This window comes from Equus quagga, chromosome 12 (assembly GCF_021613505.1).
Source record: "Equus quagga isolate Etosha38 chromosome 12, UCLA_HA_Equagga_1.0, whole genome shotgun sequence".
Taxonomy (NCBI): Eukaryota; Metazoa; Chordata; class Mammalia; order Perissodactyla; family Equidae; genus Equus; species Equus quagga.
This window is the reverse complement of record NC_060278.1, coordinates 17446599-17590777: the sequence shown is the minus strand read 5'-3', so window position 1 is coordinate 17590777 and position 144179 is coordinate 17446599. Positions and strand designations below refer to the sequence as shown.

Here is a 144179-nt window from a genome sequence, read left to right as displayed (position 1 = left end):
TCCAGACAATTAAAATAATAATCAGTGAATCTACAGTTATCTAAAAAAATAATAATTTTAAAAAGATAATATTGAGTCCTCTTTTTTGTCTGTGCTTGGTATATTGCTTTTTTGGTCATTTGAATCTGCTAATGAACACTTTATTTCACTTTTTGAATTCTTACCTGCTCATTTGACATTTATTGCTGTTTCTGTAAAAGATGTTTGAGCGATAGTACATGCTTGGTCTGCTCTATGGTTATTTATATTTCTAAGGATTTACTAGACCTTAAGAGCAGAGAATAGCCATAGAAAATGATAAGTCAAAATTATATGGTTGGTTATAAACTGATTATTAATTCTTATTAAGTGAATTTTAATGTGTCCATGAATTAGTTAAAGACTATAAGTGAAAGGTTTAAGATTAAGAAGAGCATATTTTTAAAGGCCATGTCTTTTTATTATTGCAGCACCACTCATTTTTGTTGGGTTTTATTTAGAGTAAAATTCCTTCCATATTGGTCATTTAGGACACCTCAGCTACATGAAACAAAGCACAACTCAGAACGCCATAAATAATAAGGATATTTATTACAATGATTAAAGTCCACAGGTAGGCCTTTTGCAAAGTCGGTTAACTCTGCAGCTTGACGATAAGGAAAAAGATCCAGTCTTGTCTTTTCTAGGATGATCAGCTTGTCCCAATGTGCCAAATACATTCCTGGTTTTAGTTTTTCAAGCTCCAAGTCCTGGAAACACCCTTGCTCCCAGACCAACTAGGATGGTTGGCCACCCTATCAACACTTCCATCCTTAGAGTGTTAGCTTTAGTCCTCAGGCTGTGCCCTTGTCACTAAAAATGATTACATCAACTCCAGTTCTGTCCAACAGACTTCACCAATGTCCCATGGTCAAAACTGTATGACATCTTTCCTCAACCAGTTGTTGGCAAAGGAGATGGAATTGGCATGACAGGCTTAACTTAATGAAGATTCAGCCTCCTGGGTCTGGGAAGTCATCTTCCATGAGCATAGTAATGAGGAGAACAAGGAAGAAAGGTACAGAGTGCTGATGGATTTGGGTAGTGTCTATGTAGCGGATGTTGTTGGATGGCTGTGGGCTTTATTTTTTGATTTATGCTTGCCTCCCTACCCCTATGGGTCGCTTGGGATAAAGAGATCTCTTCCCCATCCACATTTTAGGATGTCTGGGGGAGGGACAGAGTGGGACCTTCCCAGGTGATTCTGAGACTCCTTCTCTCCTCTCTGCATTGTGATTAGAAGCCATCGCAATACAAGATAGACTTCCACGACTTTAGATGAATGATGTTAGTATTTCTACAGTTTCCACTCTCCAGGAAAATAAGACTCTAGCTTTTCAGACCTGAGATTCTTTTTTTTTTTTTTATTGAGGAAACGTTGGTTTAAAACATTATGTAGATTTCAGGTGGACATCATTATATTTTGGCTTCTGTATAGACGGAATCGTGTTCACAACCAAAAGTCTAATTTCCATCCATCACCGTACATATGTGCCCCTTTACCCCTTTCACCCTCCCCCCATCCCCTTCCTCTCTGGTAATAACAAATCTGTTCTCCTTATCTACGTATTTGTTTGTTTATCTTTTAAGTATGAGTGAAATCATATGGTATTTGTCTTTCTCTGTCTGACTTATTTCACTTAGCTTAATACCCTTAAGGTCCATCCATGGATAAATTCCCAGAAGTGGAATACCTGGATCATATAGTAGGTCTATTTTTAATTTTTTTAGAAATCTCCATACCATTTTCCATTGTAGCTGCACCAGTTTGCATTCCCACCAGCAGTCTACGAGGGTTTCCTTTTTTCCACATCCTCTCCAGCACCTGTTATTTCTTGTCTTTTTTTAGTAATAGCAATTTGGATGGGTGTAAGGTGATATCTCATTGTAGTTTTGATTTACATTTCTCTAATAATTACTGATGTTGAACATCTTTTCATGTGCCTATTGACTATCTGTATATCTCTTCAGAAAAATGTCTGTTCATATCCTTTGCCCGCTTTTTGATCACGTTGTTCATTTTTGTTGTTGTTGAGTTGTATGAGTTTTTTACATATTTTGGAAACCAATCCCTTATTGGATATATGATTTGCAAATATTTCCTCCCAGTTGGTAGGTTTTCTTTTCATTTTGTTGATGTTTTCTTTTGCCCTGCAGAAGCTTTTTATCATACACAAAAAAATTAACTAAAAATGGATTAAAGACTTGAATGTAAGACCTGAAACCATAAAACTCCTAGAAGAAAACATAAGCAGTATGCTCTTTGATATCAGTCAGCAGTATTTTTTTTTTTGATGTGCCACTTAAATTTTTTTTTGTTTTAAAAATTGGCACCTGAGCTAACATCTGTTGCCAATCGTTTTCTTTTCTTCTTCTTTTCCCCAAAGCCCCTCAGTACATAGTTGTACATTCTAGTTGTGAGTGCCTCTGGTTGTGCCATGTGGGACTCCACCTCAGCATGGTCTGATGAGCAGTGCCATGTCCATGCCCAGGATGCAAACCAGCGAAACCCTGGGCTGCAGAAGCGTAGCACGCGAACTTAACCGCTCAGCCATGGGGCTAGCCCCAGCAGTATCTTTTTGAATCTCATGTCTCCTCAGGCAAAGGAAACAAAAGAAAAACATAAAAAAATAGGACTGCATCAGACTAAAAAGCTGCCGCAAAGGAAACCGAGATTCTTTATAAAGATCTGTTTGTTTCCTTACATTGCACCCCTCATAATTTCATAGTCAGTAGCATCATCATCCCTGTCTACCATCAAGGGGTTGAAATGTCACCAGCTAACATGGTATCAGAGGCAGAGAAATAATGTGGAGTGGGAATGGAACAGGGGTCTTTCACATGGCCTAGTGTTTAGTTGGTAAGCTACCTTAATGTTTGTATCATAGAAAGCTAGTCAATAAAAAGCTTACTGGTAGAACCACCAATTTTTGTATGAAATATCCCTCAACTGGAAAGAATGTTCCGCCTTGTCTTTCACAGCCAAGACTCATTTAGAATTCATTTTCAATTTTTTCCCAGATTCTCAATAGCCAAAACATTGGATTTAAGCCTCAGTTCTCTTTAGCTGTAGCATTTCAAAGATAGACTGAAGCAGATCTAAGTTACAGGTTAAAAAAAAATTTTAAACCAAAGGTGTCAAACATTAAAGTAAGCCATTTTTCTGCCTAAACTGGTAGACACCTTTGTGAGACTTAAAATGACTGAAGTAATACCTTCAATATTTTCAATGAACTGCAATACAATGACCCTGTTAGTCGCTTTTTTCAGGATGTCTGTCCTGAGGATTTTTATCTGCACTTACTCTCCCTCCACAGAGGACCTTACATGCCACATCTGCCATGTCACATCAACAGTAGTGAATGTCCTTTGCAAATGCAAATATTTGTAAAATATTCGCAGAGTAAGTGGGGACAGAGTTTGCTGATAGTTTAGAATAATTAAAGGGGCTCCATGTGCAAATGTCAAAATAGAAAAAAATTGGCAGGAAATGGGGCACAGTGACAATACAAATGGGCAGATCTCCCTATTATCACTTGCTGTACATCGTGCAAGACAGCTGATTCCCCACTCTGTATGGGTTCCAGCATCCAGTGATTTATTGGGTAATTCAGCATTTGCCAGTATGTCTTGTGCTAATTAAATGCATCGCACTCTATTCAGAAATGTCACAATTGATTTGTCTTCTGCAAGCACTGACTTTATTTCAATCTTCTGAAAAAGATTTTATGAGCCCCAGATAACTTACCCTGGCACATTCATCTCCCAGGGTAGCTTCTGTGTGTGAGGGTAGTCAGAGAGGAAACCCTCGGTGAACATTTGATACAAATACCTTTGCAGACATCTCATTTATTCGCTATATGCCATATAGCCTAGAAATGGCATAGGTATAGCAAAATTACCAACTGCCCCATTCGCTTATAAAAGCATTTAAACATGACAGAAGTTAAGATAAAATGATATTGGCAGATCTTATTGGATGATGTTAGATCAATGCAAAACACACGTACTTTGAAAGTATGTTATTTATTATGGGGTGTTTACTTATTCACAAATTGATTTTGACTGAATTTAGTTATTAACTAACTCGCGTACAAGAGGAAATTGCATAATGTCATTTGAGGGGCAGGGAGCGGAGAGGAGAAAATGCAGCGTAGCGGAGTTTTTAGGAGACGTAATACATTTCACACTCGTGTAGAATAACAAAGGTCACAGACTGACTACTAGCTGTTATTTAATTCTGAGCAGCTTTTCCCAGTGCATTCCACCCTCTGAACCCAGTTACAGCCTCCATGTTCGTGTCTTCATTAAGGATGAGCCACAGGAAAAATATCCAACTTAGGCCAGGGAAAATCAAAATTCAGCCCCAAACAGCCACTGCTTATGAATTGATAATCTGAGCCACAAAAAGAGAAAGAAGACCATATATGTCCTATTGGAGAAGAAAGATCACTGTCTGTACATGACAAGACAAAGATTACTCAAGGAAGAGACATATGCAATCTTCCGCAGAGAAATTTTAGAGAGCATTTTTCTGGAAATGAGTAACTCACTAGCTTGTATTATATATTCCATTTTTCTCCTTGTTTATATTAACATTTGGGTTTAGGCGCAAAAATGCATGTCTGAAGAATAATATCAACTTGCAGAGGCCATTTCATCTTCTAGTAAAGACCTACTTTTGCTTTGAAACCAAATGTAATGCTAATCATGAGGGCAGAATTTTATGGGGTTCAAGTAGGTGTTCCATTGAAATGGCCATTGCTTTTTAGCTTCTATCTATTTTAGGGAAAATGGAGTCCATATGAGGCGAATTAACTTCTTCAGAGGTCCTTAGAAACAGGCGTTTTACCCTGCTTCTAAAATGGTGCAATCAAATATTTTTCAAGTCACTCCATAGGATTTGGTTTGTGAATAGCTGAAGTAAATCTACAAATGACTACAGAAAGTTCTTCTGCTAAAACACAAAAGGAACGTATAAAGTAACAGTTTAACGACTAATTTCTTATGCCTTTAAACTTTAAGATATACTATTCTTTTCTTTGAATAGAATAGGAAACTGAGATGCAGATTCATTAAGTGATCCAACTTACCAGTATACAGAGAGAGGTCAAACGGCAGAACTGAAACTCAGAACCAGACTTCTATCTCCAAACTCCTTCTCTTTCCATCATAGCACAGTTGAAACTGTGTTGTGGGGCATTACATAAACAAAATCAAAACATTATCAAGAAAGATGGATTAACCCAATTCTAAATCATTTGGCTTAAGATCATATCTTCTTAACGACAGAGGTATAGTGGATGCTGTGGTGTGTTGTCCAGATCCCCACTTCAGGACTGAGGCCCTCATCCTCCAGCTGCTGGAGATGTTAGTGACCAAGTTCTTAGCTCAGTCCCTCTCCAGGAACTGCCCTTAGTCCAAGGTCACATGCCCTTCCAGAGAGCAGCCCATATCCAATGATTGACCCAGGGAGAAGTATAAAATCTTGACCCCTTGCCTCAAGGTGAGACGACTCTGAAGAGCATCTCAGCTTTACAAGTCCCCATGGGAATCACTGAGGTCTCTGTCATAACTGCATTGCAGTTTGACTTCTTCATGAATCCAATTTGGCTTCACTCACTCCTTTATAGGTATGGTTCCTAATAAACCTCCTGCAATCTAAGCGCCATCTCAGAGCCTGTTTACTAGGAATGCGACCTCTGACAATAAGCATCAGATTGATCCCAAAAGTCATAAAGAATATCACATTTTGAGTGCATACGAACTAACTGTGCAGATATATGTTTTCTAAAGATTGCTTTTACCAATTAGTATCTTCCTATTTTTGGTCACATATTTTTCACATTTATTTTGTTAACTTTATTTGTTCTAACATTTGGAGCAACCATTATCTGAGTTGTAGGCTTATAGGAAATAAAACGACTCATACAGACTGTAATAGATTGAAAATATAAGAGGGTTTGAGAGTTTAAACATATGCATTGAGGTATTACCCACAAAAAAAAAAGCATGAAAAGTAAAAGTGGTTTTAATCAACTTTTAAAAGTTATAAAATGTGAACTGAATAAGCATACTTTTTTTTTGCTCAGGACAATAAAATAAGAGTTGGCTAGAGTTTGGAGGGAAATATGCAAGTAAATACAAGAAAGCATCAAATTAGATTATTCAGGTGATGGTAGAGACAGAAAATAAAAGTAGGTTCTTAAAAAATTAATGAGCCTTCAGATAAATCTATAAAAAGTGATTGAGAGACAATCATCTAAATAAGTTCCAAAAAAGCACTTGTGAAAATTCAGTACTCATTCATGACAACAACAACAAAAAACGCTTAAAAAAGACTAGAAGGGACTTTTCTAATCTGATAAAGAAGGTCTCCAAAAAATCCATATTTAATTGTGAAATATTCAAAGCTTTCCCCAAACTGAGAGAAAGACAAGGATTCCTAATAATAATTCTATTGAAAATCATATAGTTCTAGCCAGTGTGATAAGGCAAGAAAAAAAAGCCTGAGAATTAGAAAGCAAGAAATAAAAGTATTCGTTATTTGCAATTAACATGATTTTTGCACATAGAAAATAAAAAAGAAAATAAAACTATTAGAATTACTAAGTAAATTTAGCAGTTGTTCATTCCAAGGACAGTATATAAAAGTCAATTGTGTTTCTAATGACTAACAACAAATAAAAACTTGTACCATTTACAATAGCGTCAACAAACATAAAATAAGTTGGAGATAAATCTAAGGAAGGGTGTGCAAGACTTTGAAGGCTACGAGATATTATGGGGAGATATTAAACAAAATTTAAATAGATTGATAAATATATCATATTTATGGATTATAAGATCAATATTAGAAAGATGTCAGTTAATAAAGCTAACTATATACCTGCTGTATGATCCAGCCATTCCATTCTCAGATATTTACTCAAGAGAAATAAAAATATATATCTATAAAAAGGCATCCAATAACGTTCATACCTGCTTTATTCATGATAGCCAAAAACTGGAAATAACTCAAATGTCCATTAATAGCAGAATGAATAAACAAATTGTGGTATGCTTATATATTGGAATATAGCTTAGTAATAAAAAAAGAACAGGCCACTGACAGGCACAACATGGATGCATCTCACAAACATTATGATGAGTGGGAAAACAGACACAAAGAGTACATACTATATATTGCTAGTTATATAACATTCTAGAACAGGCAAAACTAATCTGGAGTGACAGAAAGCAGATCAACTTTCGCCTGGGTCTGGGGTAGAGAAGAGAAACTGGAAAGGGACACAGACAACTTGTTGGTGTGACTGAAATGTTCTTTAACTTGATTGTTGGGGTGATTACACAGGTAAACACATTTTTCAAAACTCAAACTGTACAATTTAAGTGGGTACAATAAATTTTATTTCAAAAGTCAACACATTTTTTAAATCACTAGTTACAAGCATATACAGAGTGAGAACTCATTCTAAATAAACTCGATGTATTCATAAGACATATAGCCATGTGCTGTCTCCAGGAACAAGGAGATCCTGCAAGTTTTAGATGGGTACTTTAAACTCCATATCAATATTCCAACAAAAAAGAAATGACACACTCACATTAGGTAATTTGAGGAGAATTTAATCAAGGATTTTATTTTTTATTAAATAAAAGAATTTATTTAAAAGACATGGGCAGAGTATAGGAAAACCAAAAGAGAAAGTGCAGTAAACCAGAGGGTTATCACTTAAGACCAAAGAGACAGGAAAGGAGTGGGTATCAGGACACAGAACAGAGTCCGCACGGAGAGGTTTGCCTTAATAGAACCTTCAGGAGGGAGGTCCCCAGCTAGAAACAACCTGCAGGGACAGGGTGGGGGGAATAAATGTCAGGCTCAGCTTCCTCCTTCCCTCCCGTCTCCTGCTAGGGCTTCCCTTTGCTGAACACACCTGGAAGCCAGGAAGAAGGGTGCTCACTAATGTCGTTTGTACAGATCAGCCTCTTGGGTACAAAGCAGAGTGGAGAAGACTGAAGCGTGGATGCGGAGAGGCAAGTGGAACATATGTAGCACAATTTCCAACTCCCCCAATGCTTCTCACTGCCTCCAAATTTTTATTTGGTAGGTCAACAGTGGGACCAGGAATCTCAGTTTTTAAAAGCTATTCAGGTGATCCTGATGACCAGCAAGCACTTGGATCACTGTACAAAACTACCTCTTCGCGTTAATCGTCGACACATAAAATTTCTAATATGGACGAACAGACACAAATTTCATGGGATTCTACCCATAATTACACATTTTTTAACATTTATTTGTAGGTTCCATTTACCTAAGAATGTAAAAGAGGCATTGAATATTTATTATGCATGCTTTCTGAGAGTCTGAGGGAGTCAACACCACCAGCAAAAGGCACTTCAGTGACGATTAGAAAATGAAAATATTGCAATCGGGACACCTGGAGAGGTAGAATTAGGCTCCTTCCTCTCTGAGAACTAAGGAGCTACTACTCAGGTCTTTACCCTTGAAGCTTCCTGGAGAGCAGCCCCAAAGATCATAAGAAATGTGAGAAATCAACAATATCAAGCTACTCAACTGTTCAAGAGATAAGATGATAGAGTCATCAGATAGTCACGAGCAGGGACATCTTCCTATAAAGGCAGCAGATGTTGGGTCTAAGGTATCAGTGTTGCTCAGAGTCATCCTTTATCTTCTTCTGCAGCAGGGAGAAGGGGTCTAGGAATAACTAAGGGGGTCATTTCACTTTCCAGAGTTGTTCCACTGCTCCCTTCTTCATTCTGAGCCTTTTCATAGAATGAGAAAATAAAGGAGGAGGTGAGAAGGGCACTGGTTCTCAGGTGCTAGGCAGAAAAGTTCAAGACGTGTCCCTAATGGCAAGTCACATGGTCCCCACTTAGGACTTTCCAAATTAATTTCACTGACAAAACAGAATAAGGTGAGAAAAATTCAGCAAACTTCAACATCAGCACAGATGCAGTCACATTTTCACAGATGTATTTTTTTGGTAGTACAAAAAGCTCTGTGTTTTTACTTTTAAAGTACTTAAAAGGAAAAAATGGAACTGAAATTAGAATATAAATTCTGTAAAGAATGTACTTTGAATGTATTTTTACCTTGAATTCACGTAATAAGAGTATGATGCATACCTCATATGAGAGGACACAGTTACTAATGCACCTACCATGCTTCCTTTTTCATTTAAATTCCACAGTAAGTAGATGCAAAACATTTTTGTATAGGAATAGTACATAAATTTGTTCATCCTCAAAATGACACAAAACGTAAGCACGATTTTAGGTAATGACATTTTTTAAGTGTTCCTAATTTCTCCCCACAAAAAGACATCAATTCTACTCTTTTTTTAGGAGAGTGGGTATTTTTAATTCTACCATCTAATTTCTATTTGTTCCCTAGATCAGTATTTGACACAATTCTACTAGCAAAGGATCTGTTTCTATAGAGAAGGACTGCAAGATAAAGAGGGAAGCTACAGAAATTTCTGAGATCAAGGAACCTGAATATGGGACCACAATTAACTGACAGAGAGATGCACGAGTCAGCTTCTGTGAGGTCAGTGTAGAGGAAGCAATTTCTGTCATATGGCCATAAAAGACGTTTCTATAAAGTTATCTCTAGAACTCGGGGGGGATGCAAGCAATGATTTCTCTGTGGATGCTCACTCTGTTTCACTCTAGACCCGTCCCTAACATTTGCGGGATGGGAGTTAAAATGACAAACGCAACACTTATTATGTTTGTCTAAATATTTACACATTAAAATTCAGACTAAAAAACTATGAAGTAAATTATGTCTACCACCTTAATAAATACATCTTCATAATAACAAAATAAAAAAATGTATATAAAGCTATGGCTTTTATAACACTGAAAATCAGCAAAACAGCAAATGACTAAATTTAATTTTTTGTATATATCAGGATATTATGTTGATGCATCAGTGAGTGATAAGATAGAGACATATAACATAAGTTATATATTTTTCTTTCCACAAAATCAATAATCATGTTTTTATAATAAAGATATTTAAATAATTTTTGTTCAAATAGCAGTAATCACCTAAAGAATTGTTTACTGTAGTGATTTTAAGTAATAAAACTTGAATATATTTTCATCCAAAATGTAAATTAACGTAAAAAAATCTAAAACCATTTTTTCACATACCTTTTAAAATATTTTTTTTCTATAATAGATTAATTACAATTAAAGGAAAACACAAATTACCTTTAATGTATACCAAAATTTTAATTTGATCAATTTAACTAAAATTTTTAAGCAAAATCATTTAAACATTCATTTATATTTATTGAGATTTAATTTCATTTTCAAAAACTATTTATAAACTATTTTTAATTCTAGGGTTTAATGTTCATTTAATTGCCATTGTAAAGAATTGATATCTATGCTTCACACACCTAGACTACATGTATACAAATTTAGGAACAGAATGAATCATTTAATGTCACAAAGTGTTCCTCTACTGAGACCTACAACCATTGTGAATATCACGCTACTTTGTGAGTGCCTTTAGGAACATGGATTGGAAAAGGAAGGAAAGCTAAAAATTGCACTGTAGGTTCCACTGGGAAATTACACTTTTTATGTTGGATTTATATTGGATTCATGCCATCTTAGAGAAAAGATGTGGTAACCTAATTAACTTCTCTTCCCCTTAATTAAGTGATTCCACTATTCAAAGTCCACCCCAGTCCTCAGCCCTTTCTCCAGTCCAGCACAAGTCATCAAACCCACACAAGTTGAGGGCATTGAAGGGCAATCACCTTTTGTTTCAAGATGAGAGAGCAGAAAATGTGGATCAAGTTTCCTTGGGGCCTGAAGGGTGTTAGTCATCTCTGCAGATGCTTAGGATCCAAGGAGTAGCTGTGCCAATGCTGAGCACCAGCATTTATTTGTGGTAGGGATTTGCAATTATATGGGGCTCCGCAAAAGTTCAGGGCTGGGCTTTAGACTAGAGCACCTCAGCCCACTAGACCCCACCACCACCACCACCACCACGAAAGTTTAAACTGATTTGTTTCACTAATTCACAAGTTACTTTTGGATGAATAGATCAGAGATGGGAGAAATATGGGAACTAGGTAAAGGGTACACAGTAGGAATGGTGGAGCTTGTGGCAAACTGGAAAGGTCATGGCTACCGGAAGGCATTTCAATTCAAGAGCAATTTGTCAACACTTCAGAGTAGATTTTTAAGTGTTCTCACTACATGGAAATGGTAACCATGTGAGGAATGGATGTGTAATTAACTTGACTGTGACAGGCATTTCAGTGTATACATTTGTTAAACCATCATATCGTACACCTTAAAAAAATCACATTGTACAACCTACATATATACAATTTTTATTTGTCAATCATACCTCAATAAAGCTGGAAAAAAAAAAATTCCTGGCCAGGGGCCGGCCCAATGGTGTAGCAGTTGGGTTTGCGCGTTCCGCTTCAGCGGCTGGGGGTTCGCCGGTTTGGATCCCAGGTGTGGACGTGGCCATGCTGTGGCAGGCGTCCCACATATGGGGTGGAGGAAGATGGGCACCCATGTTGGCTCTGGGCCAGTCTTCCTTAGCAAAAAGAGGAGGACTGGCAGCAGATGTTAGCTCAGGGCTAATCTTCCTCAAAAAAAAAAAAAAATTTCCTGGCCAAACCTGGCTGTTGGCAGCAGAATTGAAACCACTATGACCCATCCTACTAGACTGTTACAGAATTATACAACATAATTTGTTGTGCAATAACAAATATGCATGTTACAGATGTGATGCTTGTAGGCGCTACTCAGGAAATAGCTCCCAAGTCCTCAGTCCTAATTTAAAAACAAAATTCAACCAAACCCAGAAGCTTGAATTTTGAGAGCAGTGTTTACTTCTTTAATTCAGCAGGTCTCTTGTAAAATGTATATATTTCCAGAAGAAGCAGTGAACATTTTTAATCACTCGGTATATTTGAGTTTTCAAGGATATTCCCCAGAAACTATTATTTCTCATAGTCACTGTCCCTGAAATTCAGGAAAGCTACTATCAGATGGGCAATAGTGCCAAGCTTATGACGCCATGTTCCGAACAGCTCAACAAAGCGAATATAAGATCTTTTTGAATTTCAACTACCCTACAGTTAAGCCTGCATAGATGGCACTATTTAACATGATTTATTATTTAGGTTAAGGTTTCAATTTAAAAGAATATCCTTTTGGACTATTATCAATATCTCTTTATATTGACCCTCCTTATATTTCCAGACTTGGGGAAAAATTCCTTTTCTGATTTACTCTAAAACTTATTTATTCAAGGCTAATCAAAATTTAGCTTAGGTTAAATTTCACTTGGAGTTAATGAAAACGGTGCTTCCTATATAGCTCAGAAATGAGTTGTATCTGGTACTTTTTTCCTAAACGTGGGAAGATCTTAAGTCGTAGCCTCACCTCCTAATGAGCATTCTAAACCATCAAGAGGTTTTTATCTAGTTTTAAAACATGAACAAAAGCAGAGTGAACAATAACCCCTCCCCAAACGAAATATTTAGCACGTTATGTACTATATGCTCTACTCATTTATTCCTCAGAACAACCATATGAAGTCTATGAAGTATGACTACAATCATCTCCATTCCACAAGTGAGAAGGACAGGACAGAGTAGTTAACTTACTTGTTCAAGGTCACACAGCCAGTAAATGGCTTAACCAAGACTCCAGACCATGCCTGCTAGATGTCAGAGCTCATTCTCATCTTTCTCTGTTTTTGCTTGCTGGACCTATCCGTGCCTCTGATTTTGCACTCAGCTTCCCTACATGAACTCCATGTCTATCTCAACTTTTTACGCATTCAAGTTCTTCTTTTTGTAATTTTTATTTTGAACACAATATTTAAGCCAATTTTTTAAAACTACTATGGTCTCATCTTGGATATAGACTTTTAAAAGAATGAACTCTTTTCTTCATCATGACATTTGAAGCACATTTCAATAGAAATTAGCAAGGAATTTAAACAGAGATATAAACATATTTCTCTACAGAGAACTTGGAACCATAGTTTATATCTCCTAAGGAGATCAAGGAATGACTTGGGAGATTAATGGAATTAACTTTAAAAGGTGATGAAATTTTTGTAAGGTGGAGACTCTCATAAAGTATAAAACAAATAAATATAATTTAATGAATTTTTAGAGGTGAAATTTTAGGGCTATCTGAAACTATCCTTAGTTCAAAGAATCCTCTGACAGATAAATAGGGAGGTATGTTAAAAGAAAAAAACTTACTGAGGAGTACAAAGGTCCAGGACCACTGTTAACTAATTTTTATTACATTGCTGATCCATTTTTTGACCTATACATGACTTTCTGCAACTTGACTCAACCGGTGGTTTAACCCAGACCAAATGGTCGACATTTACTTGAAAAGTAAATAATCATCTACAGAAGGTTTTGATTCAGAGATGACTCATTGGTGACCACTGTCCATGGAGCAATGTCCCACATGGATTGACATTTGCTTCATGAGTAACCTCTGCTATGGGCTCAGTTGACTTGGAAACTGAACAAATGATTAATGAGTGAAGAATTTGTTTTTTGCTCTGCTGCTTATAGTGTCTGTACCAAGAGAGAATGCTATGGCAACCTGAATATAAAGAAGTGATGGAAGGATGTTGCTGAGTGATGACAAAAGCATTTTGCAGGAAGTAGTGAAGCTATGGGAAAATGAATATGAAACAGAAATTAAGTCTCAGGAAGGAAAAACTAAACAGAAAATGAAAGGTGAGGAAAAACTCAGTAAAGCTGGACCCTTAGGAGAAACAACAAAACTTCACAGACATTAAGAGAAATTTCTAGATAACACAAAATAAATAATAACAGAATCCACAATTCAAAGAGTTTTGAGGCCATCAACTAAAATTAGGTAAATTTTCAATCACATTTGAGCATGTGTGACTTGCTAACCAAATGTCATAAACCATAACCATCATGTTCCAGAAGCATCTAGTACTTGTCAATTGTGCATGACAGCTGAGGTCCTGTTTGGTTTTTTTGCAAGAAAATTTCATATTCTCAGTTTTTTACCTACCACATCTCTTTGATACACATTAAGTGCATAAAAGTTTGCCAGTTTTTTGTTGGGCTGACCAAAGATCATCAGGTATAGGAATAGAGAATAGGAAAAAATAATCATGAATGATCTAAAATATGTCACTCAGTAGTTATTCAAATGAATGCACCTTGGCAACATAAAGGAAGATGTACATAATCAAGATGGCACCAAGGAAAGCAACCACTGAGTTTAACACGCTCATCATGAGGGGAAACAGTGAGCTGTATTCTCATCTCTGGGAGGTTTGCAGAGACAAGGAGGGAATTCAGGAGCATTTCTAGTGATCAGTAAAAGAGAAACAGCTCAATGTCCTGGGAGAGACGGGTCTCTAGGCAGGGCCTCGGCCAGCTTAAGCAGGCATGTGAATGAATGACCCTCTGTTTATATGCCTGAGATAAGTGTAAGCTGTGAGCTGAGGTATAGGAAGACATCAGAGAAGGCAGAGGTAAGACTAAGATGACTGAAAAAATCCATATTTTGGGGTGCAGGGGTGGCCCTGTAGATTAGAATATTCCAGAATGTGATGCTCTTCTTCTTTGCTGACAATCTTGTTTTCTTTTGGCATAGAAGTCCCAGTGGGGAAAAAAAGTATTTGAACATAGAAGTCAGCATAGCTGGAAGCACGTAAGACTAGCCCAGTCCACACCGAAGTTGGAAAATCTGAACGGAAAGGAATGCAACCGAGGTAAATGCAATCTTGTGACCATCAAGAGTACTTGATTTAAGGCAAAAGACTTTAATAGTAGTCTTCCCCCTTCCTCTAATTGGCTGTATCACCACTTAAGGCAAGTCCCTGCCAACTTTTACTCAGGGCCTATAGATACAGCATAGAAAAGCATGCACATATGGTAGAGAAATTAATCAATCAATCAAGCCTAAGAACCCACCTAAACTCTCATTAACAACTTAAACATCCATGCTGAAATCTGTCTGAAGACTGCAGTAGGAGCTCACAGAGGGCTGTGGCGCTCAAACCCACAATGGACTTTCTGGCATCAGAACAAGGTTGATTAAGTAATGCCTGCAAGGACAGGGCGAGGTTCCTAAATCCAGAATGATGCTCATGAATGGTTCGTTGTCTATGGCAGAATCTCAGCCAGAACGGAGGAGGGAGGGAATGTGGTCTCCAGCTGGGCTGATGTATAGTAATTGGTCTCTAAGAAGCAACAATTACTTTTCAGGTGTCTTGTGAATGAAGCCCTAAATACATGCTGTACTCTAAAAATTTCCCAACTATTCGTTATCTGCAAATCCATTACTTGCAAATAGCCTACAGCTTTTGGCCCTAAAACACTGAGATTCACCTCCTTGCTGCTAAATATCTAAAAAGGGAAGAAAAGGACAATGGAGCAAAATATGACTAACCCATCAGCCAGGTCACTTCTGTGACTATTTCTGCAGACCCTTTGTCCTCTGTCAGTCAGTATTAACCATACAGTCCAATTAAATCTAGAGCTGCTCGTCCACAGGGATTCCTTTCACACAAAAATGCAATTCTCTCCAAGATTCTCAGCATTACCTAATAGCCTGCATAGAATCAGTTTGATGGTCTCTCTGGCTGGTTCCCAGGGGACAAATTGATCACCATGGCAATAATCAGAGGCTCTCACCCCACAGAGGGGCAAGGCAAAATCCACAGTGTGGTGGAGACAGCATATCTGATGATCTCAGAAGGGCTGCCTCCTTGGAGCAGGCTGCTGTTGCCGATTAGGCTGATCTTACACACGCACGTAGGGACTGTGCCAGAATGTGCAACGAGCCATATGGTTGGAAACTGTGTGGGGAAAACATGCCAACTTCTGATGCAGCCCAGCTGCCTCGGCTCGGGTGGTCCGGGTCAGCGCTCTGCGAATAAGACCTGCTCCACCCCAGGAAAGGGTACAGACACATACTTGCAGAAATACAACTGGTCTGAAATTAGTAAACCGCTCCTCTCGCAATATAGGAGGAGGAAGATCCAGGAAACACGATCCTATGAAAATGTTAGAGACAGTAATGTGAGCCTAAACCGAAACCCTACTATAATTATAAACTGTTACATTTTACAATGCTTTTGTAGAGACTATAACTGCTAAAAGAGGCACTGTATCTAATTTAAATATTTTTTCTGCTATATGGCGCCGAAATAGATTTGTGACTTTTGCTGGAGACATCCTCTGAAAAGAATTAGTAATTAAAATATAGATGAGGGGAGAAATGTAAAAGGAAATTCACACCTGTACTGTAGAACCTCTATAGTATAACAAAGGCCCAGGGGCCCAAACAAGATCAAAAATCGAGTTTCCTACTCTTGTGTGAAGTTGGCGTGTTCACACTGCACAACGCTGGGATAAAATCATTCCACACGGAAGTTAATGTAAGCGCTCTCATTATTACCTATTGTAAGGTACGTACACACTGTTCTTTATTACTGCTCATTCAAAGGTCTTCAAACTATGCATTCACAACCACTACTTTCCTCTAGTGTTGAGAACAATCTAGAGACAGTTTTCTATAGATAATCAAGGGAAAGAAATATTTTCTAAGCCCTCATGGAAAGTTCCCACCCTCGTAATGTCAGGGGCTGACATATAGCCCCCTATGACAGGCAACACGTGAGCTAGCAGTCAGACTGCTTCTCAAGGGGGCTGCGTGCAGTCAGTTCTGGATGGAGAGATGGTCCCTTACAGGATTTTAACGAGCTTGCTGAAAATCGCACTCAACCTAAACACAGAATGGTTTCACAATTAGAAGTTGGAATTGTCTATTCTCTTACTTTTCTGTCACATTTTTGTACTGGGTATTAATAGGTCCTTCAAACTCTTTTTAACTAACCCCTTAAATAGACTGCAATTAAAGAATTGCAACGATGCTATACCATATAGGATAAACCATATTTTATATAGGTGAAAATAAAACTTTTTTTTCAGAAAACCACTATCTTGTGTTAAATTAATTTGTGTTAAAATAAATGCAGATTTGACATGGTGTTTCATAGAAATTTTCTTTATTTTAAACTGCTGCCATTTAAAATAAATAACGTTCCCTTCTTTGCTGTGGTAGTAACATAGATTGAACCGATTTACTTAATCCCTGAGTCTCAGTTTCCTCAATCATTGGAGAAATTGAGATTTGTGGGTCTGTCCCATGGGTTGATGGTGGGAATTACATGCTTGGCAAGTAACAGTTTCTCAAAAAATGTTACCTATCTCTTCCATTCACTAACAATCTTTTGGTCAAGACATTATGTTAAACATCCTTAAATAATAAAATTCTATTTTAGTTCTATTGGCTATTTTATGAGAAAAAATGCAAAAGAAAGTAGTCTTTAAACCCTTGGATCCATAATTTAGTGAATCTTTGTGAAAGTGATTACAGGGACTAAGGCAGAGCATACCCATCTAGAAACCTCAACGTAGATCTTTCTATCTTCCAGATCAACTCAATGGCCTTTCTCCCTTCGAATTTCTTCATTCTTCCTTGTCCTCAATTCAAGGTGTGCAAGGACATCCTACAACAAGATGCCACCAAAACCAAGGGCAGCTGGGAGCCATGGGCACATGTCATTTAAAGAGGTCCATTGTTACTTGCGGGTGTAACCTTTGGAGTGAGGCAGATCTGGGTTCAAATCCCATTCTACCATATTCAGCTATGTGATCTCCAGCAAGGTATTTCAACTTGTTAAGTCTCGATTTCCTCAATTGTGCATTGCTTATAGACATTTATCTCTAAGCATTGTCAAAGACCCAGGTGGATTTGCAGCAGAGCTAATGAAGGTTCATCTCCAGGACTGCTCACTTGCATGGGTCTCTTTAAGGCCCTGTGCTTGTACTTGTTATTCCTTTTCTTAAACAGAGCTTCCCAACCTGTATAAACTTCAGGCCCCACAAATCCCGGATCTACCCTTGACAATTAAACAGGATGATAAATATAAGGTAGCCGTTCCATAGCAATTATCCAGTAAATGGTATTATTGTCACCAGACTCACAGGCCATGTGCTTGGATCTGGCATTAAGTAAATGCAGAGAAGGCTGCCACAAAATGGTATTGCTTGTAGGTTACACGAAGCTTAACCCATCCTAAAATATGCCACACCAAAGCCTGGTGAGATGCCTGAACCAACCTCTAGCAACACATTTTACACATATTTAATGTGTAACCATATTTGGGTATATTAGGAAGTTAGGTTCCAAGCAAATGCATCACAGGATGAGTCAACTTAAATGTCAAGGAAGAGATGTAAAAGTCAAGAGCAAATTATGCCATTTGCAAGGGTACCAAGGGGAGGCCTCATCATGGAGGGAGTGGGGGATGGGGGGGCTAGTGAACAAGAGCCAAGACCAATGCTCTCCATGGATTCAGTATGACACTGTCCACATGTTATCCATCTGCATCAAAACCACCTAAGGAACAGTGATGGAAACACAACCTCCTCGACCCTTCCCTAGCCCACTAAATCAGGACCTCTGGAGGTGGGGTCTGGGTTCCGCACTTTTAACAAGCTACCCCACCCAAGTGATTCTGAATTCCAGTTAGTTTAAGAACCCCTGCTTATGGATTAAACCTAAAATAAACAACTGATTAGATATTTTCCAGGATTCCATATAAGTTCCTGCCTGGTTCAGAAGAAAACCGATTTTCTACAATGCTTCCCTTCCACAGTTAGAGGCGAGTGTCTGGTTTGTACATTTTCTTTCTTGATAGGTCTCCTACAATTGTAGATAAAGAGCATCCCATTCAGACATATATCACAATTTCAGCAAGATCAGGTACCGTTATATACATGTGGATAAGATGATTTAATGTTAGCTGAAATGTGGATCTATGACACAGAGACGTACAATCCTCCTGAAGAAGGTGGATTACCAGCCACAAAAGCCTGAAACAAGGTTTCTTGTGGAAAGACAAAATGCTTGCTCTCTGGCTCTTTCCTGTTCAATCATGTTATCAATAACTTGGATGGAGACCCAGGAAGCATGCTTACAAGTATGCAGATGATGCAAAATATGGAAGGAATAAATGTCCAGAAAAGGAAAAAGATCAAGCTAGAAAATAATCCCAACAGGTTGCAATGAGAACCAAAAACAAATAAAATCATGAACTTGATGAAAAGAAAAAAAAAATCAGGACTGTTTCAGGAGAGTATCATTGATACAAGTTTTGTTTGAGGCAACAGTAAAATACTGTTAGTTTAATGCTGTTACTGATATTCTTATATGTGCATTTTTTTTTCAGTATTTGGAAGAGAATATTTCTATTCTAGTCTGTGCCATTCAAACTATATTTTTTTGGAACAGATTCATTTCCGGCCATGACGTTTTAAGAGGAGACATGCTCAAATTACCAAGCAGACTAAAGGGGATTGCTAGGATGGTGAAGAGTCTAGAAACTAATGTATACCCCATATGATAGTTTGGGGGAAAAAAAACCTTTTTCTTCAAATAATGGATTTTCTGTAGACTTACTCTGTTGGTGCTAGGCAAAACCATAAATACGTGATAGTTGTAAGAAGGCATATTAAACTAAGTGTAAGAAAAGACAATGAAATAATCAGTTAAATATCTCCAAAAATGCAATGGAGAATCCAGAATGGAAGTGAGCTCCCTGTTGTAAAGGTAATCAAGCACAGACTAAATAATGACCCAGTCAGAATTGCTATAAAATGGTTTCTCTCTACTGATACTGTTTGGAGAGGAGAGTGGATAAATCAGAGATGCTTTCAACTCCATAGAAAAGTTTCTATTATTTGTTCTATCTTAGCTCAGGGTTTTGGCAGCAAGTTAAAACAGGAAAGTGAGAAGAAAGCAACTAGGAGCAGAAAGAAAAAGCAAAAGGGGAATATAGATCTTCCTCAACTTACAATGGGGTTACATCCAGATAAACTCATTGTAAGTTGAAAATATCTTAAGTTGAAAATGCATTTAACACATCTAATCTACTGAACATCATAGCTTAGTCTAGACTACCTTAAACATGCTCAGAACTCATACATGAGCCTACAGTTGGGCAAAATTATCTAGCACAAAGCCTATTTTATCATACAGTGTTGAATATCTCATGTAATTTGTTGACTACTGTACTGAAAGTGAAGAGAATGGCTGTCTGGGTACAGAATGGTTGTAAGTGTATCGGTCATTCACCCTCATGATCGCGGGGCCTACCGGGAGCTGCAGACTGCTGCCGCTGCTCAGCATCACCAGAGAGGATCCTACTGCATATCGCTAGTCCATGAAAAGATCAAAATTCAAAATTCAAAATACAGTTTCTACTGAATGCCTATCACTTTCTCACCATTGTAAAGTCAAAAATTTGTAAGTCCAACCATGGTAAGTTGGGAACTATCTATATAGACAGTCAATAAATACAGTCGTGCATCACTTAACAACGGGGATACGTTCTAAGAAATGCATCATCAGGTGATTTCGTCGTTGTGTGAACATCACAGAGTATACTTACACAAACCTAGATGGTATAGCCAACTACACACCTAGGCTCTATGGTACTAACTTTATGAGACCACCGCCGTATCTGTGATCCATTGTTGATCAAAACATTGTTATGTGGCACATGACTGTATGTATGGAGCAGGTACTAAATGACAGAACCTATTCTAGGCACTGGGGATACAGTAGGAAAAAACTTCCACCCCCAATCCCTGCCCTCATAGAGCTTATATTCTACTAAGAGACAATTACGAGAGGTGGTTTGGTAATTTCCTCCTGCTGTGAGAATGAAGAATGAAGTAAAAGGGAATGTGGGAAGTGAAAGGGAAGCATAATTGTGCCAAGAAGCACTTATTTGAATGAATACTTTTAAGTTTAAATCAATCCTAAGATTGCTTATCAATTAAATCTATCCCTTATTAAGATTTCCCTGGCTTCTCCGAAGCGCTGTAGTCTAATCATTTAGAGAGGGCACGTTTTTTGACCCCATCCCCTTTTCAAACATCCCCAAATGGCCATCTGACTCTATCAATATTGACTTCTTTACAGGAGGTCACCGCCTACCAGATGTTCCATCCATCACTGCAAACAAGTTCCCCTTGACATATTGATTATTCATTTTTCTTGTCTTTCGGCCAGAACCTCCTTTCTAATTAATGTATTCTTGGTTCTATCAGTGTGTACATCTCTGATGTTCCGAAGACTGAAGACATCAATCACATATTCAGCTGCCTAACTCTTTTATAGCTGCTGTTTCCTATCTCTGGCTTAATGATCTTGAACCCTGACTCTGCTTTGCATTAGGAGAACTAGGAACACCTTGCCAAATCCCAATTCCAGTATTGCTTCAGTTTACATTCGTATCTTCTAGGGTAGACTATCTCTTCATTGCCCACAGGCATCTTTAGCTGTGAATGGCTCTGGGTCTGAGTCTTACATAATCAGATAAACCCCCTACTTTCTCTCTGCTTTTATTTCTGGTTTCTGTTCAGTTCTGTTCACTTCCAGGAATAGAGTTGTTGGGCTCTCGAGGTCAACTGTGAGGGCGTTTGAGTTAATAACCTCAGCAAGCCACTATACATTGATCTCTAGTCTCCTAGTGCACTCATATTTCTCTCCCTGGAATTAGAAACTCAGTTATCTGCCAGGGGACCTCTTCCCAGACAGTCTCTGATTTGAACTATCTGAGGACTCCTCATCAAGCTGCTATGGGAGACTAACAACCCACATAGCTCATGCTGTGTACTCCACTCTTGGTAAAGGGTGCGCATTCTTGCCAACCAATCAAACCAATATCTCAGTCATAGAAGATGAATGTCTCTTTGCTTATATCCTTGACGGGGAAAAATAGTTAATGTGATTCTCTCCTTCATAAAGGCTTCTATGCAGTAAGTGGCTGGGATTAAATTATACAATCATGTCATCTATCTGTTTGAAAGCCTGTCACTCTTATGCTGCATTTGCCAACTTGTCCCTCTAGCAGAGGGACTCAATACTGTGAGAAGTGGGAAAGGGAGCGTTATGATGCTGGGTAATATAATTCTAAATACCATCAAGGCCATAAAATGGGAAGTAAGTGATAAATAATTTATATTTATCAGAATGACTGAATCTTATTACAAGTTCAGCAATATGATATCCTCCCATACAGCACAGGCACGGATGGGGAAAGAGGTCAGAATTTCAATAGTTTGCTAGGGTTGGATTGAATTCCTGTTTAAAGCTCTATGAACCTGGTATAACCTCATGGTATTTTTTTCACCAGTCCCTGGAAAAGAGAGTGCTATTCTCATAACAAGAGAGGAAGCAAGTGGAGGGAAGAAATCTAATTCAACAAGATATTTGGAAAAGATAAGAAAATACAGCAATAAGCAAAAAAGCTAAAATGCTATTGTTGTTTCCATTCTTTTTTCCATTCCAACTCTACCCTTATTCTTAATTCATTTCCTCATTCATTCATTCACTTTCTTAAACACCTAGGGAGGGTAAGCTACTGTATTAAGAATTGTGGAAGATGAGACAATTAAGGATAGTTAGGATTCTCAGCTTCAGTAGCTTACACTCAAACACAGCACTCTGGAATAAACTTGGGAAGTACAACTCCAGCTTTCTAAAGGAAAATGAAGCATACGTCCGAGCTAAACAATAATAAATTATCTTCTTCTTCATCCTTCTATTTTGATGGTATCTGCCTAAATCAGACCTGTTCCCACCTGAAAAATTTTTCCCTGGGACCTAGTTTAAAATGCAAAAGCTCAAATCCACTTTCATTTCTCAAATTGTATAATCAGAGCAAAGTCATTTCTCAAATGATCAATTACACTTTGTCTAACACATTTTTTATGACGGAACCAACTATCCGAGAGGCATATGCTAGGACAACAAACTAATCTCTACATGCATGACCAAACTCCAGACTGACTTTTTTTGGCGGGATATAGCTCATATATGAGCACAGTGTAAGGTACATAGTTATTTTTAGTAAATACCTGATAATGTGCTCGATTAAAAATACCAACCTCTTTTTGCCTTTTCTGCTTAAGGGCCAGCGATCTGCTGTAAGCAAAGTGTTAGTGGTAGTTCAGCTGACTGAGCACTCTCCTGGCACCTGCCTATCTTTTCTTTTAGGGAAGGCTCCCAGAGTTTATTTTCTGGCCCCAAAGAGTTTATTCAATAAATTAACACTAAGATCATCATACCATTTTTGCAACATTTCTCCCCATCCCTGCCATAGCAAGCTGCACTTAAGAAATGACCCAGATGAGAAAACAGCGGCACCAGAGGGACACAGCAGCAGCCTCTAGCTACCAAGTTTCAGAGACAGCAAGCAGAGGTGCTGGGTTGGTCCCTTTTCTTCTAGCCATAACACTGAGGGCTTTGGGGAATATGAGAGAAGGAAGTGCCACTTCACCATTACAATGGCTGACAAATGTATCCCCTTCTCCTCCACACACATTCTACCTCATTCTCTCCCGTAGCCCGGCTGGAACAGAACCTCAGTGAGGCATTAGCAAGTGAACGAACAAATTTCAAATTTGCCCAAACGCACTAAGCTCTTTTGTGTCTCTGAGTCTGTTGTTGCACTGCTCCCTCTGCTCAGAATGACCTTTTCTTCCCCAACCCTCTCCTAACCCCAGAATACTACCTTACCTGTCAAACTCCAGTTCAGGAACCACCTCCCATGATCCTTTCTACATCTACTCCACCTTAGAGAAAATACTTTCTTCTGGTTAGTCTCCCATTGTTGCTTTAACAAGTTATCACACGCTTAATGACTTAAGACAACAAAAATTTATTACCTTAGAGTCTTGAGGGTCAGAACCTAAAATCAAGGTGTCAGCAGGACTGTGTTCCTTCTGGAGGCCGAAGGTGAGAATTCGTTGCCTTGCTTTCCCATCTTCTAGAGGCTGCCTGCATTTCCTGGCTCATGGCCCCTTCCTCAAATCACTCTAATATCTGCTTCCCTCACATTTCCCACCCTAAGACTGACTCTCCTTACTCCCCCTTTCCCTTATTAGGACCTTTTTGATTATATTGGGCCCACCTGGGTATTCCAGGATACTCTCCCCTTCTCCAGATCCTTAACTTAATCTCATCTGCAACATCCCTTTTGCATGTAAGGTAACCTACTCACAGGTTCTGTCGACTAAGACGTAGACATCTTTGGGGGTCCATTACTCTATCACTCCTCCAATTGAAGCCCCACTCTCCTGTTTCAAATGTCCATGTCAGCTACATAACACTCAGGTGCACTTTGTTTATAAAAGTCACCCCATCAAGCTATTGTCTCCCAGGAGGTAACTTGGGTCTCTTTTTTCTCCAGTGTCAAGAATTTTGCTGGTTTCTTAGCAGTTATTCATAAATCAAACTGAATGTTTGTGGAAAAGAAACTCAGAGAAGACAAAGAGTAAGGACAATTTAATTGTAAGGCTATTATTTGACAAGAAAATATAATAAACAAATTTTTGCATCTACATGGATGCCGAAACAAATGCTTGGAAGAACACAATCAAATTCAGTATTTTGGCATAATGTTTCATAGACAATCACAGAACAACAAAATCTAACAGGTCTAGATCAAGAGTCGGCAAACTACAAAAACTGCCTGTTTTTGTAAATAAAGTTTTATTGGAACACAGCTGTGTCCATTTGTTTACATTTTGGCCATGGCTGCTTTTGTGCACCAATGGCAGACTTGAGTAATCGCAACAGAGAATATATGCCCTGCAAGCCTAAAATATTTGGTATTTGGCCCTTTATATAAAACATTTGCTGACTCCTGGTCTAGATAATGAAGAAGATTAAATTACAATTTTGTTCCAGGCAGGTTAGATTCAGCTGAAACTCATATTCACATATTCAACTATCATGGTGGTTGAACACCCAAATATTTAGCTGGGCTCCCTGTTACCTATTAGATTAATAAACTGATACTCTACTTCAGTCAGGAAATTATAAAGCTGGCCAGCTGATGTATTCTGACTATCTTAATGATAGTTGAGATAAGATAGTGGTGTGACCAATTTCCTATGCAATGATCAAACTTCAAATTTCCTAACTCCTTCCTTATGAATGTGGACCAAATCATCCTGTCAATGCTTAACACTGGCACCCTTAGAAAATTGTTCAGGATGGCATTCAGGATGCATCAGTTCTTCTTCCTGCTTGCCTTTTCTGAATGTGTTCACAGACACTAGGGAGAAATAACCACTCAATTTTCTTTGATAAAAATTAACCTATTTGTAAGAGGAAATACAATGAGGATGAGAAGAGAAGTCAGGAAGAAAAACATTTTTTCTAAAATATTATCTCTTAACAAAGATAGCTTTGTAGTTAAATAAAACAAAAGCGACTATTTGCAGTATTTGCATGAAGTTAGAACTTTTATCATATTTGGTCTGAGAGAAAATATTGGCCAAGTCATTTTTTCCATATCATTTTAAACAATGCTCTTTTTTAATTTTGAAAAATGTAACATTGAACATCAGAAACCACTATTATAAAATTACTAACATTTAACCGAATTTCTAATTTTCAAGAATTGAAATTGTCTTGGGTCATAATTCCAGTTTTGCCACTTAACTTGCTGTGTGAACTATAAGTCACATAAATTTCCATGGCCACAATTTCCCCATATGTAAAATTATTATAATAATATGTTCCTCTCCTAATTCATAGCACTGCTGTTATGATAAAATGAGGTAACATTTGCAAATTTGTGCAAACACTATACAAGTGAAAGATATTACTATTATCTGATTACTGCCTTAATGTCTACCCAAATTGTCTACGATATTAAAAATATTATGGTCATAAACATATATAATAGTGCTCCATAGTTGACTATGAAATTCTCCTTGTGAATTTCATAGTTTAGATTTTATTTTGATGTAATAAACGAGTATAATTAACTTTTATTGTGCACATTATTTGTGGGAATGTTTTAACACGTTAAGTATAGCCATCTATCTCAGCAATACACAAGGATTACCAAACTGAGAAGTGCCATCTTTAAAAATGGGATGATTTCATTTGGAGATTTGAGTGGTTTTATTGCTCAGATTAATAAAATGTTGCTATTTAAAATGAAACTGTTTTCTTTTCAGCACTTCATATTTTTGCTTGGTTAAAGAAACAGCAGTAACGTGATTAGATGTCAGTAATTAAATATCTTTGTAGAACAGTATCTTAATAGCATATATTTAGAACACAGCCATAGCAAAAACATTCAATTACATAGATACAGCTTTAATATTTAACAGCTTGTTCCTTAACTACCAACCTTCTGGTGAGCTGATGTTGACTATGTATAAAGGAAAGCAAGCAGCTTAGTGTCAAATTAAGGGAAGTGGAATATATTATAATGGTACTTTTTATGTTTTGCTATTCTCGGATTCAGCCAAGTACAATGTTTTTATTTAATACATTTAACTATCGATTCATCTCTCTTATTTTTAGCAACAGGAGCCTTCAATTTTCTCTAAACACAATGAAGCTTTATCTAGGGACCAAAGGAGAAAAAAAATTCACTTAACTTATGCGTTATGGGGAAACAAACATGTGTAAGAGGCAATGCGCATTAACCCGGGGCCCAATAAAATTCCCGGAAAATAAAACACTGAAACCACTGGGAAGGAATCTCAGGAAGTGGAGAAAAAATGGCCTTATACTTCTCACTTAGAGATGGGAATAAAGGAAGCCAGGCTCCAGTCAGAAGCCTCTGCTTCTTCTTTTACCTGATGTTAAGTATGAGTTTGTGAATAAATGGAGTCATTCCTAATTTATTTATGATGCATTTTGTTTTTGAAAAGAACTTAGCATTTTCCCCAAATTTTGATTTTGATTCCAGTTTCACACTTACTGTAAGTCAGGACTCAGTTCTTTTTAGTAAAAACTAAAGAACTACCCATTCACTATAAGAAGTAGGGTGATCCTCAATAATCCATGAGAGTAGAGACGTGATTCATACTCTTTCTACGTCCCCAGAGCAATAATGACCAGGATGGTTCGGAGAGGAAGATGCCCATCAAATACTGATTCATTTCTCTGATTGGGTAGCATAAGCCCATCTGTCAGATAGAGAAAGCATAACTGAGTTTGAAGCTAAACCATTAGGTTCAAACTGCCATCACTTACTGCCTTGTGACCCTGGGTAAGTTGCTAACTATCCAAATCGCAGTCTCTTACCTGGGAAATGAGAGCTAATAATTACCTATTTTTTGGAAATGTCAGCATGTCTAAGCCTAGTATGCAATTAGTGTTCAATAAATATTAGAAGAACAATTAGAAGTGAAACGTTGCTAGAGAAAATTCCAGCAAAAGGGAAAAGTTCTGTGGAGAGAGACTCCCTGTTTGGACTAGAGCAAATCTTTTGTGGGCAAGGCACGTAGGAAGGAGCTATAGAGAGAGGTGACTTTTACAGTCGTTGCACAGAAGAGCGAATAAGACAATACTGCACCCCCAGGTTCTGGATCCCTCGTATCAGTTACCGTTCTTGGAACAGTTACCTGGAAGTGAGAAGGGTTTGACTTAAGTGCAGTGTCCTTCCTCTTGACCTTTGATTTTTAAAATACGGTTCATGGCTTCTGGCCTTTTGAACTTAATTATGATGACAATAACAATGCATGTAGATCTGGAGCAGACTACATCCTTTGCACGCTAACAAGTGGGCACAATCCTCATTACTCTGTTTATTAGGGAGCGCTGGATAAATATTTGTGGATAGCTGATCTTTCTGATAATCTTGCAACTATTCTGCACCATTATCTGCCAAGCATCAAGTACCTTGTACAGACAGGGGGGAGGCCAGAGGGGCAGCTCGCATTACTTCTGGCAAATGAGGACACAGAGGCCCCCAGTGAGATGCTGCTGAGTGACTCCGCTTTGTGAAGGCAGCAGGTTGTCAGAGGAAAGATGAGCAATGCAGCTAAGAACCGCTCCCCTCCGTCCTTCTGCTCTATTCTCTATCCAAGATCATAATCAATATCCTTTAGCACTGAATGGCCTATCAATGGCTGAAATGGAAAAAAAAAATACTTTATTTCTGATTCATCTTTCAAGACCTCCAGAGGAGGGGATTTTGATAAGATGGTAAACATTCTCCAGGCTGTGGAACCAAGAGAGGACAAACACTGTCTTGTTCAATCTGTTAGGAGGGAACGAAAGCTCTGCTGTGGAAGCAATATTTCTATAAAATCTTCCCTGATCTTTTCCACCAGGGTCTGCCCAGCTTAAAAGCCACGCTATTTAAAAAGAAAGAAGAGCGGGTATTGCTACGAATAATGTGAACATGTAAAGGAAAATCACGGGAGAATAAGTCTGAGAGATAGTGTGAAAATGCCTTTTCATATTCGACATAGAAGAAAGCTTATCTTCAAAAAAAAAAGTCTGATGAATATATGAGCTGCTAATACTCTGCTATATCTAAGATTCCATCTTGGAGGGAAAAGGAATGATTTCATTGTGGTATTTTGAAAAGAAACCTGCAGAGAACGAAGAGGCAGTGTCTCCACTTAAAGATTGGATGGTGTGATACCACATTCTGAGAAGTTGTCTCCTGTCACCAGCCATAATAGCATCCCAAATTTTATAGGATTTGACACAAACAGAGGCGAGGTTGCAGAGAAGGCACTTTTTTTTTTAACCTGTGGTTTAAAAACAATGGGAAGAGTGAAGATGTTCCCCTGAGCACAGACAAATCAGAGTGCTATTTTTAAGTTCATAGTTACTTCAGAGTTACTAGGGCCCAAGAACATGGAGAGAAGAGAGATTACTAAAGACTTTGCATCTACAGCATAACAGCAAATTAGCTATCAACCCATCAGAAACGAACAAGCGGAACACTGCTGCATTCATTTTGAAATAATTTAAATCCAACTCATTGAACATAATTAAGTGAACACTGTTAGCCCCACAAAGAAAAATCAGTGCAGTGAAAAGGACCATGTTGGAGCAATATTCTCCCACTCTGACACCTCCAAATCACCCTAGCCAGGAGTTTTTCATTATTAACATTTTAGGCCAGATAATTCTTTGTTGTGGGGCTATCCTGTGTGTTGTAGGATGTTTACCAGCATCCTACAACACATCCTAGGATGTTTATTGGGATAAAACATAGACCAAAGGAACAGAATAAAGAGCCCAGAAATAAACTAGATTATACAATCAACTGATCTTTGACAAATGTGTCATAAATACACAATGGGGAAAGGATAGCATCTTCAACAGTGGCCTCTAACCACTAGATGCCAGTAGCGCCCCCACCCACAATGTCTCTAGACACTGCCACATGTTCGGGGCGGGGTAGGGGGGTGGGGTGGGAAGGGACATGCAAAATCACCCCAGTTGAAAACCAATGCCCTAAACGCTGTCTTGCTTTTCACTGATCGGTAGTCTACAGTCCACTCAGATATCCCCTAAGACTTATCTGACATCACCATCAATTCTCAAATATCTCAGGCCTCATTTCAAAATGTGCTAACCCAGCCTATCCTTAGCTAATCACCCTTTATTTCCTCTGAGATGGTCCTCGCACAGACCACTTTTCTTTCTTAGGCCCTGGGCTGCCAGCTCCACCAAACTGTTTTAAGGCCTCTAATGAGCACTCGTTGCACAGTTGGCGAGCCCTCAGTTCAAATCCTGCCTTTGGCACTTAGAAGCTGTGAGACCCTTAGGCAAGTCATTTTCTTTTCTGAGTTTTGGCTACTTATATGAAAAAAAAAAAGAATAATTATCTACCCTATAGCAATGTTCTTGATTAAATGATCTTATGTAAAGCTCCTATCAGCATCTGGAGGTACTTATTTCATGACAGCTTATAAAATTGGAAACTTACGGCTTAGACACAAAGAAATAATCTGAGGGTAGTAACAGGATGCCAGTTGGAGCAGAAATAGTATTTGATCAACTAGGACAAGATTCAAAATCAGCAGTGCTGAGAATGAAGGAACAGTCAGGGAAGAAAGGCAGGAATGAAAGTGGATACAGAGCATGTGGCCATTTGCAAGCAGCGTAATGATTATGATGGTCAGGGCCAGGAAATATCAAATTATTGTGTACAAAGATGGAAATATAAATAGCTGGCATTGAGAGAAAACACTATGTGTGCCTAAAATAGACAAAATGAATCAAGGAGTAGATTGATGATCAATCATTTTTTTGTTTCATTGTATTTCACTAGCCAACTATTTTCATCTCACTGATTTTCTTGCTAATTTGGACAGGGTCACCTGTTTGTAAAAGAACTCCCTATTTCCTTTAGATTAATTTTTACCTGCTTAGTGTTTCTCTGATGGGTTCATGACTCCAAAATCAAAACATAGTATTAATGAAATATAACATTTCTATAACACCTATTTTTGTAATACATGCAGAAAAAAGGGGAGGGGACCTGAAAATATGTCGGTTACATATAAAGTCATTCTAGGCTATATTCTTAAAGGAAAGGTAAGCATTAAAAACCCAACAAGTTTATAGAATTCGATTTCAGACAAATAATACAAAAGGCATTACACTGTTAAATCCATTTCTAAAATGGATTTCTTTATGGTTAGGATTGTACACTAACGATAATTAGGTAGGGTTTGAAGATAAATGCATTTACAATCTTCCCTTTAAATTCAATATTAGTATAAAATTTCTTTGTTGCTTAATTAGGGGCTGAGATGGTAGGCCAATATATCCTTTAATGTAACAACAGTCATGAGAGAAATTATTGAACAGCATCAAAATAATAAACCAGTAGCTGACAGTTGCATTTTTCCATCAGATGCATTCCTAATAGCTTTACACAATCACTATTAGACCAAGCCACGCTGAGGAGTGTCAGGAAAATTAAAACAGACAGGCATCTCTTTAAGGCACTTGGTACAATTTAGTTTGACTTAATAGGGTCTTTCTCTGGGAGTCTGAAGAGACGTACAAGCAGTTCCACCAAAATTTTCAGATCTTATTTGTGTTACAAACGTCAGCTGCTTTTGATCATGTTGATCATGGGGTCGTTTAATTTGACTTATACATAAGGTTGGGCTCCTACAAGATACTGTCTTGGTTTTCTATGCATTAAATGTTTCTCTGCTTTCATTTCAGTTTAAACAAATGTGCATCTGGTAATAACCCACTGAATTATGAGGTCCTTCAAGTCAGTATTCCGTGCACATCTTTGCAGCCACGTCTCTTCCATTGCTTTGTCTCTCTCTGTATCCATTTTTAAGTGTCATGCATGTTATCTCCGTTATATCCAGTTTTATCACTCTATTTTCAAGCAACTACAGAAAAAAAAGCAACTATAAAAATTACAAATGGAGACAACTTATTTTCCATCTTAATAGAAGAGAAGTCCTTTAAATTTTATTTTCAAATGCTACCTCTGCTTTAAATGTTTAGAACAATGATGAATTTCACTCTTATGGCATTGTCTATTCCATTTTTGAAAACAGTTTAGGGTGCGTATCTAGACTGTGAAACTTTCCATAGCAACAAGATATAAGAAAGGACATGGCTTTCTTTTACATTTTCTGGGATAAACGGCTGTGAGCTACTTCAATTTTTGCCTGTTAAATGCATTTCTGCAACATTCACAGATAGGACAAACCTTAAACTTTATTGTGTGTACCTCAGAACCAACTGAGTAAATTATTTCTATTTTCTAACTATATTTTTAATTATCACCAGTGTTAGATAGTGAATTTCAAGGAAGTAAATTTCTTGTACTATGTACTCACATGAGAAATGACATCATTTTCTTTTTATATAATCTGGCAGATAGAGAAGTTAGATGTGTGTTTAAGGAAGCTGATCTCTCTCACACACACACATATACACACACATGCACACACACGGTTATACGACCTCTAGGATCTGAAAAGTCACTCATCTACTAGCAGGAAACTCCTGCTTTCAATAGCGTGGCCAAGAAATCCAGACTCAACATTCACACAACCTGGTGTTCTCTGGAAGAATAGTTCTTGCCAAGCAAGGCCTGGATAATGATATTTAAAAATGAATAATGGCATTCATGATCACGGAGATGGGGAAGAGTAAGCCTTAATTTTTAATATTTGCAAATAAAAGGAATTTGCGTTATTCAAATGTAAGGAGCTAGTAATATCTCTAGAGGGTGATGCTTTGGAAATCTGGCACCAAATTTTTCTGTTTGCAGAAATGCATAGCTCTCACAATCCGTGTTTATACCATTCTAGTTTACTTTAGCAAAGGTACCTGTTACATATTTGTTGATGTTCTCTTACCTTGTGTTGTTGATGCTGTTTTGGTTTTATGTGAAGAACTACCAGGCACGGGGTTCTGTTTCATGTTTCTCATGAAACATCTATTTACTTAAACACGAATGTCTGTAAAGAAATAGAGAAAGGGTATGGAAACACGCACACAAGAGGAGAAAAATTTACTGGACGTTAAGATATGCACATTCTCAATTGATTTTTAATTGTTTTTATTAAAAACTACATAGATATAAAAGAATAATTATGACGTGTCTATAAAATATGATGAATTACTATAACATTGACAACCATGTGCCCACCGTCTAGGACAAGAAATATAGTATTTTGGGCACCTTTGAGGAATCCTATGTGTCACTCCAAGATGTCATATTGCCCCTCTCTGGAGAAAAGCACTACCCTGAATTTTGGCTTTATCATTCCTTTGCTTCTCCTTGTAGTTTTGCACATATGTCGATAGCTTCAAACAATGTGTAGTTTAGAGTTGAATGTTTTGAGTTGATATAAATGGACTCACCGTCTGGATTCTTCTGCAACCTGATTTTTTCACTCGATATTATTTTCTGAAATGCATCCAACTTCGTGTGTGTAGCTATATTTTATTCTTTTTCACTACTGTATAGTATTGTTACATTATTTAATTTTAAAAAACGTAAAAGGAAAATTGGCTGTAAAACAACATACATCTTCAGAATCTGTTGTTTAAGAGAACTTCTGTCTTCATTTCCGTTTTAGCCTTTAACTCAACTTTATGCTTCCCTGGAGTAAAAGAGAGAGACACTATTCATTAGTGCTCAGGGGGAATTTAGAGATGACTTTGCTCAATTATCTCACCTCGTGTATGAGGTACCTGAAACCTAGGTAAATGAAGGGATTCATCCAAGATTACACAATTGTTGGGTCTTCGGGCATCCAGTCCTTGTTGTCATTTCAAACCTCCTCAGAAGAAAGAAGGGCTTACCCTCTGTCATTCTCTTGTATCTTCTCTTTTCTTCAGGAATAATTCATCAAGGTACTAAGAGAGGGTCTGTGTCTAGACTCACTTCAAAATGACCACAGGTCCTGATTTTTAGGAAAAAATACAAGGACTTGATTGTAGAATGCATGTTCATACTTTCTTAACTTCTTGTTTCATTCTCTGTCATCTAGAAAATAGGTTCTTTGTGGATTGCAAAGTTTTCTTTTCCCATTTAGAACAAAAGAAACTAGTGAGAAAAGTAAGTTAAAAATACTAAGTAGTTCTCAAACTTCAGTATGCCCAAGAATATTCTGGAAATTCTGATTTTGAGGCGACACTCTCAGAAACACTGATGTAGAAAGACTATGACAGAATCCAGGAAACTTCACATTTAACAAGCACTCATATGATTGACACCATCACCCAGGAGCCCCCTTGAGAAAATATAAAAAGGAATTATATTCTTTATATTCATTATATTGTTATTTATTTTATAACTGGAAATTTGAAATTTGTACCTTTTGACCCCTTCACCCGTTTTGCCTCCCCACACACACACCCTCCCCATCCTCACCTCTGGCAATCACCAATCTGTTCTCTGTATATATGAGCCCTTTTTTCTTTTTTAATTCCACATATAAGTGAGATCATACAGTATTTGTCTTTGTCTGACTTATTTCACTTAGCATAATGCCCTGAAGGTCCATCCATGTTGTCACAGATGGCAAGATTTCCTTCTTTTTTATGGCTGAATTAAATTTCATTATATATGTATATATAATGTATATATATATACACACACACCACATTTTCTTTATCCATTCATCCATCAGTGGACACTTCAGTTGTTTCCATGTCTCAGCTATTGTAAATAATGCTGCAATAAACATGAGGGTGCATATATCTTTCCAAGTTAGTGTTTTTATTTTCTTTGGCTAAATGCCCAGAAGTGGAATTGTTGGATCATATGGTAGTTCTATTTTTAATTTCTTGATGAACTCCATACTGTTTTCCACAATGACTGTGCCAATTTACATTCCCATCAACAGTGCACGACGGTTCTTTTTTCTCCACATCCTCATCAACACTTACCATTTCTTGTCTTTTTAATAATAGCCATTTAATAATAGCCAGGTGTGAGGTCATATCTCCTTGTGGTTTTGATTTGCATTTCCCTGATGATTAGTGATGTTGAGCACCTTTTCAGGTACCCATTGGCTATCTGTGTGTCTTCTTTGGAAAGATGTCTATTCAGGTGCTGTGCCCATTTTTTAATTGGATTTCATTTTTTAAATTTTTTGCTTTTGTTTTTGCTACTGAATTGTGTGAGTTCTTTCTATATCTTGGATATTAGCCCCTTATCAGATGTATGATTTGCAAATATCTTCTCCCATTCTGTATGTTGCCTTTTCATTTTGCTGATGGTTTTCTTTGCTATACACACGGTTTTTAGTTTGATGTAGTCCCACATGCTTATTTTTATTTTTGTTGCCTTTGCTTTTAATGTCAGATCCAAAAGATCATCACCAAGATCCATATCAAGAAGTTTACTGCCTATATTTTCTTTTAGCAGTTTTATTGTTTCAGGTCTTACATTCAAGTCTTTAATCTATTTTAAGTTAATTTTGGTGTATGGTGTAAGGTAGTGGTCTAGTTTCATTCTTTTACACGTGGCTGTCCAGTTTCCCCAACACCATTTATTGAAGAGACTGTCCTTTTCCCACTGCATATTCTTAGCTCCTTTGTTGTAAATTAATTGACCATTTACACATAGGTTTATTTCTGTGGTCTCTCTTCTGTCCCATTCATCTATGTATCTGTTTCTCTGCCATTACCATACTGTTTTGATTACTATAGCTTTGAAATATAGTTTGAAATCAGGAAGCATTCATTGATTTGTGGATATTCAACCATCCTGACATCCACAGAATAAATTCCACTTGATCATGGTTATGAACCTTTTAATTTATTGTTGATTTCTATTTGCTAATCTTTTGTTGAGGATTTTTGCATCTATGTTCATCAGGGATATTGGCCTGTAATTTCTTTCCTGTGGTGTCCTTGTCTGGTTTTGGTATCAGGATAACGCTGACCTCGTAAAATGAGTTTGGAAGTGTTCCCTCCTCTTCTATCTTTTGAAAGAGTCTGAGAAGGCTTGGTATTAATCCTTCTTTAAATGTTTGTTAGAGTTCACCAGTGAAGCCGTGTGGTCCTGGACTTCTGTTTATTGGGAGGTTTTAGATTATTGATTCAATCTCCTTACAAGTAATTGGTCTGTTCAGATTTTCTATTTCTTCATGATTCAGTCTTGGTAAGTTCTTTGTTTCCAGGAATTTATCCATTTCTACTAGGTTGTCAAATTTGTTGACATATAATTGTTCATAGTTGTCTCTTACGATCCTTCGCATTTCTGTGGTAACAGTGGTAACATCTCTCATTTCTGATTTTATGTGAGTCCTCTTTTTTTTTTCTTGGTGAGTCTAGATAAGGGTTTGTCAATTTTATTTATCTTTCCAAAGAACCAACTCTTAGTTTCATTAATCTTTTCTATTGTCTTTTTAGTCTCCATTTCATTTATTTCCTCTGATCTTTATTATTTCTTTCCTTCTACTAACTTTGGACTTCATTTGCCCTTCTTTTTCTAGTTCCTTGAGGTATAAGTTAGGTTGTTTATTTGAGGTTTTTTTGGTTCTTGATGTAGGCATTTATCAATATGAACTGTCCTCTTAGAACTGCTTTTGCTGTATCCCATATGTTTTGGTATGTTGTATTTCCACTTGTCTTAAGGTATTTTTTTATTTCTCTTTGATTTCTTCTTTGGCCCATTGGTTGTTCAGTAGCATGTTGTTTAATCTCCACATATTTGTGAATTTTCCAGTTTTCTTCTTGTAATTGATTTCTAATGTCTTGCCACTGTGGTCAGAAAGGATGCTTGATGTGATTTCAGACTTCTTAAATTTATTAAGACTTGTTTTGTGGCCTAACATATCATCTATCCTGGAGAATTCCATGTGTACTTGAGAAGGATGTGTATTCTGTTGCTTTTGGATGGACTGTTCTGTATCTACCTGTTAAGTCTATCTGATCTAATGTGTCATTTAAGGCTAATGTTTCCTTATTGGTTTTCTGTCTGGATGATCTATCCATTGATGTAACTGGGTAATAAAGTCCTTTACTATCACTGTATTGCTATCTCTTTCTCCCTGTACGTCTGTTTATATTTGCTTTATATATTTAAGTGCTCCTACGTTGGGTGCATAAATATTTACAAATGTGATATCCTCTTGTTGGATTGACCCTTTTATCATCGTGTAATGACCTTGTCTTCTACTACAGTCTTTGTTTTAAAGTCTATTTTTTTCTGATATAAGTACAACTACCCCAGCTTTTTTTGGCTTGCTTGGAATATCTTTTTCCACAGCTTTTATTTCAGTCTGTGTGTGGCCTTACATCTGAAGTGAGTCTTGTAGTCAGCATATAGATGGGTCTTGTTTTTTATTCATTCAACCACTCAATCTCTTTTGATTGGAGAATTTAGTATATTAACATTTAAAGTAATTATTGACAGGTATGTGCTTATTGCCATTTTGTTAATTGTTTTCTGGCTGTTTTGTGGTTCCTCTCTGTTCCTTTCTTCTCTTGCCCTCTTACTTTGTGGTTTAATGACTTTCTTTAGTGCTATGCTTAGATTCTTTTCTCTTTCTCTTTTGTATTTATACTACAGGTTTTTAATTTGTTGTTATCATGAGGCTTACATATAACAATTCATATTTGTAACAGCCTATTTTAAAGTGATAACAACTTAAGTATGATCCTAACCTAAAGCTCTACATTTTTACTCTACCCCCTATGTTTTATGTTTTTGATGTCACATTTTACATCTTTTTATCTTGTGTACCCCTTAACTAATTATTGTAGTTATAGTTATATTTACTAATTTTGCTTTTAATCTTCACACTAGTTATATAAGTAATTAATCCACTACCTTTACTATATATTAATCTTTACCACTGAGATTTATATTTTCATATGTTTACTTGTTACTAATTAGTGGCCTCTCTTTTCAGCTTAAGGAAGTCCCTTTAACATTTCCTGTAAGGCTGTTTTAGTGGTGATGAACTCCTTTAAGCTTTTGCTTGTCTGGAAAACTCTTTATTGCGTCTTCAATTCTGAATGATATCTTTGTCTTGTAGAGTGTTCTTGGTTGGAAGTTTTTCTATCAGCACTTTGGACATATTATTCCACTTCATTCTGGTCTGCCAAGTTTCTGCTGAAAAATCTGCTGATAGCCTTATGGGGATTTTCTTGTACACAACATTGCTTTTCTCTAGCCACTTTTAAGATTGTCTCCTTGTCCTTACCTTTTGACATTTTAATTACAATGTGTCTTGGTGTGGGTTTCTTTGGGTTCATCTTTTTGGATCTGGATGTCTATTTCCTTCCCTAGGTTAGGGAGCTTTCAGCCATTATTTCTGCAAATAATTTTTCTGCCCTTTTTTCTCTGTCTTCTCCTTCTGGGACCCCTCTAATGTGAATGTTAGGATGCTTGATGGTGTCCCATAAGTCCCTTAAGCTATCTTCACGTTTTTTCATTCTTTTTTGTTTTTCCACTCTGATTGGGTGAGTTCCACTGCTCTGTCTCAATCCTTTCTTCTGCTGCATCTAGTCTGCCATTGAAGCCCTCTAGTGTATTTTTCAGTTCAATTATTGTATTCTTCAGCTCCATGACTTCTATTTTATACTTTCTTATAATTTCTATCTGTTTGTTGAAGTTCTCATTATGTTCATCCATTCTTCTCCTGAGTTCAGTGAGCATCTTTATGACCATTACCTTGAATTATTTATCAGTAAATTACTTATCTCTGTTTCAGTAAGGTTTTTCTCTGAGTTTCTATCTTGTGTTTTTGTTTGGAACACATTACTTTGTTTCTTCATTTTCCTTCACTCTCTGAGTTGGTTTCTATGCATTAGATAAAACAGCCACTTCTCCCCATCTTGAGGGAGTGGCCCTGTGTAGGGGATGATCATTATTCAACTCTGACCTAGTTTGCTGTCTCTCAAACATTTGTGATTGTCCAAGCAACCTATTTTATTGTTAATGACTCCCAGTAGTTGAGGGTGTACCAAGACCTGTCAGTGTCCCAAAGGGTAGTATCTCAATCAGCCCCTAGATTCAGTCCATTTGGAAGCCAGACCCTCAAGCAGCAGCTTTTAAAGTATGCAAGCATATACAGTCTTATGGGACTGCAAGCCTCTCTGATCACCAGTGCCAGGCAATCTAGACGTGTCTCCTGGGTGGCAGTCACAAAAATTAAGGCTCCAGATGAGTATATAAGCTGCTGTCTGTGAGATACCAGTGAGCCATAGTGTGGCAGAGGGAGAGTGCAAAAGATGACGTACACTGGCCTATATTTCCTGAAAGCACATCCATAGGCTCCTAGATGTGTGCCAAACTGGAAGCCTGCCCCTAATGCTGACACTCTAGGACAAGCAAATAGGCCTCTTTCAGAGAAACACTGGGGTGTGTTCCTGACTGCTGTCTGTGCAGTGCCCTGGGGGGTGATAGCCTACTGAGAACTATCTCTCTGATTGTTACTGTCCCATGGGACCTAGGAATGCAAGCCTCCCTGGCCAACAGAGCCAGGCAATCAAGGGGCATGCCCTAGGTGGCAGGTGCAAAGACCAGGGCACCAGAAGGAAAAACTGGGGCGGGAGATGTGTATGAAAGCTCCCCTCTGAGAGATACTGGTGCTCTGGAGCACAGCAGAGGAAGAGCACAAAGATGGCACCCACCAATCTCCATCCCCCGGGAGCACCCCAGCAGGACCCCAAAGGTGTGTCAAACCAGATGCCTGCCCTTCAGGTTCATGCTTTAAGAAAAACAAATGAGCCTTTCCCACACAAGGTCAGGGTGTGCCTCAAAAAGCTGCTTCTACTCTGGGCCCTGAGGCAGATAAGTCTGAGCACAGGAGCCCTATAGCCTGTGGGTCTCATGGATGTGAGTCCCATTGATTTTCAAAGCTAGATGTTTTCAGTGCTCATTTCTCAGGTGCAGGTCTTAAAAGTTGGGGGTTTCTGATGTGGGGTTCAAACTCTTCACTCCTTAGGGAGAATTTCCAGGTTTTGAGTTCCCTCCCAGCTGGGGGCCACCATCCTGGGGGTGGGGTCTATGGGGTGATTGTGTCCTGGGCTCTCTTACCTGCTTCAATGTATGTCTTCTCTCATTCACTCAATGCATAGGAGCCACTAAGCCAGTTTTTAAGTTTTTGTCAGAGGAAATTTTTTCATGTGTAACTATAGATTCAGCGTGTTCATGGGAATAGGCGAATTCAGGATCCTCTTATGTCACCATCTTGAACCAGAACCCCTCTTAAAAGCTATTATTTCAATGGTGGCAAAGCAAGTCTTCTGATAAGATTTTTAAAAGAAAATCATTCAACATCAGAGCATACCACTCTTGCAGCACAGTTATACTTCTCACACAGCACAATATGAATTACCTGTGTAGTTGCTGCTAATTGTTTTTGCCTTCTGTTTCATGTTGGTTTTGGCTACCACTATCTGGACCTTTTCCTAACTTGGATAATACTCATCATGTGGGCATTGTTAGGAAGTAAAGCCTACCTCCTACTATGGAAGCACAAAACACCAAATATTCACTTTCACCACCTCCCTTGTAACTAGGCATTTGTTCATAAGTATTCCCGATCTGTCAATACACAAACTCTTGAGTTTGAATTAGGAGCTAATGACTCAAATCCTTTGTTGGCAGAGGTAGCAACATCCAATTTTCAGAGGTAATAATAGCATATTTTTGTTGGTAGTGTTATTGAGTCAATTCCAACTCCTAGCAACCCTGTGGACAGCAGAGCGGAACCCTGCCTTGTCTTTTTGCACCATCCTCTCACTTTCCAGCGCTCTATCAGACAATGCTCCACTGCTATTCACAGGGTTTTCATGGCCAATTTTTTTGGAAGTGGGCAGCCAGGTCCTTCTTCCTACTCTGTCTAGTCTAGAAGCTCTGCTGAAACCTGTCCACCACGGGTGACCCTGCTGATATTTGAAATACCAGTGGCATAGCATTCAGCACCACAGCAAGAGACACCCACCACAATGTGACAACTGACAGATGGGTGATGTGGTTCCCTGACCAGGAAACAAACCTGGGCTGTGGTGGTGAGAGTGCTAAATCTTAACCACTAGACCACCAGGGCAGACAGATTAGACCTGCATATATACAAATTTAAGTGTAACGTGAATCAATAATGCAAAATTTTCCTCCCATACCATGTGCAACTATAGCAAATACCACATTAATTCATGGGTATCTTCAGGGCCACAAATTAGAATGTGAAAAGAGACAGGAAAATAGATGTTCAGCATTGCTAAGAAATGTTATTTCCCAATGCAAGACTATGTTGCACCGATAGTATCTGAGATGGACTATACAAGTAATTTCTCTCTTCTCATACCTAAGTTATTTTGCTGCCCAAATTCTCCTTGTTCTCTGAAGCAGTGTCCCTCTCTCATGTTGGCAGGGGGCACCACCTGCAAACATTCACACCATTGGGAATAGTCGTCTTGTTTCAAGGACGTAGAGCAAGAGATGTGGAGAAGTGTTTTCCCAAGGCCTGAACAGTGTTGGTTTCAAGAACGGATGTTTATGATTACGAGTCATGCAGTGCCAGAACTGAGTGCCAGATCCCAAATGTCAGGGATGCCTATACGTTCTTTAGTGTGTATGTATATGTGTGTGTAGTACGGGGCCCTCTAATACATAGGACCCAGGCAGGGACCGCTCTGCCCTAGATTTAAGGGCAGCACTCCCCACAGCAGCATTGAGAGGAGGGCAGTGGTGACATAAGTGGCTGCTTGCCTGAGGAGCAGCAGTGACTGCAATGACTTTCCCAGACTGGTTCTGTGGTCCTGCATGTTGCTTAGGCTCCTTTTGCCCCTTATATATGGTCTTATTCCCCTACCTTCCTGACATTCCTTGTTATTGGATATCTATTCATAAAATGGACACTTTACTACTTAAATTCATCAGGGTCCATAACCCATCCCAATATTCCATAGACACCACAGGCACAATTGAATTTGCTGGATCATAAGGTCCAAGTGACAGAATGACTTGTACTGAGGATCAGCTAGAAAGTTTCTCTTTCTTTCTCCTCCTGGTAAAGAGGTGTGGAGAAATAAAACTTCCCTGGAATTTTTCAGAGTTTCTGTAAAAATCCCTAGCCTCCTAAGAATCCTCAGATACCAAGAGAATTTGATCTGTAGCCATTTGTCTAGCTAATTGCTCTGATCCAAAGGGCACTAACTTTTCCTTTCTCTTGAAGTGGACATAATAGTTACAGTCCAAGTATGTCCCTAGGCTAAGCCCAAGGTGTCTAGAAGACGGAGTGCTATCTCCCTAGAGATTTGCATTACAAAGAGTGATGACTCCAGGAACTTAGGGAGTTCTCAAGGTCACAAAAGCAGAGGTTCTCAGGGCTACCAGGCTCCTGGAAAGATTATTCACGTACAAAAGGAGTAAGGAGGAGACCCTTTCTGGTAGGGAGAGAACAGCTGTCTTCCAACCCCTGATAAACAGGGAAAAGTCAGTTTCCTCATTTCTAGCCTACTCCTGTAGGACAACTGATCTGGCTCTCAACACATCCCTTCAGGATAAGACTGATCCATGGGGTAAGGGGACAGATACACTTATTATTTACCATGAGATATTTAATATGAAATCTGTCTCTGATCCACAACACTGCATGCGCATATTCAGGATAAATTTGATAAAGATGAATATTAACAAGCCAACGATAAGATACAGGCAGGGTCTGTCAGAGTGCATTTGCAAACCCCCTGCATGAAAATCACAAGATGGACTGGTGGTGGAGGGTAAGAGGAGTGGGGTGGTGATTTTTAATTAGGAAGATTCTTGATCCTTATCCCAAATGAACTGAATCAGAATCTCTTGGTATGGGACTCGGGAACCTGCATTTTAACCAATACCCACATGGGGGATCAGAATTGGCCACCTCAAGATGTGTCTCTTTTGCAGGAGGATTATTTGTGACTGGTTACTTTTAAGAAACTGCAGACAGGGGAGAAACTCTGAAAACCAAGTAGAAGTTACCCTTTGTGAGAGACATTTACATTTGTCAGGGAAATCTCCATTTGTAAAGATATCTCCCTCTCTGTACCAGGAAGAGGGGGATGACCTTATCTCTAGAAACTTTTATCAGTGTGGAAGGCAAGGACTTAAATCTGCATAATAACCTTACTCTTGTTTACTGTCCTTTTCTGGTAATCCCATAACTGACTCCCCCTACCTCTAACATCTTTTGTCTTTATCTGAAGATGGTATTTAAGGTGGCAGCTTTGGCCGTTCTGGCAAGTTACCCAGTTTTCTTGGGTTTCTCCCATGTATACATGTTATAAAGCTTTGTCTGATTTTCTCCTGTTACTCTATCTCAAGTCAATTTAATTCACAGCCCAGCCAGAAGGACCTAGGGGGTAGAGGATTTGTCTTCCTCTCCTACACCTCGCATTGGTAATTCCTATGCCCACCAAAATGCAAAGAAGTCTAGTCTTTAACATTTTATATTAAAACAGCAGTTGTCTAGGTCACTTGGGGTGCCTGGGTCCCTTTCTGGGAGTCGATGAGATCAAAACTCTTCTGATTCTAATACTTTGATGTTACTTGCCTTTTTCACTCTTATTCTCTTACAAGCCTACAGTGGAGCTTTTCAGAGACCACATGCCATGTGATGACTTTGTTGCTCTGACAGCTCAAGGAAAGTGTGTTAGGCATTCTTGTGTCCTAAAAAAACTCCCACTTTTAATTTCTAATATGATAAATACTGAGAGATGTAACCAACACAAATAAAAGCACTTTGGAATCCTCAATAATGTTTAAGAATGTAAAGACATCCAAGACAAACAAAGGCTTAACCACCACTGTTCTCAATAGCGCCTAGTGATTGAGTCTATCCAGAGGGCATGTGCACAAAATGAACCTCTAATTCATTAATATACTGGGGAAACTTCTTCAATTAGAGCTGCTTACTGTCAGTGGGGTACTCCTGTCACCCTTTCATGTTCCATTGTCAAAAGAAAAGGATTAAAAACTCAGTACCCTTTTTCTAAAAGGTCACTATTCACCTGGATTAGAGTAAATATTCACTAAAAGGCATTCTGGTCAGTTTGAATGTGTTTGGTAATATTTAATGACAATAAACCACTAACAACTTCTGTTTAACTCCAGGTTATGAAGAAAACCTTTTCATTTCAATCCTTATTATTGAACATCTTTCCAGAATGCATCACTTCTTTTCTTAGAAGGTAAACAAAATATTCTTTAGTTTGTTTTTATTAATCCAAGGTCGGCCAGTGTTTTAGGATAAGCATTCAGAACTCCAATTCTTGTTCTGGAGCACAGGTGTTGAAGGCATGGATAGGTTGATGGTGTAGTGGCATAGGGCTGTGGTTTTGTTTTATTGTGTTTTTCTAAATAGAATAGCTTGCTTTCTTATAATTTCTCTGAAAAGCAATTTGAATTATAATAATAGTAACTTGATCTCCTTAGTATTTTTCTGTTATAAAATACATTCACATTAACATAACTCATAAAACTTACTATATGCCCAGTATATATCCCCTTTTACTGAGAGGTACATTGACACTCAGTGGAGTTCACCAAAGCTTTCAGTTAGTTGAGTACTGTACATTTTAAAATTAAAGTTAAAATTTAATTTAAATTTTAAAAACTGTACATTTTTAAAATTAAGCTTTTTCTCTAACTTCCTTTTATTAGTAATATTTAAAATTTATGAGGAATAGTTTTATAAATCATATTAAATGGTAAGGAAATATAGAAGTATACACCTTCTCCATCATTTTAGGACAAACATTAAGATTCTAACATGTGTCTTTTTCCTCCAATACTTGTTTGTCTTTAATTTCGTTTTGGTTTTGGCTTGCTTTTGGAGAACAGTATCTTTCCCCATAAGTTCTCAAATAACGTTGAAGAAAAGTACTGTTGGATGGGCGAATCTACCTTTCTAGACTAAATTATTGCAGTATTATTGCCTTTATGAAGCAGTGCATACTACTTTCTTTTCACTAGAAGTTATATATCCTACAGTAGTTTATACTAAGAAGCATTTATGCTTTTATTAATGTTTTTCTTTCCAAGTGAATTTATAGAGGCGTCAAATTATTGATGCCCTCTCAAGCAAGGTTCAGACTGACCAGGTGACACTGATCCCTTACCTAGAGTGCTCTTCAGACAGAGTTGCTGATGGGAGAATGAAAATGGATCCTGAGTGAAAAGTGGCTCTACCACTGCTCTGCCGAAAGCACGGGAGAGAGATGTTATTTCCTTGGCACATTCTCTGCATCCTAAGCCCAAATAACACAAAGATACTGATCCAGATAAGAGCAAGCCATTTCACAGGAATGCACACTGGGACAGTTCAGCTTTGAAATGGCAACTTGATTCCTTGAGAAGCAGCCACCCTACAACCCACACAGCTTCTCCAACAGAGCGATGCATGGTAAGGGAAACATATTGCCTGTCTCAGTTTTCTAGATTGCAGCAATGACTGCTTGTCTACAGGATTTGAATCGGTGGGAGTTACATGCTCAAAGCAACAGTCCTTGATAGCACAGATTCCCTCCTCCAGGTGAATAGAAATGGTCAAAAATTGGCAGAAGGAAACAAAACGAGGCCTTTCTTTCTAGAAAGAAAAGAAAATACACACTTATTCTTTGTAGAAAGAAAATACACACTCCTCTGTCTTGGACAAGCTGCTGGAGAGGGCTTTAAGTTCAACGATGATGTAAACGACAGGTGAATGATTTGTTTGAATAAACTTACAACCAGAATTGATCATCTATTACAGTAAACTGGATAGGAAAGTCAAATACTCATAGATGGAGAAGACAGCTATTCACACAGTGTGACTTCAGAAGTATTGAAAGACAATCGAACTCTAAAATGCTTACCCTAAGCGCCACCACGGTATCTGACATTCACACCATTGGACAAATCATACTTTCGATTAAGGAAGCATATCTCTAAGTGTTCGCCATGGAGCATTAATAGGTGTTATACTAAGAAAAAAAATACACACAGATAGATATGTTCATGATGTTCATAAATTTGGGAAAATCACAGGTATAAACAAATAGCTATCTTTACCGTAGAACTTACTTGTGCTTGGAAAAACTACAGTGTTATGAATCTCTAATAATGGACGTAAATAGGTAGCATTTTCCAAGCTTGATTGGCCATGGGACATTTTTTTTTTTCACAATGTGTCTTATTAGATCTGTTTTCCTCAGATTAGAAAATGTACCTTTCCCAGATGACCCCCAACAGTATGCAAATGTCGTAACTAGATGGACAGCTCATGGACTCATTAGCATTCATGAATACAAGAGCATGGAATCTTTTTCCATCAAAATAACTAGCTTCTGAGAACAGAAACTTGCGGCGACAAGGGTTTACATTTTGGTGCGATTGAAAGAGTATGGGTGGTACCTAGAGGGTGCTGGTTGTGGATGAGGAGTATTGCTGGGCAGGTCAACTCAAGTGGAGCACTCCCCAGTAAGAATGACTACAATTCCCAGAGTGAGGAGAGAATGCATAATGAGGGGTCCAGAGAGCATGAGTGAAATCACCAAACAGACTAAAATGGAAGTGAATAGGAAAAACAGTGGGAGTCTTCAAAGGCAATTTTTGTTCATGGAAATCTTTTACCCTTACCAGGAAAAAAATTCATGATTTCTTGTTTCCAGAGGCAGCCAGCCATTATAGCCATCCCTGCTTCTAAGTCCTCCAAATGTAATTCTTTCTGCAGTCAAATACAAATGAGTATCACTATAGTGTGCAAAATGGTGGAGACCTTCAGGAATACAAAGTTAATGCCTAACTTTCAATATATTGTGACTTTCCAATGCTCTGAAGTTTAACATCAACCACATTTGAACTCCTCCCTTCTACAGAAAATGAGTTAATTTCACTAATTTAAAATCATTACTCAAAACCACACAATTTTTTATTCTGTCTTTTGAATTTATTCTTATGATGAGAGTTTAAGATTCACCTTTAGGGAAAGCACCTATAATAGTTTCCCATGGATAGTCATTTCTACCGTAAAGTGAAGTTTTAGTCCAGACTCTGAATTCGTATGTAAACACCATTCTAATTTTAAAATTAAATTTCTCAAATATTTTAAATGATTAGGGATTCACGTGAACTTAAAAGCAATTTATCTACATTGCTCCTCATTATAACTGAATATAGTTCAAAAGAAAATGGTGACAGAGAGTTTATTGGGGGAGATGAGCACACCAGGTCAGCACCACAACTCCATGAAGACACCATCCACGTGTGGACCGTTACTTTGAATTGTATCCTTTTCCGACTGAAGAAAAACTGTGTCTTGTCATAGCAAGAGGGTTTTTTTCCTTCCTCCCACCTAAAGTCATGTTTTCCACCTTAATACTCACGTTCCATGAAATATTTTCATGTGAGGTTTCTACTGCCTATCAAAAGGCGCAATCTGCCTGCTATATGATGTGCAAAGATATTTGTACCTTACCCACTGTTAATTACCATGACAGCCTGCAACTTTTTTTTTTAATTTAGTACAGCTCTTGGTGTCTAGTCTTAGGTTAAAAGTGCAGGCTGACATAACTCCTCTCTTCTTACATTTACTCCATGGTCTCTGGATGCTGACAGAAATATTTTTTATGCTGATAAGTCGGCTGTCCTGTTATCTGAAAGAGGAAAGAAGGCAAGCAAAAAGTTACAGAAATAAACATTTCCATGACTTCACCCATGCCAGTAGGAAAGTAATAATCCCACCTCTGAGGGGGTCTAAGTGATATTTTATTCCTACGTGATTTATTTTAAAATATTGAATTTGCCTGATGTTAAAAAAGTGTTGTTTTTCTATCAGCACAATCAATGATGTGAGTAAGAATAGCTTGCCCTTTTAAATAAGTTCCTGATTAATCTCAAATCCTGTGTTTTCCACCTGGTTTTTCCTCTTTGCCTTTCGGTCTATCCCCCACCAACTAGGAAGTCATCTTTAAATAAGGCTGGTTTAGGATCATGAATCTGAGCAGAACCACAGGAATCGCTCAGGGTAGGTGTATCTGCAATGTTAGGTGTGGGCAACGCAGAGCCAGACTGGATTTTCATGCAATCTACAGGCAAGAAACAACTCCCAAATGAAGCCAAGGGACTTCTGTCCAAGCTGCTGGTCAGGTAGCAGAATTTTATGGCAGATTCTTAATAGCACGTGGCTGCTTTTAAACAGGGCACAGCATTAGTGTCTTAGAGCAGACACACATTAACCATCAACATCTCCATACTGAAAGCTTTGCCAGTGTCATCACTAGAACATCGTTTCCAGAGCACACAACCAAAGGCACCTAGAAAGGTACCAAAATTTGTCCCAAAATAGGATACAACCAACATTACCTTTCAGACCATTGATACAAAAATACTGCTCCAATCAAAATAAAGAAAGAAATTACTTAATATCATTGCCCGTTTTAGGGAAGCAAAACACAGAGCCAGCACTTGCGGGCATTGTCTTCTCCTCTCCATTCCCCCTCCACTCGCTGACAAAGCCTTCTTATCATGCCTTCTTATCTCAAATCATCATTGGCTCCAGGTCTTGGTTCCCATGCTTCTTTCTGTGCAATGGCTCAGATCAGGATGTTTAGCTGGAAGAGCCCCAGCAGGAGTAAGGTGGAGCACATGGAGCACGTGCTATCCGTAGTATTCCTCAGGTACCACGGAGTTAACTGAGGTCCAGCGTGACCTGTGATGGATCTGAAGCCTTTCCTGGTGCCCCTCCAAGCTCAGGCTCTCAGGATCTGCCCCAAATTCTAGCACGGAAGCCAGTGAGGCCAGAACTGCTCACATCAAATTCTTATCCTCTTGCAAAACTCCCTTGCCCCACACCACACCTATAAAAAGGAAGTTTGTGAGAAGTCTCATATAGCGTTTCACCTGGAAAAGCATGAGACCTCTGACTTAAGGAGCAGAGGCGTAAGCCAAGAGGTCTTCTGCCTCATTCAAAATCCGCCAAATGCAAAACAGTCTTCCTTGCCAATATGTATTTCATCACGTTGTTAAGCCTCTGTACACTCGTGCTCTGAATGTTACAGAATTTTGAGTATTAATGTTAAAATAGTCTTCTCAATATGTAACTATCGTAGACACTATTCCTTGGGGAATTATAATCCCTATAAGGCTGAAACGAAGTCAAGTTTATTAATTTGTTATGGTTTTTAACCAGCATACTATGTTTTTAATTCTGTTTTTGAGGGAATTTTATAAGTCACTGCTGCTTTATTTTCTATGTCTGTGAGAAGTACCATCATTAGCTAATTTTAAAGACAAGTTAAATTGAGACAAAACTGTGTTAAGAAATATGGCATTTGCTGTCACTTTGCAACTCTGATTTTTACTTTCCCTACTCTTTGGAATCCTACATCCAGGAGATGGTGGTGGTGGAGGTGCCTGAAATACTGGATATCTCTAAGAATAGCAAGAAAATAATTAACATAAAATTCAGGAGAGTGGCTGCCCCTGGTGAGGCGACAGAGGAGAAGTAATGATACCAGAGAAGGGGAAGTAAGGGCATCAATGGTATTAGTAACGTCGGGTGGTGGGCTCACAGATGTCTATTTTATTACTGGGCTTTATAACTTACAGAATATGTATTTATTTATTTAAAGGTATGCTTTTTTTCTTTTTTTGGTGAGGAAGATTGGCGCTGAGCTAATATCTGTTGGCAATATTCTCTTTTTTGTTTTTTTCTCCCCAAAACCCCAGTACATAGTTGTATATCCTGGATGTAAGTCTTTCTGATTCTTCTGTGTGGGATGCTGCCACAGCATGGCATGATGAGCAGTGTGTAGGTCTGCACCCAGGATGTGAACCTGAGAACCCTGGGCCACCAAAGCGGAGCCCGCAAATTTGACCACTACACCACCAGCCTGGCTCCCATAATATTTATTGAATATATTCTTCAGTATCAATTAAAACTGTGTGTCTGATATTTAAATAAGATTGTTAAAGCTTCTCCAAATTTATGCAGTTTATGTTTAAAAAAGGGATTTTGTTTATTAAAAGCACCACACCATACTCACATCCTATTATCATCCAAACATCAGAATAGTGAAATGCTCTATTTTAAGGAAACTTAAGGAAAAGAACGCCAAAGCCTAATACAGAAATTTTCCTGTTACAGCTGTTACTATTAACACATATTCTAACCTCAAGCTCACACATATACCATGATTATGGACCTCTTTCTGACTCACTCTCCTTCTCTAAAGTTAAAACCTTTCTCTGGAACTTCAGATTCTTTGAGTGAAAAGCCCTTTTGAATTTACTTATTTCTCAGCAGTCAGTGCCTTCTTGAAATCCCAGTGAATGTCCTTTGCCTCCTTCCAAGAGGAGAGGGTGGGACACTAGATTGTTGTTAAGATCTTCTGGCTCTAAAAATCTCCGATTCTGGGACAATCAAGGAAAGTGTTAGCTTTTCTTTCCAGCTTCATTGTTCTCAAAGCATCCAGTTCCTTCTCCACACAATCGAAGAAAAAGATGAATGTTTGGAATTAGGAATGACTTTGCCTCCAGACAATTCACTTTTTTTTTTCTTTTTTTCTTGAGGAAGCCTGGCCCTGAGCTAACATCCCTGCCCATCTCCCTCTACTTTATATGTGGGACGCCTGCCACAGCATGGCTTGACAAGCAGTGCCTAGGTCCCCACCCGGGATCCGAACCGGTGAACTCCGGGCCACCGAAGCAGAACGTGCAAACTTAACCACTGCTCCACGAGGCCGGCCCCCTGACTTTTCACTTTTTTACTCTCCAATGTGAATCACCAGCAGACCATCTCTATGTCCTCCCACCTCCCCAGTGCTCTCCCGCACCCTAGGTACACACACACACACACACACACACGCACAGTATATAGGGAGCCTGGCCTCACAGAGTCTCCAGCTTAGGTATGATCTTGCTTCTGAGGATGTGAGCCAGATACTCATTCCCTTGTCTAGATAATCACAGTAACATTTATTGATCCCTTTGCTCTGTCCTGTGCTGTGCACTTTACTTGGGTCACTGGGTAGTTAGTTCTTAGCCTTTGGGTTTTGGAGTCAGCTAGTGTTAGATTTGAATCTCAGCTTAGCCCTTGATTAGCTATGAGACCTTGAGCTAAAAGACTTCACATCTCTGAACCTCGATTTCCACGTGTGCAAAGTAGGGATTATGAAAATCTAAAATCTTAAAAATGTTTACAAAGAGCTGCTAGAATAGAGACTGGCACAGAGACCATCAATAAATGATAGCTATTTTTGTTACAGTGATGAGCATTATTGCCAGTCCCACTGCACTGGCCGATAGTCCTAAATTCTTGCTCCTAGGCTCCTCGCCCATGGCTCTTATACTTGATTTTCCTGCCTGCAGCCTCCCTTCTCCTGACCCTTGGGATCCTGGGCTTCTGTCTGATGCTCTTTACATGGGTGATCTCATTGAGTGCTGCAACCTGAGGCCCACCTTCCCTCTTATCTAAAAGCACATTATTTACTTCATTCACTTTGCTGTTTCTGACTTCTCTATACTTAAACCCTAATTAACCCTCCTATCTAGCAACCTCCCAGTAGTGTTCTGAAGACTCCAGATAAGACACTTTCGTATAACATATCACTTAATGCACACACAAATCCTATGAAGGTACAGGATCTCCACCGTTCTCAACATATAAACTCCATCCCTAGTCCCAAGGTAACTTCTTCAGTTCTCATCCCCTCCCAGTGGGATGGGGCACATACCACAGCTGCTAAGTCACACAGCCATGCCTAGCTGCAAGAGAGGCGGTGAAGTAGAATCTTTAACTGGGTGGCCATGAACTCTGCTAAATTATTAGTGTGAAAGAAAAGGAGACTGGGTCTTAAGAACAACCAGCAAGCTGCCAGACGGAGGTAACAGTATTTTCACTCTATATGAGGACACCGTGGCTCAGGGAAATTAAGAGTTCCCACAGCAAGAAACTAGAGGCTCCAAGAATTGAAGTCAGGTCTATCAGGCTCTGTCACTACTTCTGAAAGTACTGGTCGGTATTCCCTGGTTCCCCATGTTCATCGAGAGTGTAACTGCCTCCAGCACACTGTCAAGAGATTCATTTCAACAGAAGTCTCTGATTTTCCTCCTTATTCTAGCTAGAAGGTTGAAGCAAAGTCTTCCCTGCAGTTATTTTCGCTACAACATGATTTTTATATACCCTAGTATATTTTTATACACCTTAGTATACAAGTACCCCTCTTAATCTTTACTAAGTGATACAAGTTTGCCAACTACTCATACAGAAGAGTTCTTTAGGAACCAACGTTGCAAAGGCTGTGTTCCTTACATAGCACAAAATATTTAAAACCAGTATTTAACCAAGGTTTCTGAATAGCAATTTTAACTAGTTCCATGGTAAACACAGACATACACTATTAAAAAAGATCCTGAGGGGCTGGCCCCGTGGCCGAGTGGTTAAGTTCGCACGCTCTGCTGCAGGCGGCCTGGTGTTTCGTTGGTTCGAATCCTGGGCACGGACATGGCACTGCTCATCAAACCACGCTGATGCAGCGTCCCACATGCCACAACTAGAAGGACCCACAACGAAGAATATACAACTATGTACCAGGGGCCTTTGGGGAGAAAAGGGAAAAAAAAAAAGATCCTGAAATGAAAACAAAGAAATTACCCATATTACTTAAAGGAAAAAAAAGTCAAGCTATTTGAATTATAAATTCAAGTCATCCTTTTAATGTTTGCTTCAAGTCCACATTATTTTGTTTTTCAACACAGAAAGTTACCATTTGGTATCCTTCAGAGACACACATGCTTGGACTTACGGTTAATGACAGCTGTCCTGCTGACTTCTTTTGGGCTTAATTTCATTGTGTTTAACTTAGCTCTCAACACTGTATTTATTAGAGATCAATAATCACATTATTGTCTGCTAATAGATGCCTCTGACACTTAAGTAATTCTCTTAAAGATTTGGAAGCCACCATGGAAGGCATTTAATATTAGTTATTGCTGGCTGGCTAAAGGAGGGTGGTTATCACTTTGCACACGGAACCACCTAACTCTCCTCACAGGACGAATACTGTGTTAATCAGTCTAGCTATCTGCTGTAACAAATAATCCCTGCATCTCAGTGACTTAGGACAATACAAGTAAATTTTTCACTCACCTTTCCTCACAGTTAGGGTTGTTAGGAGGGCTCTGTTCCACATGGTCATTCAGATACAGCCCCTTTCTCTCCTGTGGCTCCATCCCCAGGTTCTAGGAATTCTCTCCATCCTGCCCACAGATGGAGAAAGAGTGGAGAACGGTGAGTGGGTGGGAGGTTTTCTTATAGGCCAGTTCTGGAAGGCAGATGTCACTTCTACCACATCCCACTGGCTGGCACTCAGTGCCAGGACCACACCCACCTGCAAGGGAGGCTGGGAAATGTAGTATAGCTATTGGTCCAGGAAGAGGAGCAAATGAGTTTAGTGAGCACCTAGCCACCAAATACCATTGAGTTTCCGTCACAAATACCAAAAGGAATTGCCAGACCAAAAAAACCCCAGGCAATTTAATTTAAAAGTTTTTTAAAATTAATGGTGATAGAATTTAACATTATGACTTTTTTATTTATACTAGCAAATCTAGCGAGAGTAATAGGTGTTCTAAATTCAAGACAACTTTTTACAAGGTATTTACAAATGGCTGTCTAAAGTCAAAATATTTTATAGTAGTAAAATATTCATAAAAAAATTTAACCTTTTTATATACATAGTTCAGCAGCATTAAGTACACTCACATTACTGGGCAACCATGACCACCATCCATCTCCAGAATTTTTTGTGAGGAAGATTAGCCATGATCTAACATCAGTTGCCAATCTTCATTTTTTTGCTTGAGGAAGATGGTCCCCGAGCTAATATCCATGCCAATCTTCCTCCATTTTGTATGTTGGATGCCACCATGGCATGGCTTGATGAGTGATGTATAGGTCTGTGCCTGGAATACAAACCGGAGAAACCCAGGCCACTGAAGCGGAGCATGCGAACCCAACCAATATGCCACCGGGACAGCCGCTGCAGAATTTTTTCATCTTCCCAAATTGAAGCTCTGTCCCCATTAAACACTAACTCTCCATTTCCCTCCTACCAGCCCCTGGTAACCACTATTCTATTTCCTGTCTCTGTGAATTGGACTACCCTAGGCCCCTCATATAAGTGAAATCATACAATATTTTGTGTTTGGCTGATTTCACTTAGCATAATGTCTTCAAGCTTCATCCAACTTGCAGCATTATCAGAATTTCGTTCCTCTTTAAGGCTAAATAATATTCCATTGCATGAATAGATCACATTTTGTTTACCCCTTCATCCATCAATGGACACTTGAGTTCTTTTCACCTTTTGGGTGTTGTGAATAACGCTGCTACGAATATGGGTGTACAAATACCTGTTCAAGTGTGTTCTTTCACTTCTTTTGGGTATATACCTAGAAGCGGAATTGCTGGATCATACGGTAATTCTGTATTTAATTATTTCAGGAATTGCTCTACTTTTTTCCACAGTAGCTGCATAGTCATAACGTTTTTAAAGACAAACTTGTAATTGGCTTCTACAAAAGATTGCAGTGATTCATTTATAAAGGAACAGTCCCCACTAAAAGGCCCCCTAAATTAGGGGATTATGTGTTTTCAATTTAGCTCTTTAAGACCTAGAATAGTTTTAATTTCATTTTTTCCTTTGCCTCTAAGTCAAGTAATAAAATATAATGAACAGTTAGCTGTATTCTCTGGGAGATATAAAGAACAGGAATTTGATAGAAAGATGTGTATTGAAGGCTCTGTTTTAGCCCTCTTGTGACACTGGTATCCAATAGATATCCTAGAAATGATGGCATTAGTTTATCACACCATGACTAAAACTTTAACCAAGAAAATCTCTGCAGCACCGTGAATTTTAACTTCCAATTAACAATTACAACCTGACAGCAACACCATTTACGAATTGATATCATCAGCTGTGCTTTTTTTCTGCTGCTCATCTGATAATTACCCGGATGACTTGATATTTTGTCCTCTCCAGATGTTTTTCTACAATTTTTGCGTAAATATTTAAAACAACTAACTAGGCTGATGAAAAACTGAGTGCTTTCCACAAGTTTAACCCAAACAGTGAGAGGGTTTTGATGTTTGGTTTTGATTTCATTCTTTCTGCCAATTTAGTGTTTCTGAGTATAGAGACTGTCAAAATTCAAAGACCCTATGAAAATGAAAAGCAGGTACTGTGGAAATGAGAGTGCATTTGAACTAAACCCTTAACTGAGAGACTCATTTGGAAGCCTTTGGTTCCTTAATAATGTGATTTTTAACTTGGCTATTTCATCATAGACATATGACAGTGCATTGACATTCTGGGTTTCAAAAAAATCTCCAAGCTAAGCTTTTCCAGGAAGAAATGCTGAAAAATGAAGTTGGACACAAGCCTTGATGCCAGATTATCATTTCTGATGGCAGAACATCATAAAAGACCCCTTTCATCCATTCTTGTCTGCCTATCCTCAGGGTTAGTAGATGTGGGGGCCAGTACTGAAGAAAGTTTAATTATTTTAAAATAGGACAGTATTTGCTACTTATCTATCAGTAGTACTTATATCACTTAGGATGTGAAATGAAATTACAGTATATACTCAAATGCTATATGCCACCAATGTTTTGCACTGTTGTACACTGAATTTGCATGAATTTCTCTCCCCTAGTGTGAACACACGTGCTCACCATAGTTTGATAAAGTTCCTGAAATAAAACTCCTGCATATTAATTTGAGGTTTCTTTGACGCTGCTTCTTTCAGAGAAATAAAATCTAGACTAGTTTCTCTTTAACACTATCTTCATTTTGAAGGAGTAAAGCCATAGAAAAAGAGCCTGCTTGTGAAATCCATCACAAATCTTGCACAATGGGTGTAATGTGGGCGGTGGAGAATTTAGTAACTTTCATAAAGAAAAACTGAAGTCATTTCTTAACATGAATCTTGTGTATAATTTCATGTCTAGCAGCACGGACTAGTAAAATACAGAACATTATAAATAATGGACTTCTAGGTCTCTCCTTAACAACCATTGTCAGGTACACATTTATATGGCTTCATGGCTGCAGCACAGGCCATCAAAGTGGTAGCCAGCACTGAAATCACTCCGGAAGCCTTCCTTGATCCATCTGTTCATTATACAATCTCGGTATGAGCCCCACTTATTCCTAGCAATATTCAACTCTCTCAATACTCCTCCCTCTGGAGTTCTAAACCTCTACATTTATTCTTGTCTCACGCACCCCTGGGCCCTATTTTCAACCCCTTCCCTCTTCCTTAGATTTAAGTAGCCACCATCCTTAAGGACAGCTGTCTTTTCTCCCTGCTTATCCCTTACCAACCAACTTCTCATTCTTCTACTCTCCTTAAAAATCAAAACACACACACACACACACACACAAAAACCTTTATTTCCTTTTCTTCTCTTTTTCTGAATTAAAAATATTAATGTATTTCCTAGCCTCCTATCAAAGTGCCCCACTCTCTACCACAAAGGTGTGATGAGTTGGGTTCTAGTCCTGGCCTTGCCCAAGGCACTTCTCCTTCCGAGTCTGTTTTCTTGCCCGTAATTGGAAGCGAAATTGATCCTACCACATGTAGGCTGTTCTAAAAATTAAGCAAGATAACATATACAGAGTACCTACAGTAGCAGGGTTGGCCTCAGGAAACATTTATTATTTTTATTATTAAATGTTTACCTTCCTTTCAAAAGACACCTGGAGGTTCTTCCATCTGAGTACACTTCCTTTTTTTTCTCAGAATTCAGGATGAAATCAATTGAATATAGTGTAATACTAAAAGGTATTACTCTGTATTGTGACAAGTGCTCCCAGCACCATGTTTTGAGACAGACTCGCCCATATTCACCAAGCCAATCTGTCGCATGAGGTGCTGGAGCCAGTTCAAGTGCTCCAGGAGACTCTTATTTTAGCAATGAGAAACCTCAGGCCCAGTGGCATGAAACAATGGAGGACTAACCCAAAGTTGTCTGTGTTCAGGATGGTGAGCCAAAATCTGTTTCTGACAACAAATGCCGGGGCACCCCTCCGATTTGTTAGTTTGGAGAAAACTAAAATAGCTACTCAAGTCTCCATGTTCCAGGCGTTTCTACGGAGAACTGGGATCTGGGGGAAACGCAGCTGCTTCCTTTCTCCTTGGAGGTTCGAGCCCCTAATCCTTGCCACTCAGCGAACCAGAGAGAGATGAGAAACCTCTGCTTCCAGGATATTTGGAGGGTATCTACAATAGACTCATGCGCGGAGGAAGTGGGCTTCAGCCCAGCAGCTCGGCGGCCCCTACAGCTACAGGCCTGCTGCGGGGTCACGGGTAGGGCAGGCAGGCTGGAGCCCAGGCTTGGCCGGGAGGCGGGCGGGGCACTGCTGGGGGCCCCGGGCGTGGCCGAGAGTCAAAAGCGAGGCCTGGCTGGAGCCCACTGGGAGTGGTCTTGGACCCGCGCGAGGCTTGACAGGCACTACTGGGCGTGGCCTAGGGCCGGGCAGGGGCGTGGCAGGGGCCGCAGGGCGTGGCTTAGGGCCACGGTGGGGCGTAGCCCGTGGGACTCGGCCCAGGGACACAGGGGCGGGGAGAAGACGCCGGAGGGTGAAGTGGGAGGGGAGCGGGGAGAAGTTACAGGTCCGGGAAGTTGGCCCTGGCGGTCCCGGGGGAGACGGCGGCGCGCAGCGAGCGGAGGGCAGGTCCCCAGGAGCCGGAGCGGGCGCGGGAGCTGTAGGCCGGGTAGGAAGGGTGGGGTCCCCCGTGGGGAGCTTCGGCGACCGCGCTCTGCGCGTTAATCCCTGCAGCGAGCTCCGCCCTGGGGAAGGAGGTTGAAATCAGCCCGCGCTTTGGGGAGCCTTTCCCCAAATGCTGGGGACGCTGCAAAGACGGGGATCGTGAGGCCGCGCGAGGCCTAGGGGGCTGGCCTGGGCGTGGAACTGGTTGCCCCGAAGTGTAATGTCTGGCGAAGCCCGAAACCCGAGGCCCTGAGTCCGGGCGGAGCGAGGCCCAGGGGCCTCGCGTGGCGCTAGCTCAGTGCTGCTCGGCACAAACGCTTCGGGTCGTCGTCGGGCAGCTGCGCCGGGGTGGAGAGCGTCTTTTCCATGCTGGTTCTCCTTTAATAAGCTTTGAAGCCGTACCTCTAAGCCTTGAGCCGCAGCTTTGCCCTTTATGTTACCGTCTCCCGGTTTTTCTATCGTAAAGGTATTCCAAACACACTTAGGTGCGCCTTCCCTGTGGACGGAAACATGGTATTTATAGAAGCGAGGTGGTGACATTTGTGAAGGCGCCTCAGGCACAGTGATACCTCCGAGGGGGCACGTTTACAGATGAAAACTTCCGCTTGTGTAAAAACACGAGTCCATTCGTTCTTAGAATCGCCGATACAGTGGAGGAAGCTGACAAGCCTGTACTCCTATCCTGAAGGATCACACATTCTTTGTTACATAGAATGAACGTCAGGAAGAAAAGAGCTCTAAGACTTGTGACACCTACTTAGCCAGTTACATTTTATTTTGCATAGACCGGGGGGGGGGGGGGGTGATACAGTATTCTTGTTAACAGCCCCTTGTAATTCCAGAAATAACCAACCACCTTCAAAAAGAAATCTCAGTCCACACTGCAAAGAAAAAGATAAGACAATTTGCTGACTGTTGATAGCAAGAGAGCAACTTAATTTTAAAGTGATAATTCAAACAAAGTTCACGAAGTGCTACTGTATGAAGTTATGTTTTCATTTGTGGAGGCTAGATGTTGCTTTATTATAAAAGCAGATCACACGAATTTTTTGGTTTCCTGGTGCATATAAAATTTGTGTATACTGTAGTCTATTGAGTGTGCAATAACATTATGCCTAAAAAAACAATGTACATACCTTAATTAAAAAACACTTTATTGCTGGGGCTGGCCCTGTGATCTAGTGGTTAAGTTCAGCGAGCTCCATGCTCCACTTTAGCAGCCCAGGTTCAGTTCCTAGGTGCAGACCTGCACTGCTCATTAACAGCCATGCTGTGGTGGCGTCCCACATACAAAAATAGAGGAAGACTGGCACCGATGTTAGCTCAGGGTGCACCTTCCTCAGCGCAAAAAAACTATATTGCTAAAAAATGCTAACCATTGTCTGAACCTTCAGCAAGCTGTAATGTTTTTGCTGGTGGAGGGTCTTGAAAAAAAAATGCAATATCTGCAAAGAACAATAAAATGAGGTATGCCTCTGAACAAATATATATATTTTTAATATACATATTTATATATAGTCTTTTTAAATTTTCATCATCCTTCCAAGTTTTCCAATACAGAGGAATGTTCATGGGTTCATTGTTAGGAGATAATTCTTCTCAAATATAATTATCCATAGATGCATTTCAGAAATTATTTTGTCACCAAAGGACATTTGAAATGAATCATCCATACTTACCATTGACTCAGTTTTTTAAAGCAGCTTCAAAGAGTATTTTAAATCTGATTTCTTGGCTATCCTATTTCAGAGCCAAGAGTGTCAGACCTAGGTTTTGCTCCCAGCGTCTTGGCGGCAATGTGTTTGCTCTTTGCCTCTGACTGACACAGAAGGGAGCGGGCAGCGGGCAGCGTTTTGCTTTGGGGAGAGCTGTGCTGCCTTCTTAGGGATGTTGGCTATAAATTCACTCTCCCTAGAGGTTAGCAATCAAAGTTCTCCCCCTCTCTCACTCAGACGAGTGATATGATGATGATAAATGGCTTGGACATGACTGCCCCAAGCACTAGCGTGATGAATTATGTTGTTTAGGGCATGACCAAAGATTCTCCATTGTCAGTCTGCAACCCTGAATATTGGCAGGATTCATAAAGAGCCTTCTGCCAATTTTGGCCTTCGCTTTGCATATTAAATTCTCTGTTTCCACAGGTCATGTTTCTTAGTTCTTAATCATCTCTGTCTTCCCCTGAATTCACTTATTTAATCAACCTTTTGTTTTTTCTGTTCCCTACTCACTAGAAGGGTGGAGTGGTCTCACATTTGTGTTCAGTAAACATTGAGTCTTTCTTCACAGAAACTGTTAAAATAGTAATTAGTAGTCCTTTTCACTAAATCCAGAGTAATAACAGCTTATCTTGCAGTGGCTTAATTGGGTGATTATTTAGTGTTTGAAAAGCCCTTTGAAGAGAATATTGGTAAATACTGTTGTTAATTTAATGCTCCTTTGTGTAACTGAAAGTCTGCTGCATCCACGAAATCCTCAGTATTATTGCCTACTGACAAAGATTTCTTTCTTAATTTTGCTTACTATTTTCAAAATTATATATGTATCGATTTGTGAAATATTTAAAATATTTTCATCAACTCTCCAAGTTATCATCTTTATACCATCACATTTCTACATGTCAGCTATGACTTCCTTATATATCTGAAAAGTTCCGTTTTATCAGTTGCGCTCTCTAAAGTTTGGAGGAAATATACAGCTGGACCCTCCAGTTCAGGGATATTTCACATCCTACCGCTTCTACGTATGTTGTGTGTGGTATGTGCTTTTCAGCAAGCTTTCCTATTAAGTGCTGACAAATAACTAAAATAATGATTTATTTACTCTGAGTCCATGCACTGAGCAATCACCTGATTGTCATCAAAATTTGTCAACAAGGGTTAGATTGCATTGCACATGCCTGGCCAGCCCTTTTGATGAATTTTCTACTCACTCTATAGACCCAGAGCCCCTACATGTAATTAAAGGCCACTTCGTAGCCTGGATTAGACAACTTTCATTACTGACTGTATTAGTTTGCTAGGGTTGCCATAACAAAATAGCACGGGCCGGGTAACTTCAACAACAGAAATTTATGTTTTCCTAATTCTGGGGCTAGAAGTCCAAGATCAAGGTGTTGGGAAGTTTGGTTTTATACGAGGCCTCTCGTGTCCTCACATGGTCTTCCCTCTGTGTTGTCTGTGCCTTAGTCTCTTCTTCATTTAACTACACAAAATAGTCACATTGGGTTAGGACTAACCCAGCAACCCCGTGTTAACCTAATGACCTCTTTAAAGGCCCTGTCCCCAAATACAGTCACATTCTGAGGTCCTGGGAGTGAGGCTTCAACATATGAATTTAAGGGGACACAATTCAGCCCACAGTACTGACCTACAGTAATAGTGGTCTCTGGAAGCTACCCCTTTTGGAGTTATTTTCTTTGATCATCAAATTGGAGCAACCAAATGATGACTACAAATCTTTGGAGGGTCCACTTAGTTCAGGAACTTCTCCTTACCATTACGTGGAGGACAGCTTTATGCTTGTGACTTAAAACATTGAAGTCATTAGCTAAAAACTGAAAAACCTGAAGCAACATTATTAAATGAATTCTATATAGCTGTTCACCATAAAATGTATATAATCAAGTAGACCTTGCTAGCGGAAATTATAACCATCCAAATATTTGTTATTACAACTCACAAATATTTCTACCCAAAATTTCCTGTCTGAATCAAGAACTTGCTATGACTAGTCCACATACTTGTGCCAACAAAAAGGGCAACAGGGGGCCAGCCCACTGGCGCAGCGGTTAAGTTCACAGGTTCTGCTTTGGCAGCCTGGGGTTGGCTGGTTCAGATCCCAGGTCCGGACCTACCCTCTGCTTGTCAAGCCATGCTGTGGCAGGCATCCCACATGTAAAATAGAGGAAGACGGGCATGGATATGAGCTCAGGGCCAGTCATCCTCAGCAAAAAGAGGAGGCTTGGTGGCAGATGCTAGCTCTGGGCTAATCTTCCTCAAAAAAAAAAAAAAGGGGGCAACAGGATATAGAGTGTGCTGTGGTCTTATCTCACATCTTCTCCCTAGAGGGTGACATCTTGTCTCACATTGTTTAAATGTGCTCTGCATTATTGCTTCCAGATTATCAACTGAAAATGTCTAAGAAAGCAGAAGGGTCTCTGAAGAGAGTCAATGAGCCTCAGAAGCTAGAAAAGCTTTCACATTTGAAGAAATATTTGGAATGTGAAAGCATCAAAGACCTCAGTTTGACCATTTCCTGTCCACCTCTCCCACACAGCCTATAGTTGATTCTGGAAAGCTCTACAAGGTTCTGGAAAGCTTTACAGTGTTCCTCCAGAATAGAATAATAGTGTTGTTTTTTTTTTTTAAGATTGGCACCTGAGCTAACAACTGTTGCCAATCTTCTTTTTTTTTTTATTCTTCTCCCCAAAGCCCCGCAGTATATAGTTGTAGATTCTAGTTGAAAGTGACTCTGGTTGTACCATGTGGGATGCTGCCTCATCATGGCCTGATGAGCAGTACCAAGTCCGTGCCCAGGATTCAAACCGGCGAAACCCTGGGCCGCTGAAGTGGAGCACGAGAACTTAACCACTCGGCCACGGGGCCGGCCCCAGAATAATAGTGTTTTTTTAATTCTAAAAGAAAAATATCTTTTGTAGTTAATGAATAGCCAGAAATTCTTAGAGGATTGTTACGTTGAGGATATAAGAGTAAGTAATATTTGGGATAACTGGTTGGCAGTTTGAATGAACACCAAAACATTATTTTCCCTTTAAGAACTGTTTTTATTGGAATTTATTGTTGAAGCTGTGTGATGGATACACAGGGGTTCATTATAGTGTTCCCTCTACATTTGTAAACTTTTGAAAATGTCCATATTAAAAAGTTTAAATAAAATAAACAAAATGTCCATATGGAAAAGTTTAAATAAAATAAAATTTTTTTAAAAAGAAGAAATGAACAAAATATATAGTTTCCAATAATGCAAAATTTGATACCATCACGTTTTCAGGAACAGATTAAATTTGAATAATGAGATATGCATGCACATGTAAGACGACGCACAGGTAAGCAGAGTGTGGTTTTTACTACCAAGCTCCATTGTTAAAAGCCTTACCCAGGAAAGGCTACAAGAGTGCTAGTTTTGACCTAGATTATCTGACACATGGTTTTATTTATCGCCCCCTGGTGTAGGGCATGTCTGTCACTTCTGGTGAGTTGGTTTCTACCAGTTCTAGAGCTTCCAGGGCTGCATTTTCTCCAAGTCCAGTCTTTAACTTCAGAGACTTTCCATTTGACCCTGTACAAATCCCTTTCACACAAGTCAAGAAGAGGCCACCCACTTCCAACGCACCATGCCCGGCTAATGCCTTCTGCCCAATGCTTTCTATAAAAATGTCCTCCACCATTGCAGGAGAGATCTCTACAGGCCGACACTAGGCAAGAAAAGATCTCAGCTCAGAGTCCTTCAGAGGAACGTTACTTCGAAGCCCTGTCTCCTGCCTGTCACTGCAGGTCCCCATCCAGCTTCTCCCAGCTTCCACATGTAGGATTAGGAATTGTCCTGGGCCTCGCCTTGAGTCTCACTCACGTCTCTGCACAATTCTAAGGCCTGATGTAGATTCCCTTTTGCTTCCGTGTTGCTTTGAACTTGCCCCGTTATCATTCGGGAAAGCACATCTTCAAGGTGTTCTTCTTTCTGCTGGGTAACTCAATGTTTTGGAGCAATTCAGTACATAAAAAGTAAAGAATCTGCTCTTTTAAGTACTGATGTTACTGAGACTTTGAGTTTGCAGCCATATTTGATCTGGTGGGTGTACGGGGAGGGAGAAGTTTCCAGCAAATGGAGGGGCAGCGCCCCATTTTGACATTCTTCATTCCTCCCACGGATTGTCTTTTGACTTTTTGTCTATTAGTGTATTTCAGTAGAAAGATCAAAACATCTCTCAAGCTAAAAGATCCAAGTTTAATATGATCTCATTGAAGATTCTATATAGTTCTATATATTCTTGTTTATGGAATTTCATTTAATTGTTAAATTTAAAATATACAAAAGAACTATACAGTTTCTAGCATTAGGAATACTTCATGGACCTTCACTACTACTAATTTGTGAATTAATCAAAACGATTAATTTCTAAATTCCTTTGCTTTTTGATAGCCCAAGTCAGAATTGTAAAAGATTTTTTATGTGGATTTTTCATAATACATTATTTAGGGATACTATAGATTTTTGTGAACCTGTTTCCACTTCTTTATTTCTATTTTTGTGTTAGTAATACCTTGGCTAAAATATGTTTTCAGTAATTATTTCTATATAATTTAATGGTTTTTCAACATTAGCATTAAAGGAGAATTTCTTTCTTTGTTAGTTCTATACAAAGAATGATGTATTAAACTTTAGAGTTTATTCTATAAAAATTAGAAAGCTTACCAAATGGCCGTACTATGTCTGACCATAATGTCTTGATTCATATTCTTTATGTGACACGTATTATCATATTTCTATTTTTAAATCAACATCATTTATGTCAACAATTATAGGATCAATAAAAAGGTCTGAAAGTTAAAAATGGAGAACAGGTTTCTCTGCCTAATTAGAAGTCAAGATTATATTTCTGATGAGTTGGGGGGAATCTTACCCCCGGAACAGGAATTAGTTCTTTAATAGGCCAGAGAAATTAAATGTGTTACAAGACATTGTAGGGATGTTAAATGTCCTTTAATTTTCATACACTCAGTATAATATTCATCAGAATGAAGGAATAAATTCATCATTCATTAATATTCATCACATTTGTCAAATTTGATTGATTCTTATGTCATCCTTAAGAGTGTTTGCTATGCCTTTGCTCTAATTATTTAATATTTTTCTTTAAACCAACACAGTGTTTTACTTCAGCCTCATCCCTTCAATAATGTCCATGAAATCACTGGCTTGCAACGTCTATTACTTTTTTCTAAAACACATTAAAAATAAATAAATATGTGTTTAAAACATTTTTAAATGCCCATGTATCACCTAAAATCAGTTGGAACCACTAGTGGGAAATATATCACACCTTCTGAAAACACCGACAAAAACCAAGCAGATTATTGTTGATTATTTTTCACTTATCTCGCCATCCACTAAAGAATATAATAATTCTTGGTTGTAAGGTTGGCACAAAATGGTTTTCAGAATAGTTTCTGTACTTGTACCATGATGATTAGAAAATGTTGAAACTATATGTATGTGTGTGTATGTATATGTGTGTGTATATATATGCACACACATACACATATGTATACACACACACACATATACACATGTACATGGATAGATAATGGATTGTTTTAGCTGTTATTTGAGAAATAGCCAAGAGTTTTCCATTGCTGAGACAGTACCATTTATTTGAAGGCTAGTTGAAGCCACCATTATTTTATACTAGTGCCTCTATCTTACTCTTATTCATAAGCAGTATAAAGAGTGATAATTAAAAAGTAATAATCTGGGTTGTGAGGTATTTTTATTTCATTCTTCCCTTAGTAATACTCTGTAGTTTATAGTAAAGTAAATACTGTAATATGGTTTCTTAGAGTATAGTTTGCCCGGATGGGAGATCAGAAATGGAATTAACATAGAGAAAGATATCAGTAGGTTTCACATTCCTAGTATAGAAATGTTCTGCCTCATTTTCCACTACACGTCTCCCCGTTCATTTAACGTCTAAACATGGCAAACTAATGGGGAGCTGTGGCCAAGGTTGTGTAGGGGTCATTTAATGGCTCTTCACTTAGAATCATAGAGCTTGCATCTGGAAGCAGCTTTGGAGATCAACTCATTCAACTCGTTCGTTTAAGAAAACTGAGGCCCACAGACTAAGTGATTTGCCCAAAGATGGACTTTTAGCATATCAACTTTTTAGTAACATTTATGCAGTTGGCAAAGTTCTAGCTTTTCTTCCTAATTGGGGAAATAGTGATGTGTTCTTAAGAGCAGTATGTTGTCCCAGCTGGGTGCATTCGTCCATTTTTTAAATATAGTAAGTTAACATTAATCTTTAGGGACACTCAAGATATTTTATAGCCACTATTGTTTGTATCAAATAAAAGGGTAGCCTCTTGAATATTATCAGGAATCATTTCTGTTGCCTTTAATACGTTTGAACGAGAGTAGTGTCAAGATATATTTTACATAATAAATAAAATTTCTGTTCTTAGTGCACTTAGATTCAAACATCCTGAGTTCTTGATTTTCTGGGGGTTTTTTTTGTGAGGAAGGTTGTCCCTGAGTTAACATCTGTGCCAATCTTCCTCTATTTTGCATGTGGGACGCTGCCACAGCATGACTTGATGAATGGCGTATAGGTCTGTGCCTGGGATCCGAACCTGCAAACCCTGAGATGCTAAAGCAGGAGCATACCAACTTAATGACTATGCCACTGGGCTGGCCCCATTGGTTTTTAATCTGTATGTCTAATAACAGAGCAAATAATAAAAACTGATAATCAAATGTGATAAAAGTAAGTTTCCATATGAACTCATAATGAAAAATGTATGAAATGAGTTAGTATGAAGAATAGGCCAAGAAGTGAGAGTTTGGTTTCACATGGTGCCTAAACAAGAACTCAAGGAAGAACAGGATAACAGGTGCCATCGACTTTACCTATGAAGTTAAAAATAACTCCTAAAGAAAGGATAGCTAATTGTCTTTATGTAATAAGTTTATATTGCTCCACAGCTTGTTGGTGAAAGTAGCCTTGAGCTCTTAGAGAGCAGATCTTTATCCTCATTGTGTTCCAATTTAAAATGTGTTATTACTTCTTTTCGAAAACTGAGCCATGGAGTAGTTCTGAGATCTCCCAGGCACACACGAGTCGAGAAAGGGAAAATTAGCAATCGCTACCCCTCGGAATGCTGTGATTTGCCATAACCAAGAAGGCAAGCGAGTCTTTAATAATACAGGACACATTGCCAGTTGTTGATTGCTCTGCTGTTAATGCTACTGGAGAGGACTTATTCCAAATCTGCTCTCTGTGTTTTCAGACCCACAGCAGCTCTGAAACTGGTCCATTTTTTTCCAGTCACGTTAATTTACTCACCCATCCTTAAACATTTATCGAATGCCCGCTATGGGCCAGTCGTGGTGCTGAATGTTGGCTGTGACATTGTTCTCACTTAAACGTTGAGAGGGAGGATTCCTGGAGAGTTATGACAGTCTGTTTGCAGTTCTCCTGGGGTGTCCCCAATGCGTTCCGGAGGATTAGAGGCCCCTCAAATGAACACATTCCCTGCCAGTCTCTGCAGTGTGTGCCATTTGTCACTGACACAACATAGTCATTTTGCACCGTGGCTTCAAACTAAGGAGGGTATGGGGGGCTAGGCAGTGCTTTTCTGAGCAGGAGTTTCCTTTTTCTGGCCTTTGACCCGATGCTTCAAGAGAACATCTCTGCTAGTCCTTCTCTTAGCAATAACGAACAAGGTTCGGCTTCCACTCTATGCACTGAAACCAGTAGAGATCAGAGGAGCAGTTTCCTGCCTATAACCTGTTCTCGCTTCCTCCTTGGGGTGGCGCTGTGTCTGTGTCCACTACTAGTGTCTTTGGTGGCCTTCCTTCTTCCCTGAGTTAGTGACTACAAAGACGCCAGCTGGACTCTTAGGAACCCTGACAACATGCACCCCCATTTCTGCCACACCGTCTTTATGTTTAATATGTTTAACCCTTTAGTTATTATCAAACATTTTCCCTTCTGAACACTTTATTTATTTGCTCTCTCCCCTATGTAATGCCAGTTACTTCAGAGTACTTTATCATAAGAGTATTAATTGTGTTTACCTATATACTATATATATAATTTGTTGTAAACCTGATTAAATTATAAACTCCCTGAAGACAGGGACCATGTCTGCTTTTTCTTTCTATACCACAGAGAAGGGCTGAGCAAATTTATTACTGTTGCGTGAGTCCTAAACAAACAAAAAGGAAAAACAAGCCAAAACAAAAAATTTACATCTTGTGAAAAGACAGCTATTCAATTAAGGGCAGTATGGCAAATCTTACTGCAAGATGCAGTGACATTTTGAGAAGAGAAATGCTTTACTGCTGAGCATCACTTTTTTTTTTAAGCTTTCATATCATAACAACATGGCTCCATCACAATTAATCTTATATGGTAATGCAGTGACAACGAGATGATTTCTCTGGGGAATCTATGCTAATACTATTAAAATGCTCTTACAATGTCAAAATGATTGCAGTGGAAGCATGTGGGGACTGTGCTTATGTGATTATGATATTATAGTGATGGGCGATTACCATAGGAAACTACTAATTCAACTCTGCGGGGACTTGCATTATGAAGCCATTATAACATGAGATTATAATGACACAATAACTGGGATGCACATTCGTGAAGTGAAAACTAAAAGCTAATTTGAATGCAAGTAGTATTTCCATTAAGTTGTAATTAAACACTGAAAGCAAAACTTGTTTAAATTTGAGACAGAGACATACAATCCAGAAATGAAAACTGGGGGTGAAGAATGCACGCCAAGTATGAGCTTAAGAATGGCTGGAAACCATGTATAGCTCTGCCCTTTAGTACTTACGAGGTGGGAAGCTCACATCCAAGTGGCCTCCCCAGACTTTCTCCCTCTCTGCTGGCCCACGTAAGTAACCCAAACCAGGATCAGGATACAAGAATCTTGGAGCCAACTCTCATTTCTACCACTCCCACCACTTCACATTGCACGCCTTCTTGTTTCATTTTGAAGTGGGCGTGATAGTACCTTATCAAGAGACTAAAACAAATTAAGTAAACTTTTTTATATACAACAAAATTAATCCATGTTCCAAATCAAACTAAACAGATATTGAGCATAAAGGAGAAGACGAAAAAAACTAAAAAACATTCTACTCTCTAGAAATGACCAGTATTAGTATCTCTGGGTATTTTCTTTCACTATTCTGTATGCATTCTATACACAGTTTTTCTTCAAAAATAGGTATTATACAATACTTTTAAAATCTTATTTATTCATCCTGTCCCTCCCAGTTGCAAGATCTATTCTTATCCAAGAGAATCCAGTTGATAAATTTTTGTTTGTCTGTAAAGGTCAGCTCAAGCTGGACGATTTTACATGCCACCCGGGAAGCTCTATTTTATTATTGGGAGTAGTATTTGGCAGGGTTTATGCTCTGCCTAGATCAGCTACAGGACGGTTCTATAGTAAATTCCCCAGATTTTATTAGCAACACTGTAGGTACTTCATTAGCCCTTCTCTCTGTTAAAGAATTAATAGTGCATTTGAGAAGTCGTAAGAGTTCTAGTTTGTTCTCAACTTGTAATTATTATATGGCTTAGGTCAACATAAAGATAGATTATGAAAAACTAGGAAAACTTAGGAGCTACTGAACTTGTTAGATATCCTCCTGCATTTGCTTGTTCAGATGGACACACAATAGCTAATATATACTCCCTCCAAATTATGACTCAAAGTGGTTATTACTCCTTGGTTTAAATATAGTTAAGATGAGCTTTTTGTTATTAAGTATTTAGTTCACATTTAGATATGCTGTATGCTTTAGAGTTATTTTTATTACCCTTCTTGCAACAACCAATTTAAGTAGGTAAGTTTAAATTACTTGAGTCCTTATTTTTATAATTAGGAAAAGGAAAGCACAGTGCAATTAAGTGGCTTGCTTCCTGTTATCCAGTCAACAGTGGAGTTGCAATTCGATGTCCTGGTCCTGGATAATTGTAGCTTCTTCCGTAGACCAGTGAGTGATGTTACCTCTGCATAGTCCTTCCACATTAATGGACACCAGGATCGCTTAATGTGCTGTTTATGGTAAATATCCACATGGTTAAATATAAGCAACACTAGCCTGACAGGTTGAGAGACTGGGTTCTAGTCCAGGCTATTTGGCCTTCAAAAGATCAAGGATTCAGTTTTTGCATCTAAAAATGAAGTCTTTGAATTAAACAATCTCCATAGTCCCTTCCAGCTCAAAAATTCTGAGATCAAATAGTAATTAACATCTGGGGCCGGCCCCGTGGCCCCGTGCACACTCCACTTCAGCAGCCCAGGTTCATGGGTTCAGATCCAGGGTACAGACCTACACCACTTGTCAGCCATGCTGTGGCAGTGACCTACATATAAAGAAGAGGAAGACTGGCACAGATGTTAGCTCAGGGCTAATCTTCCTCAACAACAACAACAAAAAGTGATAAAGGGGCCAGCCTCGTGGCCGAGTGGTTAAGTTCGTGGGCTCCACTTTGGCGGCCCAGGGTTTCACCAGTTCAGATCCTGGGGATGGATGTGGCATCACTCATCAAGCCATGCTGAGGCGGCATCCCACATAGCATAACCAGAAGGACCTACAGCTAGAATATACAACTATGTACTGGGGGGCTTTGGGGAGAAAAAGAAAAAAAAAAAGATTGGCAACAGATGTTAGTTCAGGGCCAATAAAAAATAATTAACATTAATTGAAACACATATTTTAATGGTAAGTATTATGCATTTTAATATTTACTATTAACAAAAATACTTATTTTTACCTACTTAAAAACCATTCATCCAAATTCAAAACCGTACCTTACTTAGATGCATTTAATAATTTGCCGTGTTTCAGCAGATTTTTAGTTTGACTTACAATTGTCTTTTTTATTTAGGAAACTAATTAAAATTATTAAAGTGGCAGATATAAATCTAATCCAAAGAAGAGATTAAAATTATAGCCCTTTGGTATACCTGCAGTATTGTTAAAGTACGGTTAGAACTACAATGAAGGTGACCTCTGCTTACATAATTGTACAGATAATTGTATTGAATAATATTTAAAATATATGACATTCTGTGAATTCTTAGGAAGCAGGTGATAGCAACGATTGAGGTATCAAGTTAAAATATAGTGCTAGAAACCTTTCTAAATCTTTTAGGGCACCTTATTTTTATGGGGAAAATAAACAATTACATTCCCTTTACATTCAAATGGCAAACGTGTGCATAGGGATTAGTTAATGAAAAATTTGTTATTCGGCTTTTGGAAATTTTCCTGATTTTGTGAGGCTTTTTATCCTGAGAATTGAGAATTCCATCCAAACAGTTTTTCTGGCATTTCAAAGATTGGGAAAGAGTGATTATTGCTCTATGACACACGTAGTTATTACAGATTTGCCCTTGATCCTATTGTAGTAAATCAGTTTTCAGGAGTAGAAATAAGCTGTTTTTTACTTTATTTTTAGTGCATCCCATACTAGTCTTCCCCCCCCAAAAAGCTTTCTGTGTCTGGTGCCACACTCTCTTAGGACCAGGCAAAATTTGTTACCTTGCCTTCTTTTCCAGACGCATTTGTAAAGCCTATCTCTAAAGCAATTTTTCTCAAACTTAAGGGCGCACAAATTCTCAACAAATTTTTTTGTTTTTGAGGAAGATTAGCCCTGAGCTAACATCTGCCGCCAATCCTCCTGTTTTTTGCTGAGGAAGATTGGCCCTGAGCTAACATCCGTGCCCATCCTCTTCCACTTTATATGTGGGACGCCTACCACAGCATAGCTTGCCAAGCGGTGCCATGTCCGCACCGGGGATCTGAACTGGCAAACCCTGGGCCACCGAAGCGGAACGTGTGTAGTTAACTGCTGCGCCACTGGACTGGCCCCTCAACAAAATTTTTGATTCTGTGTTTTCATTTTTATGATAATCTAAACAACTCTGAGCATATTCTGGATCAATATAACCATCTTACAACCAAATATTGCCATGGGATTTCATTATTTGTATCTCCATTTGCCTTTCAGACTTCAATGATACAAAACTATTACCTAAAACCACAGCATCTATCTTTTTTTATGATTTTTTTTTTTCCAAACTGCAATCTCTGTTTCCCTGGGAGCCATGACTGTATTTTCTGGGACATCAGGAGGTAGTTGATGGAGAGAGCGGTGCCATAGCCTGGAAAAGTGGTTTGAGCTCCTTAATTTCCTTTATTAGAAGGAGAGTTGGTTTATAAACTAGATCATATATGATAACTGCATGTAGGTTTGTTTTTCAGAGTCTGATTTTAGAATCTCTCCCACTATCCTAAGGGTAGAACCAAGAGTCAAGACTTGATCAGTTTTCTGGTCTTTTCCATTTTTTCTAGCCCTACGATTTGTACTGTCTTTACCATAACTAACTTTCCTCCCAGCATGACCTCCTTAGGACCAGGGCCCACTCATCTCTCTGTTGCTGAGAGAAGTATGTGGATACAGGGAAGGAGGCTGAGACAACTCAGCCAAGCTTCTGATAAACCAGCCAATCAAAGCCAAGAGATTATACATCATGATAAATTGGGATTCTTGTCCTGTGTTCTTTTGCAGGAAAAGGGCAATGCATATTTTCTTTGGTGCACGTTTTAGGTGTTCATTAGTAAATGTTGGTTGAATCTCAAAGGCAAAACCTCAGAGGTCATGGTTTTTATATGCTATTTTTAAAGGCCTCCCAGGGGATGTTTACAGAACCAACAGCAGCAGACTGCCTTCAGTGAAAATGGAAGCTAGCTCATCATCCTTGCCTGAATAACAGCCCCATTTCCTCATTGGTGAAATGGGTACAATAATAATAAAAGTGGATTTCATTTCAAAGTGTGTCCTATACTTTGTGACTCACCTTCTGGTGGTCCCTTGCCTATTTCACAAGGACAGTAGGAGATTTAATTAACGTGCAGTGTGCCTTAAGCTCTTCAGAGAAACACACAGCATTATCACTGTAGATCATACTTTCCATATCCTATAATCTGTTGAAGGTAATGAAACCAGCAATATAGAAAGCCAGGGCTTCAGTGCAGAGTTCGTGAAGACATACTCATACAAGGTTATATGAATAGTGGTCGTCATTGTTTAGAGAGTTGAGTTCAATTGCTGAACTTTCTAATTGTTCTAAGTATTTTGATTTAATTTTTTCCCAGCAGTATTCAAGTCGTGCTGGTTTTAGTCAACTTTTACAACTTTCTAATTTTGTTTTCAAACTATGATTGAGAAAAGTACCTTATACAGCTATCATTCTAACACTTTTGTAAGTTAGAGGTGGGGGGAAAAGAGTGCTCATCCAGGCTTCCTCTCCCCTGAAATGTATTCCTGCTCTTAGAACCACTAACGAACAATGAAAATTGTTTTAGTTTCCTAACTCATCTCCTGGCCTCCTGTCTCCAGCCTTCAGCCTGTGCTCAGGCCGCCCATTCAATTACCATCCCAACAGGTCTCATCCTCTGGGGCTGGCCCATGCATCATTGTTTTCTGCTATGGACCTGACGTGCAACCTGTGTATGAGCCTCTACAGATTGCTTACCAATGCTGAAACATGCCCTTCATTGCTCATGCCACCAGAATGCCGCCTTGTAAAAATCCTCTTACTGTTTCAGTTTCGCCTAAATGCCACCTCCTCCAGGAATCCTTCCCGATGTCTCCAGTACTGGTGAATGTTGTCCAGACAATACTCCCCAGAGTGCTTGCTTTGTACCTCTTTTCTAACATTTTCTGCACTCTGCTTTATATCATAGGTGTCCCACTAATATAAAGAAAATATCAATCTTGCATTGAATGTTCACCACATGCTGGGCACTGGGTTGGGGCCCTTCAGCCTCCTGCAGCAAGACTTTTCCTTTTTAATCTTTGTTTCATCCTCCTTGGGACATAGTAGGTCCTCAGCAAACATTTGCTACATTGAATTGAGATGAACTCAGGCGAAATTTGTGGGTGCCTGGGAAGCAGGCTCCGTGATGTTGCCTTCCTGTGCTCTGAGAATTTAAGGCCAAGCTATCCCCTCAAACCTAGGAATCAAAGCTGCTTTTCTTAATATTTCGAGAAGAATGACAATAGCTGATCACATGGCTATAAAGAGAGGCCACAATGCTAATGAAACATGAGATTGCTTTTGGCTGAAATTATGTCCCATCGGTGTGGAATTGAAGGGTGGATAGAACTCAAACTGCTCATTGGTTGAACAGATATTTATTGAGCATCTGTTCTTGCCAACACCTAATACAGCTCAGAGTTGGTAACTACTTTTCTGTGTGTGGGAATGGAATCAAGGTGGAATGGAATCAAAACAACAGATAGTTATACATATGACTCCTTTTCATTAAATATGGCTTAGCATTTCTATCAAATATGGCATGGACACATGGGGTCCGAGTAGGCAGCAGGTCATGTTTTGGAAGTCACTAGAACAGGGCAAGGGGGGCTAGGATGAGGCCAGAAGAGCCTCAAACTCTCCTTGCAGTGGCTCTCAGACCTTTTTTGCACGACTACCATTTTTTACACCAAACAGGCTAGGTCTGACAGTCTAAAAGCACATACATGGCACTGATTCTTTTTAACTCTGAATTAGCTAAGTAGGGTAACGAAAATCAAGACTTTTGCTAAGAGTCTACTATGTGGTCTTCAAAATAAAGGATTTGAGATGATTTTATGGGAAATATCTTTTAGACAGATAGTTTCTCATGAAACTAGAAGGCTTCCTGTTGTTCGAGGAAGATTATTTTAAAATTAAACTGCCTTAAAAAGAAATTAGTGCAGATGGTCCATACTTTTAAAAAAATTAGCCTAAGAGCCATTATCCAGCTTTACTCCTTGTAAAGGAGTAGCTGCAGCTGAGAATCACTGCACTAATTTTTCTAAGTATTTTTAGTTTTCTGATTTATAATTGGCTTCTACCAATTCCGATAAGAAATCTCCTTGAAGATAAAGTCACCTGCTGTTGTTTATACATGCTCGAGTCTCCCTCTTATTAAATAAAGGAAAGTTAAAAAAAAAAAAGCGTATGTATTCCTATGTACTATTGTCTTGGGTGCAGAAGAATAAGCTAAAATGGCGTGTTTACTACATTCTGAGAGCTTAGAGTGTGAAGATATAGGAAAGTTGAAAAAACAAACATGGCATCAAAATCTATGGATTTGGGGGAAATACTTTCCATGCTTTTTAATAATTTTTAGCTGTTTTGACTCAGAGAAATATTGTGATATGTCATAAAAGGGTTGTGCTATGATCTCAGAATTATCTATTGTCAGAAATATATTAAAGAAATATTCCAGGAAAAAAATTTTTTGGCCCTTTTCTAATAACCGTTAACCTGTTTTACTTCTCTGGGCCTGATTCTACTTCCCTGTATAATTTCCTTGCTCCTTTCCTTAATATTTGTTTCCTCGACTTTATGTGTCTTTTGTGCAAATTACCTCAAATCCTTTGTGGAATAAGGCTGGATTAAAACAAGCCAGCGTATAAATGTTAATCAAGTACTAACTATGTGCCAGGCACTGCAGGGGCTGCGGGCCGAGAGACAGACATGGACTCAAAGTCTGATGGAGAGTCGTGAACGTAAGGAGTGAGTGTGAAGGTGCCAGGAGAGAACTTAGAATCAGCATCTGACCCAGACTGCTTGAGCAACAAGGAGGAACATCAGGAAAAGCTTCTAATTAGCAAAGATGCCAAAGCCCCATCCTGAAGACCTAATAGAAGTTAGCCAGGGTGGGAAATGGGTTGGAGAAGCCAAGGGGGAGTGAGCTGGATCTGTAAACTCAGAAAAAAGAGGCAGAGACGCATTCAAAGACCTTGAGACAGGTGCAGACATGTTGGCTGTCTCCCATAGGCCCTACCTGCCTGGCCCAGGTCTCAAACTTAAGGAATCAGTTCATTAAGGAATGCTCAATAAGTATTTGTCAAATCTATGATAACTATTTTTTTATGGATAGAGAAGCAAGATGCTAAAGGGTTAATCTGTGGGAGGCTTCTGCAGAGAGGTAGATTGGGTTATGGGGAGAAGGTCCCCCAAGCGCCTTGTGACCAGGAGGGGTTGTAGAGAACGTATCTAGGGACCCAAGTCTAAGGTGCCCTCAGGACCAGACAAGCTTGGAAATAGAGAAAGCTTCTGAGGAAATGATACTAAGTTGAGAATTTAGCCAGAAAATCAGTGAGGGAGAAAACACAAACTGAAATTTGTAGGAATACCCTACGGTGAAGTCTGGTTTTGTGTGTGTGTGTGTGTGTGTGATGAGGAAGACTGGCCCTGAGCTAACATCTGTTGCCAATCTTCCTCTTTTTGCTTGAGGAAGATTGTCCCTGAGCTAAGATCTGTGCCCGTCTTCCTCTATTTTGTGTGTGGATTGCCGCCACAGCATGCCTTGATGAACAACACATAGGTCTGCATCCAGGATCCAAACCCACAAACCCCGGGCAGCTGAAGTGCAGAGCAAGAACTTAACGACTACGCCACCAGGCCAGCCCCAAGAATCTGGCATTTTTAAGTAACTGAAAGGCCAGGGAGCAGAAGGATCAGAGAGAAAGGGTAGAGTGTGGAATGAAATAAGTTTTGGAGAAGCAGGCAGGAACTAGATCATGCAGTGCCTTATAGGTTATGCCAAGTATTTTGGACTGAATCCTAAAGGAAATGGGAAACTTTTAGGGAAAATTTTTAAGCAAGGCAGAGACGTGATCAAATCTGTTTTATCAGGATCTCTAGTCTATGGAGAACAAATAGGAGGGGGACCCAGCGGATAGAAAACTGTTTTTATTTCATCTTTCTTATGTTTTTCTGCTAGCCTACGAAAGGCTGTTAACTCTCCTTAAAAAAACAGATTCTTTTTATAGTTTTATCCTTATGTGGTTTATCTTTACTTAAAATTTATTTTGTTTTATCCCTCTTTTTCACTTGTAAATAAATGATGACCCACGCTTCATAATTTCTGACATTTTCCCATGAAGTGTCTCTTTGACAACCCCTTATCTGCACTCCTAACCCCACACAGGGTGTACTCAATAGTGGGACCTTGGTCCTTGTGTGACTTGATTGTCATAAGAATTCCTCAGGCTGCTGAACCTTTTCCAAAATTCTCACTGGGCTCGAGGACTGCCATGAGAGTCAAGATCAGCCCATGAAGGACTCGGTCAAACAGCTCGAATTAAATCAGAGTGGACCATAGCCACTGCAAAGGGATGGAATTTGATCAGAAATATTTGCACATGAACAATATCAGATTTCAGGCATGACCAGCAATTAGCAATTCTGTGGTAACAAAGAAGAATCTAAAATAGCTCTTGAGTTCATAAATCTTTGTGTGTTTCAGTTGGAAGATTCAAAATCTATATTCTATTATTTTACATGTGACATTAGCATAGGCATCAGATAGTTTACACTGGTAAGATTGATCTTTTCCCATTTTACCCTCTTTTACTGATTATAAAGGAAAAAGATAAACGTAAAAAACTGAAAAGTACATTAAATCGTAATGAAGAAAAAAATGGTCTGTCTTTACTTCTTCTTCCCCCCAAAGATACATATAACATTTTAGTATTTCTAGTGAAGCTCTATGTATCTGTAGATATATACACTCTCCATACATTTATAATACTTCCAATACAGTTTTGTATTTTGTTTTTTCACACATTATAAGAGTATTTTCCTAGGTCATTAAATATTCTTTGAAAATACAACTTGAATGTTTGCATAATGTCCCATCATATGTGTAAACATTCCCATATTATGAGATCTCTTGGTCATTATCCTAATAATGCGACAATGAAATCTTTTTTTTTTTTTTTGAGGAAGATTAGCCCTGAGCTAACATTTGCTGCCAATCCTCCTCTTCTTTTGCTGAAGAAGACTGGCCCTGAGCTAACATCTGTGCCCACCTTCCTCTACTTTATATGTGGGATGCCTATCACAGCATGGCTTGCCAAGCGGTGCCATGTCTGCACCCAGGATCCGAACCAGCGAACCCCGGGCCGCCGAAGTGGAACATGCAAACTTAACCGCTGTGCCACCGGGCCAGCCCCACCACAATGAAATCTTTGTGTATAAATATTTTTTACATGTATCTAAATACTTTCTTAAGACAGATCCCCAGCAGCAAAGCAAAATTTTAAGACTCCAGATACATATTGCTAACCTGCTTTTCAGAAAAGATGAGCACGTTGGCACCTTTGCCAGTGTCACTACGGGAGGGCTGTCGTGTTGTCACACTATGATCTTGCTTATGTTTCACAAACCAGTCAGTGATCCGTCGGTCAGATTTGTTCTAACTGCCTCCCAAGTGATGCTATTGCACCCCCACAACATGACCACTTCTGCCACCTTTTAGGACCACATTGCCATTAAAGTGGAAAGCTTTACTCCTGAAGTATGAAGCTAGATTTCTACTCATGAAAAATTCTAAGTGATTATTTGATGTTTCCTGTGTTGCAAGTGTAAGTTAATTTCCTTACAAGTGTTATGCCTTTTAAATGTTTTTATTATTTAGCACTGTCGACACAAAGCTGAAATCAAGCATCTCTCTCCCCCCACCATGTCTTGAGGCTTATCTGGCCACAGTAATTCCTCCAAAAAATCCCAGTTATTTGATATTTGGACATTTGAAGAGCTATTCGAAATTTGGACAGTTTCCCATTATGTTGTATCCTCTGGAAATTATTTTCAAGAAATACATCATGCTTTAGGGTTTAGTTTGTAGGCATGAGGATTTTGTGTATGTAGCCACTGCCCTCTTCATTTATCACTCAGAAGGAATAATTTAAACTAGACTGTCACATTTGTTTGTGTATAAAAGAAAAAGTAATTATTTGTGGGATATTTTAGTCCAATGGGATTTGAAGTCTGGTTCTATATATTTTTTGTTCCAGTTCCACTTTCAGACTTCAACCAAAAAAAAAAGAAAGGGAAACCTTTAATTATATTGGCATTTCAGAGTCATGGTAAATTTCATTTTATTCACTTTAGAACGAAACTTTTTCACTCTTTCATTCTTTAATTAAGGCATAAACTAATTCCTTTCTTTTTCTATACTCAGTTCAGTTCCGTTTCACAAATGCAAACCAAATGGTAGATTCTATATAAGTTTAGGGGACAAAAGAGAGAGCCCCAATTCCCCTCCTACACACACACACACACACACACACACACACAGAGCACATAGTCAAATGGAGACAAATCTCTGAATAGACCAATTCAGTACGTGACGTGCTGAGATAAGCTGTTGAATCTCATTATATGATATATTCATTATAAATGCCCCTCCCCCAGTTAACAGGTTACTTAGATTAACCAAATCCATAGTTTGACCATTGAAAAGTTAATTCTTGGGGTTGGCCCAGTGGCACAGTGGTTAAGTTCACACATTCCGCTTCGGCAGCCCGGGGTTCGCTGGTTCAGATACTGGGTGCAGACCTACACACTGTTTGTCAAGCCATGCTGTGGTAGGCATCCCACATAAAATAGAGGAAGATGGGCATGGATATTAGCTCAGGGCCAGTCTTCCTCAGCAAAAAGAGGAGGATTGGCGGCAGATATTGGCTCAGGGCTAATCTTCCTTGAAAAAAACAAATTAATTCTCATTCAAGCATTCCTATTTCCTTCATACTAATTTCTGTTCCTACCTAGCATCTTAGCATGTTTTGCTCCATCTCTGGCTGATTGCTGTAAATATTTATAAATATCAAGTAATGTGATACAAATAGATTGCAAAGTAAAATTGAAACCTTTAATAAAAGGGAGCAGTTTGTCATGAAGTGGATGAAAGTGATATTGGAGAACTGCTAAATGCTGAATGAGGATGTGACAGAGTTAGACCCATAACAACCCAAGAAAAGAAATTGGCATGGATTAGGTCAGAACAAGTGTTTCAAAAGAGAATAAGTTGTGGGGCCGGCCCTGTGGCCTAGTGGTTAAGTTTGGCATGCTCTGCTTCGGTGGCCCAGGTTCGGTTCCCAGGCGTGGACATACACCACTTGTCAGCAGCCATGCTGAGGTGGTAACCCACATACAAAGTGGTGAAAGATTGACACAGATGTTAACTCAGTGACAATCTTCCTCAGCAAGAAAGAAAGAAAGAAAGAAAAGTTGCAATAGCAATTGGTTAATAAAGGACCTCAGTAGAACATGGTAAAGTCTTCAGAAATACTTTTGCAAAAATAATCTTTTTCATCATTGGGGCGCAAAAGTCAAGTAAAGGATGTCATTTCACATAATTTTGTCCAAAAAATTATACCCCCTGCCCCCAAAATCCAACATTCAATTAATTCTTTGTTCTAAGAATTAGGATATTTACAATTATGACTTATTCATATAATATTTATTTTATTTTTCTAATTTGCAATCTTAATCAATTCCTTTCAATATGACTTCTTATTCAATGTTGGTCTCTGTATATTTTGGTTATCTATTGCTGTGTAACAAACCATCCCCAAAACACAGGTTTCAAACTATTGTTTGACTATCTCCCATAATTCTGTGGGTTGGCCAGACTCTGCTGGGTTGGCTGCAGCCGGGCCTGTAGTCATCTGGGATCTTGGCTGGGTTGGAGTCTTCAAGATGATTCACCGACTTATCTGGTGGCTTCATAGGGACAGCCACAAGGCTGAGCTCAGTGGGGACCCTGGTGTGACTGGGGGGTTCTCTCTCTCCACATAGTCTTAGGGCCTCTCCTCCTCTGCAGGGGAAGAAGGCAGACTTCTTACATTACATGTCAAGGTTCCGCAAAGCACAAGAGCGGAAGATCCTTCCTTCCAAAGATTCAGGTTCCAAACTGGCGTAGCGTCACATCCACCACATTCTGTCGGTTAAAGCGAGTCCCGGGCCAGTTAGCTTCACCGTGGAAGAGGGCTGCCCGAGGATGCGAACATCGGAAGACACCGCTCACCCAAAGCCACCCCTGGAGGCCAGCTAACACGCTGTTATTAAGCGAATTCATTTAAAAAGGCATTTCCAGTATCAGTTACTCTTGGATAATGAGGACCTTCTCTAGCTGCAATCACTTCAGCAGCTCATTTCCAAAAAGACTAATGAGTTGTGATGTCAATGGCAACAGTCAATCTGCTTCTAACAATCACAGGCCTCCAGGAAGGGAATTTATACGCAAATCAGAGCCTCCGTTTGATTCATAAACTTCCCTGCCGAACCTTGTCATTAGTTTGTTTAAAGAACATGTGTAGGTTCATTTGCCTGAGGATACTCAGCAAATATCTGGAAAATAATTCAAAGTTTGGCATCTGATAATTCCTGAGTGTATACTGTTTTATAATTTAGGTAGTGCTTTGAGGTACCATCTTATTTACTTTTCATTTCAAATCTTATGCTGTAGGTCAGGCAGATATTATTCCAGTTTTCAAGTGAGAAAACTAAACTCGTTGTCATCTTTTAAATTTTCCACAATCACACAGCTAGGAAACATTGGAGCCAGGACTCAAGTTCAGAGTTCTTTCAAACCAACCATTCCTCCTAGAGTTCTCTTTTATACTTAGAAGGGTCTGAAACTGAAATTCATTCATTCTCTCTCTCTCTGTGTCCATGGACATGCATGTATGTGTGCACATGTATATAAAATATACATTTTTATATCCATTCTTAAACTACAGCCTTCACTGATAGTTAATGAATGAAATTCATTCATTGTCTCATTACATGTATATGCATGTATGTATGCACATTTTAAAAACTGTTCTAAAGTACAGCCTTCTTTGCTAGGTAAGGATCCACAGAAAGTCAGTAATATCCATTTCAAGGTAAAGGGTCTCATAGAACCATGGATGTCATCTGGTCCCCTTCATTGCGCAGATGAGAAAATAGGCCCAGAGTGGTTAATTTACTTGCCCAAAGTCACACAGCTATTTAGAGGAAAAGCCACGAGCTCTTGACTCTGAACTTACTGTTCTTCCAAGTAAACCAAGCCGCCTCAAGAATAGCCTTCCAAATGAAATTGTGTAAGGAATATAGATATTTTATGTGTTTAAAACATTAATTTGTAATTTGCCAGAAGTTAAAAGCAGCAAAAATTTTAAGTTCTTTAATGACTAAATACAGTTAAGGACCTGCTGGGCAATTTGCTCAAAATGTTGCTTCTGGATGACAACCTATTGCTAGGAATCCACGGAAGAGAAAATTCCCTCTATACAAAGCTGAGAACTAACTTCAATGCCGAGAGATCTTTACGAAGAAAAAGAAGGTAGAAATGTTGTATCCAGTCACTTGGTATGTTTCACGCCCAAGCCTACATGTCAGGAGCAAAACCAAAACATTTACATCCAACGTTCTCACAGCACTGTGTGTGGAAGCTTCTTCTGAGAACAAGAAGGGCCGGGATTAGCCAGATCTCAAGTTTTTCCAGTGAAGAAAGCCATAGAGGTCAGTTCTGCAGGCAGTGTTGTGACAATATTGCATTTGTCCCAACTCTTGGGATGTTACTCTAAGTAGTGAATAATGTTGCACTTTGACCTGAATGGGATAATGGGTTTTCCTGCCCTCCCTCCCCCATCCCTCTCCCCTCCTCCCACCCTCCTTTTCCTCCCTTCACTCCCTTCCTCCTTTCTCTCTCCCTTCCTTTTATTAAGGAGAAAATATTTTCATCTGTTGACTAAACAGATAAATTCTGGAAGCCACTAGTACTATTTACCAAAGTCATAGTGTGTGTGACTTGAAGGATTGAGCCATTAGCACATGTTTGACTAAAGAGTCAGTTAAGCCACAAGCCAGATCCCTTCAGCTGATGGGCCCAGTGTGACATCTGACTTGAATGAGCACTGGACTGAACTGACCTATCACTTTAGATAAACCGTTCATCTCTAGGAGCGCAGGATGGGGAAGGCCTGAGCTGACCAGAGGGTGGGACCTCTCCCAGGCAGACCTGTCTGAATGCCTTTTTCCAGGATTGTCACCTCCTGGGTACATCTCTGCCACCACGTTCATATTTGTTCTTTGGAATTCGGAAATATCCCCAGATTGTCTCTCCTACTTCCTTAGTCAAATAGGAAAAAAAAAAAAATCTTGGAAATGAAACTCACCATTCTCCTCTGAATACAAGATACAAGCTGCTCATGTATATCTCGGAGTGGTTTTGTTTTATTTATGTCACATTTCGAAGAACTTGCTGGGTCCCATTATTGCTCTGTGTACTAAGGCGGTTGGATTTCTTTCTCTTTACTCAGGCATGGTTATTGACTTTGTTGACAATGTTTAATATGAAAAGTTCTAAATCGCTATGCAGCAGAGCCATTTAACCATAAATATCTGGGTGAGTGGACGTGTGGTGATGTGTGCGAGGAGGAAATCCTTGTGTCATTGTTGTTCAGCCACTGAACTGATGCTGTTTAGGAGAAGACGTGTCACAGGTGTGAACTTGCACATGATGGAAATACTCAAACAAGCTTTAAAAATTATTATGTGGTTTTCAAACTATTTTGGTCACAAATCAAATGGCAGCTTTTAAGTGCAGTGTTTATGGAGTATGGCTGCTCTGTGTGATGTAAGCCATAAAAAAAGAGAAGTGCTCACACATTTGCACCAGACACTACTCTTTTCTTAGGAGTCCACTTATTGATACTTTTATAGCACCGGCAAGTCGAGTTGGAAATGTCCATCCGCTGTACCTCGTACTGCTTCTACTTTCTCACTGTCTCCACTGGTGTCATCTCCGCCCAGGGCACCACCTGATTTTTTCCAGACTCTCTCAACACCCTGCTGGTTTCTTTCCAGGCCCACTGGCCCCCCTTCTGTCCGTTCTCCACATGGCTGCCAGGTTATTCAGTTCGTTTCTTCTCCTGCATAAAACTGTGAAATGCCTTCCCACTTTTGATCAGTTAGGGTTTAATCAGGGAAAGAAAACAGCTATAAGTGAAACAGAACAAGGGATTTATTATAGGGATTAGAACTCACACAGCTGCTGGAGACGTGAACTGAAAATGAACTCACTAAACATCAGCTTGCCGATTTGACCATCGCTTCTAAAATTGTAAATTGAGTACCTTAAACCAGGTCTAGGAGCTGGTGCAGCAGAGGCAGGGCAGGAAAAGGGCATATGTGTATGCAATAGGGAGGACTACATTTAAGAGAAATTCCGCTCATTCATATGTCAAATATTCAGAGTTCCAGAAGTCCTGCCTTCTGAAATGCGAAGTGTAACCGAAATGGATATTCAGCCTAGGTAGACAGAAAAATCTTAAGAATAATGGCCAGGTTGAAAAGCTGCGGCAAAGATCTCAGACAAACTAAACTAGAATTGCCCCCAAACTACCCACTCACCACCAAATCTTTGATAATTCAACCAACTTGCTGTATAGTTGAAAAAAGTTAATTTATGCATATGTTTTTGAAAAAGACAAATCTTACATATTGTGTCTGGTTTGCAGCTCAGTGCTGTAGTACTGTTCTCTGATTCTCTTCTTTCGTTCTTTTTATTTTCCCTAAAGTTCGATGTCTTTTTTGATTCCATACCCATTGAGATGAGAACGGTTGTTTCCTTTGACCAGACTGTCATAGTAACTGCAGATTACCCTCAGTCTCTCTGACTGCTCAGATTTCACATCTGAAGTACAACAAAGCTTTCGGCAAATGTGTTTATGGCTCTGGCTGTCCCTTCTTCCGCTACCTTCCGTGCGGGTATGTGCAATGCGGAAGCTTCCCCTGGTTGCTCTGCAGAATGCCTAAAGCCTGCTTTCTGCGTTGGGGGTTACTCCTGTCTGCACAGTTGCGCACTGCAGCTCTCTTTGTCCATGATCTTCCTCCCTGTTCGGTGAACTCTCATCTTGGTGGCAGAAGGCCATTAATAGCCCTTTGCCTGTATATTGGGAAGAGAACAACTTCTAGGCTGAATGTAGACTGAAAAGGGATTCCCACACAGGAACCATGAATTCTACACACATATTTTATCCCGCTAAAAGACACATTCCAGCTTACAGCAGTGTTGGCTACAGTTTGTTCTTTAATCTTTCCTTATCCTTTAAGTATGGGTGACATTGTGTACGATCATAGGAAACACCAACCAGCTCTGCCTGAGAGCGTTAGAGGAATTTCCCAGAAGAGATGACATTTCTTAAATGATTTTTTTCCGCGAAGACTCACAGCTTGTGAGCTTGAAACTTACCAACATTGCTCTTTCAAATCTGTATCAATTAAATATAGTTGGGTACTTTTCTAGTATAAGTGATAGTGTTTTATCAATTTATCCAAGTTTCTGGCCCCCCAGTGACTCTAGAAACATGTCTTTGAGCGGATCAGCCAGAGGAAGGAAAGAGCAAATGAACCCATATGGAAGATTGAATCTATTATCAATAGTACTCTGATTTCATCAACTGAAGGAACTAGCTACATATTCCTGGCTCTCAGTAACAAGGCATAAGGCATGGAACAGTGAGTTCCTCAACATCGTCAGTGACAAATAATGTCCTGGGTCGTGACTGGCAGCTACACAGTGATTCTCTAACCAGATGCCATCTTCTTTCATCATGGCCACCATGTGAATTATTTAGATGTTGGAAGCGTGGCTTGCAGAAGAGCACTGTCAAAAAAAATTAGAGACCATGCTAGCCATAAGTCCTAAAGTGCTGTGTCAGACAGTCTAAATCAATCATTTATGCATTGTGGGCCAATACAGTCATCCCCCAATACCCACAGGTGATTGGTTCCAGGACCGCTCCTTGATGCTAAATCTGCAGATTCTCAAGTCCATTATGTAAAATAGTGTAGTATCTGCATATAACCTATGCACATCCTCTTGTGTACTTTAAATCATCTCTAGATTACTTGTAATACCTAATACAATGTTAATGCTCTAAATAGTTGTTATACTATACTATTTAGGGAATAATAAAATAAAAACATCTGTACATGTTCAGTACAGATGCAACCACCATGAGCCTTTCCATCGTGGTTGGTTGAATCTGCGGATGCGGAACCCCTAGATATGGAGGGCCGACGGTATATATCAAACACCCTAGTTCCAGATAATTGCAGTCGCTTGAGGTAAATTAGCCTATAGCTCAGTACTCTCTTTTCTCCAACGCTGATTGGTTTTCACCTTGTTTCATGTATACGCTAGACCCATTACAAGTTTGTCGTCTACCCATGGCTCCCTCACAAGATCTCCTCTCTAATCAAGCACTTCCTCTGAAAAGAAATTACTTAGGAAATACATAATAGTTCCCAGAACTAGCTTAACAAAGCTACTATTTTTTGAACATGCACTGTGTGCCAAACACATTTACAAGTCTCTTTTATCTGTGGTCTCTAATTTAATTTAATTCTTATGACAGCCTACGAAACGTGCATTGTTATTCTAATATTACAGACAAGAAAACTGATGCTCAGAAAGTCAGAGAAGGCCTTCAAAGGGATGTGGGGAAAAATGATTTCAGCATGTCTTTTAAAGGGACAATTTGAGAGCTTTGAAAGATACTCTTTTACCTACTTCCCAGTCCACCTTTTTCTCTGTCCTCTGAGTGTGTCTGGCTGGTGCTCTGTGTGGGACACTCTTTCTAGAAAGCTGGTGGTTTTGCTCTTGGCCATGTAGGTGTTTGTCTTTGGCAGTTTCGGGAGTGCCGTTTTCTTTCCAAGCGACATCCCTGCATTTAGGAAATGCGCTTTCAAATGGAAACACTGGAATTGGGGTTCTTATCATCACTGACAGAACCTTTGTGAATACTTAATTTGTGTTACAAATGAAAGAAACAGAGGTTAAACAGAGAGATATTTCCTCATTTTAGAGAGAGCAGATTTCAGTTTCGATAAATCCTAGTCACTTTCATTATGACTAAGAATTTTTGCTTTTGCCTATTTTTGAAGTGTATTTCTGACAGTGTGCTGTAGACAAAATAAAACGTCAAGAGTGGAAAGGTTTGTTTCTTTTTGTTTTTCTTCTTTCATTATTAAGCATAGGTGTGCTCTCCCCAGTTATTTTGAGGGAATAATCTGTAGAAATCCTCAAGTTCAGAGATTTTGTCGTCTGCCTCTTTATAGCTCCCATTTCTGGCACTTGGTGGATCTTCCACAGAAGTTTGTCCACTTGGATAGTGAATGAGTAATGGAACAATCCATAGCCTCAGCATATTTAATTTAGCTGAAAAATGACAAGTGAAACAGTTTTTATACATGCCTGGTTCTGATATAAGTTATTGATTATGAAAAGTTTTTTTTTCATGGAGATTATTTTTGAATTATCCAAGGAAGCATAGCTATAACTAATGAGATAATATTAAGCAGAAGAAAAATGTGAACTGAATAACAAGAAATATTTCCAGGAGATGAGTCTGGGATTAAATCAGGCAGAGGAGTCCCAGTGGAAGTGGCTGGGGGACATTTAACACCATGCACGCTGCTTGGAGTTGCAATGAACTTAAGCAATTTACAAGGGACAGACTCTGACTTTGGCAGGATTATAAGAGAGATCGTATCTCAAGTTTCATTGATTCTCTTTCTTACATGGGTATACGTTTGCAGCCTCTCATCCTTAGGGACAAAATTTATGTGTGTGCTAAATTTCTGATTATAGTTTTCTTTTTTCCAAAAAGCACTCTTTTTAGATCATCTCCTGCTGCCATCAGAAATGTCTTCCTTAAGTGGGAAAGTCCAAACCGTTTTGGGCCTTGTGGAGCCAAACGAACTGGGCCGCACTCTGACCCATGAGCATTTGACAATGACCTTTGACTGCTCTTACTACCCGCCGCCTCCGTCTCATGAAGTTATCTCTAAGGAACCTATTATGATGAAAAATTTATATTGGATTCAGAAAAATCCTTATTCCCATAAAGAGAATCTTCAGTTGAATCAGGAGACGGAAGCTATAAAGGAAGAACTGTTGTGTTTTAAAGCCAAAGGTGGGGGAGCCTTGGTGGAGAACACAACCACCGGGATTAGCCGAGATGTGCAGACTCTGAAGTGGTTTGCAGAAGAGACTGGCGTCCATATCATCTCCGGAGCTGGGTTTTATGTGGATGCAACTCACTCTTCAGAGACCAGAGCCATGTCAGTGGAGCAGGTAAAAAGCCCTAAGTTCTTTGACAATATTTGTGTCTAATTTCAGAATAGCCAGAACTTCAGACATGGAATTGTCCCTACGTGTCATCGACATTTGGAAATGTCATTGGCTCAGAGGTAGCTGGGCATGCTACAGAAATTTGCTAGCTAGCAAAGACATCTGCACTTGAGACCCAAATTAGGAACTTTTCATTTCCTAAAGAGAAAGTGTCGAGGAAGGAGATCTTAGTGCCCCAGCCACCAAAAAAACCCAACATGTTAATACTTAGATTTGTATATATCATATCTTTGCTCAATAGTGGTGCCCCAGTGTGTTTGTAAACCTCAGTTTTCCATTATAAGCTTCAGTTATGCAACCTCAATTTTCTTTCTGGATTTTATAATCACCAGCAATAAAAATTCACTGTAGGGTGAATCTCGGCAGGCAGAGACTTGGCACATGGGCGAATATGTTTCTTTCTCCTTTTACAAAACAGGAGGGGTGGAAGAAAATCCCTTCCCCATTTTTGTCATAATACGAGCTTAAGCAAGAATGGGCAGGAGGAAGTAAATCTTTCAGGGACAAAAGGAAAGAATAAGCTGTAAAGCTGTTTTGCATGTGTTTGTGCTCTCTTTCTATACATACATATATGTGTTTATACATGTTTATTCACATATGTATATATTTGTATGTATCTTCCATTGCCTCTTTGATAGGCATAGCATGTCAGCTGCAATCTTTGCAAAGAATCAGTTGATCTTTAAAAAACTTGTATTTCAAAGTTTTATCTGTGTTATTTTCCAATTAGGCCATTCCCTTTTTATATGTTTCTATTATTTGTAGACTGTCCTGATGTCAGGGATTACATATTCTTCCAACTGCTCATAGCAGTAAATATAAATACAAACCCAAAAATATAATATTAGTATTGTGTGCTGTGAATTTGCTATGCTGTAGAGGGTAAAGGACAGAATAAATAGGGAGAATTAGAGAATTGCTTGCTACAGATGATGTAGATTCGAGGGCAGACTTTTTATGTTCAAGATACTCCTCAGGTTAAATTATAGATTTTTTTCTCAATCTGAACGTACTTTCAATAAGTCACTTTCTTCCCCTACAGTGACTTTCCTAATTCCATGAATTTCTTTTTAAATAATCACAGTAAGATATTATGAAATCTCTCATTTAGAATAACTTGTTGGATTTGAGATTTGGCCAGCAAAATGCCTTTCTCCTTGGCCAATATTAATTGAATGAATGATGAATACATTTTTAAAAGAATGAATGACTAAATGAATAAATTCATTCACACACTGTGGTGACTCTAGGTTGATAAATTCCACAGTCTATAAAATATTTTCTTTTTTTTAAGGCTTTTTTTTGAGGAAGATTGGCTCTGAGCTAACATCTGTTGCCAACCTCCCTCTTTTCTGTTTGTTTGGGTTTTTTCTCCCCAAAGCCCCAGTATATAGTTGTAAACCCTAGCTGTAGGACATTCTAGTTCTTCTATGTGGGATGCCGCCACAGCATGGCTTGATGAGCAGTGTGTAGGTCCACACCCAAGATCAGAACTGGCGAACCCCAGGCCGCAGAAGCAAAGCGCACAAACTTAACCACTCGGCCATGGGGCTGGCCCTATAAAATATTTTCATTCTCACCCTTCCTTAGCTTACTGGTGTCCTCATTAATGAAATTCTCCATGGGGCCGATGGAACCAGTATCAAGTGTGGCGTTATCGGAGAAATTGGTTGCTCCTGGCCTCTGACCGAGAGTGAAAGAAAGGTTCTTCAGGCGACAGCTCATGCTCAGGCTCAGCTTGGCTGTCCTGTTATCATTCACCCTGGAAGGAATCCAAGTGCACCATTTCAGATTATCCAGGTGTTGCAAGAAGCAGGTGCAGACATCTCCAGGACAGTTATGTCCCACCTTGATAGGTAAGTAGACTAACTACAAATCAGTGCAAACCACCAAATGGTTATGGATGATCAAATAAATAAAGTCACCAGGTCAATGACATACCAGTCAACTGGAGAAAACCACTCACTACCTGGAAGGTAGTATTTATAAAGTTTTACATTAGACATTAATAAAAGTCAGTGCTGCCATTTTTGTGTCTCTATTCTGTGTCAGATAGTATCTCAGGTGTTTTGTATGAGTCATTTCTCTTAATTTACTTAATCCTTCATAACCCTTCAGAGTAGGTGTCACTGTCTACTTCACTTCTTTGTCTCAGGGTCTGACATCACAGTAGCTGCCAATTCCACATGCTCAGTATTTGCCAGTAGTTAGAGCAATAAATTTATCTGCAAATATAAAGGGAAGGGGAAACCACAAATATAAATGTTCAGGTTTGCTGTTGTGACTGGTGGTTTGAGTCATCTGAATTTTGGAAAATGCAGTTATAAAAAATAATAGTAATAGGTATATTATTTGGTGGTATTATGTCTTAGTTTCCTATGAGTACTGTAACAAATTATAAGAAACCCGAAAGGGGCCCGCCCTGTGGCATAGCAGTTAAGTTCGGCGCGCTCCGCTTCGGTGGTCTGGATTCGCTGATTCAGATCCCAGGCATGGACCTACACCACTCATCAGCCATGCTGTGGCAGTGACCCACATATAAGTGGCAGAAGATTGGCACAGATGTTAGGTCAGTGCTAATGTTCCTCAAGCAAAAAATGAGGAGGATTGGCAACGGATGCTAGCTCTGGGCTAATCTTCCTCAGCAAAAAGAAAAGAGAAGAAAAGAAACTGGGAGCCTTAAAACAATAACAATTTATTTTCTCATAGTTCTGGAGGCCAGAAGTCTGAAATCAAGGTGTTGGCAAGGTGCCTTTCCTCCAAAGACTCTTGAGGAGAATTCTTCCTTGCTGCTTCCATTGTCTCATTGTTCTGGGCATTCCTTGGCTTGTGGATGCATAACTTCAGTTTCTGCCACTGTCTTCACATGGCCTCCTGTCTGTCTTTGTCTTCTCCTCTTTTGTTTCTTATAAGGACACTTATCATTAGATTTAACCCCCACTCAGATAATCCAGAATGATCTCATCTTAAGATCTTAATTACATCTATAAGGCCCTTCTCCCAAATAGGGTCACTTCCAGAGGTTCAGGGGGATAGAACGTGGACATATCTTTTTGGGGTCCACCACTCAACCCCCTACGCATTATATTAGATGGGGAGGAGTCAGCACAATAATTGACTAAATATACAGATGTTGACTGCAGGTCATTTTATGAAGAAGCCTAAGTGTTGCAAAGGCTAGACATTAGCCTTTTGATTGAATTGATCAAGGAATTAACACAGTACAAATGAATCTAATAATACCTTACAATTATTTCTATCTTGCATATTGGAATAAAGCCATCTTAACAGACTGATAAATCCTCATCATCACACCTGACAATCTATTATTTAATAAACTAATGATCCCACAGAAGGTATTGATAAAGTGCTTCTACTTAATAAAAATATTGTAAAATCCTATGCAAAAACAATTAAACAAGTTATAATTGTGGCAGAATTGACAAGCCAGTATTAATGGAGAAACTGAGTAATATCAGAGTAAAGGCAATTCTCCTGGCAACTGGGTGGGTATCAAGATCAATACTTGGCTGTCTTACAGAATCTTCTGGTTGTACTGATAAAATAGAGGGGGGCCCCTAGATACTGCTCATAGAGGTGGTGCATAATAGCATGAAGAATAGAATCTTTGGACCCAGAAACACCTGCTTGTAAATCTTGCCTCTACCATTTGCCATGAGATCTTGGATATTTTCATTTGAATTTAAAATAATGTATTTAATAATATTACTTTGTAGGATAGAGAATACATATAACACCTTAATCAAGAAGGATGATTTTTAAATACTTTTTAAACAGTGTGAAGTATGTCATACATACAAACGAGTATAGATAATACATATTTTTAAATTTTATAAATATTTCTTAGGTTCTTAAAAACACTGTATTCAGCTGTTATTATATAAATGCTCTATATACGTCCATTAAACTACAGTTATTAATCATGTTGTTCAGGTATTCTATATTCCTACTGATTTTTTTGTGTCTGTTTGTGAGGAAGATTGGCCCTGAGCTAACATCTGTTGCCAATCTTCCTCTTTTTGCTTGAGGAAGATTGTCACTGAGCTAACATCTGTGCCAATCTTCCTCTGTTTTATGTGGGATGCTGCCACAGCATGGCTTGATGAGAGGTGCCAGGTCTGCGCCCGGGATCTGAACCCGTGAACCCCAGTCCCCTGAAGCAGACAGCATGAACTTAACCACTATGCCACCGGGCCCACCCCATTCCTACTGATTTTTTGACTGCTCGATCTATTGGTTACTAAGAGAATATGTTAAAATCTATCATGGTAGATTTTTAGTTTCTGTTGTACATACTTCAATTTTTTTCTTTATATATCTTGAAGCTATATTATCACATGCACACAAGTTATTATATCTTCCTGGTGAATTGAGATTTACATCAGCATATACTGAACTGCTTTATCTCTAGTAATTCATGTAGTGCTTTTTGTTTTAAAGGATGTTTTAACTGATATTAATGTAACTATACCAATCTTTTTGTGTTAGTCTTTATAATTTAGATGTGTCTTATATAAGGAGGATGTGACCAGGTTTTGGGTTTTACCCAATCAGACAGTCTCTTCTTTTATATGAAAAGTTCAGTTTATTTACATTGACTATGTTTACTGATATGTTTGTTCCACTTTTTCTTTTTGTCTTAGTTTTTGTTATCCTATCTTGATTTCTTTTATTGATTTTTTTTTCACCTCCATATTCTATTTTTCCCCTTTATTCCTTTGGAAGGTATGTACACTATTTCTATCCTATTAATGGTTGTAATAGAAAATTTAACATGTACATTTATGATATCAAATTTTACATATAATAAATATTTTTACCATCCTTCCTAGTAATACAAGAACCTTAGGACTCATCAACTTCAGTTACTCAACATCTACGTTATATGCTGTTTTGTCCAGGATGTTGTGTCCACTTGATTTTTTTAAATCCAAGTGATTAGATATTATTTTATTATTATAAAACATATAAATGGTCAGTGTTTCTGTTTGCTATTTTCTTTGCTCACCATTGCATCTTAGATCTTTATCCCTGAATTTCTCTAAGTACATCATTTGAAGTTCCTGTAGTACAGGTCTGTTTTGGTAATAAGTGCTTAGATTTTACATCTCTGAAAATGCCTTTATTCCTTCATTCATAAGACATAATTTAATAGAATAGATAATTTATAGTAATTAATGAGAATAGGTAGTTCTATTTAAAAGGTGTTTTTTCTAAGCCCTTTAAAGATATTCTTTTCAACTGACATACATTGTTGCTGTTGATAAGCCAGCTGAAACTAATTCTACTTCCTTTGCCATGATATGCCTTTTTTTATGACTACTTTTAACATGTTTGTCTCTGCTATTCTGTATTTTCACTGTGGTCTATCTCAGCGTGAATTTCTTCTTATTGTGCATGCTTGGGATTCCTGGTTATGAGGCTGTATCTTTCATTGGTTCTGGAAAACTTTGGCCATTGTCTCTTCAAATATTGTTCCATCCACATTTTCTTTATTATTTGCATCATAAGCTCCAATTTAATATACGGAGGATCTTATTACCTGTCCTCCATGTCTCTTCACATCTCCTTCATATTTCCATCCATTTGCATCTTGGAGCTATAATTTCTTCAATTCTATCTTCTTGTTTACTTCTTCTCTCTCCAGCAGAATCAATCTGTTGCCTAGCCTATCAATTTGGTTTATAATATTAAGAACCATAGTTTTATTTCTTTCTAGAAGTTCTACTTGGTTACTTTTCAAATCTGCTTGGTTAATTTTGATAATTTCTTTTCCCTTCAACATGTTTTCAATTCAATCTTTAAAAAATATTAAACATGCAATGTTTACCTTGTAACTAGTAAATGTAATTTCTTCTGTCTTTTTTCTCTGATTAATTTATTTTGTCAGTTCTTCTGGCTCTCGTTCATGTGAGGTTATATCCTTGTATTACAATAAATTTATTGTGATCTTAGATTCCCTGGAAGTGATTATGAGTCATAGGTTGGAGGGTTTTATTCTTGGATTTTTGTTTGTTTGTTTTGTTTGTTTCTTGTGGGCAGTTAGGGGGCACTATGAAATTGGGGCTACTTTAAATTAAATTTTTACAAATTAAAAAAAAATTAATCATGGTAAAATACACACAACATAAAATTTACCCATCTTCCTATTTTTAAGCATACAATTCAGTAGTAAGTACATTCACATTGTGGTGAAACCAATCTCCAGAACTCTTTTCATCTTGCAAAATTGAAGCTGTGTACCCATTAAACAACAGCTCTTTCTTCTCCGTCTCCTTAGCCCATGGCAACCACCATCCTACCATCTCTCTCTATGAATTCGACTACTCTAGGTACCTCATACAAGTGGACTGATACAGTATTTGTCTTTTTGTGACTTTTTAAAGATTTTATTTTTTTCCTTTTTCTCCCCAAAGCCCCCCGGTACATAGTTGTATATTCTTCGTTGTGGGTCCTTCTAGTTGTGGCATGTGGGATGCTGCCTCAGCGTGGTTTGATGAGCAGTGCCATGTCCGTGCCCAGGACTCGAACCAGTGAAACACTGGGCCGCCTGCAGTGGAGTGCGCAAACTTAACCACTCGGCCACGGGGCCAGCCCCCTTTTTGTGGTTTTTTAAACTAAACTTTTCACTTGAGGGGTTCGAACCACACAGGTGCTGTGAATTCTGGCCCCTGAACTCAGTGAGTGTAGGCTTGTGGTTATGGATTCTCAGGGGAGACTTTTTTCTCAACCTGCCTCCCTTTCACCAGAAGACAAGGCTGAGAAAGACATGTAATCTGCAAAGACTCCCTCTGCAGGCCAACTTTTTACCTAGTCCATCCAACTGAGTGTTCTCTTTGGGTGGGAGGGGTACTCCCTTTACGTGCTGTGGAGGCTGTGTCTCCATTTTGTCTTCTGCCCTATTCAGGCCCCAGCTCTCTCTCTCGGCACATTAACCTCCTGCCCCTGCCCCCAGGCAAATGCTGTCTCTAGGTCCCCTTCTACTCCTCATTTTCTCTGCGCTCGTATTGTTTCTGCCCCCGTGAGTAAGTCCTTTCCTTTCCCAGCAGCTTTACCAAGCATTTAAAAATATGATTTTTTTTCCCCTTCATTTTATTCAATATTTTACATGTACTATGCTGGAAAGGTTTTCTGTGAATGTTTCGTCTGCCATACTGCTTGAACTGGCTCACGATGATTCTTAGAGAAGAATCTTTCTAACTCTATCGTTTATAGTTAGACATGTAGGTAAATTAGAAAATTATGCTTGGCATGAAAAGAAAATAAGCTTTTGTTGGAAATTGTGAAATAAATTTTAACTCCTAGCCCAGTAGGACATCCTTTCTCATAAAATCAAACTATATATATACACACACACACATATGTATATTCCTTGCTCCTAAAATCAACATATATATACACACATATCTATGCACACACATATGTATATGTATTTTCTTTTAAACAATAAAGCTGCATTACCTGATTTTCATTGGCTGCCATTTCAGTGCCTCCCTCTAGAATGGAATGGAGAGGTTGACCTGGCATCAGACAAACTCAGAGCATCCTAGAAAATCCTGCGACCATTTCTAGAGCAGCCACCCATTCTGTCCCTATTTTAGGGATGATTCAGGGTTCCAGTGCCTGAAAAAGAAATACATAGAAGTCTGAACATTTCAGTGGAGAGGCAACTGGGAAAAAATGGCTTTAGAAAAAGTAGTGCATTTGGAAAAACAAACCAAATAAAGTAACAAGAAAAAAAATAATCAGGGAGGCAGATACGGGCAACTTTAGCTTTTTGATCTGACTGTTCACAGCAAGAGAGTTGCCAGGCTGACGTTTGATGAGGTCAGCCTTTTACAGGCCCTCTGAGGGCTGCTGGGTTGCACACACAATCTGATCTGTACTGAAAGGGCAAGGACTTCAGCTTTTCTAATGGGGACAAATCACAAAAGGGCACGTATTTCATGCAACAAAATGCGCAGATGACACACAGAAAAAGAAGAGCATCCTGAAAACAAGGCCTCCAAAAAAAAAAAAAAACCCCAGAGAAATCATTTTCGTTCTCCCACTGTGCCTCGGTGGGTGGGAAGGAGAAGGAAGGTTCTGAACCCACAGGCGGTTGGGATGGTGAGGTAGCAATTCGAGGTGCTGGCTCTGCCCTGTGGTCCCTTTTAGAACACTGGGCTCTCCAGCAGGACCGACGCTCAGCCCCGACTATCTGTAAAATTGTTCATTTATCCTCTTAAAGGCAGGATTTCTAGCATTTGAGAATACAAAATAAAATATTCCGGGATGTCCACAATCACACTGAAGCAAGTAAGTATTCTTGAAGGTATAGAAATCATCACCAGCATTCATGCATAAGGCATTTTATTTTAAAATACGTACACGCACACACAAACAACAACAAAAACAACAAAACTGCCATATGTCTATCCAAAAGAAGCAGTTGGGACCTTGAGAGAGGGAAGAGTTAATGAATGGCCATCACCTTAGGACACCTCTGAACCACATGGTTGTCATGTGACCGTTTGTGACCTGCTTAAGGTCATTTACCTGGAGATAACAGCCTGACAAGATAAATCTGCTTCTGTGTCTCGGCCCTCCCCTAACCATCTGTTCTCCTTAAGAAATACAGGCCTGTGGAAGTGCCCGTTGACTGTTGTGAATTTAGCTCTAGGGAACATCGTAGGGGGCTGCCCTTGACAGTTACAGCCACCCAAAGTCAACATTTATTGGAAAATCACATCAGCACTTAAGTATTCCTGTTTGGGCTTTGAATCCACAAAGGCTTTATGCCTTTTAATCATTTATTATAATTTTGCTACCTATTATAATTCCATCCGCATTTCCAAGTGGCATATAATCACAGCACCGCCTCTGCCCCTAGTCGAATACAGGGTATATGTGATTGAAGACACCCCAGGCATAGTCTTTTTGCCATTCATCTCCAAGGAAGTCGTATCTGGAATGTACTATAGGGTAGCTGTAGGTATTTTTATGACAGCGCAATTATTTCATTACCACGGAAAGTTGGGTAGAATAATATGGCTGGAAGGTATTTGGGTACTAACTCTTTATGGATTAAACTTTGAGTCCCTGGGAAAGCAATAGACAGGTGCTATGCCTCAATCTCCCTTCTGCTTGGCTATCTATTTAACAAACCAAAGGGCTTTGATGGAAATCCAGAGCCTAGAGTTTGATTGGGGAACAATGATAATTAAGTGCAGGAAAATGGCACATCTCTCTCTTTGAAAATTGCTCCCTGGGGAAGTTAGAGGAATTTGACCCAAGCATTTCTACAAGAAGAAAAGAGAGAGCACAGGGGGTGGGCTAACAACACATTTTATACTTTTTACCCCTGATTATGCCTGCCAAAACTCACCAAACTCTCTAAAGGACACAAATTTGATACATTTTTTCATGCTCTTAATTAGATGAAGTGAGTGAGTGGAATATCACTTCATTCATTCATTTATTCATTCGACAAATATTTATTGAGTGCCTAATTACCATATACCAGACACTAGGATGTAGTAGGGAGCAAGACCCATTGTCTAAATCACTTCAAAACGATTACTTAATTATTATCATGGTGACTTTTAACCTTAAGGTTGTCTTTGTAAAGCCACACAAAATAATTATCTGGTATGCTTGGAATAGTACACTTTTAATTCCTATGAATACTAGTGAATTAATGTGAAAGCATTCAAAAACAATTTCAGGGAAATGTTTGGCAAACTGAAATTTAGCAAAACATCCTTATATATTTAAATAGTAGTATGGTAGCAGTTTTTAAAAAGAACGATTGGAATGCTATGCACATGAAACGGTTTATAACATTTAGAATCCTGTGCGTACGATGCTGTATTTCTTAACACTTTATTATTAGGAGTATGTATATGCATGCATTATGAGCATAATGTACAGTATGCACTGAGAAGAATGAGTGTGCATTGTATAGTATATACATTGTGCATATTATGAATAACAAAGACAACTTGTTTAGTTATATTGGCTCAGAACTAAAGAAATTAGTTCAGGCAACAAAGTAGGGGCCTGATGAGCAAGTGGAAACTTTTAAAAATATATATTTACTAATAACACTTCCCTTTTTCCATTTTCTAATGTCCAATGACATTTCTTCTATTATTACTATGGCAGACGATGGGAAAATATAAGAAAAATTAGATGCTTCTAAACAAGTTATCATGGACATTTGTATATACTTGGGTATGACTGTGGCTCAATTTTACAGAAAAATCTACACTGGATTGTAGTGAGTACTCCCTGACATAGAAACACAAACCTTGAATACATTTCAGATTGAAATTGTGTGATGACGTTGGTGGCAACTATTCTTTTATTCAGGCAATGTATATCCTATGTCTGCATGGGACAATGGAGAAATAGGTGGTGCTGGGGTCACATTGCTTAATTTGTGTTCTGTGTGACCTTGTTGCATGACCTTGAGCAAGTCACTTAAGACTCCAAGTCTTTTGCTTATCTGTCAAAAGGGGTTAAGAAAAATTATTTTTAACCTTTAAAGTATTATGCAAATATCCCCCCTATTATTGTTTATCATGAATTTCCTTTCATTGCAGGACCTGTTTTAAAAGATATAGAAAGTCTAGACAAACATTTGACAAACTGAAATGTAGCAAACCTTCTCAATATACATAAATAGTGCTGAATAAAATGCAATTAAGTTATGCTGGTAATTGATATTTGTTGAGTATCCCAAATTGCACTCTTTAATGAGACATTTGGTCAGACCAGCTCAATGTCGGGGCAAAGGAGGGCACTGGCCACGTAGTCTTTCCAGTACATTATATCCACCAAAACCTTCCACAAGGCATTTTTTTCTTCTAAAGCAATTTTTTATGACTCTGACACCATTCCCATGAAATGTGACATTTTAACAAATAGGATTGCCATGTCTATGAGATTTATCTTCACTCTCTTCAATACCATCATTCCTTGAACTGTGTGTCGCCTTACATGAAAAACGCACCCTCTTTTGTGCTGTGTGGCAGCTGGAAAGTTCATATGGTAAAAAGCTCTTCCTAGGGTGTATAAACTGTGAAATGTATTTAAAAATCAAGTTTTAATTACATTTCGCAATTGGGAGCCAACTTCTGGTTTAAGTCTAATTTAAACAAGGGTTTTTCTCTCTTGCAGCCATCTGGTCCTTTTGCTTAAGCCCGCACTTAAGTCATAATATTGAAAGTGTGACATCATTCCTTCCTATGATGTCATTAAACATCTGGTATGGACCCAAGCACTCAGAGACCTGAATAATGTGAGAGGAAGATGCTGTTCAAATATAGATATGGAGAATAAAATAAATATATGGCAATCTGAATTATTTTTCTATTTTTTTCATTCCTAGTTATTTTCTAATATTCAAAAGACTTCCATAAAAGTAATGCCTTGACGCAAAAAGAATCCTATAAAAAAAGATAAATGAACCTGTAAAATATCTACATATATGGGAATAAACTAGTATATTAACGTGAATGCACCATTCTTATTGATGGTTTTGCGTTTGTGTGAAACCAAAGTTCTTGGTAAATATTTAATTCAAGTAATAAATTATACTTTCTAATCATAGACAATGGGTAGGCCATACATTAGAAACTTCCATCATTCTATTCAGTTTCTATTTTCAACATTAAAAAATGAATTAACTGAAATTCATCAATTAGGAATTTTTCAGATTTTATAGTTAAGGTGGAACTGACATTAGCAGTATAGATTCCTATACATGAATAGTGTTTTCAAATTATATTAACATTAAATTTATCAGATTATAGTAATTTATATATTAATTTCTTTTAAACATTGTATTATAAATATTTAAAGATTTATTTTAGGTTATCATATGAATAGTTCTAGCTGAGTTTAGTAATTCTGTTATAATATTCTTGAAAATCTCTCATAAAGTAATAAAGAACCCCACAAGACACTAGCTGTACGAATATCCATTCATTTTAAATTGAGGAATTCCCTGGGGAGGGAGACAAAGAGTTTTTTTGGAATTACTTTTGTGGTAAACACTTTTTATAATAATCAGCCATTGAAATTCACCATTGTTTTTAATAAATCAGTTGTATATAAGCATTTCCTTATTATTGTATTTGTACTCCAATTTATAAAAATTACTTGGTCAAGTTCCTAAGTTTTAGCATTGGATGTATTCTGTGTTTCTATACATCTCAGGCCCTGAGCTAGTCTGGTCTCATAATAGAGCTGCCTGCATGGTGCTTACCCTCTAGGCCCAGGAATTCATAGATTGGAACAGCTGATGAATCACAACAAAGTCACAGCACGGTATTATGAAAAGTGCGCTAGCCTAGGAGTAGAATACCTGGGTTCTTGATCACTTATAAGACCCAAGCTTTAGATTCTTCATTTATGCAGTAACGTCAATATGTGGCATAATTATTTCACCAGTTGATTGTGAGTTTCAGAACCTGCTCCTCCCATGTTCTGGGTATCATTTAATGACATCAACATCTAATCGATTGCCTAAGCCAGGCCCTGATTCTCCTCCATTGCTGTCACTGTGGGGACAGAGTCCCATCGCTTACTCTTCCTGCTGCTCATCCTAGTTTGGTCAGCAACAGCATTATTCACGCAGATGCTAGCCTAAATTCCTCCCTCCCGCTGCACCCCCACGTGATAAGACGTGTCCACCTCACTAAGGTTTCTGAATACAGCCACTCCTCTCCGTTCCTCTGCTGTTAACTTAATTCAGGCCCTCATTTGTCACCTGAACTATTGTAATAGTCTCCAAACAGGAGTCACTCCCTTAGCCTTGCTCCCTAATCTAGCCTCCACATTGCTACGGTTTTGATCTTTCTAAATGCAAATCTGATTACATTCCTCTACGCTATTTACAATGCTTCAATGGCTCTCCTTCACCTTTGGCACAAGATCCAGACATCTTGGTCATCTGGTCCCCACCCAGCCCTCCAATTCATCTCCCCTCAGCCTCTAGTGCACACACAGAATCTGGGCCAAAGCCACACTGACCGTGACCTTGAGTGCCCTGTGCTGACTGTTCTTACATGCTGCTCACACAGGCTAGTCCCTCTGCTGCAAATACCCTATTCCCCCTTATCTACTTGGCAGTCTTTCTGCAACATGCAGCTCATCAAAGGTTTTCCTCTTTATGGAGCTTTTCCTGAACGAGCCAAGCAGTACTGATATCTCCTTTGTGCCAATGCAGTTCCTAGTAGTACTTTTCGTATTACACCTAGTAAGGTCTGTAAAGCAATTATTTGTTTCCATGTCTCTTTTCCATAGACACTGAACTTCTTGAAGGATGGGACTCTGTGTTATTTGTTGTTATTTTCCCAGTTCATACCTCATAGTAAGTAGATGAGCAACAATTTCTTATTGGATGGATGGATGGATGCCTCTCCTCTCATGCACTTTATCATACTCTGATAAATTACAGGCTTATCTTCCAGAACAACAGCTCTTTTTTTTTTGCCTCTCAACAGGTATTCTTCTGGATCATCCATCCCTCACCCAACACCTGAACCCCACCAACCTTTATCTCAACAGTATTCTTCAAGACTCAACTCAAAGGAGTCGCTTCTTTCATAATGCTTTGTATTTGTTTGTACTATAACAAGTTCTCAACACATGTAATTGTAATTATTAGTTTAAATATCTATTCCTTCCCTACACTTTAAGTTCCTTGAGACAACAGCTTAAATTTCATATTCTTTTTTTTTTTTTTTTAAAGATTTTATTTTTTCCTTTTTCTCCCCAAAGCCCCCCGGTACATAGTTGTGTATTCTTCGTTGTGGGTTCTTCTAGTTGTGGCATGTGGGACGCTGCCTCAGCGTGGTCTGATGAGCAGTGCCATGTCCGCGCCCAGGATTCGAACTAATGAAACACTGGGCCGCCTGCAGCGGAGCGCGCGAACTTAACCACTCGGCCACGGGGCCAGCCCCCTTAAATTTCATATTCTTATCTGTATCCCCAGCACAGAGGCTAGCACGAGGTAGGTGATAGTACAAGACAGTAGACGTTTCCTGAAGTAATTCATGAAGGTGTGCTTGAATGAATGAAATGAAATAATGTATTTGATAGTTCTTTGCAACTGTAAAGCCCAAGACAAATTTAGGTATTGTTATCATCTTGATCACCCCCGCGAATCATATCCTTTCCTCTGCTCCTTTGTTCTTTCTACCTAAATAGACCCTTGTCTAAATTATCACTTCACACAGGCTTCTCTGCTCCCAGTCAGAGTGCATTTTGACATTAAACTAAACCCCTCAGCACCTAGATAGGATCTAGAATATAAAGAGGTTTGAAAAACAGAATCAACTATCTTGCATTTTAGCACCAGTCTTAAAACACTAGTAAGTGATAACTGTATTCTGAAAATGAAGAGAGCCAAATCGCTTGAGATACCATTTTCTTAGCTGATGGCAATATGTTTGCCAAAAATTTATGCCTCTTCCTTATATAGAGAGAATTTGTTTATCAGTTGAAGAGCAAAAGTGTAAAACATGCAACAGAAGAAATGAATTGATATGAATGACAAGAACAAATACTTGATATAAAGATCTCATCTTCCTCCTGGGAAATCCCAAGATATTTTTACAAATGACACAGCAATCACTTCATCCACCTTGAAGAAGGTGAAATGCAGTAGCTCTTCTACGTCTGACAACCACCTCAGTGACTGTTTCGGGCAAGAGGTGAAAAATACTTACCTTAAATGCTGGGGAAGATTGGAATAAGAAAGAATATAATTATTCATGGATATAGAATATGGAATGACCAGAACTGGCTGAGGTTGACACCTCCACTCTTATGAGAAGTGCTATGAGATCATTGATGACTGGGAGGGGCAGGACCTCTGTTTAATCCTCATCTGAGAGACGTCAAGCAGAGTACATTTTCCCATGGTACCATTCTGACATTTGGGGTCAATCCTTTCTCCAAGGGAAAAAAAGTCACTTGCATAAATGCCACAACAGTAGCACCTTGCAAGTCTCTGGAAGTCATCCAACTGAATGTCAGTTTAATATAGTTAAGTCACCTTGTTAGACATTCATGGTGCAGGGTGCCCAGAGATGTCTCTGTGATGGGGCGTATTTCTCCATGGGTAAGTGTTGGTGAGAAGGAGTGGAGCTGCTGTGGTGGGTGGGTGCTCTCACCACAGAAGGGGCAGTATAGCCAAAGGACATGGCGTCTGAAGACAAATCCAATCTGGGTTTGTTCACAACTCCTCATTTTGAAAGTTGAGTTACCCAACTTCTCTGAGACTTAATTTCCTCATCTATAAAATGGGGATGATCATACCTTTGTCATATAGTTTTTGTAAGGATTAAATGAGATAGGGCTGTTTTAAATACTTGGTAATTATTAAGTGTTTATTTTCTTGCTTCACCTAATTCTCCCATCCTACACCTTTTTAACATCTAATACCAAATTCTATTTTTTTCAGGACTTCCCTTTGAAAAATATGCGTGATTATTGACACTACTTTTTCTCCATGGATTTTGCACTTTAGTAAGGAGCATTTAAGTGAATTCATTTCTTCATTCCTTCACACTAATGTTCAGTTATCCAGAGAGTGTCATATCACTAAATGTCAGTAAAAATAATAATTTATCTATCTATCTATCTCCTGGCTTTTTAATGACAGCAAATTTGTCTACCTTCTTTTTTAACTACATTTTCCTAATGTCCAAAATACCGGCTTAATTGCTTCTCTTCTGAAGAAATCTTCTCCTTCCTTACATGTGACTGTAAAATTTTTAAGAATGTTTTACATAGGGACCATTTCCTTCAAAGTCACACTCCTTTCTATGTGCTGTTCTACAGGATAAGAATTCCCAGGGGTTACTTTTGAAAGTTACATGTATAGATGAATCTCATTGAACATGTAGTCTTCCTCCAGAAAGAGATCTCTACCTATGGTGATATTCTTCAGATAATATTTATAATATAGGTAGCATTTATATGTAATTGACATCTGAAGAATTGGATCCCTACATTCCCCCTTCCTCCCTAAGATGCAGCTTTGGTAAGACCACATCCAAAGAAATCATGTAGGGTCTCATGAGCCACTATCAGGCTTTGGCTTTTTCTTGGAGGGAAATGGGAAGCCGCTGGTGGGTTTTGAGCAGAGGAGGGACTTGATCTGACTTAGGTGTGAAGATAGGCTTTGGTTGCTGTATTTGAATAGACTATAGTAAAACAAAGGTAGAAGCAAGAAGAGCAGTTGGGAATCTATTGCAGGGATCCTGTAAGAGATGATGGTGATTTGGACCAGGAGGGTAGCAAGGGAGGTGGACTGGATTCTGGTCATATTTTGAAAGTTGAGCCAGAAGTTTATCCTGATGGGCTAGATGTACAGTATGAGAAGAAGAAAGCAGTCAAGGATGATTACAAAGTTTTTGGCTTGAACAACTGGATGGATGGAGATGACATCAACTGAGATAGGGAAGGATGTTGGAGCAGCTGGTTTAGGGTGGGACATGAGGGATTTAGTTTGAGACATGTTAAACTTGAGCTGTCTCTTAGACATCCAAGCGGAGATGGCAAGCAGGCAATTAGACATGCAAGTCTGGACTGCAGGAGAGAGGACTGATCTAATGGTAGAAGACCCTTAAGATGTGCCCCTTAATATTTGTAAGACGTTTAGAGCAATGTCAGGCTCCTAGTAAGAAAGTAAGCAATGCTCATGATTAATACAGTTCCTTCTCCTCCTTGACCATGTCATTCAAATTGTCCAAAATAACTGTAATGATCAATTCCTGTCTATCAGATGTAGTTATCCTCTGAGCTAGCAATGAAAGACCTCCACAAAGCAATCCTTTCTTACTTTTTGGGTTTATCACCCCCTGGACCCCATGCTACCCTTTGATGGTAAATTCCCAATTTTGCAAGTGCCATTTGAGGGTACTGTGGGAAGGGAATTAAATTTCAAAATAAAAGTTAAAAAACACCATGTGCACACATAGTCAATGTAATTCTGGAAAATGTCCTTTGAGTATAAAATATGTAGCAATAGGAGCTGAATATGACATGATAGGAGCTAATTTGATAGTTAAGAGCGTAGACTCTAGCCTTGGACTGAATTTATATTCCAGCATATCACCTTGAGAGAGTATCTAATCTCTCAAGAACCAGTTTCCTCATCCCAGTTTCCTGATGGGATTATGGAGAATATTAAATGGGACAATAAATATAAAGAACTTAGCACAATGCCAGACACACAGTAAGTTCTTGTAATTTTCAGCTATGATGATGATGACAATGATAAGCAACTTTACTTTTTGTTTTCAGTTGGATCTAAGACTGAAGATTTTCTTGTGGCTTTCCATTTACTATGGACTTTTCATTGAACATATTCCTTGATATATCACTGAAAATTTAGAAAACTGAGTCTCAAGGCAGTAGGCCCAAAGAAGAAGACATTAGGAGCAGAAATGAGTCTGATCCAACTTGTTATTGGCGCCTCCCTTTCCTGTTTTGACTGCCCCCTGCTCCTCCCGGTGCCTTGCCCATTTTGGTAATTAACAAACTGAATGAAGTGACTCAAAAGAAAAAATGCTAAACTTACCTCTTCCCCCTTATGTTATTTTAATTGTGTATATTTTGTTTTTAAGCATGGTTCTTTAGGGGAAAACAGAATATGTTTACTATAGAAAAACACATATTCTTTTAGCCTAGTAATTTTGGAAGCAGAAGATGGTCTCCATGGTAAGAAGATGGAAAAGAAGTGGTATTAATAGAAGATAGCACAGAACTAACGCACATTTTATAATATAAAGGAAAGATTTTTTAGCCTCCTTGCCTAAACAACATTGTGAACTGTAAGTTATGCTAAATTAGTGAATAAAATAAAAAGGAGCCAGCTACCATATGATTGCTCTGAGTGAAAATCAATAGTCAACTGCCAGGAAGCATCCCAGGACAGCAGAAACCTCTCGCACTTGTGACACACAGAGGCTTAATTGGTACTCCTATGGTTTGGAAGAATGGCTTTGAAAATGCTTCTGACCTCTTAGAAGCAGATTTATAGACGTATAATAGTGCTTTAATCTTTGCATCCTGGAGTTGCCAAAGTAATAGAATATCAGAGTGGCTAAAAGCCTAATAAGATAATGATTGTCTGACATTCCAACTCTTCTCCAGGCCAATTTGGGGTCCCAAACAATCACTTCCTTTCTCTTGGTCCTTACTTCCCTTCACACAATGTCTAAAGGGGTGTATTTTCCCCTCACTTTTTTCCATATTGTTTTCCGTAGGATTGTTTTTTTCCTTTCTTTCCTATTTCTGTGTTTGAATCTCTACCATGGTATTTTTAGGGTTAACCTAATGCGTCCTTTTTCACTTGTTATAATCTAAATTTCTTGTAGTAATCTACCCTTGCTCCGGACTCTATTCCTCTGGCTGTAGCCTGTAATTCTCTCACGTTTCTCTCTTTTCCCATTCATTTACAAAGTCTTATATCCTAAATAGTGATATTCTTACTATGATCTCTATTGAGGTGAGAATATATCCATAAAAGTTATCATAAAACAATAAGTTCTATTTGAAAAATAAGCACAACAGAACATAAATATCTGTAGGAGTGTTGCCCCCTTTAAAAAGGTTGCAATGATAGTCACATACACTTTGGCATTCATTTTAGAACCACTTTCCCATCTTCACCAAAAAATCGCTCTATTACCTCCTCTTCGCTTCATGCTTTACCCAGATTAGTATTACTCACCTAATTCACCAGACCTGATGTCAAATTCCCTTGATAGTTTCCATTGTTCACAGCAGTTCCATTAAGTATTTTCAAAAGAGTATGGAACACATCCTGAAGACAATTCTCAAGGAGAATTACAAAATTGTTGTTGAATAATGGCAGTGTAATTAAAATGTCTATGGTCTCCAACTACTTTAGATGGGAGAACTCCTTTTTTGGATGAGTAAGTTCTCTTATTTCTGGTAACAAATTGAACTTACTGTTTTATAGTCACCCTGTAAGAGCAAACTGAAATGTTCTTTTATTTGACTTGAACTATATTTGAGTAACTAGCGTACCTAAAACTTTTAATCTGTGTATGTGGAAAATATGCTTTTGCTAATAACAATATGTCTGTCTGATTGTCTCTAGGACTATACTTGATAAGAAGGAGCTACTGGAGTTTGCTCAACTTGGCTGTTACTTGGAATTTGATCTCTTTGGTACCGAACTCCTTCACTACCAATTCAACCCGGCTATTGACATGCCCAATGACAATAAAAGAATTAAAAGGTAAATAGGATGAAATCTCTCATAGCATTCCCTTTTACCAGCCTTTTTTGATTTTCACCTCTGGGTAGGTATTAGCAAAGATTCAAAAAACAATAAGTAGGCTGAACCAGAGACTTGCAGAGAAAAATATATCTATGTTGTTTCAGGGAGAAAATCTCTCTATATTATTTCAAGGAGAAAATGAGTCATCCTAAGTAGGCAAAAGCTTAGCAGAGCCTTAGAAGCTCAGTGCAGATGGGCAGCTGACAAGAAGCACGGATAATATTCAACCCCTGCCATGACAATAAGAGAACAAAAGACGTTTTTCTCTTTTTATCCCTAATGAAGTAAGCTGTTGCTTTCCCAGGTTGACCATGCCAAAGTCATAAGTTCCTACAATGAATTTTTGAAATGCTTTATTAAAAGTATCCACTAAAGAGTTGATTGTAACTTAAATGCTGTAAGTATAGTATCTAAAGACCAAACATCACGTAAAATCCAACCTCTCAAATGGTGGAGTGGTGAAAGCAAACATTTGTACCGGTCATTCTCTGCAACCAAGTGGAAAACTTGGGGAGTCAAGGATGGATGGCTACATGGTTTGTCTTAGTTACAAGGTGATATGAAGATCGAATGCACCATGGTAGGGAATCTGAGAGGAGAAAGAGATTCGGGATTGACAAGGATGAATTCAGTTAGGGAATTTGTAAGTATTACTATCCAGCGGGGCCCTTGGATAAGGGTGTGGAGCTCAGGGCAGAGATTCAGGCTGAGACATAAATCTAGACATGGTTGATTTGTATGTGATAGTTGGAAGTGTGGGAATGAATGAGATCAATCAGAGAAGAGAATGAGGACAGAGCCCTGAGGAATACCTTCATTTAAGGGGTGCACTCAGGAACAGTCACTCAAGGACAGGCTGAGAAGTTTTCCAAGTGATAAGAATATCAGGGAAATGCGTTGTTATGGAAGTTGGTGGAAAAGAATGCTTAAAGCAGAAGGGCTTGAACACTTGTAATAGGTGGCTGATATCAAGTGAGATAAAGACTGGAAAGTATCCATTGGATTTCACAACCAGGAGGTTCTCATTTCACAATCAGTAAGTGCAGTCTTGGTAGAAAAGGCTTGAGGAACGAGTAGGAGGTGAGGCATAGGATAGAGAAGGTGGTGGTTACTCTTTCAAAAAGCTGGGTAGTAAAGGGAAGCAGGAGAGTAGGGCTGAAGCTAGAAGAGAAGACCAGATCAAGGAGAAGTTTTGTTAGGAGCTGAGCAGTGTTTACGTGGCTGAGAGAAGACAGAGAATGAATCCAGGGAAGTAGTGCCTATGTTACAAGTTTGTTATAGAATTTGTATGAACTAAAGTATTCAAAGTTTTTAGCTGCGTGTCTGGTATAGAATATGGAAGTAGTCAATCAATATTACCTTTAAAAAATCTGGAGAGATAAGAGATATAGAGCAAGGCTCCTAAAAAATAGGACAAATAGATGGAATCTTGGGAAGCAAATAGGAAGTTGGTTGAAAGGAGGTGTACTTCCTACATTGAAATGAGACGAGGCGAGGTAAGTAATGGGGTGAATGCAGATAAATGTCTTGGTGGGAGGAACAGGAAACTGAGCACATAAGCCCCATATGTTCTCTAGTGTGCTGGTGAAGTAGACATGGTCATCCCTGAGAAAAGAAGGAGTGGATTCAGTGCAGGACCTTGTAGAGAAGGATGAAGGCTGGGGATGGATGTGGAGTGAATGAGGGATATACTGACTAGGGACATGCTATGTGCAAGATCCAGTTGAGGCTAAAATCAGAACTGCACATTGGCACCAGTGCACTTCATTTGGTGATTATTTTCCCCAAAAATGTTTTGTATTTTGGTAGCAGGACAAAACAATCTTTGTGAGTAGAAGCAAAATAATGTGAATAGTTAGAGAGATTGACGGTTGGGATTCTGTCTGAAAAACGTGATTGATACCCAGAGGAAAAAGGAAGAGGTTGAGATGAGAGTCACGAGGTCCAAGATGGACGGAAGAAGATACAGAGAGAAATGGAAAGATATATAGGAAGTACGTAGCAGTGGCAAATAACTGGAAGCTTTAATGAAGTGGGTGAATACATATAGTAGAAGAAGTTCAGTGAAAAAGTAGGAAGATCTAACTTGTGGTCAGAGTGGGAAACTGAAGATTGAGATTTCTCCATGGAAGTAGTTCTCCGTGATGACCAGGACCAGAATGTGGTTATGAGGGTAGAAATCTGGTTGGACTGGGAGTATGCACAGCTGGAGTTGAGAAGTGACGTCCAGAAACTGTGAGGCTCAAGGAGTGATCGTTGAACATGCCCACACTGGAGTGGAGGGAAAGATCTTGAGCCACTGGCCACAGCTGGGACAGCCTTAGGATCTTTCCCCTAGACAGGGGACCTTTCCATCTGTATGTCTTCTGCTGTCCCTGTGTATTGGCACTCTTCTTTGATTACCTCATTAACAGTAAAATATGCTTCAAGTTTAATATCATTCGAGAGGGCTAGTTGATCGATGTTGCGTTAGTTACATAAATATGGAGATGCTCAGCTCTACATGAGCAATCTGCTTTGGCTGCCCTGATCAATGAAGCTAGCCCCTTTTTATTTGATAAACAGATTTATTGTTTCTTTTTAGTTTTATGATTTTAATTTACTTGCCCAGGAGCACCATTCAATACAGGCAAACAGGTTTCCCTAGGGCCCTAGTAGGTGTGTCATACTCAGAGGCGACTATTCTCTGGAATTTAAAATGGGGTGCTGGGGTAGGTCTTTCTCATCTTTCATGATCTCAAAACCATGATTTCCTGAAGAATGCCCTCAACACACATTTTATAATTCACCTTGGAAATAGGAAGGTTCCTCCCAGGACCCGCTTCCTTTTTCTCAGCCTGTTTGTGGCTGTCAGGTGTACCTTTTGCACCCGTATGCCTTCCATGAGGCTCCCAGACCTTGTGGAATAACAGCGATGGGTCTGCAGAGAGGGATCTATGCAGGAGATATTGGGGAAGGACGACCATCAGCTCCCCCTGTATTCCTTCTTAGCTCCTTTTGGCTACAAATTCAAGAACGGGAACTTAATTTTGGTCAGCTTTCATTGTGCCAAATGTAAACATTCTAGATTTACAGAAATACATCAAAAATTATATATAATATACTTGTGTGTTTATGTATATCTATGTATATGTGTTTGTATGTATACTTAATCTTCCTTAAATTAAAATCGTGCATTAGGTCACTTGACTCAAGCGCAGCTCACGGTAATTACTGAATGACATTTTGGCTGTGTGTGCCCCAGTACCCCCTTGTCCCCTATCTCTCTGGCACTTGATTTTGATCATTCATCAGCAGTCCTTTTCTGAGCCCTAGAAGCCCTAAAGCTCTCAAGTGCAAGAACACAGAAGCACGCTTCTGCCTACCTCTGGTTTTCAGCCCCAGAAAGTCTGTGTCTAACACCTGTTTTCAATCTTATGCTCCATTTCTCAAATCTTATTATATCTCTGCCTTTTCACACTTTGTAGTCTCTCTCTAATATTTGTTTGCAAAACACTAACTCATTTGTATTTCTATAATTACCGTGATTTTTTGTCTTCTCATCTGTAGCGGCTCCTTCCTTCTGGCAGCATCTCTGGAACTACTGTTCTTCCATACAATGGCACAGCATGAGAGATGATCTCTGATTTTAGGAGTGACCAGGCAGTTTTCTTGATAGTCAGGATGTAATTATGTTTCTAGACCCACAGTATTATCTTTCTTATGAGAGAACTAGTCTCCAGATTCTCGACTTAATGACTTCTAAGGGTTCCCATTTTCAAATGAGTATCTTATCCATTATATTCTTTTCTTACTATGTCACAATTCAATAACTGCATTTCAGGGACGACATAAGACCTCCTATCCATACGATATGCCTCTGTAGTAATAAGATATTTTTTTCTCAAACAAGGAAAAGAGACAAAAACTTTGGGAAATGCTCAGAACATATAAGGGGGAAAGTGTACCCTAAAATTTCCTGTAATATGATACTCCTTTTCAGTTGTGGATCAAGGTTTGTCACACTAAGTTTCAGGATTGTATACACATTCTGTCAAATCTTCCTCTTTTTTTCATAAATGACTACATAAATCTCTTAGATAATTCCCTTAAAGAGAGTTTGTTCCAAAAGTAACTTCTCATCAGAACTTTTGGACATTATACATTTTTTTTTTTTTTTTTTTTTGCCGGGGAAGATTTGCCGCGAGCTAACATCTGTGCCAGTTTTCCTCTATTTTGTATATGGGTTGGCCCCACAGTATGGTTGCCGATGAGTGGTGAGGGTCCACGCCTGGAACTGAAGCTGGGCCACCGAAGTGGAGCCTGCTGAATTTAACCACTAGGCCATAGGCCAGCCCCCTAAGACATTATACACATTTTAAAGAGGCAGATAACCATGCCTCTTGGTGACACAAATAGCATTCCATCTACTTATAGGACACACATGGAGTACATGTGATGTGAACGCAGATTTCCAGACAAAATGCCCAGGTTAACTTTTCTTCTGTGGCATTTGCCTTCCTTTGACCTGCAAACACAAGATCTAATCTTATAATTATTATAATTAACATTATTAATATTAAATTAATTATAATTTAACATGTATGTTCTCAGAAGCCAGGGCTTTGTGCTTCAGGGGTTTTTTTGGGCAGTATCCCACATTTTGCTTAGTGTGGTAGTTATTAAATATGACTCATGCACTGGACTGGCAAGAAATGCTATCGAAACAAAAAGGATACCTTTCAAATAATTAGCCCTTGGAAGAAGATGCTATCCATCCATCTAGATCCATTTGGGAATCTAAAGACTGACAAGACTATATAGAAAATGCCAGAGAAGAGTCATTGTCCCCAAGTTGCATTGCCTGCCATCAGAGACCCATGGAAGTCACGACAGACGCTGCCCAGAGTCCAGACACATACGGATGGTGGCCGTCAGGAAGTGACTCACGCTGGAGATTACAGCATTTAACAAGGCAAAGAGGGGTGGATGCTTAGACAGTAGTCAGTAAGCCGTTCTTTAGTCAACTGACTATAGATTTAAAGAAAAGCCTCATTATTTATAGCAATCTTGTTGAAATGGAAGGAAGACAGAGTAAATTTTTATTGGTCAATTTAACCCAATGTTGTAAGGCTACTACTAAGTCAAAATTCTCCTGGACTTCAAAGGGACAAATGCTCAAAATACAGAGGGGCCGTTGCTGACCTTTTAAAAATGACTGCTTAACTTATCATTTGCCCTTCACTTTCAAAGCCACTGAGTTTGCTCCCAGAATGTTTTACTTGTATGAAGATTCCTTCCATATCCCTATTTTAATAACAAATAGTCATTGACTTTATTTGCTAGGAAAAAGGAGAGAGAGAATGAGATCTGAAAAATGGGCCCACTAAGAGGCATTGCAGAGTGGAAAGCTGGCCACTAATCCAGAGCAAAGTTATTTAGTGAAATGCTGAAGGGGCCATTCATTCACACTGGCATATCCTATAAGAATCTATCTTTAATGCAGTATTGCCGGGCATTGTAGTAAGTATGATAGGCTAGAAATTTCTGTGCACATGGAATAAGGATCATGTTCCTACTAGGATACATCAAAATCTTTATCATCACCATGGAATATTTAGTAAGGGTCTCCCAGTACACGTGCCACAGTGGAAGGTGGTATCTTTACGACAAGCACAATACGTTTATGAGTAAAAGTTTAAAGCACGCTGAAAATGTTAAATGCGAGACAAATGCCACATAATGAGTTAACATTTTTCACAGGGTGCGTCTTCTGGTGGATGAAGGCTATGAAGATCGAATTCTGATGGCACATGACATACACACAAAGCATCGGCTGGTGAAATATGGAGGTCACGGCTATTCTCATATACTCACCAACATTGTTCCTAAAATGTTGCTTAGAGGTATAACTGAGAATGTACTGGATAAGATCCTAATAGAGAACCCTAAGCAATGGCTAACTTTCAAATAGGCTGGTTGTTTATGAATTCACACCTTGAGCATAAAGCTTGCAGAGAACATTCAGTGATTTCAAACCCACTGTGAGATATTAATCGGAGCTACGTAGGACTAATGACAGATCATTTCCTTTTTATGAGATTTAGAAGAGTTTTGCCTTCTCAGAAACTGGCCGACTATTACATCTGCACCTTTAGGGAGTTACTGAGCCTAATTGAGCCCTACCGTTTTGCCTTAACAATATAAATATGCAAGTACCTATTTCCAAACAATGATCTACGGTCTATATCCCCTAATTTGTTTTGTTTTGTTTTCTTAATCTATCAGCTGCACTACTTGAGAAAATTTAAAGTGTTTCTAGTTAAATTACCCCCTTCTGGAGCAATCTAATGTTTCTTGTAATATTGATGATCCTACTAATTATCCTGCTGTTCTTTAATTAATGCTTAATGAATAATATGGCACTTTAAAATAGCTTCTGCAGCAAGGGAAGTTAAATTTTGAGTCTTTTTTCTTTTCCTAAAGGATACTGTAATACAATTGCCAATTCACAACGGTCAAAATGGCGTGGAAGGTTAATTATATGCTGTCACCTATCTGTATATACTTATAACAAATCGGTATTGTTGCCTGTGGGTTTCTGGTGTCCATTTTTGCTGTTAATTTTGTTGTGTTTTGAAAAATTTGCATAAGGGGGTGTGAACATATAACATAGTACTGAATTAGAAAAATTCAATCATAAAAGTCAAAATATATTACATAATATAGTTTAATGAATCATTACATTTATAATAACAAAGGCCACAATTTAATTAATTAATAATATATAATGCAAATAAAAAGAAATGTTTGCCTTATATATATTCCCTTTATTTCCTTTACCTTTTATTTGTTCTTCCTTGGGCCTCAACAGAAAAAAATAATGCTTATTTATCTGAAGGAAAGGTCAGATCTATTAGAAATGACAGTCTGATTCTGGAGCCTACTCTTTAAAAGGTACCCAGCCCTGAAGTTTTGTGTAAATAAAGCCTTTTGAAAAACTCTTAGTTGCTGTGGAATGCTGTTTATAAATTAATATTTTGGTTGAATCCTTACTATGTTGTTATCTAAAAAACAATTCTCCAAACCCTTGGTGCCAATTCCTCTTTGATAAATATATATTGTTAAATGAAATAAAATCCATTGCAACTCCTTTATGAGTTATCTTACATATTAGAAAGGCCAAATAGAATTAGTCATTATTCTTGATGAATGGGCTGCTTTTAATCATATAAATCATGACAGTTACTCAGACCAAGGCATTTAAACCAAGCAAACAGCACCTTCAGATGGGAACGCCATGCATAACTCTTTTGGAAAGTTGAGGTTTGCTAAATAAAAGATATTTCTGTGGATCAAAGATGATCAAGCTTTCTGTGTATTAGAACAGAAAGTACCCAAGAGGAATGAGCCAGGAGAACAAACTAATTCCTTTAAATGAAAAAATGCAAATGTCCTTCACCAGTAAAAAAAAAAAAAATAGATTTTTAAAGCTCTGTTTTTGAAATTTACTTGTCAAAGAGTCTTCACAGACAACTGAGAGGGGAACAGATTTTTCACTGTAATAGTCGAAGTTGTCTAATAGTTAGGATATATCAACATGCATTTTTAATCTTTTTCTTAGATTAAAGAGATGGCTTTTGGCAGTGTATTTTAACCAGAGAGAAAGGATTTGCACTATTCTCAAAGTCTACTTTACTGTGAGCTTCAATCCACCTGAGAAAAAAGAAAAAAACTGATAATTCAAATGCATATAATTCATAAACGTGGCAAAGAAGAACCACTTTGTTTCTCTAGTCCTCATATTAACAGTCTGCCACAGAATGCAGTGAAAGTATTGATTGGCATATGGTAATGAAGAAGCCACAGGCTTAATTTACAGACATGTGATGTATAGGGCATTGTAACCTAATAAAATTTAATTTTCTGGGTAACTCTTAAAAGATAAGTCATTTAAATTATTTTGCTACTCCATATATTTTTGTCATCCAAAATATACTTCAATCCAAAATAAGTCAAATAATTTATGTGTGTTTGTGTGTGTGTAGACACATTTTTTTAAATTAAATTTTTGAGGCTATACAGCCACTGTGCCTATGGTCTGAAGCCATATATATATTATATTTCATCGAACATATATATATATACACATATATATGTAGCAGGTATTTGTATAAAATATATACACTTTGTCGTCATATCGGTTATATGTGAAATTGTTCATCTTGAAATAACCTCAGGCCACGATTTGTAGTAACTACTTGAAGGCCTTACTTAGTGTCCCCTTGGTGACGCATGCATTAGCTCAAATTAAACCTCTGTGCATTGGATTAAGAATACTCTTTTGTTCCAAAGAAGGCAAAAGCCTCAGTCTGATTTAACACCAAAGAATAAATATCTCCAATTTTCCAAGTAAATCTAAACGCATTCCACTGACAAAATGGACACACAGGGGATTTCTAAATACCATACATAATTACACATTTTCACACTGGGAGGGTAATCCTATGATACAATTTCCATCTCTATTTTTAAAGACTATCACCAGAGAAGAGAGAAAAGAAAATTCGTAAGAAAAAGAAAATGTGAAAATGATCATACGCTTGGGAATTCCCTCAAATCCAGAAAATTCCAGGTTAAGGCTTGAAGTTGAATCATTCCCAGGTCTAGCTCTAAAGTTAACAAGAGTACAAGGCAAACGATTTCTTTGGACACAAGCAGCATTGTTTCAATTCGACCTTCTCCTGCAGGGTAAAATCATTCTTCCCCACACTATGAATGGACTCCAGGTGTCATAATAAGCAAGGAAACTCACGAGAACCAAAGCTGACAAATGGATAAAAGCAGCAAGATCACAGTACACCAAAGGATCATATATATTGAAGAAATAATTCAGTGTCTTAGATTTTTCTATAAAAATTTGTGATCTATATAGGACTTCATTCACATGGACACTAACGATAAGGAGTATTTGCTTTGGCGGTAGAGAATCACACATCTGCTTATCTTGCCTTTAATATTTTTTTACATCATGTTTCTGAGTATACAGATGTGAGTCAGGTAGCATTTGAATTCCCCACATATACACAACTGAGGGGCCCCGCAACTGGCATCCCCTGGGATCCTTGATTCATTGACGTTAGCCGTACGAATCCAGTGTCCAAACTCAGACTAATAAGCTTAGTTTCTGCGTTATCAGTCAGCATAAATAATAAATCCAGAAAATGTGCTGTATTTATTGTTGTTTCCTCCGTGGGCTTTCCCGCCATCTAATTTGATGTAGACTTCGTCTCCTGGCTCCAAATGAAGAACCACACTGTTACTGGCGTAGTCGTAATTCTGATCAGCGTCTTGGGCAATCGCACTAGCACGCACCTATGTGAAACAGACAAGAATTAGAATTTGTCACAGAGAATTCTCAAGTTTTCTTTTTTGCTGTTCACTCAGCATCATAAGCAGACTTGCTGCCATGGCACAGAATTTAGTGTGGGAAAGTCCACCTTGAACTTGGAGCTTTATGAGGATATCTTTGTAACAGTTTGAACTATGTCATTGGAAAGGAGAAAATAGTGCTTTCGTGAACGTCTTTCCAGTAGTCTTTTCTTACTATATGTTGTAAACAATGCATACCAATCTATCCTCTTCCTAAATCACGACTTTTTCTAATTCCCTGAATCTTTATGCCCAATCACTTCCTGAAATGGAAATAATAATATTTTTTTTGCATTTTAATTTAAGCCACATAGTAATATTCTAACCAGCTGTTTATGAGGACAGAAGTTCAATCCAAACTTCAGTTGGTTCTCACGATTATTAGAAAATTGAGATCCATAGTAGGTAAAGACTCAAAGAAATACCACCATTCTAAGTCTACTATAGAAGAAGAAAAAAGGGAAGAAAGCCTTTTGACTTGGGGCTTTCAAAATTGAATTCAGGTAAAGCCCCTTTTACCAGAAGCTTAACCCCTTTACACATCTTTGGTTATATCACTCAGGTTTTCAGAGTTCTTTTTCTATTTGTGCCTTTTTATGACGTAATTGTGACGTGTGCACTGAAATCAATTATTTAATTTCAACATATCTAAAAGTTACAGAAGGAACTAAATTTCCATGATTTGAGGTCTCTAAAATTTCTAGAATTTTCGAATGATCTCACTGAATACCCTTTTATATCTAGGTGATTCTAAATGTGTGGCTTGCTGTGAGGATGAAGGCTGTTAATAATCCACTCAGGTTGAGCCTGTAATCTCATTAGTGACTTGATAGACACTTCGAAACAGTCAAATTGCCCATCTTATCAAGTAATATGGACATTCTGTCACATCCTCAACTCAAATTAGGCTTCATATTCATTTAGCTACATTTTGATTCTGCCTTGGAAAAAAATGTTTCAATAGGCAGACTTGTATTTGATTTATTTTGGTAAAACATCTTCTACTTTGTGGCTTGTTTCTATTCCACTATAATGATATTTCCCTGAATAACGTAGCAAGTGATTTAGTGGTTTTGTAAACCTGCGCTATGTAATAATGCATGACTTGGGGTACAATATGCTGGGTTTTATCACTTGGCAAAATGAGGGAAATGAGACATAAGTCAAGAATTTCCATGCATTTCTTTCAAAACTGAAATGATAGGTTTTCAAATTAAATTTTCATGTGGCATGTTCTCACATTAATGCTGAAATGTTAAAAAAGGAGAAGGCTCTTTGACACTGCTGAACTTGTAAAGTAATTTGAGTAGTATTTTTAAAATTTCTTTCTCGATATCATGTAACAAAAGGAGAAAAGGGCTTTAAGGATTTAGAATTGCTTAACGCTGTGCTGACACTAATAGAATGAACGCCATATACTATGCAATTATGCTCAGAAGCACTGACTCAAATGTACACACCAATTGAGTGAGGTGGTTTGTTTTGACCATTAAGTAATAATACAATTTAATGTCGTAATATTTCCTAGGAATTAATCAGAAGTTTATGGGAGTTGAAGGCTTTGATTCATTAATTTCACCTAGTCATTAATTCCCAGGAAAAAGAAATCTGCAAGGAGGATAGTGCTATTACGACCTGATTTCTTTTATGTGTGGATTTGTAATGGATGAGAAAAATTAAAATATAAAATAGTAATTAGCCATATTAGTAATATATTAATTATCAATCCATAATATACTTCTCAACTATTATTAATAAGCAGACACATTTTCTTCAGTGCTTCAGGTATTTAGTATATGTTCGATAGGTATTGTGCTTTAACATTGTTTTCTATAGGGAGGCATTTGGGAACCAGGACTCATCAAAATCACTTGATTTAGAGACAATCATCTTAAATATATATACACTGCAGTTTTTATTCTATAGGGTATAGTCACAAATCCATGTAAATGTTCCCATTTTTATTCAGCAGGTGTAACCACAGAAACCTGCAAATGCATTAGTGTGATGCCACCGACTGGAAGGTTACCCTTTGGGGTTTCACTTCCTTTGTTGGATAAAACCAGTGTGACTGCTTTGTAATGAAAGTGATTCTCTAAGATTTTAACCTATAGCGTACCATTAGATTTTCTCAATTAAATCATTGCCATACTCCAGTGTAATATGCATGACTTTAGTGTGTCTGCTCACCTGATTATACTTTAGACGTATAATGGGACTTGAAATTTCATGCTCTGGTGTCCAGCTCAGTGACTTCCAACAATTCCTCCTTTAAGCCATCAAACTATTGAGGAAGGTAATGCATCCACCCATGAGGCTATTTTCAGGTTTCTAAATGTACACTGATTTCAGCATTTTCTCTGGGAATATGATGCATCCTTTCCTTAGCCCGTTAGACCCATTTCTAACTAAATGGACTCTCAAATCTTTTCCTATTGCAAGTTAACCATTTAGATTCTGCCTGATCTTTAGTGCATGGTTCACTGCCCCTAAAAAAATAATTAATTTGACATTTCATTAATCTTGCTAATCAATGAATATCAACCCACAAACTATTCTTTGTTTCCAATATATCTCATGTTCACTGGTGCCAGAACTAATAAATTCTTAAGAGTAAAAATTGGTCTTTAATTATTTTATAGTTCTCATCTTGAGCCAGTTTTAGCTTTTACTACAGTGGCTTATGATAGTGATTGTATTCAAACAGCAATACTTTTCTATTCAGGCTTTCTGCTAAAAGTATACCAACATATTAAAAATATTTCCTGTCTCTATGTAAAGCTATTTGAGTCCAACTTTTACCTTTAATATGCACTGTCACGGGCTCTCAACAAATGGGAAGATGAAATTTAGGTTGATGGCTTCATAGGGAATATGAAAACCGTGGTCTTTTTACTGGTATGTTTGTGAGAATGTTAGAGGTTGTACAGCTTTAGCATTATCTTATTAGTGAGGGCTTATCATTAGAGACAATATTTATGGTAACATTTGCTAATTTAATTAATTGCTACTGATGTTCTCATAATTTCATTTTCATTGTACTTCTGTGGAACCATAAACAAAAGGTTAAGTGGCGCATCAGGTTAATTTACTGGCCTTTGATGTTTCCATCTGTGATCCTGCATTCAACACAAAGCATAAATAAAATGGTTCTCATATGGTTACGGTCCAGAGGCATCCCTTTATCCTAGAGTGAACTACATTTTTAGTTTAATTTTTGTGCTTCCCAAATCCACTTAATCCACAGAACATTACGCTGACATGGATCTCTGAGTTTCTGTTTTATGAAAACACATTAGGTCAGCTCAGAGGGGGAAACTGCCATTCAAAAAAGTGATCAGACGAGAGCATAATTGAAAATCAAGGATAAACTATTTATCTAATATTAATTTTAAAAAGATTTTATGAGATTTCTCATTTGCAACTGCCTGCACACCAGACTTTACAAAACAGCCCTATTCTAGAGATAAAATTCCTTAACATTAATACTGTGATAACCATTTTCCAAAATAGTCCATGCTGAACTGGAAAATATATTGTTCGCTACTGTATTTATTTTTCTGAATTACTTGTTGCACACCTTCTGCAGAGGGAGCAGCATCATCATGCCAATGGCAAACATTCTACATTATAAGGTCAGCTGGCCTGCCTTACTTTTTCCCTGATCTTCATGGAATGCACATGCTAGAATGATACCAAGGAGCATCTTACACTCCAAACAATGAACTAATTTTAAAAACAAAATGCCCATAGAACACTATATGGAATGATTTTCTTGGGATCAGTGCAACACACCCGGGCTCAGCAGTCTAAACATCAACACTTAAACTAATTTAAATGGTTCCCCGGTTTTTCATGCAACTGCAATTTCCAGATATTTAAAGATGTGAGCGTTTTTACACATTGGCTGACAAAACTTGAATCTTATTCCATTTTAACGAATACCTCTAAAAACAAGCTCTTCCGCCTGATAGTATTTTCCAGACATAACCTTTGAGTCAGAAGAGAGCCAATTAGTAAATAAATGGGTGCCTCATTGCTGCCGGCTGAGGGGCTGTTCCTAGACCATTTTGTAAGGGTGACACAAGCGCTCTGTTCTGGCCCAGTGAGTCATGCCCTTCATGGCCATTTACCTACAACTATCCCACGGCTCTGGGAATAATTTTTATTTTATCTTAATATTATTTTCGTGCATAGTAACTATAATAAACAACCCTGTCAGTGCCTCCTGGTGGCCATTTCTCCCCTTTTTGTTCCACCTGTCCTGAGAGCCCCTTAAGCCATTTACTTCTAAATTCCTTTGGAACTCAGGGGCCGCGTGAAGGGGCAGGGACAAGATCTTCTGTCCTTTCTCTCTCTTAGACATTTAGGATGTTCGCCTTAAACTCTTGAAAGAATTCTGACACTCAGGTCTTTGGAAGAAATCTTGCTTTAACGGTGCTTAATAGAAACCTGGGTTATAGCTAAACAGGTCTGAATTCCAGGGCCAGCGACCTGAAGCCCGATAGCCTTTGTTAAATCAAAGTTGGCCCTGGCAGGGTCGGGAGCCCTTCCCTCGGCCACCCGGTAAGCAGAGTTAAAGCCGAAAAACTCAGCCCAGGCTGCAAGGCCTCTCCCCAAGGGGGCTGCTGATTCAGCGCGTGCAGAGGATCCGATTACACTTTTAGGTAGTTACAAATATTAGTTTCCCCTTGTGACTAAGAGATCGGATACTTTGCTTTTGCAATAACCGTGAATTTCTCAGGCAAACGGTAGAGCGGCCCCAACATAAAACTGCAGACCCGTGCACGGCCCTTACGCCAGCGCCGACCAGCTCAGGAGAGCAAGTCCTCGTGGCCGTGGCGGAGGGCTAATCTGAGGCTATTTCACAGTCAAGGCCAAGGCCACTTTCGAGTGTGAGCTACGAGGCAGGGGCTGCAAAGCCCCTCACTCTGGCAGTGAGGCCCACAGCCCCGGGGCTGGGCTCAGGCCGCCCGCCCTCCTAGCCACCTGCCTGTGCGTCCTTCTACTCCAGCCAGCGGAGTTTGGGTTCTGTGTTTGGGCGCGTGTTTTACGGCGTAAACCCAGGAGTGTCAACTTTTCCTTTTGTTATCAACACTCATTACCTCTCCCCCTTCTCCTTAGGCTGAAAACTAACCAGAGTTTGCGTCTTGAATTTGCTGATAGGAGTTTCCCGCAGGGGCCTTGAGACCGCCGGTGCAAGGTCCCGCTTCGGCCCTGGACGCGACCCCCTTGGCCTCGCTCCTTCGGGCACCTTCTTTCTCCCTCGGGCCCCTGTCTTTCTCCCCTGGGTTTGTCACCCTGGCACGCCCATTCCGGACTCTCCCCGACGCTCCCGTTCCCGGCAAAGCCTGAGAGCTATCCTACGCTGCTGCGGATCCCACGGCCGGGGGCGCTTCCTGCTCCGGGACTCCGGGTGCACACGAGGTCCAGGGGACCGCGCTCCGGCTTCCCGCCCCTTCAGGATCGCGCTCACACTCGCGCGCACCGTTTGCGGGTCCTAGGCTCGGGAACCGCCCTCTCCAGGCCGCCGGGCGCCCTCTGTGGTGCGCGACCCCCGCCTCTCCAGAGTGGAACAGCGTCCCCCCTCGCGTCGCTCCCGGCAGCCGGGCTGCCGCGCCCTTCCTCCGCGGGCTCCCACCCCCATTTCCGGGGTCTCCTCCCTCTCGCCCGCACCTTCGCGCTCTCCCTCCCCGCCCTCCCCGCTGCCTGCCCGCACTCACCTGGTTGTTTTTGCAGAGATCAGCCCACATGCTGGTGCCGTCCCCTCCACGCATCAGGACGTGGTAGGTGAAGAAGTAGATGCCCGGGATGGAGCAGGTGAACTTGCCCGTGGTGGGATCGTAGTGGTTACCGAGGTTGGTGACCACGTCGTCGAACTTGAGCACCTCATAGCCTTCGTGCTGCCGCTTGAGGCCGGCGTAGAAGGCGATCTTGGGCACCGTGCTGTAGGTGGCGGCGCTGATGGCCCCAGCCGCGTTCAGGCCGGGCGCCCCGGGCGGGCCCGGCAGGCCTTGGCGGCCGGGCTCACCCTTCTCGCCCGGGGGGCCCACGGGGCCCGGCGGCCCGGGCTCACCGGGAGGCCCACGCGGGCCCGCCTTCCCGGGCCTGCCGGCCTCGCCTTTGGGGCCCTGGATGAAGGTGGGCAGGGACTGCATGAGGCCGCGGTCCGGCGTGGCGGCCGTGCTGGGCGCCTTGGTGCCCCCGTAGGGGTCGCAGACCATGCGGCAGGTGCCCAGCATCTCGTAGTGCGCCGACGTGCCGGCCGAGCTCACCAGCACCGGGATGAGGATGACCAGCAGCAGCACCATCACCACCCCCAGCGCCCCGGCGGCGATCAGGCGCCTCCTGCTGCCCACCAGCCGGCTCAGCGCGGGGCGATCCTCTTGTCTGCTTTTGGACAAAATTTTGATGGTTGGGCGGGGACCTCCTCAGAGCCGAAAACAACCCCCTGCGAACCCCAACTCCCCTGGGCGGGCGCGCGCCGGCCGCTCCTCGCCTGCTCCTGCTCCCCCCGCTGAGGCTGCGGCTGGGGAGGGAGTTCGGACGCCAAGTGACTTGAGCTGAAGTCCCGAGCTGGGGGTGGGGGGTGGGGGAGGGGTGCGCAGGGCGCCCTCTCGCCTCCGGCGAACCCCTTCGCACCTGTGGCTGCCGCCGGCGCCGGCGCGGCCACCCGGAGGGCAGAGCCAGCCGCCGCCTCTCGCGCCCGCCGGGCCGCTCACACTTTTATGCCGCCGCTGCCAGCGATCGACTTTTCCGTTTTTGCAGACTGCGCCAGTTCGCACCAACTTTCCGTCTGAAGTTGCCTTTTTCTGCCTCCTCCTTCTCTTCTTTCGCTCGCTCTGTTCGCCCTTCCCCTGCCTTTTTTTTTTTTTTTTTTTGGTTTGTTTCCTCCTTTGCAACCACCGCAAATCTAACAGAGGTGCATCCCCAAAGACCCGCGCTGGCCGCGCGAGCTGGGACCAGCCGCCCCCGGGGCGGGCGGAGCGGCGGCGGCGGGCACCGGCGGCTCGGTGAGGCTCCGGGCTGGAGCGGAGGAGCTAGCGAGCAGCGGCGAGCGCCTCGCGGCCGGGAGCGGAGCGCGAGAGAGACTGAACGCTGAATTCTGCCTGGGTACCACCTGCCAGGAGAAGAGGAGGCTGACAAACGCGCGCCGGAGCAATTTATAGGCACCCAAGGCACAGAGGAAGGGGAGCCGCTTTGGCATCTCCTAGCAGCATCTGCTCTGCTCATCCCACTCAGAGAGAGTTTGGCATTACTCTGACAATGTGGGATTTTTTTTTTCGGCCTCTCTTTTTTTCCCTCTCTGCACATGGATGAGCAGTGAGATCCTGAATACTCCCTTGCTGAACTCAGGCGATGGCAGCGCTGTCGCTGGACATACCTGGGGGGAGCGAGACAGATGTGCAATACCCTTCAGCACTCAAGGGTCACACTTAAGTCCCCTAGTCCCCACAGCCAGCAGCCCCAGTTGAAGGGTGGAGGTGAAGGTTGAAAGGCAGGTGGCTTGGTTGACAATATTTCTCTACTGGCTCACCCCCAATCAGTGCTTCAGGTGTTTTTTTAAATGCCACTTTTAACAGAACGAGGGCCCTTTAGAATATTCCAGATGGTAGATGTGACTTTTTTTTTTTTAACCTTCTGGTTTTCCTCGCCAGTCTTCTAAAATGAAATAAGATGTTACCAGAGAACAGAAAGGTGTGTTGAAAAGCCAAAGGACGTTTCTCAATGACTTTCAGTGAACATGCCCACAGAAAGGGGGGCTGGGTGGTTCTTTTCACAAATGCTGTAACTGGTGAATGTATACGTCTGTACTCCACTTACAGGCTTACAATTCTAGCAACCTTTCAGGAGATGCTGCCATTGGATTTGAAGTTGCATTTACTTAAAGGCGCTACATGCATGAGAAATAATCACTTGTCAAAATGCCTTCAAAAGTCTTAACATAAAACAGGCAGTGTTTATAAAAGTACTGGGGGGCAAGACCTGTCCCCAAGATATAAGCTCCATAGCACATTTCCTGCATGTGTGATGGGGGATGGGGAAAATAGGAAAAATATGGGAAAGAAGACCCCATTTGCAGTGGGAGAGCAGGAGAAGGAAGATCCTGGATTTATAATATTAATGGAAAGCCCCCCAGAGTAGATAGATATTAGCAAGTTATCCCAGCAACAAATACATAAGACACATAAGAACAGCTTTAAATAAACAAGTGGAATAGATGCGTAAATCATACTTTTCCATTCAGGAGCAAAGGATGTCAATCAAACGTGGTTGACATTTGCTTGTCAATACAGGGATGATAGCTGGGAGGGTGGTGACTTATTACATCAGGGCGAGAATCTCAAATGAGAAGCAGGAACAAATAAGACTACAGCAAGCAAACAATAACATCCTCCAAATGATCAGTGGCCTGTGATCTTGTCTGTGGGCTCCATTCCACCGACATCTTCTCTGTTCCTTCTGCCTACCCTTGGCCCCACCCGACTCGTTTCATTCTTTCTTTCCTTCTCTGTTTTGAAACAAAATAAGGTCAAATGAACAGGCAGAAGGAAACAAAGATTCATTGATTCTTTTAAGAGAAATGTCAGCAGCTCCTTCAGGTCTTTCCCGGGAGAATCAACACCGAGGGTTAGGCTGTGGGGCTCAGCCTGGCCCAGGTCTCCACATTCTCTCTCCGCCTGGGTGCTGAGAGAGCTGCTGTGCCTGCTACTGCCAAACAGTCCTTCCCGCTTCTCAAACCTTTAACTTTTATTTTAGGGTAGTGGTTTTATACATGTGTGTGTATATCTTGGGCATAATTATATATATTTATTTCAGAATATTTTGTTCGCATGGCCTACCTTATTTTTGTATGTTTAAGCAGAAAAAACATAGTACGTTCTTTCCCGGCCACAACTTCTATTTTCCTAACACACCTTCTGGCTTGCTTCTTAAAAGTCACCTTTCTTTTAGGGGGACAAAATAGCAAAGTGTGATGTCAGCAAGGGAGATTAATGTATCAATGAAATAAACTCTTTACTGATGCACCAAATTATAAAAATTTATAAGACCTCTCTATTGCTAAAGAGAGTTCAGTGGGGGATGAAAGGAGAGTTTTTAAAAGGAGGAATTGTATAAATAAGTTCTCACTGGAAACCTCAAGACACGTGGAGCTTTCCGTTGAGGAATGCTCATCTTAGAGAGGAACCCATCATGGATAACATGAAACAGCAAAGTTGGAGTGGACCCTAGAAGGCTAGTCTCCACGTGCTCACTTTGCAGACGATGAGACTGAGACCCAGAAGCGGGACTGGAATCACGGGCATCCAATGAGCTTGCTGATACGCTCTCCTCTACACCGTGATGTCAATACAGCCCAGCCCAGCCCAAGACCTATGGTACTGTTCCCAGTAATTGAGGCTTCCCTCTTTCCACTTTCTCTGATGCCAAAGCAAAACTTGATTTTGCAAGGGAGGGCTCTAACATCTTACAGCTCTGCTGAGATTTAGAAAGGTGCTCAGTAGCCATCATTCATGATGAAGGCATCATCTCCCAGGCCACATGGCTCATCCTATTCTACAGAGCGCACAAACCCAGGCAGTGCAGGGACATTTGGCTTTTTAGTGAAGTAAGTTTCAATTATTGGTCTCCTTCCTTTCCTCTAGAAATGTCCCACCATGTACATCACGGAAATCTTTTCCCCCCACTAAGATTTTCAGGGGTGACTGGGTAGTCAATGAACTTATGACTGGTTACTGCCACTTTCCACTGCTTGAATTTCTCACAAGAGTCTCTGGAAAGTTACTCACGCTTCAGCCCTTATTCTGACAGTTTGAATAAACCATCTGATATGGCATATTACTCATCATCTTTATATGTATATAATAATAGAAAATGTGTCAATTAAAAAAAATATTTGATTCTCTGCAGTCCTCATCTGAGAACCAAGTTTTCTCTCATGTTTGGTATTAATTTTGGAAGGAGGCCCTCGAATCTAATTTTCACAGCGTTTCTCAATCATTTCTGAAGAAAACACTAGACTCCATATTCCCATTCCTTTAGCTTCTGGGCCTTTGGGACCCTTAAATGTCAACAACAGAAACTCACAGGTTAGGTGATGATCCTGTGATTTCCACCTCCCCACATCATTTCTGTCTGTTTCGGAGAATAGAGCAGATCCTAAGCACATGACTCCCACACAGACGTGCGCAGCCATCCATTAATCTTTATTGAGCACCCACTGGCAGCATAGCCCTATACTGGGCTCTTATTAGGCAAACAAATATTTAGTCACGAGAATGATCTCCAAAATCCAGCAGCACTTAAACAGAAATAGCATTTCTTATAAAAGGAAAAAAAAAAAAAAAAGAATTAACAAACCCAAGGGCTATCTAGAGAAACAGATATTAAAAAATGTAAAAAAAAATGGGACTAGAGTGGCTATTTATCCTTAATTTCTGGGTCTCCAAATTGTATTTCAGAACACACACTCCTTTGACTGAAGAATTGTAGCTGCCCAGCCAGAAAGAGTCTGCTTAGAGTTAGGTAAGGAAGCTTTGGAATCAGATGGTCTTAACTGGAATCTTAGCTTCCTCATTTAGTAGCTATTAAAGTTACTTAACCTCCCTGTGGCTTAATTTCTTTTTCTATAAAATGGGAATAACACTAATACCTAAATCATGGGGCTGTTGCGAAGATTAAGTGAGTTAATGCTTATAATTACAATGATACTCAATGCATAACAAGAGCCCAAAAAAGGTCAACTGTCATCTTGGAAGATTGTAGGACTACTGAGTAGTGTATGCGTTTATGAATGGGATGGCAGAACACAAGGCTTAGTAAAGGAAGCTTAAGCTAAAAGGCCAGACTTAGGACAAATGGCCTCAAATGGACAGTAAGTATCACAGACTTAGACAAAACTAGAAAGAACACAGAAGTTCTCCAGGAGAGTTGCCCACATGTATCCTTCTATAACATAAAACAAAGCAAAACAAGGATCACTTTACCCTTCTCTGAAGTAAGAAAATAAAGTTCCACAGCAAGTCGTCTGAATCCCCTGCAGTTTGATAGACCAAGTTTTTGGATTTAGAACCTAGTAGGAAGCGTTACAACATGCTTTTTGTCCTCTGGAAAGTTCCCCAAGTCAGCAAGTTGCAAGTGTACTTAAAAATCATTGAGGTAGCTATTCAGGAACTGTTCCTGTGGATGATGATTCTCAACAAAGCAAGTATACCAGAGAGGGCTGCTTTGTATAGGCAGCCAGAAGAGCAATCCCCTTGAAGGAGACCTAACTCATAACCACATTCGGTAGGGGATTTTCAACACAAAACTCTCCAGAGAAGACACTGAGTTGGAAAGCTAGCTCGGAGGTCTATTGACAGAAAATTATCGAATAGCCAGATGGAGATGGTAACTAGCACATTACTTAAGACTCGGTTATAATATATGGCTTCAAGTTGGTCCCAAATTCTTGCTACATCGATCAATAGAAGGATGAAGTCTCTAGTATGGATATGATATTTTGTACTCGCTTGCCATGGGTTGAATGTTTGGTCCCTATGACCCTACTTAATGTAGAATTGAAGGGAAAGTTACCAAGAATGAGATCTAAGAGATCAGCAAGTCCTCCTAAGTTATGCTCGTGGTAACTCAGTCATACAAGGTAGATGGGTGAATCCAAGAAAATAAAGCCACTGCCACTAAACTATAGGGAACTTTCAACAAAAGATACATTGGAGGGACACAGTTGAGAAGCTGGGCAGCAGACAGATCAGCTGAGCAAGCAGTGATAAGAATTGAGGTAGTCTTATTGTTTTATTTTGCTTTAAAAAATCTAAAATTGTGTATTCTGAGAGCAGAGTTTACAGAGAATCCCCAACAGGACCAGACCCTGCCAAGAGTAGCAGATATTCTAGAATCTGGCTATGAGAGTAATTAGGCTGGAGGAGGCATGAAGACATAAGTGCACTCAGCCCCACTCCTACGTGAGTGTAAACCCAGAGCAACTCACCTGCAAATGTGGATAGCATGTCCTGTGAATAAATACTGTGTCCCTTGGGTATTTGTATGTGAATAGACATACTAGCTTTTCCCTATTGCAGGCAGTTTCTTGGGAATAGTCTTAAACTATGTGAAAAGAGATATAATTTGGAACCACAATCCTAAAAAGAAATTATAGAGGTAGTTTAGATCTGTAAGAAGCTGGAGGGAAAAAAAAAAACAAAATTAACCTATTGTAGATAGTTGTATATTCAATATAAGTAGTTGTATACTTCAGTGTTTCCCAGTGAAAGTATTTGTAACAATTCTTAATTTAATTAATTACTTTATCTTTGGCTCTGCAAAGTGGAAAAACTCAGTGAGAGTTGGTCCTACTTAAGTCAGGGTTTTGTGATTTTCTTTTCTTGTACAGCTCAAAATACAAGTGGAAATCCTTCCACTTGTCAATATCCACAAAGGTTCTATGGTTTCACTCAGGTCCTCCTCATCCGCATTAGCAGGCAGGAAGATCCAGAAGGTGAGCTGCTCCACAGATGCTAATCATTCTGGGTGTTTTAGCCTTTTATTGCCTGCTGCCGCCTTGCTGGGACCATTCCAACAAGCCAGCAACTTCATAGAGGCAAGCTTTTTCATTGTATTACCAATGACTGCTTAGACAAATTTTTGGTAAATTTTCATGACAGAAAATTTAAAACTATTGGCTAAATTAGAGGATTACCCGAACATGTCTATTATCCCATATCTTCCATCATGTATTTGTGTGTGTGTATTCCTGATTATATATGCAGTCACACCCCGCATAATGACATCCTGGTCAATGACAGACCACATATACAATGGTGGTCCCATAAGATTAGTACCATGTAGCCTAGGTATGTAGTAGTCTATACTATCTAGGTGTGTGTAAGTAGACTCTATGATGTTCGTACAATGATGAAATTGCCTAAAAATGCATTTCTCTATGTATCCCCATCTTTAAGTGACTCATGACTGTGTGTGTATACATATATATGCCCATATATATACATATGTATATATATATTTTATATATACATATAATTTCTTTTACATTTACTCTTAAGGATTTGTTTGCGTGGGTGGGGAGAAGGTCTCAATAGCCAGATAATGACAGCCAGATAGGGACTACCTGTGATGGTTTTTCTTCGTTGAAAGCCCCAGATCATGATTTCAGTGCCAGTATGTTGTTTTTGTTTTTGTTTTTTTAGGAAGACTAGCCCTGAGCTAACTACTGCCAATCCTCCTTTTTTTGCTGAGGAAGACTGGCCCTAAGCTAACATCCATGCCCATCTTCCTCTACTTTATATGTGGGACGCCTACCACAGCGTGGTGTGCCAAGCAGTGCCATGTCCGCAGCCAGGATCCGAACCCGTGAACCCCGGGCTGCAGAGAAGCAGAACATGTGAACTTAACCGCTGCACCACCGGGCCGGCCCCCCCTGTACGTTTGATCTAGATTACACAGACCACTGACTGGCCCTCTTTGCTCATTTACCCCGTGGCTGAGGGTAGCATCTACATGGTCCCTTTTAAAAAAGGCCTTGGGGCTGGCCCTGTGGCTAAGTGGTTAGGTTCACATGCTCCACTTCGGTGGCCAGGGGTTTTGCCAGTTTGGATCCTGGGCGCAGACATGGCGCCGCTCATCAAGCCACGCTGAGGCGGCATCTCACATGCCACAACTAGAAAGACCCACAACTAAAGATACACAACTATGAATCTGGGGGCTTTGGGGAGAAAAAGGAAAAAACAAAATCTTTAAAAAAAAAAGGCCTTCAACAGAAAAGAGAAAAAAATCAGGAGCCAATTCAAAGGCATTTTAGGGGAAGTGTGGTTCTCAGAGAAAATCAAGCAGCAGGTCTAAACTATATAATTAACTTCCCCTTCAGAAATTCAGAACAAGCTTGGAAGGCCGTAATCTAATGTTTTATCTAGTGTTTGACTGCACTGGTTAGAATGAATTCTCTGGCTAAGTCACTTCTATTATCTTCTCATTAATGTGTTCAATTTCATTTCATTTAAAACATGTAAGAAGAGAACTGGGCTCCCCTGTCCATTTCCTCTTCCTCTAGTCTCTCCCATCTCCAAACCACCTTACACATAGCATTTGCAATCACCTTCCTTCAGCACTTCAGGAAGCTCCACTCCAAAACCGCCTCCTTCATACCTCATCCTAATAGCACCTGCCTACCCTCCCTTCCTCTCCCACGGCGTCTTTCTCAGGCTTGCTTCCCAGGTGTGCTGTGTGTCCCTCCTCTTACATTACATACTTCCTTCTGCTTTGTTTTAAGCCCTTGTCCTTTCTCCTGTTACCGAGAGAAATACCAGGCAGTTCTTTTCATCTTTGACTTCATTCCCAAGCCCCCACTCCCACCCACAGGCGCTAAAGACATGTTTACTAGGGGCTAAATCCATGTTTGGGGATTTGAATTGTTGAACTGGGAATAAACAGCATAGTTTTCAAAAGAACTTTTTAAGATTGAAGAAATCTGGACGTCGTGAACAAGCCTGGACTGGAAATTAGACATTTCCAAGGACTGAAAACTCTTTAAACTGCCCAAAATGTTAGATTAAGAACAAGATGAGTATCAATTCTTTATAAAAGAAGTGAAGATAAGAACTCAGAAGTAAGCTGTACAAGGGCTGGAGTTTGAAACGTATTAGGGCCTTAGATTCAGACATCATATGTGTGGACCACGTGAGAAGGGATGACTCATCTGTATTTAGGACCCATTCTAATAGGTTAAAAATGCTACTAGATGTGTTTAATCATTGAATTTTCCAAATGCCTCATACCATGTGCATGGTGGGGAGCAGAAATCACCCGTGATTACCAAAGGGGAGCGTGAATTCCTCAGAGAGGATGGCCATGTGAATGACCTAAACTATATGCCCACTGGATCTCCTCTGGGGTTCTTCCTCTCATTTCTCTAAGATTTGTGGAAACGCCTTCTGCCTATACTCTATTTACTGTCAAGAAGAGGAGACAAAATATTTCTTCTAAAAGAAAAAATGATCATATTAATTCTTTTAAATTTTACCCATTTCCAATGAGCTATTTGAAGTTTCTGACAAGAAAAACAAAAAGAGACATATAAAATAGTTCCTTTAAAATAAAAATTAAAGAACTAGAGCTATGTGTCTAAAAGAAAGGCTGCGGAGAAGCGAGGAAGAATTGCAGCAATGCAGTAAATGCTGTCACTGGGGTGACAGACCTCAGCGAAAACAAATGCAAAGAAATTCCACATGTCTGTTTCCTTCTGGTATGTAATTTGAAAAGATCAGTCAAATATGATTAGCTACAGAAAAAAAACGAAAGTTAAACAATTTGGCAGATTTGTTCCCAAGTCATGCCTATAATATTTTGACCCATGAATTACTACAGATATAAAAGTGTTACTATCATATTATAAAAACACAACGTTGGGCAGATAGGAAGTTAACTAAATCACACCTAAATCTCCAATTTTGAAAACATAAAATGATTCCATATACTATTTGATAACAATATTCATAGACACCAGGAACTACTCATGTAAAAAATTAACTATATGCACCCCTGTATGCACCGATCTACTTACTGCAAATACAAAAATCACATTTCTCCCTTCACATTTAATTGGCTACATATAATTAAGAGTATTATTTCAACCCCAGGAACTCCTTAATTTAGCCTATAGTAAGTCATTGGCTGTTTACCCACAATCTCTAAAATATAGACAAGTGTATGCAAGGTGAAGTCATTCCAGAACTCCTGAGACAGCCAATGACTTTTCTGAAGACTTTTGAGCATGCAGAATAATACGAATTTTAATGGCTTTCAGCTCCTCTTAGATCTATACACAAATATAGAAATATGTATTGTGAAATGCAAATGAACTTGAAAAGGGTTCCGTGGATGGTAATGCCATCCCCGTGATGGATGCATTAATACTCGGGACCAGCAATCATTCCAAAGGTAACACTCTCCCATCAGCAGAAGGTAAAAGGTAAACGGCTCTTAGAAAGTGATAAACAGTACGTAATACAAAGGGGAAAAAGAAATACTCTTTCATGACACAAAAGGGAATGGGGCCAGGGAGATAAAAATGCAAGAATAAATATAGGTGCTTTAAACTAGCACAGGAGAACCTGAATGAGAGAGAAAAATGACTTGCTGGTTTTCTTTCTTTGAGGGCTGTACATACCAGCTTACTTAGAATAACTCCAGTTTCAAATATGGCAGCCTATTTAAGTTTGACATTTACATTTCGTCATGGTCACGGAAAGATTTTGAAGCAATGTGAGCATACATATCTAAAGAACTGGAATGCCTTGGAAGTCACAATTACACTATTTATCAGTGCAATTGGAAATAAGCAACAGAGAGGAGAGAGGAACAGTGAAGATTCGCCATACAGGTGTCTACCATTTCCTTTGACACACTCGAAATCTATTGATATCCTTAGCCAGCGCTGTAATGGCATGATAAACCATGGCCCTTCACACTCATCAGGAGCCTGATGGATGCACAGCATCAATGGATAGGTGGGAGTGGGGCAACTGCAAATTAAAATCTTCCCTGTTTTGTTGGCCAGGAGATTCATTTTTGCTGTCATCCAGTCAATACACTCCTCCCTTTGTTTCCTGATTATTAATGTTGGAATCATTAGGGATTTAATTTTTTAACCATAAACGCAATTATTTTAATGATACATTTGTGTAACATTTTTAAATTTAAAGTAGAGAGTTCAATCTAAACTGAGTTCTCTGAAACGAAGTGGCCTCTTTATGGTCGATAGCATATTTTAAAGGGGTTTGAGGTCTTTGTGTGGAATTTAGCTGCAATCATAGAGCTCATTGTTACAGGATGATTGAGGTATATATACACGCTGACTTAAAGATAATCTACAAGATTGAAGATGGAAAATTCTTTTTGGGTGAACTATTCGTAAAAGTGGAGAATTACAGGATTTTTCTCACTAACATAAAATTGTGGGCTTTGGCAAGATGTCATTATAGCTGATCTTGGCAATAAAAACTGGTTAAAGTAAATTAGATGGTTGTTTTGGAATGGAAAGCCTTCAGTTTGAGGGTTGTTTGTTTTGTATAATTTTTCATAGTGATGAAGCAGAAAAAGAATAAAAATATTTATTACGGTTGTGAAAGTAAAGGGCAAAGAATCCAGTGAAACTAGCCTCCTTTCAGCTCTCAAATTATTCAGTTTTGTATAGAACAAGATTCTATTAAGGGACTAGGTATACTTATAACATAACATACCTCATTCCTTTTTATATCTCCCATAGCATCTATACCGGCACCTGGGCACCAAGTCAGTCCTCAACAAATGTTTGTCAGAATAGGTAAAGAGAACCATCATATTTGCTACTTGTGCTCTACTAAAAGTAAAGATCAAAGCATATGCAATGCTTACTATGCAATGGAAGGTTCTGGATCAACCACTAAAGAGAAACCTTTATCCAGAGCAGTGGACCTTGATTGAGATGGTGGCCCCAGTCACAGTGACTCCTTGTTCTCTGAGATCATTGGGAAGACACAGGGGTGGATATCCCATGACCATTTTGTCCTCTTGGATCCTGCTGCCATCTCTTTACCAGCCAAATTTGGCTGCATAGGTCCTTGTCTCAAAATGGGCCATTCAGATTCTCTTTCCTGATTTTTGAGATGTGCAATAAAAAGTCTTTGAAATTGACAGCTCCATAGAGGAAAGGCCCACAAAAGCCAACTGCTAAAGTCCTTGGGGCTGCCCTTTCAACTGTCTTTCTGATCCTGTGGGATATTTTATATCTCCCAATAAGGCCCACCACCACCTTCCTATTCCTTTTTTGTTTTTTTTAACTTATTCTACATAGAGTGGGTTTATGCTGCTTACAATCAAGAGAACCTTAACAAACCCAGCCAGGTTGGGGCTTTAAGGGAGGGTTAAGCTCTCTTCTATCCCAGCACTGTCCAACATATCTTCTGTGAGGATGTGCGTGTTGTATCTAGGTGCCGTCTAATAAGGCAGTCACTCTCCACACGTTGGAGTGAGCACTTGTAATGTGGCTCCTGCAACAGGGAAACTAAATTTTTAAATTTACCTAAATTTAATTAAGTTTAAACAACCACAGGTGACTAGCGGCTATGTATTGGATGGGGCAGTACGATGAGGATGATCAGAATTCTTTTCCTCTGCTAGAAGACAGAACAAGAGGAACGGACTTCAGTTGAAGCAATGAGGCTACCGCTGTGAGCAAAACCTCAGAAACAGATGATCAAGAAGGTTCCTGGACCTCTCTGGCATGCTCAGAAGTAGCCATCAGAATAGAACGGTGCATTAGTTTGCTAGGCTGCCATAACAAAGTACCACAGACGGGGGGGCTTAAACAACAGAAATTTATTTTCTCACAATTCTGGAGGCTACAAGTCCATGATCAAAGTGTTGGCAAGGGTGGTCCCTTCTGAGGCCTCTTCTCTTGGCTTATAGATGGCTGTCCTTTCCCTGTATCTTCACATGGTCTTCCTTCTGCATGTGTCCATGTCCTAATCTCCTTCTCTTCAAGAACATCAGTCCCATTGGATGAGGACCCACCCATATGGCTTCATTTTATCTTCACTACCTCTTTAAAGCCTCTTCTCCAAACACAGTCACATTCTGAGGTACTGAGTCTTAGGACTTCAACATACGAATTTTGGGGCACAAATTCAGCCCATAACTAATGGTCTAGGTGTGCATATACCTGAAAGACCAAGGAATGATGAGAATTTCAACTGGCAGCAGGACCAGGGACTTGCCGTCCCTTGAGCCTGGAGACCTGTTCAGCATTTCCAATCCAAGTTTGGCTGCATTTTCTGCCTTTTAATTGCAGCAAGAGATGAACTATGGATATAGGCATTGCTCCACTCTAGGTTACCATTTCCAGGGAGTTTAATGAGTATGACTTATTCCATGTTACTAAGAGATCTGAATGCCGACTTTGACACGGTCGATTCTTCCTTTGAAATTATCTCTAATTTTGAATGTTTCTTCCTCCAATGGCTGTCAAAAGCAGGTCTTTATGACCACATGCCGGGCCCCTCATAATAACTTCCTGCATGATCGCCTGGCCTCCAGCTTGTCCCAGTTCTCATTCATTCTACATACCGAGTTTAGATTCTTCTTCCCAAGAGACTGTGTTCATTGTTTCCAGAATCTTCAAAGGACTCTCAGCCTAGTTGTCTCAAGATAAATCCCAAATTCCTAACTTCATGCTAAGGGCACTTTTATCACTTCACCACCCCCTGCGTAGGCCTTTAATTTCTACTGCTACAGGAAAGAACCTCTGAGTCTCCCCAGATCTATTTCCTCACTCTCTGCTGACACATCTCATACACGTTTCCGAGCCCAAGTCCTTGCTTATGTTACCCCATCTGGAATATCTTCAAAGGCCCCAGTTCTTAAGGGACTCCCTATTCATTAAAAGAAAACTTTTCCTTAACCATTCTGTCTAAATAGTGCTCCATCCATCCAAATCCTATAACCGTGCTTTGTTTTTCTTTATGGTTCTTTATGGGCTGAATTGTCTCCTTTTTGGAGACAGGGTCTTTAGAAATGTGGTTAATTTGAAATGATGTCATTAGAGTAGGTAGGCCCTACTCCAATGTGACTGGTGTCCTTATAAGAGAGTAGGACGCAGATTCACACAGAGGGGAGACCAAGTGAAGACACAGGGAAAAGACGGCCACCTACAAGCCAAGGAGAGAGACCTGGAACAGATCCTTCTCTTGTGACTCCAGAGGAAACCAACTCTGCTGACACCTTGATCTCAGACTTCCAGCTTCCAGAACTGTAAGAAAACTAATTTCTGTTTTTGAGGCCCCCTCAGTCTGTAATGGTAGCCCTAGAAAACTAATAAAGGTGTATATATCCTTACCTAACTTTTTTTTGTCTGTTTCTCCCAATTAGAACATCAAGTTTATAAGAGCAGAAACTTAACTTTGTTCACTGCTGTCTCTCCATATCTAGAGCACTGCCTGGCATATGGGAGGTGTTCAATAAATAGAGTTTGGAATCCCATTCTATATGCCTGGCTCCAGCCATCTCTGCCTAATTCTGGGGATTAGCAAAGGAAGCCCATTTGACTGCAGATAAAAACTGCATCCCCACCCCAGCCTTTATCAGTAATAAAGATAGCACTGTGGTCTCCGTTTGCTTTATGTTATTTCTCAGTTCATTTACAACTGGGGCAAGGAGGAGGAGTGCTGGTTATTACCCTCACCTCCTAACAACCTGTGGTATCTTGCGAATGGCAGGGACTCAATGAATATTTTATCCAGAAATGTCCTATTTACACTTCCTTACAATTTCCATACATGTATATTCTGATTCCCAGCTTCTAGAGGGCAGAGATTGTCTTCCATGCCTTCAAGCCTGACCTCGTTTAGTAGCGGCTCAATAAATCTCTGAAGGAAGGACCAACATCCACACTCTGTGGAGCCCTGAAGAATGAATATTAGTGCAGCTCCCAACGGCCCCCAAGGATTTTCTAACTTCTCTACCTGCCAGCTCTCCTCCACAATGTACAGAGCATGGAGGTGGCAGTAAGCGAGCTTATATTGAGAGCCTCTCTCCTCTTCCCCTTGGCCACAGATACGGGACCAGAGATGGACACTGTGCCACTTCAGTTACTCCTCCCAGACACTTGGATGGAGATGAAGAGACTCATGATGGCCTCTCTGGCTACAAGACTTACAAGACTTATTTTTTTGTATACTTAGGCAATGAAAGGAGGGCAGTGGATGCCCACATGTGGCACAGAGCAGGAAAGACAGGTCACAGAGAAAGCAAAGGAGGATGCAGTCAGGCAGAGAGGAGCAGCAGGGAGCCCTGAGGGCTTTCCAGGCGCTTCCTGAAGTCAGCTTCCACTTCTGCCCATCATTTCCACTTCCACAAGACACTCCTGTGTCCCTGTCATCAATTCCCCTTTCTTTGTTTAAATTAGTTTGTTTCTGCTGTTTGCAAAACAAAACACAAAGAGAAAACAAAACAAACAAACAAAAGCAAAGCCATTAACTCACTCACCCTTATGATAGTTTTTTGAGAAAGAGGGGTCATTCCCTTCAGAAAACAAGGCATAAAAAGCCCTGGCCCCCTCCCCTCTCTCTCAAATCACCCATTAAACCCATTGACTCTGAAATAATGGAGGAGCCGCTGCCATGCATCAGCTAACGTACAGGGTTGGACAGCATTTCTTTGCAATTCTTTCCAAATAGAAGAAAGTACACCTGTGCTCCAAAATCTACCAGGAACACTCAATGTTTTTAAATCTATCTTTTTCTAAATTGCCTCATAAATTCTCGCTGTTCTCGGGATCACCTTTCTCAACCACCCCAGCTGAGATGAACTCAGGTGGTTACCCCAACAGTTCCAAGACATTATATCTGAAATGCTAAACAAAGATCTTTATGGGAAGAAGGTGTTCATTTTGTTTTTCTTGTGTTTACAGCTACACTGTTCAGGAGAAAAAGGCAGGGGAAAAATCCTTGTATATGAAATGAAATCCAGATTGGCCTGAAAGGACAAAATTGTTGGAATCATCTTCAAGGACTCCCACCCATCTTCATTTGTATCTTGTTGATAACGAGTTAGGAGGCTGCTGTAACAGATCAGGTCAGATGGCAGCCTAGACCAGGAGGTCTCAGAGGAAATGGTGAGAAGTGGTCAATGACAGCCCAGTGAGAACAAGAACCCGGGGGCCAAAAAGGAAGAACTAGATCATAGACACAGAAATAAAACGCACGAAGCAAGGGGCAATTACGTGAAGAAAGTAAAAGCAGCGGGATGCGACAGTGCCCTGTGGATACTGGTAGTCAGGGAGGATTTCTTGGAGGAAGTGATATATAAGCTGACTTGGAAAATCTCGGGGCATAAAAAGAATCCAGGCTGAGGAAGCAACTGGCAAAAGACCCTCTGTTGTGAACAAGACTGACACGCTCGAGAACCAGAAGGAAGGTCAGTGTGGCTGGAACAGAGAGAGACAAGGAGGAGAAGTCAGGAGAGGGGGAAAAAGGGACAGCTCCTCAAGGCATCTGGTAATGTGCAGCCATTCAAGGGGTCTTTCCTTTTTTAATGTTTACATAGGCTCTGTCCTTTTTAAAAAAATCAATAAAGTTTATTTATTTATTTTCATTTATTTTTTTGAAGAAGATTAGCCCTGAGCTAACATCTGCCACCAATCCTTCTCTTTTTGCTGAGGAAGACTGGCCCTGACTGAACATCCGTGCCCATCTTCCTCTACTTTATATGTGGGATGCCTGCCACAGCATGGCTTGACAAGCAGTGCATAGGTCCACACCAAGGATCCGAACCCGCAAACCCCAGGCCACCAAAGCGTAACATGTGACTCTAACCACTGGGCAACCAGGCCAGCCCCAATAAAGGTTATTTTTTAGAGCAGTTTTAGGGGTACAGAAAAATAAAGCAGAAAGTACAGAGTTCACATATACCCCCTCTACCCTCCACACACAGTTGCCCCTATTATGCATATCTCTGCATTAGTGTGGCGCATTGATTACAACTAAGGAACGAGTACTGATTCCTTATTATTAACTAAAGTCCATAGTTTACATGAGGGTTCACTCTTTCATTAACGAGGCCTTAGCATGGGTAGGGGGATGGAACCGACACGGTCTGATTTACAATCCTGGAGGACTCAGGTTCACAAAGCTGCTGTTATTGGCTGAATTGTTTCTCCCCCCAAAATTTACATGTTGAAGTCCTAACCCCCAGTACCTCAGAGTGTGACTGTATTTAGGGTTTTAAAGAGGTAATTCAGGTAAAATGAGGCCATTGGGGTGGGCTCTAATGCAATATAACTAGCGTCCTTATAAGAAGAGGAGATTAGACACACACAGAGGGAAGACCACAGGATGACACAGGGAGAAGACGGCCACCTACAAGCCAAGGAGCGAGGCCTCAGGGGAGACAATCCTGCTGACACCTTGATCTTGGACTTCCAGCCTCTACAACTGTGAGACAATCAGTTTCTGTTGTTTAAACCCCCTAGTCTGTGGTACTTGAATATGGCAGCCCCAGCAAACCGATACAGCCATGAAGGCCTGCCAGAAGAAAACCTACCTGATTTCATTCAACCAAGTATTTTCCAACAATTAAAATCAGGGGACTCTCTTTTTTCTATTGACTACTGATCCTCCACAGACTAACATTTTGTAGGTCACATTTTGGGACACCCTGAACTAGAATATAAACTCCGTGGGGGGAAAGGATGTTGTTCTCCTCATTGCCTATCCCAGCACCTGAAATCATGTCCCGAATTCACTCAACATTTGTTGAATAACGAACTAAGCATGTGATTTTATGCCTTTCCATGTACATCTATCTCCTGTCCCTGTTCTACTCCAGGTTCCCTTTACAAATCTTGGTACCACCTGTCCTCAGGTGAAAGGTGAGAATTACCCCACAGCTTTCCTTTATTTTCTACAAACAGTTCACAGGGAATGGGGGTCAACACCATCCAAAACCAGTCCTATACCCATGCCCGTAGCTTCCACAAGATTGAAAAATGCCCCATGCTCCCTGGTGTTTCCTTTTCATCTAAACTTTATAATTTTTCTATTTACATATTTTCTACAATGCTAAAAAAAAAAAAAACTAACTAAAAGGAACAGCCATAAACGAACAGATATCAATTTTTTGTCACCATTCTAACCCCGGAAGTCTCTAGAAGCAGCTGGTTCTCCGGGCGGTGTGTACCAGGTAACTGTACTCTCTGGAGAACTGCTGAGTCGTCTGTAGAGTGCTAGCGAGGCAGAAAGACTCTATTCCTAGAAACCCAGTCTATGTAGCGCCACATGAAAATGAAAGGTGGTCATCTTTGTACTATATAGGTGTAAGAGTCATTTATAAGATATTTCAGAATAATGACAATACCTGTTCCAGGAATTACCTGAGGCTATTTATAGTAGTCTATCGTAATCGTATCTGTAGTCTTCCTGTGGTACTAGGATTATTCCAAAGAAGGAACAGAGGCTCAGTTCAGCAAGTGAAGCAAAAGGGTGCGTGTCAGAAAAACACACATGGGCTAGAGCAGAAACCAGCAAGAAGTATGATGCCTCCAAAGACCGGCTTGATTTTTCTAGTGTCCACCTTCTCTCTTAAGTATCCCTTCTTGTTTTCCTAATTCTCTCTGTGTGCGGCCTCAGTTTTCCTCTAGATCCTAATTGCTCATTCCTTTACCTGTTCTCAGATTCTGGAGGGAATTAGTCTTCCTTGCTTATCAGTGTAGTGACTTTGGGCAGAGTCCCTTGGATGAGGCCATCTCAGGTCATTGGACAGACTTGTGACCAGGCTGCCCAGGACCATCTCATAAGCTCTACAGGTTGTCCAGTGCCTCTGGGGCTGCCCATCGGCCACATGCACACCTCTGGTCGTCCAGGCAGAGGCCACCCTTTCCGAAGGAATAATTGGAATGTTTGTGACCATGGAGGCATGTCCAGGATGCTTTCTTTTGCATCCCATTTACTTGAATCTCAATTGCCACTTAAGTTCTTTCAGGCTCATGGTCTGAAACGATACACAAGCTTAAGATATCAATGATGATCTCTTTATTGGTTATTTTCATATCCATTAACTTTATTTAATTTACTTTGCAAATTACATTTCAGTTGCACATACGATAGTATATGCAAATCCCAACCTTGTCTAAAAACTTCAACTATATCTTAATTGAATGCAACATCTTGACAGCAATTTTTAAATACATATCTTATCTTGTAAACAAAAGCCTGATAGTAAATATAAAATGTGACAGTAAATACATGGTTAAAACATTGTCAGGTAAACAATGCTTTAAGAAGCTGCCAATGAAAACTGACGTCTCGATTTCCCTTGCCACCTGAGTGAGAGAGCAATGTTGGCTCACATGATTTGAGGAAAATGGAAAGTTTCCAGCAAGAGGAAGCGTAACTCTGTCCCTCTATAGTCCTTTCGACTGAAGGACACACTGTCGTTAAGTCTCAGACAAATGCCCTCGTCCCAGTCCCTTGGCTTCATCTGAAGGTAGGCAAAGAGGAAAGAGTCTGTCTCCTGAAAAACAAATTCTGGAAGTTCCAAAGATCATCTCAAAGAACCTAATTTATTTTCTAGCAACCTCTCCTAAACCCAAGGGCTACTGGATCTCAGTAAAAAAGATAGTTCTTGTACAAACCAAAGCATTGGGATAAAAAAATATACATAAAAACATTTAGTCGTTAAAAAAAACATCTTAACAGTACTTTATAGATGTATAAATATCTTATGTAAAATTTTCTTGGTTATTGGAAAGAAAAGAGGTGCCAAACCTGAGAAATGGCAGCTCCCACCGCACGTGCGAACAGGGAGAAAAGCTGTTTTGTATTTCTCACTGTCTTTCTGAATCCTGTTTTCACTGGAAAAAGGCTGTCCTGTTTCTCTTTTCACTATACACTTAGCAACTCTGCAGCCAGATTTCTTTCAGAGGAGTGAGGGAGACGGGTGAGAAGCAAAGTATGAGTTATCCAGCAATTGCTTGGCATTCTGCTTGGTAAGACGGGTTATGTCACTTCCTATTTCCCAAGAACCCCAAATCATCTATTTAAAAAGGATGGAAGATAAAGACAGAAATGAAACTTTTTTTTTCCAAAAGGGTAATAATAGCAAGTAGGTGTTTTGCATTTTAACATGATCTTTGATAGTAGAATTTTGGTCTTAGAAGTCCATTCTTAATTTTTTAAAAAACACCTGATATAAACTAGGAGTCACATTTCTGCCTCTTCCCTTCGCTCTTACTCAGCCTGGATTCCTTTGGCAAGCATTCTTCTATTTCCCTTGGCTTGGGCGACAACATATGCCAACTACGGTGTTTCCTCCATATTTCCTGCTTGTCAAAAGCGATGTTGGTAGACTGCATCTTCAAGCATCAGTGTTGTGTTAAGGGAAAGGGCTGCCGATGGCAAAAAGTAAGCTCCCTCTGCCGGTTGTGGGCTCTCTCTGCAGAAACGAATGTCTGAATATCCATTTAGAGGCTGGATTCTCTCATCCTCCTGCCCCGCCACGAAAGCCTTTCTCGCAATGGAGGTGAAGAGGGTCAATGGACCTGAGACCTCGGAGAACCCAACAGGCAAATGCTGGAGTGGATCCCTCTGAGGAGGCTCTCTGAGGTTTTACATGCAAAACCTGGGATTCTGGACTGAGTTAAATTACAAGGTTTATCGCTCTGAAAGGGACAGATGGCAGACCCACCCTGAAATAGCTTTTCTGGAAGAGTAACACATGGTAAATTGCATTAATTGTAATAATTGCTTTTTATGCCTTGATAAAAACTGGCAAAGACCTTCAAAGATCTTCTAATCATGGCAAATTAGCACAGCTCCCCTTAGCAGTGACAGAGCTGGGGAGCTATGGCTTTGGCTTCTGCTCGGAAGCTGCAGGATTAAAAAGCATAGGAACCACTGACTCAGGAAAGAGACAGGCAGTTGAGGCCCCGGATATACACAAGCCAGAGAAGTACTGAGTCCTGTTGGGGGCCAGGTGTTCGGTATTCTCGTGGGAACATAGTTGGTTAATTTAATAGTCATGATACATAAGGATTTGGAAAAGCTCCTTCCTTAGCATATACTTAGCAGGTGAAGGTTATGTTAATGTCACAACTTCCTTCCTTTCAAGCTCAATGGAACAAAGGAGGATGGGTGGCGGATGGCAAGCTTTCCTACAACATTCCTACATTTTTCTTCTGTTATTTAACTAACTGCGTAACTCAAGGAGCATTTCTACTATTTAACAAAAGCTTTCCAGATTTTCCTTTTCTCTTTCTTCTATGAAGACTTTTATGTCTCTGCTTTACTGCCCCTCCTTTAAGTATGTTCAGTCAAACGTCTGCTTTGTGCATGGAATTAGTCTACAACTTTGGGGATTTTCACTATTTTAATCTTCCGGGAATATTTATGTCTTTTTCTCTTCACTCCCTCCTTCAACAAATGTAGGAAACCTTTATGGAGAATGCACTAGATTTCAGGCACTCTAACAGTATGAGACACTTTAATGGCAGGTGGGATTCCAAGATTATTTATAGCTCACATTTTTTCTCTCAGACACTATTCAAAGTGCTTTTGTAATATCTCATTTAATCCTCACAGCAACCCTGGGAGGTTATATCATCATCCCTGTTTTGCCAATGAGAAGCCTGAGGCCCAGACAGATGAAGTGACTTTCTCAAGGTCACACAGCTTGTAAGTGGCGGAGCTAAAACTTGAAACCAGGTGGTCCACTTCCAGAGTCCCAGTTCTTCGTGGTCTGAAGGACTAAGACTATGATCATGTGGGTGAGCAAACTGGTAAATAAGCAAACAATTTCAGCCCAAGATGTCAAAGGCCCGATTATCCATATGCAAATGTTTTAGGGCAGGAGTTAGCAAACTTTTCCTATCAAGGGCCAGATAAGCAATATTTAAGCTTTGTGGGCTACAGGGTCCCTGTTGCAATTACTCAATTCTACCATAGTAGCAAGAAAACAGCAATAGATGACATATAAACAAATGAGGTGGCTGTGTGCCAGTAAAACTTTATTTATAAAAACAGGTGACAGGCTGGATTTGACCCATAGGACTGTAGTTTGCCAACCTCTGTGCTCTGTGTTAGGGGATTATAAGGAATTGAGCACCCACTCTGCCTACAGATAAGAGGGAGACATCAGGCAACAAGGGAGAAAGGCATTCCAAGCAGACAGAAACATATTTGAGAATTGAGGACATCTGATAGAAAGTGGATATTTGGGAAAGATGTGAACTTGTGAGTGACTAGAGATGTATCAGACAATGGCAGAAAACAAGTGGGGAAAAGAGGATTTGTGCCTATGTTAACAAACAGTTTATTGAGAAATAACTGCTTTCTAAGTGTGCTTTATTTTATATTTTTTGTGGGCTTTTTGTTTTCCTGTGTGAACAACTTCTTTCTCTTCCCCTGATGTAACTTTGATATTTTCCCGTTAATGCGTCACACGGAAAATGTCTTCATATGCAATTTTATCAGCAAAACAGGAAGAAGAAAAATCATAGAGGGTCTACCACCTACACACAGATAAACATGGTCAAAGAAACATGGTATTCTAGAGATGCTGGACTGAAACATTCTAGGAGATGCTCAGATAGAAGATGAGGACAAATTTTCATCTTTCGTAAAACCCCGTGGGTGTAATTTTGCCATTAGTCAAGATGGATGTTTCTATGTTGAGACATGAGAAATCTTTGAAATATCAAGGGCATAACAAGAATGCTGCAGGGAAACGAAGTTGATTCCATTCTTTTTCTTGGGCTGTAAGTCAACTAAAGTTGCTTATGACAGCTTGCTGATGAAACATGATTTATAATGTTCATAGACACTTGTCCAAGTTATTAAGTTTATTAGAATTATGGCATAGGTCTGAAAGCTGTTGAGTACAGTGTTGGATTCTAGTCTCTAAAATCAAATGATCTTCT

General features: G+C 39.6%; 2 protein-coding genes across 2 annotated transcripts; one reads left to right on the top strand and one right to left on the bottom strand.

The window, feature by feature from the left end:
* Positions 1-57045: 57045 nt before the first annotated feature.
* On the top strand, positions 57046-113289 carry PTER (phosphotriesterase related). The gene is made up of 5 exons (XM_046678125.1): positions 57046-57163; positions 86450-86916; positions 88564-88829; positions 106124-106264; positions 112049-113289. The coding sequence occupies exons 2-5, from the start codon at positions 86485-86487 to the stop codon at positions 112257-112259; spliced, it is 1050 nt and encodes a 349-aa protein (XP_046534081.1). The 5' UTR covers positions 57046-57163; positions 86450-86484; the 3' UTR covers positions 112260-113289.
* A 123-nt stretch (positions 113290-113412) lies between these two features.
* On the bottom strand, positions 113413-122121 carry C1QL3 (complement C1q like 3). Its single transcript, XM_046678126.1, has 2 exons — positions 121441-122121; positions 113413-115660 (listed from the first exon to the last, which is right to left on the bottom strand). The coding sequence occupies exons 1-2, from the start codon at positions 122026-122028 to the stop codon at positions 115481-115483; spliced, it is 768 nt and encodes a 255-aa protein (XP_046534082.1). The 5' UTR covers positions 122029-122121; the 3' UTR covers positions 113413-115480.
* Positions 122122-144179: the final 22058 nt, after the last annotated feature.

What these genes read in the sequence shown, in the direction of transcription:
- C1QL3 (XM_046678126.1), bottom strand. Translation starts at nt 122,028, where the DNA reads ATGGTGCTGCTGCTGGTCATCCTCATCCCGGTGCTGGTGAGCTCGGCC. An exon ending in ATCTCTGCAAAAACAACCAG is followed by an intron (nt 115,661 to 121,440) that starts GTGAGTGCGGGC and finishes TGTTTCACATAG; the next exon opens with GTGCGTGCTAGTGCGATTGC.
- PTER (XM_046678125.1), top strand. Translation starts at nt 86,485, where the DNA reads ATGTCTTCCTTAAGTGGGAAAGTCCAAACCGTTTTGGGCCTTGTGGAG. An exon ending in GAGCCATGTCAGTGGAGCAG is followed by an intron (nt 86,917 to 88,563) that starts GTAAAAAGCCCT and finishes ACCCTTCCTTAG; the next exon opens with CTTACTGGTGTCCTCATTAA. An exon ending in GACAATAAAAGAATTAAAAG is followed by an intron (nt 106,265 to 112,048) that starts GTAAATAGGATG and finishes CATTTTTCACAG; the next exon opens with GGTGCGTCTTCTGGTGGATG.